Here is a 144179-nt window from a genome sequence, read left to right as displayed (position 1 = left end):
TTTGCATATTATATGTCTGGGCGATAATTTGGAGAAATACGGCATGTTCTGTGAAGCATATTACATCTATGAATATGATCTATGAAGCTAATTCCATGAAGCATGAATATTAATCTATGCCATTGCAAATGCCTTTATTTTAGTGAGGTAAGTGCACAATCTGTTATTTCTGCATAACAGACCCTTGTTAACATCCAGTGGCACCAAGGTATCATACAATAAAATAATGTGATTAATACATAAGTAAAAGAAATTCCTGTACATGCCCCTTCCTGATTTCTTATGTTTTAACATGTTTGTTACACTTACATGTTTCCAAATGTTAACACAGATGTTCAGAGTAAATACAGATTGTAGTTTTTTAAATGATGATTTCATTTAGTTTGGGGAAACAGCTCCAACTTTACCTCATGTAGAAAAAGTCATTTCCTTCTAAACCTAATAAGTGGTTTTGTCATCTAGCAAGAACTGCAATCGAGCATTTGCAATAACTAATAAAAAAGCACTTGGGACAATTGTGTTGGTGACAGCTTTTGTTATAATATCAATAATATTCATATGAATATGGGATACTGTTACATGTTTGCACAGACTTTTGTGGAATATGGAGACACTCCTGGCATTATATGAGCAAAGTGAGACTCATTTTTTAGGGTTGGTGGAGATGAGTGTGAAGATCCAAACAATCCCTGTCAGTGATGGAGAAGCTTTGATGGAAATATTTGGTAAAAAGTTCACCAGCATGAAGGAAATGAAGTTTCAAACTTTCCTTAGGAGGAGCCCAGCACGCCTGCTTAAAGAAAAGTGAGTGTGGCGATGTGGATGCTTGCAGCGACTGCTGTATAGAGGCCATCCTGCTACACATGAAACACATCAGAGTCATAATTGTTATTTTAGTCACGTGTTTGTTTATTATCCTTATTGTTTTATCTGGGACTGTTTGCAGACATCTCAGAGAGAGGAGACACCAGCATCTGAACAGAGACTCAAACCAGCAACCTGCAGCTCCCTGCTTGGCTGCTCCAGTTTTCTCCTCACTCATGTTGCCCACCAGTGATTTCTAGCTGCCCACCCACACAGCAGGCTAGAATATGCGCTGAGCCTCAGCACCCAATACTTGGACATGTTTTCTTTATTAAACGATGAACCAGACCCCAAAAAGTAAACAGCTGTTATTGCTAGGCAACAGAGCAGCATTTGGTCATGCAGCACCTGACATTCCTGACCATGTGGGCGGAGCATGCATGAAATGGAATGTTCAGTAGAACTGTGCAACACAAGCACTTAGTTCCAGCATGTTTCATTGTATCCAGACACAGCTAGAGACACATCTACAGCAGCATCTCTGTGCAGGACAAACGACAGCTGACGAAGAAACATCGAAAACTTCACTTCACTCCTCTACAAAACGTTGGCTCCTTTGTTTAAAAGGCCAAAATGAATCAGGGGAGAACGAGAAGAGGATCGGCGAGTGCTTCACCTCACAATTCAGTACAGCTGATTAACCTGCAAGAAGAACTTCAAATGATACAGGCTGAAAGTGTCAAATTAAAAGAAGAGGCAGAAAAATCCAGAGGAGAAGCTAAAAATTCACAGTTTGAAACTGAAGTAGTATTGCAGGAATTACTGCATGTGGGTCTCAGACTTAAAGGAGAGAAAATGGGAAAACAACAGGCAGAAAAGGAGAATGAAAACATGAAGAAAGAACTGTTGGAAGCTCAAAAAGCATTGGAGGAAGAGAAAAGCACAGCACAAGAAGCCAAAAAGAAATATCAAACTGCAAAGAAGGAGGCAGGAAATGTGATGCAGGAATTACAGGAGGTGCAGGAAGCTTTTGAAGAGGGCAAAAGGAAAATGCAGTTGGCAACACAAGAAGCTGCAAATGTAACGGCTGAAGCTGAAACACTAAGGAAGGAATTACTGCATGTGAAGCAACAACTTGAAGAGGAGAAAAGACGTAACCACGAGGCAGAAAATGAGATTGAAAATATGAAGAAAGAATTGTTGGAAGCTCAAAAAGTGTTGGAGGAAGAGAAAATTAAAACACAGGAAGCAAAGAAAGAAATGGAAGATACAAAGAGTCACACTGAAAACATGAAGAAGGAACTGATGAAAGTGCAAGAAGAACTTGCAGAAGAGAAAATTGAGGTGAAGGCATTCAAGAAAGAAATGAGCGGCTCTGCGGTGACCAAGAAAGACTGCAAAGACGCACTTAAAGAAATACGAAAGCACAAAAAGGAAGCTAAAGAGCTCCTCAAACACAAAGGGAAACTGGCTGAACAGCAGCTGAAAGAAACATTTAAAGATGCCGAGGAGCAGCTCAACAAAACCTTAAAAGAACTGAAGGCAAAAGCAAAGCAAGCCGAGGACAGGAGGGGATTCTGGAGCAGACTGCTGAGGAAGAACTGACCCAGCAGCATCGAGTTTGAGGACATCAATAGTTTCTTCCTCCTCTCTCCACCTTTCTTTCTCCCCATCCTTCTTCTTGGGACGTTTGTTTGTTTTTTAAAACTCTAATCTAAATACATGCACTGAAACACACAAATAAAATTGCCATAACTTGACCTCATGTTGCCTGCTTCTTTTCTTGTGTGTCTGTGGATGTAAAACAGTAACACACTTTCTGCTCTGTGTCTTTAATTGTAAATAAATGCAATATGTTTTCATTTTAAAATGCAGTGCAAAAAACTTCTGCTCTGAATCTTTTTTTTAGCAAAAAGCTTTTTTTTGCCTGTTGTGGAAGTTTTCCATTCAAATAAAGCTGCAGACGAGCGTTGAGCGGTAGCTAACATTCTTTAATCAAACACACAAAGAACAGACAACCAAGCTTGATGAAGTCCCTGCATGACCGCGGGACAGACGGTCAGCAGAGTCTGAGCCCAGCATGGCTCTCAGTGAAATACCTTCTCCAGGAACAAAAGGCAGTACACAGCTGTTTCACACCTTAAAGCAAAGCGCTTGAAGCAGAGGAAGAGAGTTGTCTTTGTAGAATGTGTGCCAGGTCTATTGAGTTAAGGAAAAAAAGCCAAATCAAAATATGTTCACAACTGTCTACTGACAGTGAAGATGTAAAATGACATAAGGGAATGCCACATATTTCTCTTCTTGTGGTTTCCAAAAAATAATTTTAAAAGAGGCTATACACATGACATTTTTTCTACTTAATTTACTCGTGTGTGCCATCCAGAGGGAAATACCTCATAATCAGAATCGCGTTTATTGGCAAAGTATATGCGCAAACACATACAAGGAATTAGGTTCCGATTGAGGGTGTCTGTCAAGCACAAAAATGTAAAACACAATCCATCTATGTGCATGGACATACATAAATACACATGCACATATGCACACAGGTGCATAAACTAACAATATAATACACAATCTAATTCTTTTATACAGAAATTACAGGATTACAGAAGTTAATACCAAAGAGTGCAGTTGCAGTCTACAGTGTGAAGCTGTGTGACAGTTCAACCACTTAGGAGGGAGATGGCAAGGGGAAAGAAACTGTCCAGGTGGTCCTGGTTTGCAGGTTTCTATGCCGTCTGCTAGAGGGCAATGAGTCCATAAGTCTGTGTCCAGGGTGTGAGGGGTCTGTGATGATTTTCCCTGCCCATTTCCTGGTTCTTGAGAGGTACAGATCCTGGATGGAGGGCAGGGGGTGCCAATGATCTTTTCTGCTGCCAGTACAGTCCACTGCAGACTGCTCCTGTCCTGCTTAGTGGCTGCTTCATACCAGACTGTGATGGAGACAGGACAGAGTCAATGACTGTAGATATGGTGACGGGAGGCAGTGTTGAGGGATATCTCCACAGTCTTAAGTGTGTTCAGTTCCAGCTTGTGCTGACTGCACCAGCCGCTCAACTTCCTGCCGGTGTGCAGACTCAACATCATCTTGAATGAGGCCAATGACGGTGGTGTAAAATTGCATATCAGGTTCTTTTTAAATGCATGTTGAAGGGGCAAAATATTCCTGAGATGCTGTTAATAATATTACAACTGAAGGCTATTATACAGTGTTATTAATTTAGACTGAACAAAAAAGGATTTTGATCAAAGTTAATGTCTCCACTTGAAGGACCCGTCCCATCCTGGCAACAAACTGTTCCAACTTCTGCAATCTGGTAGAAGGTTCCGCATCTTCCGGGCAAGGACTGAGAGACTCAAGAGGAGCTTCTATCCCCAAGCCATCCGTGCCCTAAACACACACACCCGCCCTCTCACATCATCTATAATTGACTGAGACAGGACTCTTCCAGACACTAAACCAAGGCACAATGTACATTTCAAATTCCTTTAATTTTAAATATGTTTATATTGTCTATCCTGTAAAATAGTCAGATGTCTATTCATATTAATGTACAGAATTCACCTGCTTGCTGCTACTACTGCACATTCACCCAGTGTATATACTATATATATATATATATATATATATATATATATATATATATATATACACCCCCCAATTTTTGCACATGTCGAGGAGCGTGTCAGGCTACATTTCACTGTGTGTTATACTTGTATAACTATGCATGTGACAAATAAAGAACCTTGAACCTTGAACCTTGGTAAATGGCCTGTATTTATATAGCGCCTTTACTAGTCCCTAAGGACCCCAAAGCGCTTTACATATCCAGTCATCCACCCATTCACGCACACATTCACACACTGGTGATGGCAAGCTACATTGTAGCCACAGCCGCCCTGGGGCGCACTGACAGAGGCGAGGCTGCCGGACACTGGCGCCACCGGGCCCTCTGACCACCACCAGTAGGCAACGGGTGAAGTGTCTTGCCCAAGGACACAACGACCGAGACTGTCCGAGCCGGGGCTCGAACCGGCAACCTTCCGATTACAAGGCGAACTCCCAACTCTTGAGCCACGATCGCACCTTGTTTTAAAAAAAGCATTCTGTCATTTATTTGCTTTTATTACTTATTTATATGCCCTCCACTGGCCATCTCTGCACTGCGTGGGTGATTAGTGGCTCCCTGCACACTAAGGGCTGCACACAGGGACAAGGCGCACTAGGTTACGATCAGATCTTCCCAGGTCAGGGAGAGGTGATAAACTGTATGACACTTTTTCATTGGCATACATTAAGTACAATGTTTTATTGCCTACAGTGGGGCAGGTCACATACTGGGCGCCATGTGAGTGGCGCTTTGAATAATTAAACAGCGTTTTTTACGCCATTTCTTAACCAAACAGGTTAGAAAAGTGGCGATATTTGGCACTAATGGCTTGCCATACAGGCGAAAATTCAGAAGCAGATTTGTGTCGCGAAAACGCGTCAAACGCACGTCAAAAGCTAGCTAGCCACCGCTATTTTCCCACTGATGAGCGAAGCAGTGACGGATGAACAGCGGGACCACTGTGTGCTGTTTATTAATAAACAAAATATATTCCTATATGACAACATGCATAAAAGCAGAACGGTATTTGTACGTCAGTGGGAAAATAGCGGTGGCTTGCTAGCTTTAGCGCGGCTTCCCCAGGTCAGTGAAAACTTTCAAAAGAGAAATGAATGAACTTACCAGGTTGCCCTATCTCTTCACATATCTTCCTCCAAGCTCGGTCCTTTATATTCCTGTCTTGGTACAGAAAGCAGCTGGTGTTGTACGGCTCCGGGTTGTTTGCTACGGCGTTGATTAGCCTTTCCTCCATTGAAGTATGAAGGGCTTTGGCTGGATCTGCCCCTTTGACCTAGGTCACAGCCACGTCACCAGGCTCCTGATTGGTTGTCGAATTGACGCTGGAGTTCAGATTTTTCCAACTCGAGCAGTAGACGCGATACGCGCGAATGCACAAAATGCAACACAAAAACTGACGTCAAGCGCGCCAGACGTGCTACTTTGACGCGCGTTTGACGCGTTTTCGTGTCTGCTTCTGAGTTTTGTGCTTCTGAGTTTTCGCGGTACCCACAATCCGCGTGTCATCGCACTTCTCCATTGACTTTACATCTAAACCTGATGCTCTGGTCGCGTCTATCACGTTCGGTGTGAACACACCATTAAAGTTTCTCGGCGTTTGTTGACTTGACATCCCGCGTTTAGCTGCTGCTTCTTCTTCTGCCGCTAATTTAAAGGCACTTTACCGCCACCTGCTGGGCTGGAGTGTGGACCATGACGGTTTTAAGGCCTAGATATTTTCTAAAGAAAATCCCTGTGACATTTAAAAATCTGAACCTCATTATCTCACCCATACTCTTTTGTAAAATCTCTTCAAACATTAACTGAACACTACTTCTCTGAAAATCCCTCATTTAGCTGACTACAAATCACTTTTCTGTACTACAAATATGGAGTAAGCCTAATCGTTGAGTCACTTCCGGTATTTCGGACAATCCCTTTTCGTCAAGAGCCACTTGTTAATTTGTTGCGGAGTTGTTAAAGTGTTTTCTGAAATGTTATTTTGTTGTTGATGTTGTAAATGTGATTTGCACTTCCTAGCCACCGTATAAAGCGTCTTGAGGCGACTGTTGTTGTGATTTGGTGCTATATAAATAACATTTAATTGAATTTAATTGAAAATTAATTAATTAATAATTCATTCAGAAATGTTTTCTTTTGTTATTTTGGCAATTTCTTAACACAGTGAAATATTTCTAACTTGTTCAATTGTCCCACTATGATATTATGCTTTTGAAATTCCAAAACCTGATCGAACTTGCTGCGATGCAATAAACTTTATGTTTATTTCCAGAAATTCTCTACACATATAAACTGCAGGATGAAATTTAGAAAGAACATTATCATATTTTAAAATCAGAAACTTCACATGTTTGCAAAAACCATAAATGTGGCTTAAAAGCAAAAGGACTTGGACCTTAGGGAAGCCCAAACCCAGGAGAGTTCTGGATGCCATAATCCATGGCTCCTTGGAAGTCCTCATAATTGTGTAACACTGTGATTTTGATAGTATTTGCACAGACATCTGTTACAGGGAAGCGTGAAGTGGTCTGGAAAAGAAGCTGTGACTTTGGCTGAATTGCTGCAGGAGGAATTTCCCTCAGTCCAGTTGCAAACATAGGGATGTCTTCAAGAGACAGACTTCCATTTTTCTCTGTGAATGTAAAAAGAAAAAGTTATTTCTAATGATAATAAACACAAAAAGGGGCCATTACACTTTGTTGACATAAATGTACTCATGTCAACATTTTCAACCAAATTTAAGACCTTCTACAGAAAGCAGATAGTCTTGCCAGTAGCTCAGTACTCTTGACGCCTAGAGCTGCCAGGTGGACCAAATTGCACATGGAAGATGTTCTCCAGAAGATCAGCTGTCAGCCTGGTCTCAGTGTAGCACATGAATGAGAAGAGTGAAGGATGCTGTTCCAGGGCGTTTAGAAAATCCAGTGTTGCTAGACCCTCTCTGAAACTAGAAAACAGTCTCATTTTTAATAAATTGTTTAATGTTATTTGTGGAGGTTGTGGTGCCTTACCTACAGCATCATCTTCCTCTCAACAAGCAAGCAAAACTTCACATGGCAAAATACTGTGTTAAGAAAGTAACCAACATTCTTATCTAGCTAAGACAGTCATCCTGCTACAAAAAAGAAGTCCTCCTGAAAAAGGCCTTTAAAGTTCACTGGAATAAAAAAAGTAACCATTTAATCTTCTGAAAAGATTTTGTTAAATGGGCACATAATAGTCTGAATTCTATACCTTTGGATGGAAAGATGGTTTCAGTAGATGAAGTACCACTGAATGTAATCTGCTACTACCTTCTTCTTATCCTCCAGTGTCCTCATGAATCAATAGCAGCCTGCTGTCTGGAGCATGCTTGGGTGTTTTTCTAAGACTACCCAGAGCTCACTTACAGTTGTTGCATTCTCTATCTAAATAAAAAAACATATATTACCAGAGATGGGCAGTAACGCGTTACTGTAATCTGATTACTTTTTTCAAGTAACGAGTAAAGTAAGGGATTACTATTGCAAAAACGGTAATTAGATTACCGTTACTTTCCCGTAGGAACGCTGCGTTACTGCGTTACTAAAACCGTGATTTTTTGCGAGAATGTCTCACGACAGTGACGTAAGCGAGTGCGCCGTTAGTGACAACAGCTGTGTGCAGATCAACAATGGATCACATATCGATTGTGGGAGAGAGTATGAGCGTGCAGTGTTTAAAGCGTGGAAGTACTGACCTTACTTTGAGTTTGATTCCATAAAAACCCCTAAACATCTGAGCAAGCACCAAGTGCGCTGAGAAACTCGCGGATTCTTCAACTGACTGCGGCACACCTGCACCAGGGTAAACCTCCGCCTACCCTGGTCCTGCTTTACAGATGAAAATAGAGCAACAGGACAGCTGAGTCTTTGACTTTATTTATTTTCTGCTGTGTTTTACTTGCATCTATTTGAAAGACTGAGTGTAAACACAAAAAATATTTTATTTTATTTTATGTGCTGGAATGTGCAGAAAATAGGTTTCAATGTTAAACTAATTTATTCAAGTCAGAGAATGTTGCAGATAATTAAATTTTTGCTTGATGCATAAAGTTAAAAGATTAAAACTAATAAAACAAGTTTTAAAAAGAGACTTTTCCATTTGATTAGATTTTGTATGATGGATTATGTAGAAAAAGTAGAATTGGGCTGAAAGATCTATCGCTTTATCACCTACTCAGGTTGTAAATCGTGTTTTTAAAAAGTAACTAAGTAACTAAGTAATTAATTACTTTTGAAAAGAAGTAATCAGTAAAGTAATGGGATTACTTTTTTGGGGAAGTAATCAGTAATTAGTTACTGATTACTTTTTTCAAGTAACTTGACCAACACTGTATATTACACACGCATACATACATCTATATATATCCTTCTCCTATCGCACTTGGGTCTTGGTACCCAATCTCAGGTGGGGGTGATGATATCTCCTCCCTGACCTGGCGTCCTGGCTCCCCCTTGCCGTAGCATTTATGTTGTACCTCGTCAATCTCTAGCAGTGAGAGCAGTCCCTTCTTTCAAATGTTGGAACACTGAGCTACTAGTTGTTTTGCCGTCATTGTGGATGTTGGGTATCGAAGAATCCATAGGTCCCTCATCCTATTCATGTAACCCCTTCCGCCAGGGTTACTTGCGTAGTAGCATTCCAACAATACCCTGTTTTCGTCTCTTGCCCACCGATGCCTTCTTGTTCAAAGAGAGGGAAGGTAGTCAGAACTGAGGGGATTGAACTACCAGAAGGCAACATTGCAGACATAGAGGACAGTTACAAGTACCTGGGGATCCCGAATGGGAACCATGAAGAGGCCGCTAGAAAAGCTGCAACCACCAAGTACCTGCAGGGGGTCAGGCAAGTCCTGAGGAGTCAGCTGAACGGTAAGAACAAGATCCGGGCCATCAACACGTACGCCCTGCCCGTGATCAGGTACCCTGCTGGGGTAATAGGCTGGCCAAACGAGGAGATAGAAGCCACTGACATCAAGACAAGAAAGCTCCTTACCATGCATGGAGGGTTTCAGCCCAAGTCCAGCACCCTGAGGCTGTACGCTAAGCGGAAGGAAGGGGGCCGGGGACTGGTGAGTGTCGGCACCACAGTCCAGGATGAGACAACGAACATCCAAGAATACATTGGGAAGATGGCCCCAACTGACCGAGTGCTCAGTGAATACCTCAGGCAGCAGAAACCCAAGAAAGAGGAGGGAGACAAGGGACCACCATGGAAGGACAGGCCCCTGCACGGTATGTACCACCGGCAGATAGAGGAGGTGGCTGATATCCAGAAATCCTACCAGTGGCTGGACAAAGCTGGACTGAAAGACAGCACAGAGGCACTAATCATGGCAGCACAAGAACAAGCTCTGAGCACAAGATCCATAGAGGCTGGGGTCTATCACACCAGGCAAGACCCCAGGTGCAGGCTGTGTAAAGATGCCCCAGAGACAATCCAGCACATAACAGCAGGGTGCAAGATGCTAGCAGGCAAGGCATACATGGAACGCCATAACCAAGTGGCCGGCATAGTGTACAGGAACATCTGTGCCGAGTATAACCTGGAAGTCCCGAGGTCAAAATGGGAGATGCCCCCAAGGGTGGTGGAGAATGACCGAGCTAAGATCCTGTGGGACTTCCAGATACAGACGGACAAAATGGTGGTGGCTAACCAACCGGACATAGTGGTGGTAGACAAACAGAAGAAGATGGCCGTAGTGATCGATGTAGCGGTTCCGAATGACAGCAATATCAGGAAGAAGGAACACGAGAAGCTGGAGAAATACCAAGGGCTCAGAGAAGAGCTCGAGAGGATGTGGAGGGTGAAGGTAACGGTGGTCCCCGTGGTAATCGGAGCACTAGGTGCGGTGACTCCCAAGCTAGGCGAGTGGCTCCAGCAGATCCCGGGAACAACATCGGAGATCTCTGTCCAGAAGAGCGCAGTCCTGGGAACAGCTAAGATACTGCGCAGGACCCTCAAGCTCCCAGGCCTCTGGTAGAGGACCCGAGCTTGAAGGATAAACCGCCCGCAGGGGCGAGTGGGAATTTTTAATTTTTTTCATATATATATTTCTGTGCTCACAAATGATAAAATCTCTAATAAAAGAGCTGGGTGTTTTATATATATATATATATATATATATGTGTGTGTGTGTGTGTGTGTGTGTGTGTGTGTGTGTGTGTGTGTGTGTGTATTGAGAGAGAGAGAGAGAGAGAGAAATAAACACCCTTTGGTGAATATGTATATCATCAATTTTCAAAATGGAAATTGTGACAGTTACGATTATTACCATATATTTGGGCTACAGAAATACACTCAGTCAAGTGATATCCTTTGCAATTTAACACAGTCTTGAATTACAAAATCAGTAATCATTTCAGGCATCAGTTAGTTACCAAGATTATGTTAAGTAATCTATTAAATGTAGGTCTTTGCATTAATTGGCATTTGTCATAATCATAACATCATAAATTCACCTCTAGTAGAGCCTTCTTGATTTCTTCATCTGGTATATCATCAATTGGAGCCTCAAATGTCTTGTCTTTTCCAACAAGCTACATTAAGAAGTTTGGAGATAAACAACATGGCCATGGACCACCATGGACAATGGAAACTGCAATCATTCTTCCAATGTAGAAATATTCATTTTCATCTGCAGCTAAAGATAAAGACATTACATTATAATAAAGTAATTTTGACCATGGAAAAAAATGTGAAAAAAAATAAACACCTTTACTATGAAACGTGAGATATTTGGCATAGTCTTTTCCTTCGAATATTCTTCTCGTCCTTATGGCTTCCATCAAAAGGGTGAGAAATTCTCGGGTAGGCCCACCTGTGTCTATTGCCTCTTCAGCCTGCCCCACGTCATCAGAGAATTTCACCATCATGCCAGAGTTGGGACTATATGAAGACCTTCTGACGCCTCGGTAGGCACCATCCCAGACATTGGCTCGGTTAATCTTCAGAGCCAGATTTGAGATGACATCTGCAGCCGTCAATCCATCAGGTTCATCACTGTAGAATCAGTCAGTGAAAAGCAACTAAATATTTACACTGTTTACACTTTATGTTTTTCTTGTTTAATATCTTTTAAGTAATGTTTCTTGCTTTATCAATTGGCCCTTTTCTGTTAATTCATTTTAAAAAGCAAAATAGTGATCTGAATACAATCATCAGCAGAATAACTTCACAGGAACAGTTCAGCTATGTTTGCTCCTGTAAAAGGTTAGGATCAAAAAGAGCAGCAGTACCCAGCACTAGTCACACATTATGGGTTTATTGTACTTATTCAGGATATGAAATTACCAGTTTTCCTTTTGCAGCTCCTCTCCCTTAGCATCTGAAGAACTGCTGTCAATAACGACAGGTGCATACATATTGGTAAAAACAGAAGATTAAAATACATTTTATGCAATAGTAATTCTGGCTCTACATTTGGCTGGGTTGGGTCTGAAGTACTTCACCGTGACTGAAATTGCTCAAGTTATGGATTAGATAGAGAGCCTCTATAATTAAAACAACAACAACAACAACAACAAACGGTTTCACTGAGCTTATTACTTTATAATTATTTATAAGCTATATCATTTTATATTTTTTAAATTTTAGAATCACAATCTGAATACTTCATTGATCCCTAGGGTAAATCATGTAATTTTATAACTTAAGACCAGAGATGGGCAGTAACGCGTTACTGCGTTACTAAAACCGTGATTTTTTGCGAGAATGTCTCACGACAGTGACGTAAGCGAGTGCGACGTTCGTGACAACAGCTGTGTGCAGATCAACAGTGGATCATATATCGAGTGCAGAGAGAGTATGAGCGTGCAGCGTTTAAAGCGTGGAAGTACTGACCTTACTTTGAGTTTGATTCCATAAAAAGTGACAAAAACATTAGTGTCCGCTGTGCGTGGGAAGAAAACTTCTTTTTACAGCGAAAAAACCCCTAAACTTCCAAGCAAGCACCGAGTAGCTACGACGTAATGGGAAACTCACAGAGAAACTCGCGGATTCTTCCACTGACCGCGGCACACCTGCACCAGGGTAAACCTCCGCCTGCCCCAGTGTTGCTTAATAGGTGAAAATAGAGCAACAGGACCGCTGAGTCTGTGACTTTATTTATTTTCTGCTGTGTTTTACTTGCATCTATTTGAAAGACTGAGTGTAAACACAAAAAATATTTTATTTTATTTTATGAGCTGGAATGTGCAGAAAATAGGTTTAAATATTAAACTAATTTCTTCCAGTCAGAGAATGTTGCATACAATTAAATCTTTGCTTGATGCATAAAGTTAAAAGATTAAAACTAATAAAACAAGTTTTAAAAAGAGACTTTTCCATTTGATTACATTTTGTATGATGGATTATGCAGAAAAAGTAGAATTGGGCTGAAAGATCTATCGCTTTATCACCTCTTCAGGGTGTAAATCGTGTTTTTAAAAAGTAACTAAGTAACTAAGTAATTAATTACTTTTGAAAAGAAGTAATCAGTAAAGTAACGGGATTACTTTTTTGGGGAAGTAATCAGTAATTAGTTACTGATTACTTTTTTCAAGTAACTTGACCAACACTGCTTAAGACTAACTTGTAACTTGTAGTATGTTCTCCTGATGTGGATTTGAGATTCTGTACCACACTGAACCTTGAGCACAAACACAACACAATACCATAACAACTGCAGATGTAATGGCATGCAAATGAAACTTAACAATTAAATATGCAACATTGTTATACAAAAGACTATTATATACTTGCACATCAGATGTTTGGGATATTGAAGGTGACCTATAAAATACAGATCCAATGATAAAAAGAAAATGTTATAAAACATGTGGGATTAAACAAAATGTTCTTTTGCTATCATGTAACCTGCGGCATTTATATTCTATTAACAAATATAGCTTATAACTTTAAGACAAACATACTGGCATCATTTAACCTTTGTTACAGGAACGGCTATAATCATTTTATACACATTGCATTCTGTGCTTATTAAAGAGTTGAGCTCAGTCAAGTAATTGGAGGTTTCAAGCCTCGGTCGGCGCGATGTCCGGCCGATCTATTGAGTAAAGTGAGTTAAAACAACTATAACATATTATTCAGTATGATCCTTTGTTCATTTATGTTTTTATTAAGCTTTAAGTAGGGCCATTTGATTAAAACATTTATTCGATATATTACATATATACTTTCAGTTAGGCTAGTACACATACAGGGAGTGCAGAATTATTAGGCAAGTTGTATTTCTGAGGAATAATGTTATTATTGAACAACAACCATGTTCTCAATGAACCCAAAAAACTCATTAATATCAAAGCTGAATGTTTTTGGAAGTAGTTTTTAGTTTGTTTTTAGTTTTAGCTATTTTAGGGGGATATCTGTGTGTGCAGGTGACTATTACTGTGCATAATTATTAGGCAACTTAACAAAAAACAAATATATACCCATTTCAATCATTTATTTTTACCAGTGAAACCAATATAACATCTCCACATTCACAAATATACATTTCTGACATTCAAAAACAAAACAAAAACAAATCAGCGACCAATATAGCCACCTTTCTTTGCAAGGACACTCAAAAGCCTGCCATCCATGGATTCTGTCAGTGTTTTGATCTGTTCACCATCAACATTGCGTGCAGCAGCAACCACAGCCTCCCAGACACTGTTCAGAGAGGTGTACTGTTTTCCCTCCTTGTAAATCTCACATTTGATGATGGACCACAGGTTCTCAATGGGGTTCAGATCAGGTGAACAAGGTGGCCATGTCATTAGTTTGTCTTCTTTTATACCCTTTCTTGCCAGCCACGCTGTGGAGTACTTGGACGCGTGTGATGGAGCATTGTCCTGCATGAAAATCATGTTTTTCTTGAAGGATGCAGACTTCTTCCTGTTCCACTGCTTGAAGAAGGTGTCTTCCAGAAACTGGCAGTAGGACTGGGAGTTGAGCTTGACTCCATCCTCAACCCGAAAAGGCCCCACAAGCTCATCTTTGATGATACCAGCCCAAACCAGTACTCCACCTCCACCTTGCTGGCGTCTGAGTGGGACTGGAGCTCTCTGCCCTTTACCAATCCAGCCACGGGCCCATCCATCTGGCCCATCAAGACTCACTCTCATTTCATCAGTCCATAAAACCTTAGAAAAACAGTCTTGAGATATTTCTTGGCCCAGTCTTGACGTTTCAGCTTGTGTGTCTTGTTCAGTGGTGGTCGTCTTTCAGCCTTTCTTACCTTGGCCATGTCTCTGAGTATTGCACACCTTGTGCTTTTGGGCACTCCAGTGATGTTGCAGCTCTGAAATATGGCCAAACTGGTGGCAAGTGGCATCTTGGCAGCTGCACGCTTGACTTTTCTCAGTTCATGGGCAGTTATGTTGCACCTTGGTTTTTCCACACGCTTCTTGCGACCCTGTTGACTATTTTGAATGAAACGCTTGATTGTTCGATGATCACGCTTCAGAAGCTTTGCAATTTTGAGACTGCTGCATCCCTCTGCAAGATATCTCACTATTTTTGACTTTTCTGAACCTGTCAAGTCCTTCTTTTGACCCATTTTGCCAAAGGAAAGGACGTTGCCTAATAATTATGCACACCTGATATAGGGTGTTGATGTCATTAGACCACACCCCTTCTCATTACAGAGATGCACATCACCTAATATGCTTAATTGGTAGTAGGCTTTCGAGCCTATACAGCTTGGAGTAAGACAACATGCATGAAGAGGATGATGTGGACAAAATACTCATTTGCCTAATAATTCTGCACTCCCTGTATGAGAGTGACCTCCGTTTGGTTGTGAGTTTTAGTAGGCGAGGTGAGAGGTGAGACAGAGTGCAACTGAGGTCAGGACACACACACACTGTAGGTAGACTTATATTCTAGGTAAGAGTTCAGACATATTTTGCTTGCAACTGCATTTTGTGCCTGCAGAATTGCAGTTTTGTTGCAGAGCATGCATCTGAGGTTTTGGAGAAGCGAGAGCGAGACGAGCTACAGGAAGCACCTGGCATGGAGACAAAGAAAATGTTCTTTTCTGACTGTGTCACGGTCGTCAACAGAACATTTGTGATGTAGATGTGATGTATCTTCTTAACGCATGAGGGGGCGTCATAAATAATACCCTGATGCTATAAAAACAACTGCTGGTGTATTATTGGGCGGAGAGCTACAGCTGATGTTTTGCAGTGTACACCTCCCCACGCGTGTGTTCATTGACCTAACCCTCCTGGACCAGTGTTGTGATTTTGAATCCCTCCTGTATCCCTCCTCAAAATTTGAACCCTTAACAAACATAACATCCTTTAGTGGCCATCAAATGCTAACATTAAAGTGTCAAGAACATTAGATGTTTATATACCTGCCACAGACGCCAGATCAATGTGCTAGAAGGTAGCCAACTTACCGACGTATAGGCTCTGGTGTACTGCTTTCTGGACTTGACCAAAGCTGTCAGATAAAATCATCAAACACCAAACTCGTTGATTATGGCTGCTCAGATTCTTACAACTATATATACACAATAATAGAATGATATTAGTCTTATATCCAGACATTGAATGCACTATGCTGGAACTGAGAGCACTAACATCTCAAACTAATGAATCCATGAGATTTACATACCACTGTGTCAGAGAGGGGTGACGTAACGGGTGGTACCCTAACGATAACTTCATCATTCTCCTCATCTTCTGAAACACTAACATCTGTGGGAACGTATGAAATACTTTGGTTAAAATCTTCAAGACAGTAATCACAAGATTCTTTAACAATATGACTATAAAAAAGAATTAATGGCAACTGTCACAGGCTGGGTCAGCGCCCCGAGTTCATTTTGTATTTGACTCATTTTAAATTTGTGATTAGTTTATGTGTCATTCCTATTTAGCTTTAGTTAAGGAAAGGCAGTTATTATTTATTGTTTCCTTGGTTTCTATGTTTGAGTTCTTGTATCGTTCATCACGTGTTAGGTCTGTTAAGCTCATGTTGTCATGTCTAGTTTCAGTGTTTCCTGTTTTATTTTGAAGGAGTTGTGTGTTCTTTGTTCATTGTATTTAGTTTCACTTCCCCTGTCCTGTCATTAGGCTCATGTCAGTCAGCTGTTCCTCCATGTGTTCCCACTTCCCCTAATCACCTCCTGTGTATTTAAGTCCTCTGTTTTCAGTGTGTTATTGTCAGATCGTCTGCTTTGTTTGCAAGCCAAGAAGTTTCCTCATGTCAAGTCCATGTTCCTGTAGTAAGTTTTTAGTTAATTTAGCTCACCCAGTTTAGTTATTGTTAGCCTTGCATTTTGCCTTTTGTTTGCAGTTATTTTGCCAGCCTCAATAAATGCCTCGTTTTCTGTTATTCAAGTCATGTTTCACATTTTGTTTCCGTCTGCATTTGGGTCCACCCTTCACTCTACACACAGTCAGCCCTGCTGATTGTGACAGGTAGTGATGGCCAAATGAAGCTTTCTGAAGCATTGAAGCTTGTATTGAAAACGGTTCATTACTCGAAGCTTTTCAACACAGTCCTCTCTGGTGACATCTGGTGGCCAAAAATACAAAGAGCAGCTTGAATCCACAAAATAAAACCAACCGCTTCATTAAGATGGCCCACTCTACAGAGTGGGATTCTGTCTGATATTGGGCCGCCGTTGTGTTGCTTTGAATGTGTATTTTTTTGGTGGTTTAAAAAAATGTGTTTTATTTGTTTAATAAATAATTTTGACCAGTAAACATGTTCAAACATGCACCATGGTGTGGTCTTTCTTTGCTTGTGACTTCTTGATGTTGGTAAATACAATAATTGAAAAATACCACGTTACATATAATATACATATAATAATGTACAACACATTATGGAGTATGCTTCTGCTGTGAGGTCCCGCCTCCATGCACTTATGCAGTTAATCGCTAGACGGATGTATTTATAAATAATATTATATTAGGGAAATTTTCCCAGACATATTTTTGACCTGGGGGGTAGAATTGATTGTGAAATGGAAAAGGAAAATGCTTATGAACTTGCAAATTAAAAACATGATGCATTTAAAGTAGCCCTTTTCCATTTATATTTAAGAAGAGAATTTGTTCTAGTGTGCGATGGCTGAACCTGTTCCTTTTCGTGGAGATCATTTCTCCTGCCTTAAGGAAAATCCCTTCACATGGCACAGAGGAGGCTGGAGTGCAGAGAAACTGGTAGAGATGCAGGTATACAGTCTACCTGGGGCCCACAAACTATCAGCTAAAGAGAATAAATACATTCAATTGCTGCACATTTGGCAGACTAACATTTTCAGATTAATTAAACAAAATATATATTTTCACAACATTACATGTAAAGAGTCAAGTGGAAGTTTTTCTAAAGTTATTTAATGATATTTATATTATGGAAGCAGAGTTTTGACATTTTACCTTTTTCCAGTTTTCAGATAAAATAAACACGCACAAAACAAAAGCAAACGGCCAGAACACAGAGCTGGAAAACCCACCGGATTGACAAAAATCAACTCAAAATCCTCCCACACAACAGAACCTCCTCTTTTCCTCGCTGGCTCCAAATCTCTCAGTGGAATGATCAGTGGTTCGCTATCTGTCACCATCAAAACACCACAAATCCCCCAAATGATTCGCTTCCTTATAAACCATTGAATCAGACACCGAAGCAGTTAGGCTCTAAATGAAGCTTCAGACGTCACTGATCACGTGACTCTGGCCAAACGAATCAAGCTTCGACACAGTCTGAAGCAGTGTGTTGATTTTTTTGACACATGCTTCAAGCGGGCCATCACTAGTGACAGGCAATTCTATTTAACTTACGTTCTGACAAAAAGTCCTCAAGTGTGCAGACAAATAGTGTAATTCTTTGGTAAGACTTGCCAACAGCCTCTTTGTAGAGTTCAATCGTAAAGGGTGTGTTAGCTCCTGGAATATTTTTTATTTGAGAGCCATCAGGGTAGAGCAGGAGGTATTCTCCATCTTTCATATCTTGGTTGAAATCTTTCAGTTTTTTAATGGCAGCACCCAACAGCCTCTCAGATGACCAGCTTGGGTCAACATGTAATGGTAGTGATTTCCCTCTTATGGGTCTCATGCCAGTCCTCTTTTTGTTCACGATCCCAACAGAAATCTAGATTACATTTCAGGAAAAAAAGTGGTCACATATTAGAAAAGTGTTGTCAGACAACAGATTAACATTTAAAAAACTTTGTATTTATTCCTCCACTGTTTTCCTTGATTTCTTTTTGGATTTTGAGAACATCCTCCTTTCTGCCTGTTTACCTTCACGGTACTTGAAGAACAGCTGAACAACTGTCTTGGCTGAACAGGAGAAAAGGGTGAAAGACAGAGAGACTCTTTATTGCTCTATTGTTGTTTATATGTCTGTGAAGGTTCTCAGTTATCCAGGTCATCGTAGTCAAAGGAGCTTGCAAAGAAAAGCGTCTGGACTTCTTTAAGTTGCTTGAAGACGTTTCACCTCTCATCCGAGAAGCTTCTTCAGTTCTAAGGTCAAATGGTGGAGAGTCCCAGATATAAACCTAGTGGGAGTTTCCCCCCACAGAGGGACAAAAGGACCCCCTGATGATCCTCTAATCGCCTGAGCCAAGGTGTGAAACTGGGTGTGGGTCACAATCAGCCAGAGTTTCGGGTGTGTTCATTGTGAAACCTGGCCCCACCTTATCATGCGAATTCCTGAGGTCAGATGGCCCAGGATGTGAGTGGGCGTTAAGGCGTCTGGGAAGGGATCTTGTTAGGGAGTTTTTATTGTTTTATTTGCTTATGCTTCAAAAGTTATGTTACACATATTCCACCAGACACAGTTTTCTGTAGAAACAGGAAGCTGACCCTGTGACACTGACAAGAGACCAGTACAGAAATACATATCCGCAGAAGTTGACTTGCATTATATTATTCTTAGAAATTGACTTGCAACAAACATACTTTGTGACACACACACACAGCTTACACACACAGCTAACGCACAGACAGCATCAGGACCTGCATAACAGGAAATGTGATTATATTTGCATATTGACGATGTAACCTATAAAAATAAACGAATGCTGCAGTTCGGTGTGATTTGCTCTGAGCTTTTCACCCGTGCCGCACGTTGTCAATCTTAAGTGTCTCAGTGTTGTTTATTCACCTGACTGTTTGTTAACTGTAAATCTCTGACATTTAATTGGTCCTTCGAAGCCGTTAATGGACTGGTATTAATAATACTATTATGCTCCATTTCACAGTGGTATCCTTCCTCAAGTCCCGACGCCGTGACAAGCCTGCGTCGAAGTCTCTGCAGAGCGCCCTCCAGGAAGGGTTGAAAGTCCAGGGACGCTAAATTCGGGTCCTGGCCGACGTTATACAGGCCCACGGCGCTGGGGCTTGAAAGTGGACGCCCGACAGACCGGCAACAGCGAAGCCAGGTGATTATTCCACATTTGACACACCTTGCGTAAAACGATCGGCTGGGACAGTCTGTCTGCTCTAAGTATATTAAATAGGAAGTGACCTATTCGCTAACATAAGTCTATAGAAAGACTGACTATCCGCTCACCTGTAAGAGGTTGGTAGCCTGATAGAATTGATTGTCCGCTCACCTGTGAGAGGTTGGAAGCCCGACAAGTTACCCGCTCACCTGAAATAGGGCTGGAAGCCGTGTAACGGTTAGCAGCACGCCTGAAAGACGGCTAGTGGTAGATACTAAAGAGAGATTCAGACTGTCCAGCGTAAATCTTGCGCGCATAAACTGTTTTTACTGTTTTGTTGGTGGAGTAAGTTGATTTAACAGCACATTAAGGTGGCTGAACTACTCCACTGAATTGTTTACCGTTGATAGCTCACGTACTGGCTGAATGAGGAAAAAGTTGTGCGTCATCACGTAAAATCGACAACCGCTTTCAAGAATAGCTTGAAAGTAGAAGCCTGTTGTTGATAACTTCTCTCATTCTTCGTGCCAGTGACAGCTTCACGGGTCTGTCTGTATATTTAACTCGATAAAATACCTTGTAAACAAATCTTCTACAAAACGAAACCAAATGGTTTGCAGTCCCTCTGCAGTAACTATTTTAAGAGGAACCTTACAAACAGAACTAAACAATGAAATATAGTTGGCATGACGATCATGCCCAGATTGTATGAAATAAATAAAAGGAAATCATTCACATGAAAACCTTTTCTATAAAAAAGAGAGATGCATAAGGTAGATTAAGGCTGTCTCATTGTTCAGCCGAGGAAAGTGTGTGAAAAGGTAAATGTCTCCAGCCTGGGTGAGGGTGGGACTGCAGCCCACCCGAAGCCCTTGATGGATACAAAATAAAATATAGAAATAAAAATAATAATAAATTACTTGGTTCGACATGCAACAGAGAGAATGAATGTGACTGAAGGTTGGATCTGAGATGAGGCAAACAGAAGACCAGTCTAAAAAGTAGGCACAAACCTGCTCAGAGAAAAAACAAATTTGTACAGATTGGATGAATTCTAAATTATCTGTTTGCTGAGTAAAACGATCCAAACTATTAAATTGGCTCAGTAGTAGTATAGTGATTTACACTGATAAAATGTTGTAATATACTGTTGTTATTATATGGAAAGAAAAAGATGATAATATTAATAAAAATATAATATTAATGACAAGTATCCTAGTCAGTATGATGTGAGATGGATAATTGTTATGACGTAGTCTGCATCAAGTTTAAGGTTTGCTCAAACTCAGTATAATGGCATATGAGATGAAGAAAATAAAGGCAATATCTAAACCAATTAGGTGCATAGAGGCACTTAACCTGCTTGAAAACCTGTCATTTATCCTAGATAAATATTACTGAGATGTAGAGCACATTTATAATAACAACTAATAAGCCAAACCCTGTAGATAATAGCTAAAGCTACAAGATTGAGAAGCTGATTTAAATATGTGGACACTACTAAGCTAATGAGCGAATTAAACATTTTTATTTATTTGTTTTTAGAGCAGAAGCTGCATAGAGGACAGCACAGGGAGCTATCTATCAATGAATAGGAAACACACATACACAAATTGTTACATGTGAAATTATTTTTGGAAAGAATCAGAAGTGAGATGGTTTTGAATTAAGAAATCAGTGAAAAGATGCATGAATTAAACCTGATAATAACATACAGAGGCAATGAAGGAAGCAGCTTACACTCACTGAACATTAACATGCATAGGAGATGTAATGAAGACCTGCTTACACTTATACACATAACATGAGTTGGTATTTCTGACCAGAGAGAGGGAAACGGGTAGTTTAAGTACTCAGGATAATAATGAAAATGTCTTAGTTGTGTTTCTTCAGGAGCAAAGCAGACCTGGACCAATTCTCCAGGTGCAGCGGTCGGAAGAAACCCATAGGTTAGCAAATTTGGGAAATAAAACTGACTGCTTAAGCGGAGAATTGTGCAGGAGTCTGAAACACTGCAAAAGCAACATATGCAAATTCACGTACATGATTTACAAATGCCCAGTTTTAGAGCTGTAAACTGTGAGCAATTCAAAGTTTAAATATATGTATATATAGAGAGATAAAAATAAGAAAACTTTAACTTCAAAGTTGAAATATGTAAGATGTGTGAAATGTGTGAATTCTTTGAAAAACTAGAAGGTATCTAGGAATGCCTCAGGTGAAAATGTAATGAACAAAAAAAAAAACCAAAGACGAGGAAGCAAAGAGCAATGGAAACACGGACGTGTATAACATAGAACAATTACTTCTAGGCTCTGAACACAAACCCTCTGTTGTCAGATCTAGCAGATCCAGTTGTAGTAAAAACTACCACAAATCACAGGCCAGTTAAACCACAATATCCCTTAAGCACAGAAGCAAAAACAGGGATCAGGCCAGTAATTGCAGATATGGAAAAAGCAGGCATTTTAGTAAAAACAACTGAAACAACCTGTAATACTCCGATTTTCCCAGTGAAAAAAGCAAACACGGGGAAATATCGACTAGTACATGACTTTAGAGCAATAAATGACATAACAGAACAAATCCCACCTGTGGTGGCAAATCCACACACCATTTTAAATCAAGTAACACCAAAGGAACAGTGGTTTTCTGTGGTAGACCTATCCAATGCTTTCTTTTCTGTACCACTACATTTTGACTCACAAAAGCTATTTGGACTCACTTTGGACGACCAGAAGTATACCTATACAAGGTTGCCTCAGGGATTCCAGAACAGCCCCACCCTGTATGCAGAAGCTTTAAAGAAATCTATGTCATTATGCACGCTCCCTGCCACAGGTCAGGTTTTTCTATACGTTGATGATATTCTCGTTACAGGAGACACGCAACACTTAACAGAGCAGGGTCATAAAGTCTCACAACACAAGTTACAGTTGTGGGGCAAAGAGGTTACGTACCTCGGACATAAGCTTACAGGAGAAGGCAGAACACTGTTAGACAGCAGAAAACTAGCAGTGCAGAATGCCCCAAAACCATGACCCAGCAACACGCTCAGACAGAAACTGGTTCACCCGAAAGACAAAACGCCAAAACACAAACTTAACAATGTGGTGTATGCTGTACAGTGCAGCGAGGAATGCTCAGACCTCTACATTGGAGAGACCAAACAGCCACTTCACAAGCACATGGCACAACACAGAAGAGCCACCTCCACAGGACAAGACTCAGCAGTCCATCTGCATCTTAAGGATAAAGGTCACTCTTTCGAGGATGCCAATGTTCACATTTTGGACAGAGAGGACAGATGGTTTGAAAGAGGAGTGAAAGAAGCCATCTATGTCCACTGTGAGTGACCATCTTTGAACAGAGGCGGGGTTTACGACACCAACTCTCTGCCATCTATAATCCAGTTTTGAGATCCCTTCCCAGACGCCTTAACGCCCACTCACATCCTGGGCCATCTGACCTCAGGAATTCGCATGATAAGGTGGGGCCAGGTTTCACAATGAACACACCCGAAACTCTGGCTGATTGGGACCCACACCCAGTTTCACACCTTGGCTCAGGCGATTAGAGGATCATCAGGGGTCCTTTTGTCCCTCTGTGGGGGGAAACTCCCACTAGGTTTATATCTGGGACTCTCCACCATTTGACCTTAGAACTGAAGAAGCTTCTTGGATGAGAGGTGAAACGTCTTCAAGCAACTTAAAGAAGTCCAGACGCTTTTCTTTGCAAGCTCCTTTGATTGTTGTTTATAATTCAAAAGCAAACATGAAAAAGTCATTATTCAAAAAACTTATGAACATAATGCACCTAACACTCTACCTCTTCCCCACAGTCACTTCCAGCAGAAAAATGTCTTTGCTTTCAGTCACATGACACCAGGTGTCTATAATTTCCCAATTAAAACAATACTTTTTCATTTATGACACTATAGGAGCGCCGTCGCCCGAGAAGGAGACGTTATCGACCATCTCTTCCTTCTGTAATTATTGGAAACGTAAGATCTTTGCCCAATAAGATGGATGAGCTCATGTCGCTAACCTGGTCACAGAGGGAGTACCGGCAATGTAGCATCATGATGCTAACGGAGTCGGGGCTAACATCGCTAACTCCGGACACAAGCGTGACACTACCGGGATTCCAGCTGCTGCGAGCGGACAGGACCAGAGACAGCGGTAAGAGGAAAGGAGGGGGACTGGCAGTTTTTGTGAACGACAGATGGTGTAACCCTGGGCACATCACTGTAAAAGAGCAACTGTTAGCGACAAGGAGTACAGAGGACTGACTCAAGACTTTGTGGACTGGTGCCAGCTGAACTACCTCCAGATCAACGCCAGTAAAACCAAGGAGCTGGTGGTAGACTTCCGCAGGCACAAGCATTCTCCACTGCAACCACTGAACATCCAGGGTATGGACATTGAGGCTGTGGACAGCTACAGGTACCTTGGTGTTCATCTGAACAACAGACTGGACTGGACTCATAACTCAGACGCCCTCTACAGGAAAGGGCAGAGCAGGCTGTACCTGCTGCGGAGACTCAGGTCGTTTGGGGTGGAGGGCCCACTCCTGAAGACCTTCTATGACTCTGTGGTGGCTTCTGCTATCTTTTATGGCGTGGTCTGCTGGGGCGGCAGCATCTCTGCTGGGGACAGGAAGAGACTGAACAGGGTGATCCGAAGGGCCAGCTCTGTTCTAGGATGCCCTCTGGACCCAGTGGAGGTGGTGAGTGACAGGAGAACGGCGGCTAAGCTGTCATCCCTGATGGACAACGTCTCCCACCCCATGCAGCAGACTGTGACAGCACTGAGCAGCTCCTTCAGTGGGAGACTGCGGCACCCACGGTGTGGGACGGAGAGATTTCGCAGGTCTTTCCTCCCCACTGCTGTCAGACTCCATAATAAAGACTTTAACTGATCAAGCACACACATCCACACATATGCAATAATACTAAGTGCAATAATCCTTTCTGGCATCGTTGTATTTTTACTCAGTTGTATATAGTATTTGTATTTGTATTCTATTTTTATCTTATTGTATATTTATTTTATTTTATTTTATTCTACTGTATATAGTATTTTATTTTATTCTATTCTGTACAGTTGTGTACTGTATTTATTCTTATTGTATTCTAATTTTTGCCTCATAACTTTTGCACTGTCCACTTCCTGCTGTGACAAAACAAATTTCCCACGTGTGGGACTAATAAAGGTTATCTTATCTTATCTTATCTTATCTTATCTGTAAAGTACAAACACCTGAACAAATCTTGCCCTTTTCAATGTTTTCCTTATAGAACGAGTTGGAGTTACAATAGCAGGAAGCTCACACAAAATTACCTCTTGAGTGTTCTTGTTCTGTGGAAGCATCTTTAGCTGCTACAAAACTTACGTCTTTTCCAAAGGAACAGAAAAATGTTGTCAAGTTCTCAAACTGGAGTCCACAGAATGGACAATACATCTTATCCTGAAAAACACGAGTTCATGATTTTAGCAATTTACTTTACAAAGCAGTCAAATAAAACATTGTGTTGGTTTCAACAGACGACGGATTTTTAGGCTAATACTTTTTTTTTTATAATTCAAGTATTATTAGATTTTGCATTTTATAACAGCAAATACAGAGATGTAACAACCAAAAGCAAGAAGCAAACAAACAAAAACAAACAAACAAAATAAATAAAAAAAAAAAAAAAAACCCACAACGAAACAAAACAAAACAAGTGAGGTTTTAACATATGTTGTATTAAGCTTTTAGGCTAATACTTAACATCTAATAGCAAAGACACAGTGTTGGGAAGGTTACTTTTAAAATGTATTCCATTACAGATTACAGATTACATGCCCCAAATGTATTTTGTAACATTCCATTAAGTTACTCAATGACAGTAACGTATTCTGAATACTTTGGATTACTTAATAATATATTATCATGCTGTTTACAACTACATGAATGCACTATTGCTGTGATTTATTACTATTACTGAAGGTTACTCTCCACACCAACACCAGCTAGATGTTTAAATCTTAATATAATGAGTAACAGTAGGTGGACATTAGGTAAGGCTGCACTTTTTGCAGCGATCTCGTGTAGAAAACTATTCAGCGCGTATATAAAACAGGTCAGCGGCTCCGAGCCGTAGTAAAGGACTTCTGGCTGATACGTCGGGTTCGTGTCGGGCTCGTAGCTGAAAACTAGCTTTACTTTGTTGTGTGGGTCAACTTTGCTAGCAGAGACAGAGAGAGGCGTCGAAAGGCTGCTCCAACAGAACTTATTGTTTCAGAGGAAAACAGGAACACAGTGTACAGTCGAGTCTTAACAGCTTACTTACAGCTGGGCTCGTCAGGCTCTCTGTTTGGCTGCAGTGGTTATTATTATATTTACATGCTTCCAGCTCCCGTTTCTGCCCGGTGACAGCTCGTACTTTTCCTTTCTCTCCCTCCTCACAGACACATAACGAGTATGGCAGTCCATTCTCCCTGCAGCACGGACTACACTGCCCATCAGGCTACATGCTTTAAGGCGATGCCTGTAACACTTCCTGTTGCCTTCATATTAAATCATTTTTTAAATAATAATTATTGAAAATATTTCTTCACGCCATTATGCAGGCCACAAGTAGAGGTAACATGGGCCGCGAGACTGAGACACAGACATCAGAGCCTCTGAATGCGTGTTTTGTTTGGGTTTCCACCGGCGTGGAAACCAAAAACAGAGAGGGGACAGCCTAACATATGTAACAGGAAAAGACCGCCGTGTAATCCATTTATTTCATCAAAGTAACTGTATTCTGATTACCACCTTTTTAAACGGTAACTGTAACAGAATACAGTTACTCATGTTTTATATTTTAAATACGTGACGGCGGTTCATGTACTCTGTTACTCCCCAACACTGCAAACATATCTGTAGTATGATAAGAATCATGAAATTACAACACATTTACCTCTCCTTCACTCCTTTGAAGTGTCTCCCAGTTCCTTGGTTCGTGCAACTGGTCCGTCTGGTTATCGTCTCCCCAGAAACATTTCCATTGTGTCTTGTGTGCTTTTGCAGCATTTTTCTTTTTGCAAGTGTTTTCTGAAGTTGCTGTCTGTTTGGCCTCTCAGGGCCACCGTACTTACTTCACTCGAGCACGATATGAATAATTTAATCTACCCTCTCTGCATATCATATAGTTTCTACACTACATAGTTACACTTAACTTTAAAGCATGACACAAGATGCTTACATAAATCCACGAGATGGCCAATCCCTTTTTTCCAGTGTTTCCACTCTGTTGGCACCAGCCCTGGAGGGTGTCATGGTTGACCCAGGCACAGATCGATCTGGTATGAATGCTGATTCTTGGTGATCTGTATGTTTGATTTGGCAAAGATGTTATGCTGAATGTCCTCGATGCCCTCCTCGTTTATCCAGGCTTAGGACCTGTGCTAGGAGCATGCTGGCTTATGACCCCTGTGCCTTTCTTAGAGCCAAATATGGAGTAATGCTTGGCTTTTATCTGTAGGCAAATAACCTACCTAATTACATTACCTATCCAGGTGATGATAACCACCTACACCCGCCATTTGAATATGAAATCATCATGGGATGAAGGTGAACAATTAATCAAACAACACTCTGAATAAATGGTCAGATGAATATGGGAGCAATAGAGGCATAAAAATGCTAGCAGTAAAAAATAATAGTAAAGAAGTCAAATATGGCACCAAGGCCAAGAATGAACACAATCTAATATATACTAATTAAGTTTTTAAGAGCATGTATGATGGGCACACACTGAGTTATTTGATGGCGTTTTTGACAATAACATGTTAAACTGCAGCATAGGTGCATTGTGCTTTTTATGGATGTTTACATTTCTTACACATTTTGTACACATCTAATGTTTAAATCCAAACAAAAGGAACTGTACGTGTCATCTGTAACACACCCATTCTCTGAGTATATGTGGGTGAATCTGCCTTCAGAAGGCCACTCGGGTGGCAGCTCCAGCTCAGGGATGAAAACACCGCTCAGATTTCTTAGCAGGCTTTCAGCTGTCCTTAACATCAGAAGTATTGATTGTGCTCCTCACACTGGCTCAGTGAAGTGTTAGGGGAGAGCTCAGTCTGCTCGGGACTTAGCTTTACTGTAAAACATGGAGACTGGGTGATTAGGCTAATCAATGTAGGGCTGTCTGTCTGTCTGTCTATCTATCTATCTATCTATCTATCTATCTATCTATCTATCTATCTATCTATCTATCTATCTATCTATCTATCTGTCTGTCTGTCTGTCTGTCTGTCTGTCTGTCGATCTATCTATCGATCTATTGATCTATCTGTCTGTCTGTCTGTCTGTCTATCTATCTATCTATCTATCTATCTATCTATCTATCTATCTATCTATCTATCTATCTATCTATCTATCTATCTATCTATCTATCTATCTATCTATCTATCTATCTGTCTGTCTGTCTGTCTGTCTGTCTGTCTGTCTGTCTGTCTGTCTATCTATCTATCTGTCTGTCTGTCTGTCTGTCGATCTATCTATCGATCTATTGATCTATCTGTCTGTCTGTCTGTCTGTCTGTCTGTCTGTCTGTCTGTCGATCTATCTATCGATCTGTCTGTCTGTCTGTCTGTCTGTCTGTCTGTCTGTCTGTCTATCTATCTATCTATCTATCTGTCTGTCTGTCTGTCTGTCTGTCTGTCTGTCGATCTATCTATCGATCTATCTGTCTGTCTATCTATCTATCTATCTATCTATCTATCTATCTATCTATCTATCTATCTATCTATCTGTCTGTCTGTCTGTCTGTCTGTCTGTCTGTCTGTCTGTCTGTCTGTCTGTCTGTCTGTCTGTCTATCTATCTATCTATCTATCTATCTATCTATCTATCTATCTATCTATCTATCTATCTATCTATCTATCTATCTATCTATCTATCTATCTGTCTGTCTGTCTGTCTGTCTGTCTGTCTGTCTGTCTGTCTGTCTGTCTGTCTGTCTGTCTGTCTGTCGATCTATCTATCGATCTGTCTGTCTGTCTGTCTGTCTGTCTGTCTGTCTGTCTGTCTGTCGGTCGATCTATCTATCGATCTGTCTGTCTGTCTGTCTGTCTGTCTGTCTGTCTGTCTGTCTATCTATCTATCTATCTATCTGTCTGTCTGTCTGTCTGTCTGTCTGTCTGTCGATCTATCTATCGATCTATCTGTCTGTCTATCTATCTATCTATCTATCTATCTATCTATCTATCTATCTATCTATCTATCTATCTATCTGTCTGTCTGTCTGTCTGTCTGTCTGTCTGTCTGTCTGTCTGTCTGTCTGTCTGTCTGTCTGTCTGTCTATCTATCTATCTATCTATCTATCTATCTATCTATCTATCTATCTATCTATCTATCTATCTATCTATCTATCTATCTATCTATCTGTCTGTCTGTCTGTCTGTCTGTCTGTCTGTCTGTCTGTCTGTCTGTCGATCTATCTATCGATCTGTCTGTCTGTCTGTCTGTCTGTCTGTCTGTCTGTCTATCTATCTATCTATCTATCTATCTATCTATCTATCTATCTATCTATCTGTCTGTCTGTCTGTCTGTCTGTCTGTCTGTCGATCTATCTATCGATCTATTGATCTATCTGTCTGTCTGTCTGTCTGTCTGTCGATCTATCTGCATCTGACATTGGTTGTGTGCTGTGTCCACCTAATATGTTGTTACTTTATGCGGGGTGTACATGTGTTTTTGTGAATATCTGGTTGATATTCTGTCTCTCTCCACTAAAATGAAGCTATCATAAAAACACAGAGTGTTCCTTTCTTTGTAAGGAACACTCTTGAACACAGTATGTGTTGAATCCAGTGTTCAGAAGTGCTGAGGCCAGCAGCTGGGACCATGAACCCATTGTGAAAGCGTCTGGTGAGGTCATAGACCAAGTGAGGAGCTGGGCAATCTCTGCAAAGATTTCCACACAATCGGACGTGTCTTTGCAGCCAGAAGAGTTCAGCCTGTTGGCAGTAGATGTAATCCTGGATTAAGGGACCAACATGGCTTTAAATTTCAGACTTAGAACCATATTTTTTAACCATATAGCTGTAAAAACATATGACAGCGGTTCTATTGTGGAATGGATAAATATTTTTTCCTTATTGACTTGTTATCTATATTACTGCTAATAATTAGCCGTTGTGTTTGGACAGCAACGAACAGAAGCTTAAACAACATTACTAATTACATTTTAATAGAAATGTTTAATACAGAACTACTAAATGCTAACCTCTTTAAACGTTTGTTGCCAAAAGCCAGATACAGGGCTGATGTCATGCATGTGTGTATGCATGACATCAGCCCTGTATCGACATACAGTTCTGGGGCTTGTTCGGGGGCTTCCTCTCTCCCCCTCGTCCCCGGGGAAACGGGGTGTGGTGGGAGGATGGGCGCTAACACCTGCCGCCGCTCTGCTTCATTGGTAGGCGGCCTAGCGCCGCAACAAAAGGGAAAGAAAAAATGCCGCCTTTGTATCTGACAGATGGCGAAGCTGCGTCAAGCTCACGGACCGAGAGAGCGAATAGTACCGGAAGTAGCTTGAATTTGCCTTCAAAATAAGAGTTTTTGGCCAGCCGTCTGACGCCATTAGTTTTGCTGTACTTGCTTTAAATGAACTGGAATGACTGACTGTTCGCTTTATAATTTCAAATAAAGTTAAAAAAAATATGCGAGGATCATAGTGGCTATAAATCAAATACAGCACACATGAAGACAAAAGTCAACATCTTCATTTTGATATTTTTGTTCTAATTTATATATTTCAAGAATATATTTCACAAAGTTTGATGAAATATGTAAATATGCGTATTTTATTTTGTCTTGTCATCGCCTTGTCTCCACCCTGTGTCCTGTTGTACGTTTGGTGTCACGTTTCACACTAAATTAAAAAATAAAATACATTAACTAATAAATAATGTAGGTCAAACGCACCAGTATTACTGAGGCACAGCTTTTAACTGTTCACCATGTACGTTTGTGCTTGTCTGAAATATGATATATATATACACATATATTTAGTTTATTTATGAGATTTATCAGATGAGACAATATCCCCATTTCTCCAGCGGAAGTGACAATGTTTTTACTTGAATGAATTGGTATCAAACACAAGGAGTTCAGCTGTTTCAACCTGCCTCATTGCTGTGGTTAGTTATAACACAGCTTAGGGTAAATTGTAACGTATGAGGGAGACCCATCACAAAATATGAAGCTTAACAACTCTATTGCACACTGACCAACACTGAAACCTTTTCTTCACCTAGACTATAAAGCACTCAGTTCCTGCTTTCACATCATGGCCAACTATCGCTAAAAGAAAAACGGTGGTAATGTTTTTCTTACTGTCTCGGTATGCTGAAAAAAATAGCAGGAGAAGAAAAACACATTTAGCGGTCATCATGCAGGTAGTTAGTGTTAGTAGCACCTGAGTCAAACTGACATCAAGTGGAATGATTCTGTTGTGAAAAATACGTATCTTATGTTCTTTGGCAGTAAATATGTAAGTTGTTGTCCCGGGTTAGTAGATCAAATCTATCGGCTGTGGGGACCGGAAGTGTTGCTGCCGTATTTCTGCAGACTTGACAGTAGCGAGAAGTGACCAGAAGGTGATCGAAAGAAAGGCAAGACATTGTGAGGAGGAAGAAATTCGAGCAGGAGTAAGACAGGGAGGGCTGGAGGCTGGCCCATCATCGCAGTACCAGCGTTTGATAACGCAGAAGAGGAGAGCAGACGGACGGCAGACAGGGAGGACTGAGGACGCAGAGCAGCATCACGATCCGCGGCTGCGTCTCAGTGCCGGAGAGAAAGTGTCCGCATCTCGGCGAGGTAAACACAGCGACGCCTCTGCTTCCTCACTGGCAGCAGCACTAACATTTGATCTGGTGGTGTTCACACATCTGTCACATGTGTTCTTCCTTTACACTGACTCATAACGCCAACATGTAATGTGCTGTGCGTTATTAGCTACATTTCAACCGGAAATCTCTGCCTGTATGAAATAATGAAGCGTCCTGCATTAACCGAGGGGTCGCAGAATCAGATAAGATCTGTATATGTCAGAGATCATCTTCTTATTGTTGCTGCTTTGGGGTTGCATCCATGCAGGACACATATTCGTGTAGCGGCTCAGCCTCCTGGGGACACTGAAGCAGCTCGATCTTTCGGTTCCAAACAGAGTGAGTAGGGTGGGCATGAGGAGCAGAAAAACAGCCCAGTAATCTCCCGAAATCCCATCCAAGAAAACCGAGGTTCCTGTGGCTCCCAGGCTCTCTAATGATGGTCAGCCATTACATCGCGCTCTTCCCACCACTATAAAGGCATCTGCTAAGAATCTGGAACTTTTGAACAGCATTTGAAATTTGAATCCATGAACCATTACAAAAATCACTTTGCACATGTATCAGTCCTCCTCAGGCATCCAGAGGCTGCTTACACAACACGCCTATTCTTTTATCTCTTCAGCGGCTGCAAGTGAAATTCATTGTGAAATGTAATTAATAACATGAATCCCTACATGACCGGCTCCCACATATATCAGCTACTGAGACCTTCCTCCAGCATTCAGTTCCTCTGATCATCTGCTCTGAGTCTTTTTTAACTGTTGGACGCTCTTGTTTTAAAAAGAGGCAGCCGCACTTTGGAATAAGTTTCTTCAGCCAATCAAGTTGGCCGAATCGGTGCTTGGTTTTGAAGACCTGCTGAAAACTTGTTTTATACCTTACCTTAATCTTTCAGCTGTAATTTATGGCTATAAGTTCACAAACTAAAGTGTCTAAGGAAGTATTTCTCTGGTACTCGGTGTCAGGGGGACGCCTGTACAGTGGCACAGGCCTACACATCTTACATGTGTTGTTTTATTACTGTGGCACTTTTTACTATGCTGATGTGTAAAAAATATAAATTTATCATCATGTTCTTGTTGTTCATGTTTACTGTTTATAATAAGATAACTAACACGGCTATTTTCAAACACCAAACAAATGAATACTTATTAAACACATATAAATAAACCTCATCCACCTGAGTCCGTCTGCATAAAAGGCTCAGGATGCAGCCGTATGAGGTGAGCATGGTAATTATAAGAGAATAAATGAAAATGATCAGTAATGATTTTGAATGAGAGAAATGCAGTAGCATCATGAACAGGAGGTATCAGTCATCCATCACTCAGTTACAATAATGACAGAGGTTTTTTCAGTCATTCACATTTTCTGTGAATTAACAGAAAGCTTATATTTTACAGTTACAGGACGGAACTGTTAGAACTGTAAGTTTGCACCTTTATCTCGTAGTTGCGTTGGTCAGGTCCATTTGAGATCAGCGTGGCTGTGATGTTTATGTGTAAAATGAGTTGTTCTTGAAGAAAAGTTCACAGCTGGAGTCCTGGAAGATAAACCTACGACCTAAAAGTCTTTTCTCATCCTGCTGTGTTGGAATGAGGCCTTGATGAAGTTGCTCGACTTTGTACTGAGTCTCTGTTTCCACGTTTTCACTTCTTCGGGCACGACCGGGAGACTGTTGTGCTGCAGGCATGGGCGTAAACTCTAACTAATTCAAGTCCAGTAGTAGACAAGAAGCATTAGCACAGAACTGGTTAGTTGAGAATTTATAGGATTTATGTGATTTGATCTTATGAGTCATATTATTTGGTTCAGATATTTGCTTTGTCCCTGCTAAATTGTTTAAATAAAAAAAATCCTACCTGCATTTAATCGTTTCCTTTTTAATCCTGTGAACTGGTAAAGATTAAACCGTGTATGCATCTTTTATGGTTCCTGGCTGTTCTAATCCTGTAAACAGATCTCCAGGACTTCTTTTCCTGACCGCTAAAGTATGACCTAGCCATTTTATCAAGTGCAAGGATCAGGGGCGAGCGTGGCTGTTGGTTGCAGCTAACTGTGAGGGCTGCTAGTTGGTCGCATCATGAGAGGATGTTAGGATTGTCCGCAGACCTAGTCAGTTACAGCTAGGCTGTCCCGTACAGTTACCCCTGTACAGGACGTCTGCAGCTATTATTATCATTAGTCTTTTATTTATCCAGGTAAAAAATCTCATTGAGATTAAAAATCTCATTTTCAAGAGAGACCTGGCATCATGGCAACAAAAGTCACATACCACATAGGTATATAAGATTTAAAACAAATACAGTATCCCACACCAACATGTGTAAAATATACAATAACAGATCAAATTAAGAGTACATTAAAAACAATCACACTGAGTAAAAGAGCTGGGGCCTGTTCTTCGTACCTCGCTAAGTAAGTTAGCTGGATGAGATTGTTGACGATTTCGCGTGATCCCGGATCGTTCGGTTCCCCGAAGCCCATCCGGGACTTGCTGTCATAGCAACAGAGCCGTAAGCGTAAACCTGCTGGGGAGCAGGCTTACTTTATGTAAACAGGATTAGATCGCGGCCACGCAGGTATGTCCGCTTCATTCATACGAAAGCAACAGCGATATTCCACCACTGTTTCACCATAAATAAATAACATCAATGTAACTAAAGATAATGCAGCACTTGATCCTTTTATTGATTTCACACAGATACATACAGGTCATTTCCTAAAAAAGGGAAATGTACTATTAACATTCTATTACATGTATGTGATTATTACAGATGTAATTCATATTTCAGAGTAGTAATTGTAAATTACTTCGTGTAATCAAGATGAGAGACCACGGCTATAAAAGCGAAGGTGGATTTGGGAAGCCTGTCGCAGCCATGTCCTGTCCGTTTACGCGAGCAACCCATTGCGGAAGGTGCAAGATTGATAAGGAGAGTCCTCAGAATTCAGCGTATATTGCGGGACAGACAGGATCCTTTAGCTCAGTGCGACAGTGTGCTCATAGAGAGATATCGATTTTCCCGTGAGGGTATTATTTACTTAACCAACTTGTTGACGAGGGGGTGCAGGACCACCACCTGTCTTTTTTTGCTCTGCCCTTTTCTTGGTTGCTGTTATAAACAAACAGATTATTTCAGGGTCTCTTTCCAAGAGACTAAAAGCAATATAAGTGATAGATATTACCATTCTGTAGAATATTCTTATATTTCACTTTTACCTGTTCCCATGTTCTAGTGGGTCCTGTTGTGGCTCTAATGTGAAAGGGGATATAATATAACAATATAATATAATGTAATATAATATTGGATAATATGGTGTGATATGATAATTCTACCCTACCGCCTACTGGTGTTGGCCAGAGGGGCCGATGGCGCGATATGGCAGCCTGGCTTCTGTCAGTCTGTCCCAGGGCAGCTGTGGCTACAACTGTAGCTGCCTCCACCAGTGTGTGAATGTGAGAGTGAATGAATAGTGGCATTGTAAAGCGCTTTGGGTGCCTTGAAAAGCGCTATATAAATCCACTCCATTATTATTGTTATTATTGAATTACTTACGAGTTTAATTTGTCAGCAACTTTCTGCCAGCCCTCGCTCCTTGCTTTTGCAGCCTTTGCAGTGTTCCCTTGCGTTTTAATTAAACTCTGAAACTCCTGAAATCCTTCACTCAAGAGTTCTTGCTCTGCTGCCGAAAAATACCGAGCGCGCTCCTTCGACATTTTCGCCGACCAATCAAAGGGTTGCCGATCAATGTTTCTACTATCGATGCGTAGCCCCTGTTGGGCCACCCAGTGATCTCACATTACTTCATCCAGCTATACTAATCGTCAACAACAGGTGTGTTCGGGGAACCGGAATAGCGAGCTCAGAGTTAGCGCGATGATTTGGTCTTGGATGTTTCATTTGATCTTGGATGTAGTAAGCGACGTACGAAGCACAGGGCCCTGTTCTCTCGTTCCTTTAAGACAGACTTAAACTCTCCCAAGGTAACCAGTTCTGATAATTTCAGTTCCTCCTGCAGATTATTCCAGGAAGCAGTGGCAGCGTATTTAAAAGCCTTTTCCCCAATACTGTTCTGATTTTTGGGACAATCAATTGTATGATTTTGTGCGAATGAAGGCTGTATTGGTTGTGGTTTTTACACATATAAACACATAAATAAGATGGAACCAGCCCAAGGAGAGATTTATAGATAAAGATCAACCAATGGGAGAGTCTGCGAATATGCAAAGATGGACATTTAGCAGCAGCAGACAAAGAACAATGATGTACATGATTTCCATAGCCAGTAATAAAACGTAAAGCACAATGGTCCACAGTATCCAACCTCTTTAGGTAGTGGGCAGGTGCATTCATAAAAAGCAGGTCACCATAATCCAATAAAGGTAAAAAGGTTGCACGAATCAAATGTTTTCTCACTTGGAGGGAGAAACAGGATTGGTTTCTAAAAAAGTAACCTAGTTTTAGTTTTAACTTCAACACAAGCCTTTGAATGTGAGTCTTAAATGACAAATTCTGATCTATAATGATCCCTAGATACTTGTAGGATGTGACCATTTCAATTTCAGTTCCTTGAATTGTTTTAATCTTAGGAGACGTAGCTAACAACTCTTTGCCATTTGAGAATAACATGAACTTGGATCTCTCTGCATTTAACACCAACTTAAGTTGAGTTAAATGGGACTGAACGACATCAAAGGCAGACTGCAGAAACTGCAGGGTTTGTGCTACTGAAGGGGATGAACAATAAATAATTGTATCATCTGCATAAAGATGAAATGCTGCATTTGACAAATTATCACAAAGGTTGTTTATGTAAAGAGGAAATAGCAATGGTCCTAATATGGAGCCCTGCGGAGCTCCTTTGGATACTGGGAGAAAAGAGGAAGAAGACCCAGCAGCATGGACACACTGGTTTCTTGCTGACAAGTAATTTGAAAACCAACTTACAGCATTTACAGATAGACCAATATTGTTTAGTCTATGTAATAAAATAGCATGGTCAAGTCAAGAAAAAGAGCAGCACAGGAGGTTTTGCAGTCCATTGAATCAACGATGTCATTAACCACTTTAACAGCAGCAGTTATTGTGCTGTGTTGTTTTCTGAATCCTGACTGATGTTGGGAAAGAACAAAAAGTCTTTCAGTTTACTTTTGCTAGAACACACAATTTGGGCCTGTAGTGTTAACCTAACAGGCTAACAGAAACTAACACATCTGCAGTGAAGACTGACCATCCCATGACTGTCGGCGAACGGTGAACTTGATGACCCTTGTGGTTCACCAATACTTAACGTAGACATAACGTTGCTGTTCTGAGGTCAGTTTTGAGCGCTGAAGGAGAGTTTAAAAAAGCTACAGCAAATAAACACAGAATGTATTACTTAGATGTCTTAACTAGTGCTGTCAGCGTTAATCTCGTTAAAATGACGCAGATCGCACCGTGAATGGGGCTGCACAGCGCTAACACATTAACGAGCTAACCGCGCTAACGCGTTGACGCCATGCAGCCCCAAGCACGGGGCGATCCTGGCTAACTCCCTTACGGAGATTTGCTGCGTTAACGCGTTTATGGCGTTAACGTCATTTTAACGACTAACACTGACAGCACTACTCTTAACATTAGTTTTACTAATAATGTATGGATTTCATTTTAAAATGCAGTAAACTGTGAACCACTTGCATCTTTTAAACTCTCCTTCAGCGCTCTGCACATCTCTGATGAATCGCTACAGTCATTCTGAGGCCCAAAATAACCCTTTCAGACAGCTGGCCCAGATTATCATTACCATTGCAACAGATTCTTTATCACACATGAGACGACCATTTAAATGGGTCCCTGATCCCACACGTAAGGCCAACAACTTCCAAACCCTGCTCAAATATCTGTGTCTGGCTGTGGTGTTACACGGTCCCCTTTCCATGAATCAAAGTATTTACAGATCAGTGGTATATAAATAGTCCTCGGCCTTGTATTTTCCCCAACTTTAGGAAAACGTTGAAGTGAGGCATTTTTGTGTTTCTCATTTCAGTGCTTATTGTTTGGCTGTTGTGCATTATATTGAAAATCTCATCACTTCTTAATGATGAAATAAGAGCTTCCCATCTGTAGATAACCAGCAACCCCATCTCTCCCTGTCTGTTAAAACGGTGTTAGTGAATGCCATTGATTAATAAAATCAATCACAGGCGAATGAAGTCGAGAACGAGGGGATGTAGGAGTTTCCATATCTGACAGTTAAAGACACACTAAAGACAGCCACTGCACTATAGAGAACAGTTTGTGCTGGTATTTGTCAAGCTGTTTGAAACATTGCTGTTTCATTTGACTTGCATTATAGTAATAACTATCATGTGACACTGCACCTGTTGGGCACATCCTGCATGATATTTACAGTTTTGCTCTGGAAGTTGGTTGCAAGTAAGGTGCTATGCAAAAACATCCTTGTGATTCCTTTGGTTGCTAACAGATTGCTACGGTTGTCTGTAGTTTCCATATTTGTCTGCAAATACTTGTAAACGATGGTAAAACTTCAAAAAGCACCATGCACTTATTAAAGCCATAACAAACTGCTTCTTAAAGTTAAAAATCCATCACGGCGGTGAAGCTTTTCTCATGTGTATATTTTCACTCCAGTTTTTGTTTAAAAAATTATATTTAAACTACAATTTATAAAGTTTTGTTGTGAGGTGGGGAATATTGCTGTGTGATACTACACAGCAATATTCATGTGTGTTACGCCCCAATCTAGGGATACTGGTACGCAACATAAGAGTTAGAAAAAAAGGAAGTGACCCCGCCCTGGTCCCCAAAACCATACACAGGGGAAAACGATTTCTTAGTGAAACAGTGGTTTGTTGTCTAAACCAGGGGTCGACAACCCTAGGCACGCATGCCACAGTTGGCACGCGAAGGGTTAACTGATGGCACGACCATAGCTGGACTGGCCATCGGCCCACCGGGCATTTGCACGGTGGGCCGATGATTTTATTTTATTTTTTTTGTAACGGTATAAACAATGAAAGGTGGTGGATCGGCCAGATGCTGGCCGGTGTGTAAAAATAACTCAGCTGTTTGATGGTGGCTGTGGTGGAGCTTCCTCAGATTCAGTAACAAGTGGTGGAGGCCAGCAGGTGGAGGAGCAGAGACCCGAGGCGGCCGCCGGTCCGAGCGTCAGGTGAACTGAACTTCAGGTAAGAAGTTATGACCTGCAGTCTCTCTGGGTCAGATATGAACCAAGTTTAGGTGGAGTTTATTTTCGTTGCTAGCTAGCATGTTATATGTTATTGCTAGCAGTTTCTATACAGCTGGGTGGTGCTATGATGTTACTGATAGTGAACTTTGTTTTATTCATAAGGTTAGTTAGTAGAGTTGCCAAATGTCCTGTAAAAAGACAGAATCGTCTCGCATTCAGAGAAAATATTACGCGTTTCATGTTGAGCTGAGAAGGAACACAGTTTGTCCTTCAGCTAGAATGGAAAAGGCACAAAGCTGGAGTTATTCTGTGTCTTCGCTGCACAGCTGCCTCTTCTCCTCTCATCCTCTCCCCCTCCCTCTCCTGTTGCTACTTCAATCATGAAACTGATCAATGATCAGCTGATCGTCTTTTCTCTCCTGTTTGTTTATCGCTCACTTTGCGCCAGAAAGAGGAAACCAGCGCATGTCGCTCTAAACAACAGCAGCACGTTTAAGCTTGATCAGCTGTTGTTAGAATTTATTTAATATTAATTTCTAGTATCAGCTGATGTTTGCTGGAGCCACAGCTGTAAAGCTGCTGGTCATGATGTCGGTTTGGATATGTGGTGAGAGGGAAACATGAAGATGAAACCAGGAGATGTCCTTACTGAATCATCAGAGCTGAACAGGTGATGGAGAAACAGGTTTACCTTTTAGGTGACATGGATGAGTTGAAGTTATGAACTGTTTCTGAGAGACAAATATCACCTGGATCCTTTTCTAAGCAGCTGACAGCTGGTAACTGTGCAGGGGGGGGTCTAGCAAAGTGTTGCCAGGGGGGCAGGTAGGGCATTAAAAGGGAGAGGGGGGCACAAAGAAATACTTTTCTTTCTTATTCTCATTTAAAATGTCTCGCTTTTAATAAATAATTATCTGAATCTTACAACCAAAGTTTTTATCTGATGTCAAATGTATAGAAATCACACATATACCAACAAGACTGTACATCACTGTCACCACAGTGTTTGTTTTTATTCAAAGGCTTTATGGCTTTAATACCTGGGGGGCTGGTCTCTCGTCAAAATGCCCGGGCTGATTTTTTGTTGTTGTTGTTCATATAGAGCGTTATTAAATTTATTGCTAATGCAATCATATGGCACACTGACCTCTGAGGAAATTTTAAATGGCACTCGCCATCAGAAAGGTTGCCGACCCCTGGTCTAAACTGAAGCGTGACTCCGGGGTGAACAAAGGCCAAAATAACAAACAAAACCAGCTTAATCAGTCAAGGAGGTGCTACCTAAATCAGAATCAGAATCAGAATCAGAATACTTTATTGATCCCTGGGGGAAATTATTTTTTGTTACAGTGCTCCATTTTAAACCAACATTAAGACAAGACAGACAATACACTAACTAAGAATAGTACAATATATACATATATATACATACATACATACATACATAAGTCACTCATAAATAAATAGTTGGAAAAGAAACATGTGTAGTTGTAGCAGCAAACAGTGTGTTAAGTGGATGCGTTGTACAGGGAGATGGCCACAGGCAGGAAAGATTTCCTGTGTCGTTCAGTGGTGCTTTTCGGTAATCTCAGTCTCTCACTGAACGAGCTCCTGTGACTGACCAGCATGTCATGGAGTGGGTGGGAGGTGTTATCCAACATTGTCTTTATCTTGGACAGCATCCGCCTCTCCGACACCACCTTGAGGGAGTCCAGCTCCATCCCCACAACATTGCTGGCCTTACGGATTAGTTTATTAACCCTTTAGAACCGATCGGAGCGGGCATGCTCTGTTATGCGTAACTATTTTTAAATCCCGGTAGCACTGCAACCACGTAAGCTAGCGCAAAAATTTTTTTTGCATATGAAACCGGAGGAGTTGTACTTACATATTGTGCCATCAGCTTGTCCTAGGTCACGGTTTCCTTCCACATAAAGCTTTGCAAAAACTGCATAAAAAACGCTTGCAGGAACAAAAACATAATATTCCAGAAACACGCTTTGCCGGTCCGATCAGCTGTTCATAACACTTCCTACGTTGGAATAGACGTCAGCGCGAACTTTTGCATTTCCGCCATTACCTGGCCGAAACCGGAAGTGACGTCATTTTCGCGGAAATGTAGTCTTTTTTGCGATCAGGGCCTCAGGGCCTATACTGCTCTTTTTAAAAGTTATCTTTGACTTTATGACTTTCTGTGTCGTTTCTGGGATGCTTAGGACTCATATTGCACTGCTGGAAATAGTTTATTTTGATGCATATGCTGCTTTTTTGCAAATTTGCAGTATAATATTTATTTTCGTTTTTCCTGCAGTGTATAAAAATTGGTGTATTTCAAAAATAAAACTATGAAGACACTCAAAATAAATTTCCTGTGGTGGGAAACTATTTTGTGCAACTTTTTTGTATTTACAGTTTTGAGGGATAAGCCTCTTAAATTTCTCTAACTAGAAATATATGTTAAAAAAACAAAAACGATTTTAAATTTTTTTGTAGTTTATTGCACTTTTTTGCAATTTATGTAATTACTATGCACTTAATGAATACATATTATTAAAATCTGGGCTATAATGGTTGTATTGATGTATAGCAACTTGAAATGCTCCCAAAAATGGCTCCACAGCATGTAAAAATATAATATAAGCTCTGGTGGACTTGGTTCTATGGTAGGTCTTAAAGGGTTAAGTCTGTTGGCATCTGCGACCCTCAGCCTGCTCCCCCAGCATGCAACAGCATAGAGGATCGCACTGGCCACAACAGACTCATAGAAAATCCTCAGCATTTTCTGGCAGATGTTGAAGGACCTCAGTCGCCTCAAAAAATAGAGACGACTCTGGCCCTTCCTGTAAAGTGCTGTGGTGTTTTTAGCCCAGTCCAGTTTATTGTCAATGTGTACTCCAAGGTATTTATAGTCCTCCACAATGTCAACACTGACCCCCTGGATTGAAACAGGGGTCAAGTGTTTCCTGGTCTTCCTGAAGTCCACGATCAGTTCCTTGGTCTTTGCCACGTTGAGCTGCAAGGCAAGGCAAGTTTATTTGTATAGCACAATTCAACAACAAGGTGATTCAAAGTGCTTTACAGAGACATTAGAAACAAGAACAAATAAAAAGCATGATTTAAAATTTAATAAAACAAGCAAATAAACTAACTAACTAATTAACAAACAAACAAACAAACAAACAACAGTATATAAAATCAAAACAGATAAAATCAGAACAGTAGATAAAATCAGTAGTTAAATGTAAGTTTTGAAATTTAAGCTTAAAGTGTGGATTTGGTGCTTTATTCAAATGCAGCTGAGAACAGGTGAGTCTTCAACCTGGATTTAAATAAACTGAGTGTTTCAGCTGATCTGAGGCTTTCTGGGAGTTTGTTCCAGATATAAGGAGCATAAAAGCTGAATGCAGCTTCTCCGTGTCTGGTTCTGACTCTGGGAACTGATAAAAGACCGGATCCAGATGACCTGAGGGATCTGGAAGGTTCATACTGGGTCAGGAGGTCATTGATGTATTTTGGTCCTAAACCATTCAGAGCTTTATAGGCCAGCATCAGAACTTTAAAGTCTATCCTCTGACGGACAGGCAGCCAGTGTAAGGACCTCAGAGCTGGACTGATGTGGTCCACTTTTTTGGTCTTAGTGAGGACTCGAGCAGCAGAGTTCTGAATGAGCTGTAGTTGTCTGACTGATTTTTTAGGTAGACCTGTAAAGATGCTGTTACAGTAATCAAGCCTACTAAAGATGAATGCATGGACTAGTTTTTCCAGGTCCTGTTGAGACATCAGATCTTTTATCCTTGATATATTCTTGAGGTGATAGTAAGCTGACTTTGTTATTGTCTTAATGTGTTTTTCTAAGTTTAGGTCTGCATCCATCACTACACCCAAATTTCTCGCCTGGTTTGTGGTTTTTAGATGTATAGATTGAAGTTCTCTGGTGACCTGTAATCGTTTTTCTTTGGCGCCAAAGACTATTACCTCAGTTTTGTTTTTGTTTAGCTGGAGAAAATTGTGGCACAACCAGTCATTGATTTCCTCAATGCATTTACCAAGAGCCTGTACAGGGCCTCGGTCTCCTGGTGACATTGTGATATATATTTGTGTGTCATCTGCATAGCTGTGATAGTTTATTTTGTTGTTGTTTATAATCTGTGCCAGTGGGAGCATGTAGATGTTAAACAGAAGGGGTCCCAAGATGGAACCTTGGGGAACTCCACATGTGATACTTGTCTGCTCAGATGTGAAGTTACCTATTGATACAAAGTATTTCCTGTTTTCTACGTATGTTTTGAACCAGTTTAGTACAGTTCCTGAAAGACCTGTCCAGTTCTCCAGTCGTTTGAGTAATATGTTGTGGTCAACTGTATCAAATGCTGCACTGAGATCCAGTAAAACTAGGACTGACATTTTTCCACTGTCTGTATTCAGACATATGTCATTAAACACTTTGGTCAGAGCGGTTTCAGTGCTGTGGTTCTGTCTAAAACCTGACTGGAAGGCATCGTAGCAATTATTCTGTTTTAAGAAGTAACTGAGCTGTTGGGAAACTGCTTTTTCAATGATCTTACTTAAAAACGGGAGATTTGAGATCGGCCTGTAGTTGTTCATTTGTGTCTTGTCAAGATTGTCCTTTTTCAGTATAGGTTTGATTACAGCAGTTTTTAGTGATTCTGGAAACACACCTGATAATAAAGAAAAGTTGACGATCTGTAACAGGTCTGACTCTAAAGTCTTTGAGACCTTTTTGAAAAAACTTGTTGGCAGGACATCTAAACAGCAGGAAGAGGAGTTCAGTTGACCTAAGATGTCCTCCAGGTCTTTGCTGTTAATAGGTTGAAACTGTTTCATGGTGTTTAAACAGTTTTTTGGTGGACACAGTACATATCCTGGATCTGCTGTTGATGTACCAATTGCTTGTCTAATTTTTTGGATTTTTTCAGTGAAGAATTTGGCAAAGTCATTGCAGGCCATGGTCGAATGAAGTTCAGCTGCCACTGACACAGGAGGGTTTGTTAGCCTGTCAACTGTAGAAAATAAGACCCGAGCATTATGGCTGTTTTTAGTGATGATGTCAGAGAAGTAGGACCTCCTTGCATTCCTCAGTTGTAAATTATAATTGTGAAGTTTCTCTTTATAAATGTCATAATGAACCTGGAGGTTTGTTTTTCTCCATCTGCGCTCAGCTTTCCTACACTCTCTTTTTTCATTTTTCACCAGTGTGGAGTTTCTCCATGGAGACTTTTTCCTTCCAGAGATAACCTTCACCTTAATGGGAGCAATAGTGTCCATTACATTTAACATGTTAGCATTGAAGCTATTGACGAGCTCATTGACTGACCCTCTGGGCAGGTCAGGTGTTAATGGGAAGACCTGGTTAAAAATTGCACTACTGTGTTCAGTTATACACCGTTTTGTGATCACTGTTGTTGATATATTTATGTGGGCTGAGATTTTACTTTCAAAGAAAACACAGTAATGATCAGACAGGCCCACATCAGACACAGTAACCTTTGAAATGCTCAGGCCTTTGGAGATCAGTAGGTCAAGAGTGTGTCCTCTATTATGTGTGGCCTCTGTTACATGCTGAGTCAGCCCAAAGTTGCCCAGAGTGTTACAGATGATTCTGCTCACACCACGTGACAAAGGAGTCGACCACAGCCCGGTACTCTGTCTCATCATCCCTGCTGATGCATCCAACCACCGCAGAGTCATCAGAAAACTTCTGAAGATGGAGGTCTCTGTGCAGTGGCTGAAGTCTGTGGTGTAGAGGGTGAAGAGGAAGGGGGAGAGGACAGTCCCCTGTGGTGCCCCTGTGTTGCTGATCACCTTGTCAGACACACACTGTGGGAGACGTACATATTGTGGTCTTCCTGTCAGGTAATCAACAATCCAGGACACCAGAGAAGCATCCACCTGCATCGCTGCTAACTTATCACCCAGGAGGGTCGGCCTGATGGTGTTGAAAGCACTGGAAAAGTCAAAAAACATGACCCTCACAGTGCTCGCCGGCTGGTCCAGATGGGTGTAGACACGATTGAGCAGGTAGATGATGGCGTCCTCAGTTCTGAGACGAGGCTGATAAGCGAACTGAAGGGGATCCAGGTGTGGTCTTACTATGGGTCGCAGCTGGTCCAGGATGAGCCTTTCCAGGGTCTTCATGATGTGGGAGGTCAGTGCCACGGGCCTGTAATCCTGGGGGCCACTGGGACGAGGCGTCTTTGGTACAGGGACGAGGCATGATGTCTTCCACATCACCGGGACCCTCTGCAGACTCAGACTCAGCATAAACAGTTTATGAAAGACTCCACACAGCTGGGGGGCACAGGCCTTGAGGACAAGGGGACTCACTCCGTCTGGTCCAGCAGACTTGCCTGAGTGAAGTCTCCTCATTTGCATCTCAACCTGGTATTGAGTGAAGGTGATGGGTGGGGGAGGGGTGTCAGGAATCTCACAGGAGGCAACATGTGAAGAGAGAGGCTGGCACAGTGGTGTGGCTCTGGATTCCAGGCTGACTGCAGGTGAGGTTATGGGGGTGGGAGCAGACACTGTGGTGTCGAATCTATTGAAAAACAGATTCAACTCGTCGGCTCTATTCTCACCTCCCTCAGCTCCCCTGCTGTTGGTTGGCCTGAATCCAGTGATGGTCTTCATGCCCCTCCACACCTCTCTCATGCTGTTCTGCTGGAGTTTCCACTCCAGCTTCCTCCTGTAATTGTCCTTAGCCTCTCTGATCTTGTCCTTTAGTAACACCTGGACCTTCCTCACCTCCTCTTTGTTGCCCCCTCTGAAAGCCCTCTTCTTGTTGTTGAGGAGGGCTTTGATGTCCTTAGTCACCCACGGCTTGTTATTTGGGTAACAATGAACAGTCTGAGCTGGAACAATGGAGTCGGTGCAGAAAGTTATGTAGTCTGTGATACACTCAGTAAGCCCATTGATGTCCTCGGCGTGAGGCTCACAGAGTGTTTCCCAGTCGGTCACCTCGAAACAGCCCTGTAGTTCTGCTAAGGCCTCCTCTGACCACCTCCTAACAGTCCTGGTGGTCACAGGTTCCCTCCTCACAATTGGCACATAGCGGGGGGTGAGGTGAATCAGGTTATGATCTGACCTACCAAGTGGGGGGAGGGAGGAGGAGCTGTATGCATCCTTGACGTTAGCATACAGTAAGTCTAAAGTTTTCTCTCCCCTGGTGGGACAGTCCACATATTGTTTGAATGTTGGTAGTGTATTGTCCAGTGATACATGGTTGAAGTCACCCGAGATCACAATAAAGGCACTCGGGTGCTGAGTCTGTAACCGAGCTATGGCAGAGTGGATAGTGTCACATGCAGCTGTGGGGTTAGCAGAGGGAGGAACATAAACAGCCACCAAGATGACGTGAGAGAATTCCCTGGGTAAATAATACGGCCTGAGTCCAACAGCACACAGTTCAGTGTCCGGGCAACAAATCCTTTCTTTGATTGTTATGTTGGCAGGGTTACACCACCGGTTGTTAACTAAAACAGCAAGCCCACCTCCTTTCCGCTTACCGCTAGCGATGCTGTCCCTGTCCGCCCGAACAGTGTGGAAGCCTTCCACGGAAGCATTCTCATCGGGAATGACCTGGTGCATCCATGATTCGGTGAAACACATCAGGCTACACTATCGGTATTCCCTCTGACTCCGTACCAGTGCTGAGAGCTCGTCGATTTTAATTGCCAACGATCGCACATTTCCCATCACGATAGACGGCAGACACGGTTTAAACCTCCTCCTCGCTTCGAGCCTCCGCTGTCTCACCGTCACCTTTTTTCTTCTCTTCTGTCCTTGACCTCTGCATCCCCGATGTGTTTTCCTCCAAATTTCAGCTGGTACTTCTGCGGGCACTTCTGCGGGCCTGGCCAGCGAACCGGCCGGCATCAGGGCGATCAGCCGATCTCTGGAGTAAACAGTCCGTGCGTGTAGGAGATGTGCCGCGGTCCCGTTCCATGATAAAAGTAACAGTTCCACGGCCACCAGAAGAACAAAAACTCTCTCAATCCACATGATTGAGTAAGAGATAGAAAACGGAGGAAAATACAAGTCAGAAAAAAAAAGAATACGTAAGAAAAAAAAGCTAAACTAAGAGAAAAGCAGGAGCGACTGTAACAGGCTGCACGCTGGTTGGCGCATGCGCACTAAACCCTACGTGATGAAAAGAACAAACAAAAGACAAATGCTACGCCTAACTCCCTAACTGAATAACAGGAGGAAACTATACAGAAAACAACAGGGAAGCTCACCCCTTCGGCTTCAGTGACTATTTACAAGAGAAGGCTGATTTACACACTATATACAAGCTCAGTAAGTCACGAGAATCACAAATATCACAGTTTGGAGGAAAGGCTCAGGTCAGTTGCTGCCCCGGGACAACTGCTGGTGACAGATTTTGAAGCAACCACATGATCAGGGGACCGAGCAGCAGCCGCCAGCTAATTCAATCAGGGACCTGCAGAGACTTAAAGACACAGCGAAAGAAGCAGCCACCAAAACACATTATGGCCAGGGCCATAACAACGTGTCATTCCAATACCAAGTAAATTCATTCAATTCAGTTGTAGTCATACAGCGCCAAATCACAACAGCAGTCACCTCAAGGCGCTTCATATTGTAAGGTAGACCCTGCAATAATACATACAGAGAAAACTCAACAATCATATGACCCCCACAGATGCTCAATAGGGTCTAAGTCTGGGGACATGGTTGGCCAGTCAAGTACTTTTACCCTCAGTTTAGCAAGGCACTGGTCTTTATGGAGGTGTGATTGGGGTTGTTATCATGTTGGAACCTGTCCTGTGGCCCAGTTTCTGAAAGGAGGGGATCATGCTCTGCTTCAGTACATGTTGGCATTCATGGTTCCCTCAATTAACTGTAGCTCCCCAGTGCCAGCAGCAATCATACGTCTATTTTTAAAAGACCACCTCTGGATATGACGCTGAGCACATGCACTCAGCTTCTTTGGTGGATCATGGCGAGGTTTGTTCTGAGTGGAACCTGTCCTGTTAAACTGCTGTATGGTCTTGGTCACCGTGCTGCAGTTCAGTACCTGAGACCTTGTAACACTGACGTGTCACATGACACCAGGGAGGGAAATGGCTAACTGGGCACAATTTGGACATTTTCACTCAGGGGTGGACTGACTTTTGTTGCCAGTGGTTTAGACATTAACAGCTGTATGTTGAGTTATTTTGAGGGGACATCAAATTTACAGTATACAAGCTGCACACTGACTACTTTACATTGTACCAAAGTGTCACATCTTCAGTGATGTCCCTTGAAAGGATACATTAAAATATTTACAAAAATCTGAGAGGTCACTCACTCTTATGAGATAGTGTATATACTGATGTGCATATTGACTCCTCCTCTAAAGCTGCCCTCACTCATCTGGGAGGCCTCTTGACTGAGTGCTGAGGAGATGGACTGTATAATTAAACTATATGGAAAGATCATCAGGTAAACAAGCGGGTCCTCATGTAATGCTGTCATCATAATGAGATTGTGACGAAAAACACAATTTAGACTCTAAAGTTAGTAATGATATTTGTAGAATTGGGTGCGTCTAAAAAGAGCACCTGTAATTGTTGGAGACATAAGGTCTCCTCAATACCTACATTTTTTATTTGAAAAAAACCTCCATAACACAAGACTAGAATTAAGGCCATATAGCCATCATCTGCTGTAACCACTCATCCATGTTGTCCAATATTTTCATCACTCAATAAGGCAGAAAACAGTGCTACCACATTTTTGTAATGACATTAGACATGACACTGTACATTCCCGTAGCCGCTTTTGTTTAGGAAGGAGGAGCCAGGGGTCGAACCACCAAGCTTCCGATCAGTAGGTGACCTGCTCTACCTCCTGAGCTACAGCCACCCCGCTGTGCTTCATTTATTGCTTCCTGTAGCATAGAATAAACTGGGCCATCTTTTAGGAAAAGTGAGGGAGAAAAAAATTGTCCCTCAATTCATTGCGACGGATATTTATGCAATCACTCATAACATTAACATGATAAGCAATGTTGGACAGATTGTGTAACTGTTAATTGAAGCTAGGGCTGCAATCATTCATACTTTGAATAATTGGATTTTAAAATATTCTCTACACAACTTTTTTGCTTCGATGCTTCTGTAGTGCACGCTCTGTAGCGTGCAATTTTAACAATGCAAATGCGATCATGTATAGAACATTTGCGACTAATGTCCACACTAATACATTTTCGTTTGAAAACGCATCTTTTTCTCTCCGTTTTGGCCATTTTTCGTCAAGGAAAACTGAGTGTTTTGAAAACACTCGCCAAAGTGGATACATTTGAAAACACCATTTTTGCATCGCAGTGTGGACTGTGAAAAACGGGGGCTTTTGTTTGACGCATTTTAGTCATATGATGTAGTCATGTGACCAATTCAACTAAGATGGCGGACGGCATTGTACAGCAGTTTTTTGTTTGCTCTCAATTTTGACAGCCCCATTAAAGATTAATATCAGTTTGTACTTGCTCCAGATAGCTCACTCACTTTTGCAGCTTTGCACTCTTGGAACCAGTATCTGTTACACACCGTAAAGCGCAAAGAGGCGGAGCCGTCACTGTGATGGTGAGCTCAGGCTGAGTGAAAGAAAATACGTTTCTAGCCTCTAAAACAGCAGCACAGTTCTTGTGATCACCATTAAAACTTTACAAAAATCGAAGCACCTGATCGACAAACTCTGACGTGAAGAAAAGTGAACTTTGTAGCTGCTACATTCACCACCATTTGTTTTACACAGCCAACAATCTGCAGTAAGCCTCCAGAAGGTGTTTAAAATACGCAGAGGAACTGTTAACTCAGTCTGAGACCAGAATGGTTTAAATATACAGCTTACTGAAGGCTGAGGGCAGCTGTCCTGTTTTACATGGACACGGACAGGGTGAGTCTAAAGGGGGGCAAGGGGTGTACTAGACCATATTCATTTTAAGGTTTTCATTCATTCATTTCATTCATTTTTCCGATTAAAAGTGAAATTATATAAAATACTATCTCAGTTGCTTTTACATTTATTAATATAAATATTAAAGCTTGTTTGATGGCAGATACTCCCTTCACCCTGGCCAAAAAGACTAAAATGACCAAAGAAAAAGTGGAAAACAGCTAAACATGAGAGGTTTTTGGACAAAGTTTGTGTTTTTTCCATTGTTTAAGCACCGGTTCGAGCACCGTTTCAAAAGTACCGGTTTGGCACTGGTATCGAATAAAACCTAAATAATACCCATCCCTAGTCTGGACTTCTTTAAGTTGCTTGAAGACGTTTCACCTCTCATCCGAGAAGCTTCTTCAGTTCTAAGGTCAAATGGTGGATAGTCCCAGATATAAACCTAGTGGGAGTTTCCCCCCACAGAGGGACAAAAGGACCCCCTGATGATCCTCTAATCACCTGAGCCAAGGTGTGAAACTGGGTGTGGGTCCCAATCAGCCAGAGTTTCGGGTGTGTTCATTGTGAAACCTGGCCCCACCTTATCATTCCTGAGGTCAGATGGCCCAGGATGTGAGTGGGCGTTAAGGCGTCTGGGAAGGATCTCAAAACTGGATTATAGATGGCAGAGAGTTGGTGTCGTAAACCCCGCCTCTGTTCAAAGATGGTCGCTCACAGTGGACATAGATGCTTCTTTCACTCCTCTTTCAAACCATCTGTCCTCTCTGTCCAAAATGTGAACATTGGCATCCTCGAAAGAGTGACCTTTGACCTTTAGATGCAGATGGACTGCTGAGTCTTGTCCTGTGGAGGTGGCTCTTCTGTGTTGTGCCATGCGCTTGTGAAGTGGCTGTTTGGTCTCTCCAATGTAGAGGTCTGGGCATTCCTCGCTGCACTGTACAGCATACACCACATTGTTAAGTTTGTGTTTTGGCGTTTTGTCTTTTGGGTGAACCAGTTTTTGTCTGAGCGTGTTGCTGGGTCTGAAATGCACTGGGATGTCATGCTTGGAGAAAACTCTCCTGAGTTTCTCTGATACGCCGGCTACATAGGGGATGACAATGTTGTTGCGTCTGTCCTCCCTCGCTGGTGTCTGATCTTCTTTTCTGTGCCTCTTTGCTGACTTTAAGAACGCCGATTTAGGATAGCCGCACGTTTTGAGTGCTTCCTTTACATGTGTGTGTTCCTTCTTTTTCCTTCAGGCTTAGAGGGAACATGTTCTGCCCGGTGGTGTAGGGTCCTGATTACTCCAAGTTTGTGTTCCAGAGGGTGATGGGAGTCAAACAGGAGGTACTGGTCCGTGTGTGTGGGCTTCCGGTAAACTTCGATGTTGAGTTTGCCGTTCTCTTCAATGTGCACAGCGCAGTCCAGGAAAGGCAAACAGTCGTCCTTTGTGTCTTCCCTGGTGAACTTGATGTTTTTATCCACAGCGTTAATGTGCGCAGTGAAGGATTCCACTTCTTGTGTCTTGATTTTGACCCAGGTGTCGTCCACATATCTGTACCAGTGGCTGGGTACTCTTCCTTTGAAAGAGCCAAGAGCCTTCCTTTCCACTTCCTCCATGTAAAGGTTGGCTACAATAGGTGATACGGGGGAGCCCATGGCACAGCCATGTTTTTGTCTGTAAAAGCCTTCGTTGTATTTGAAATATGTAGTGGTGAGGCAGAGGTCTAACAGTGTGCAGATCTGATCGGGTGTGAAGTTGGTCCTGTCTAGATAGCCCAAGTTCTCACTAGTAAGTGAGAACAGTGAGTAGAGCACTGCTTTCCCCTTTTAAGGCAAGGCAAGGCAAGGCAAGTTTATTTGTATAGCACAATTCAACAACAAGGTGATTCAAAGTGCTTTACAGAGACATTAGAAACAAAAACAAATAAAAAGCATGATTTAAAATTGATTAAAACAAACTAACAAACAAACAAAACAGTATATAAAATCAAAACAGATCAAATCAGAACAGTAGATAAAATCAGTAGTTAAATGTAAGTTTTGAAATTTAAGCTTAAAGTGTGGATTTGGTGCTTTATTCAAATGCAGCTGAGAACAGGTGAGTCTTCAACCTGGATTTAAATAAACTGAGTGTTTCAGCTGATCTGAGGCTTTCTGGGAGTTTGTTCCAGATATAAGGAGCATAAAAGCTGAATGCAGCTTCTCCGTGTCTGGTTCTGACTCTGGGAACTGATAAAAGACCGGATCCAGATCACCTGAGGGATCACACCGTTTTGTGATCACTGCTGTTGATATATTTGTGTGGGCTGAGATTTTACTTTCAAAGAAAACACAGTAATGATCAGACAGGCCCACATCAGACACAGTAACCTTTGAAATGCTCAGGCCTTTGGAGATCAGCAGGTCAAGAGTGTGTCCTCTATTATGTGTGGCCTCTGTTACATGCTGAGTCAGCCCAAAGTTGCCCAGAGTGTTACTCAGGTCTTTAGTCCCTTTGTCCTGAGGGTTGTCCACATGGATGTTAAAATCCCCAGCAATAATTACACAGTCAAAATCAACACAGATCACAGACAGCAGTTCACTGAGGTCATTAAAAAAGTCTGTGCAGTATTTGGGAGGCCTGTAAACATTAAGAAACACAACTTTGGATGGGGCCTTCAGCTGTAAAGCCACATATTCAAAAGACTGAAAACTTCCAGGAGATAGCTGCTTACATTGAAATGATTCATTAAATAAGACAGCAACCCCTCCTCCTCTCCTGCTCGCCCTGACCTCACTGATAAAACTGTAGTTAGGAGGGGTCGTCTCGATGAGAACAGCTCCACTGTTACTTTGGTCCAACCAAGTTTCAGTTAAAAACATAAAATCAAGGCTGTGCTCAGTGATTAAATCATTAATTAAAAATGTTTTCCCAGCTAAAGATCTAACATTTAATAAAGCCAACTTAAGTGTTTTAGAGGCATTACTTGTCCCCTCGTGTTTGGGAGCAGTCTGTGGCACACAAGGTATGTTTACTATGTTTAAAGATCTTTTAGAGTGCAGCTCTCTGTGTTTTGACCAGGCCACATGTCTCCTGTCACCTAAAAGTACAGAAATTTTAAAACCTTGTAGTAAACAGGGTCCCAGCTTCTCCTGGGAAAAGTCACCACTGCCATAATCCTCGCAGCTCGGACCCTCCACACATCACACATCAGACTGTGGAGACAGGGCATGAAGGTGGTAAGGAGGAACTAAGGGGGGCGAGGCTGGGCAATGTGACTTCGATTGCTCTGTTGAGGGTGGGGCTCGATGGCGAACCTTTGGCTGCTCTGGTGGGGGGTTTATGGGGGACAAAAAGGGATTGGGCCGGGGGGTAGATCTGAGCCCAGCATTTAAGCTGTCTGATGGTTCGCTTCGAGGCAGACTGAACGTCTTTTTCCATTGCATCACCAAATTTTTCCACACAGCATTCTTCCCCAACCCAGTGATCCAACTCACAACCCGGTGGTTATGAATGGATAGCTCAGCATCTCTTTTAACCCAGTTGTGCAGAACATACAGCTGCAGATACAATAATACGATTATAATGTCGATCATGTGACCTAGGTTTCCCTGCTGTCACATGTGGACATCCTTATGTTTGAACATGGTGTTCAAATGTGCCAACACAGTTCAAAGCAGCTACGGAACTACTACTCCCACAGAGATTGATTATCATGTTAATAGTGTTGCAACCTTACATACAACTCTGGATACTGTGGCTCCTCTGATAACAAAAGCCACAAATAAGAAGTACTTGACTCCCTGGTATAACTCTCAATGTGCACCTTAAATCAGATAATCCATAAAGCAGGGAGGAAATGGCATCTTACTAAAATTCCAAAAGCCCTCCATAAGGATAGAATATTTTACTATTGATCAGCGATAACAAGAAGAACAACACCAGGTTTCTCTTCAGCACTGGAGCCAGGCTGACAAAGATTCAGAGCTCTATCGAGCCAAGTGTTCATTTAACTTTAACCAGTAACGACTTTGTGCATTTTTCACTAATAAAGTTACTATTGGTAATTCTTCAGACCAGTGTTTTTCAACCTTTTTGAGTCATGGCACATTTTATAGAATGTCCTGAAAATGTCCCGAGGCGTACCACCAACCAAACATGTATCAAAATGACACACTATAGCCCAGGGGTCGGCAACCTTTCTGATGACGAGTGCATCTAAAATTTCCTCAGAGGTCAGTGTGCCATATGACTGCATTAGCAACAAATTTAATAATGCTCTATATTAACAGTTAAACACTATATAGAACAACTTTATAGGATTATATTTGTTCGCAGATGTTGGCAGCTATCAGCGAATAGTTATCAGCTATTTTGAAACAAAAAAAGACTTTTTATCCATAACAGCAAATGAACTGTACAACAGAAAATACAAATGCTATTTATGGTCTCCTCACAACAATGATAAGAAAAATAAACTGGGCCAATATGGCATGTTTGTTAATACAGAGACAGACATGTTAATGTGATCTGTGGTCTCCGAGTGTCCAGCATTCAGAGGCTACCTGAGGACTCATGTGAGAGAAAACCTGCTCACACAGACATGTGGAGCCAAACACTGTCAATAAGGCCTCTGCAATGTTCTGAAGCCAGTTAAACCTGTCAGGTAGTGATGTCCAGCAGGTGAAAATGCAGCTCCATGAACACGCACAGCTGTGGATTCCAGCTGCTTCGATGTTACATTAACTGGCATTAACTCAGCCAGTTAATGTGAGACAAATCCAGCTGCTCATTAAAGCTTCTGGTTTGATCAGAAAATAAAACATTGGTCCAAACACCTGAAAGTCCCGAAAAAGTCTACGGATGTATCCGTGGTGCTGATGCTGCGCTGAGCGGACAGCTCCTGAAGCATTTGAAGTGTCAGAATGCCAGCTAACAACGTCCCTCTCACCTGTAGGCTAAGTTATTTTTAGCCAACTACAAGTTGAATCTGGTAGTTGGGGTTGTTAGCTAAGATACCGTCTTTAAGAAGCGGCACAGCTAATGTGTCTATGCGAGCTGATTTGCGATGTGCACCGCTGGCCCGGTCATTTATTTTTTAATGCACCTTCTCAGATTAACTCAGCCCACCAGGTATTAAAGCCATAAAGCCTTTGAATAAAAACAAACACTGTGGTGACAGTGATGTACAGTCTTGTTGGTATATGTATGATTTCTATACGTTTGACATCAGATGAAAACTTTGGTTGTAAGATTCAGATAATTATTTAATAAAAGCGAGACATTTTAAATGAGAATAAGAAAGAAAAGTATTTCTTTGTGCCCCCCTCTCCCTGTTAATGCCCTACCTGCCCCCCTGGCAACACTTTGCTAGACCCGCCCCTGCACAGTTACCAGCTGTCAGCTGCTTAGAAAAGGATGCTGGTGTTATTTGTCTCTCAGAAACAGTTCATAACTTCCCTTCAACTCATTCCTGTCACCTAAAAGGTAAACCTGTTTCTCCATCACCTGTTCAGCTCTGATGATTCAGTAAGGACATCTCCTGGTTTCATCTTCATGTTTCCCTCTCACCACATATCCAAACCGACATCATGACCAGCAGCTTTACAGCTGTGGCTCCAGCAAACATCAGCTGATACTAGAAATTAATATTAAATAAATTCTAACAACAGCTGATCAAGCTTAAACGTGCTGCTGTTGTTTAGAGCGACATGCGCTGGTTTCCTCTTTCTGGCGCAAAGTGGGCGATAAACAAACAGGAGAGACGATCAGCTGATCATTGATCAGTTTCATGATGGAAGTAGAAACAGGAGAGGGAGGGGAGAGAATGAGAGGAGAAGAGGCAGCTGCAGCGTAAAGACGCAGAATAACTCTGGTCTCTCCTACTCCTGCCTCTCCTTCCCTCTGTGGAAGCTCCGCCATAGCCACCACCAAACACCTGAGTTGTCGTTACACATCAGCCAGCATCTGGCCAATCCACCACCTTTCATTGTTTATACCGTTACAAAAAAACAAACATCGGCCTGTCTAGTTGAACACAAAGATGATATTCTGGCAGGCTCAAAAAGCTTTGCTTACATAGATATGTTGTGGGAAATGCAATGTCACAATATCTCTTTGCCAGAATGGGGAAGTCCTTGGCAGCAGTCAACCAAAAACTGTCCAGATCAGCAAAGTTTAGCTTTAAACCACGCTCTTGTCTCAGTTCAGTTAGTTCCTCCTGCTCCTGCAAAGTCATATCCTTCCAGAAACTGCTGCTGAGCTATACGGGTCCCTTACCCAGTTATGGCATTCAGCGGAGACTGAGGCAAAATAAACGGACAGCTTCTGCTCAAGCGTATAAATAGGGACATATATAGTCTCCTCAGACTATAAATGTCTCCTTCTCCAATACCCGCTGTTCTCATTTTCATGCCCCCCCCCTCCCCCCCTCATTGCTCATCGTTCCGAGGTTGTGGTCCCAGCTAGTGAAAGCTATATAAAAATTTAACAGTATCCTCAGCATAACCATGTATAAAAAGAGGTTATATGCACACACAATACGGTAATATTATGTTGAAGCACACTCCGCGAGGCTCCGCCTACGGTAGCCATAATGCTCCGACAATCCATCAAGCGGTGCGGCTTCGTAGCTCAGCAAAGTCGTACTAAAACATTTTTGACAGATTTGAGTGCAGTGTATCACATAAAATCAGTTCGGTAATAAAGGTAATAACGACGGCCCGCTAGCATGCGCCACCAAAAATAGTGCTTTGTTGTGTATCTGACGGACGAAAGCTAAACCAGTTCCACCACTGAAGCTGCAGTATTTTTACAAACCAGTTCTGGTTCATCTGTTTCACTCAACGATCTGCTTTCGCCCTTCTCATTCTCCGTCGCCGCCATGCTTTTTCCACCATGTGCGTATGAAAACAAAGGCACTGCACATGTGCGTTTTACCCATATTCTATCGCCATATTTCATTTTCTTATCGTTGCCTAACGTTATACTGGTATTACCGTGAATGGTGTGATATGGCCCAGCCCTATTGCACACCACTCATCACTTGCAAGCAGCTTTGCATCATTGTACCTCTCATCACTCAAAACACTTCTAGCTGTTCCCACAGCTCATGCACATGGGCCAGTACTTTGTGCGAGGAAATGGGAGCGGATCATAAAGCCTTATTGCTCCACGCAGAGGTCCGATGGTTGTCACGTGGCAGAGATGCAAATATGCGAGTTTTCAGAGGTCCAACATCATCCAACACAGGAGCTAGGTCTGCTGGTAAAGTCTTGGCAACAAGTGCCTCGTGGTGCAGAAACAGTGTGTAACAATAACATCTGGCTGTATCACTTTCACTCTGCTAACGAAACCTTTGGCGCGCCTGACCATGGCTGCTGCTCCATTAGTGCAAACACTCGTGCAGTTTTCCCACTTAAGCGCTCCTTGCTTGGTTGCTTCGGATGTAACCCGAACAATTTCCTGTTCTTGTTCTTCTGATGGCATCCTTGAACTCCCTCTGCGCTGTCGATCGGAGCTTGGCACGCTCCCCTCATCCTTCAGATGCCCATCTGTTGTCCACAATCATCTCTTGATGACCTCTGGAAAGCCTCATGGCACAGCTCTCATTCCAACGCAGCTTTATGATCATTGCTGTGGTTCTGAAATTGTCACATGATGACTAGTAGGGCCCCAAACAGCACGACCTTCCACCTCAATAAAGTATTCATTAATAAAGTATTCAGCAACACAGAGACAAGTATCATGTGCAGGTTTTCTCAAATCATTAAACCACTACTATTGCCATAATGTGCCCCAAATTTATTTATTATTTATTCCACATTACTGTAATCAGTGACTTTCCTTAAGTAATGCCACTCACTCATTTCATCACTATGAGCTCAACAATAGTCAGATAATGGGCCCAACCTTTAAAAATGTCCTCTAATCATTGCACTTCTGCTGTAACATCACTTGTCTGTCTGTGCTGAATCCTTCACAAGCACTCTTAGAGGGAAACAAACATTAGCAAAACACATGAAGCATCCTGGAGGTCAGTGCTGATCAACAGATTCCAGAGGTGCTGCAGAAAGGTCAAAGTTAACCATCCACAGCAGTGAAAAGGAGTGACACTGGTTTCAACACAGTATGTCTCACATTGTTTACACATTCTCACAGTAATATTCACATTTTCTCAACAACACAGTATAATAGCATAACCAAGATATAACCTGTGAACACAGTTTCCTTCACACATAAACCCAGTAATCCTGTGAAAAAACACTAATTAATTTACAATAATCTCTGAGTGAATCTGAAAGTTGCTTCAGCAGTAAACCTTTTTCACTGGCAGCACCAGACGTCACTCGTTATATTTGAGACAACAAACAGTCACAACAGGTGACTCCCTTTTTATGTTCACCTGAGACATGATCAGACCCAGTCTGGGTGGAAATGTGTCTAACTTTAGAGACGTTGCACAAATGGAAGAACGCAGTCTTACATATTTGTTTAATATGTGCATTGAAGGACATGTCCTGGTCAAAAATGACTCCAAGGTTCCTCACAGTGTTACTGGAGGCCAAGGTAATGCCATCCAGAGTAAGAATCTGCTTAGATACCATATTTCTAAGATTTTCAGGGCCGAGTACAATAACCTCAGTTTTATCTGAATTAAGAAGCAGAAAGTTAGCGGCCATCCAGGTCTTTATGTCTTTAAGACATTCCTGCTATTTTAAAGATTAGACTTAAGCTTTCCTTTTTACTAAAGCATATAGTTAGGGCTCGATCAGGTGGTCCTGAGTCCACCCTTAGTTATACTGCAATAGGTGTAGGCTGCTGGGGGCTTTCCATGATGCACTGAGCATCTCTCACCCCTTTTCAACCACCATGTGTCCGTATACTACTCTCCACTTAGTTATTATTAATCTCTGGGACAGCATGTCCTGTCTCCGTCCCCTCAACCCCAACCAATCACAGGAGATGGCCCCTCCCTGAGCCTGGTTCTGCCGGAGGTTTCTTCCTGTTAAAAGGGAGTTTTTCCTTCCCACTGTCACCAAGGTTCTTCTCTGTTTCTCTGTATTACTTTAGGGTCATTACTTTACAATAATAATAATACTGTGTTTTTTTAAATTTGGCGCTATATAAATAAAATTGAATTGAAATGAGTTCATTATGGAAAAACTGTCATCTCTACAGAACAACACGCTAGTTCAGCTCAGGCAGGTAGTTCCTCCCAATCACGCCCCTCCACGTTTTGCTGCCATTGTCTCCCAGCAGGACAGCAGAGCTACCATATGGAGCACCCTCGAGCACACCACCCAGTGACTCCAAGCTGTGCACTCTGTAGTGTCATTTGACACATAAACACAAACAATAGTTTGGACCAAATCCTTAACCCAAAGACACGGAAACACAACTTGTCCGTCTACTACCAAAGCCCCCAGTGTATAGGCACTGAGAGGATTAGGGGTGGGTTTAAAAAGTCGATTCATCGATTAAAATCGATTCTAACTGGAATAAAACGATATCGATTCATTAAATCCTGAAATCAATTTTTTCTATACATATGTAGTTTGCCGCGTATGAAACTTGCAAGCGGTTAACATGAGGAAGTCACGCGAGAGTTAAGTGACCTGGACGCATGAACCATCATGGCTACTCCCGAGAATGTGCCACCGAGCCTAAAGGCAGATGTCTGGCAACACATTTTGGGTCCTGCCCTGTTCGCACTCTATTTGTTGCTATTGGGCTCCATCTTCTCGCGGTACAGCATTTCATTTCACTGTTTTGCTGATGATTTGCAGATTTATCTACCTTTAAAAGCAGGGTCAGACCATCCCCAGCTCTTATTACGCTGCCTTGATGATGTCAAACAGTGGTTGTCATTAAATTTTTTAAAGCTAAATGAAAATAAAACTGAGGTTGTCATTTTTGGCAACTTGAATCATATCGACAGCACTCTGGGCACCCTTTCCTCGTATCGTAAAACACATGTAAAAAACCTCGGTGTCTACATTGATGGTTCTTTTAAATTGAATAAGCAGGTGAGTGCAGTAGTTCAGTCCTGCTTCTTTCAGCTAAGACAGCTGGCCAAGGTAAAGCCATACCTCCCGGCTAACGTCTTTGAGCGTGTTATTCACCTTTTCCTTACTTGCAGATGAGACTACTGCAATTCATTGTGTTATGGTCTAGATCAGGCCTCCATCCATCGTCTTCAGATGGTCCAAAATGCAGCTGCTCGCCTGCTAACTGGTACCAAACGGAGAGAGCATATAACCCCAGTTTTAGTTTCTCTACACTGGCTTCCTGTCTCCTACAGGATCCAATTTAAACTTCTACTTTTTGTTTTTAAGTCACTTAATGCCCGAGCCCCTCCTTACCTGTCTGAGCTCCTCTCTGTTTATGCTCCAGGACAAACCACGAGGTCCAACTCAAAACTAATGCTGTCCATCCCACGGACTGACCTCAAATCCCGTGGTGATAGATCCTTCTCTGTGGCAGGTCCCAGACTTTGGAATAGTCTCCCCTTAAATATTAGATCTGCACAAACACTTGATCAATTTAAATCTTTACTAAAGACACATTTCTATGCCCTGGCTTTTAACACACTATGACCCAAGCATTCTGGTCTTATTTGAATTAGTTTTAGTTATTGTTTTAATTATTTTATTGTCCTATTATTGTTTTTTACTGTTATTATTGTGTTACATTGTTGCTTTTTAATACCATTTTTATATTGTTAAGCACTTTGTGCAGCATCGGCTGTTTGAAATGTGCTATATAAATAAATTTGACCTTGACCTTAAGAACTGTGAAGACAGTGAAGAGCCGGACAAAAGCAAAGCCGTATGTAAGATGTGCAAAATGGAGGTAAAGCACTGTGGAAATACCACAAATCTCAGAAATCATTTAACGAGGCATCATCCAGATATCCCGCTAGCAAAAACGGCCGACACCAAGCAACGCTCACTCGAAAAGGCATTGAAGGCATTGCAGTGAAGTTGGCATCCACTTCTCCACGTGCCCAAAAAATAACCCAGTCTGTGGCAACTTTCATATGTAAAGATATACGTCCGTACAGCGTTGTTGAAAATGATGGCTTCCAAAACCTCATTAATACGCTGGACGCACGCTATGTTTTACAAACACGCAAACATTTGAGTGAAGTGGTAATCCCAAACATGTATATAAAAAGTGAAACACGATGTTACAGCCTCACTCACGTCAGCAGAGAGAGTCGCTATAACCTGTGACAGCTGGACATCCAGAGCAACAGGTAACTACCTGACTATCACCTCACACCATATCGACCAGGAGTGGAGACTGAAGCAAGCCACACAGCAGCTAATTTATCTGAAATTATGTTCAAAGCAATCGAAGAATGGGAGCTTACAAACAAAAATCCAGTCATCGTAACTGACAATACTGCAAATATGGTGCGAGCTGTGGAAATAACGGGCTGGTTGCACATTGGTTGTTTTGCCCACACACTCAATTTAGCTTCACAAGCAGGACTGAAAGTTCCAGCTGTTGCGCAGCTGCTTGGCCGAGTGAGACGCATAGCATCCTTTTTTCATCGCAGCACTGTTGCAAGTCGCAAGCTTAAAGAGAAGCAAAAGATACTGAATCTACCTGCCCATAAGCTGGTGACTGATGGGGTGACCAGATGGAACAGCACATTGGAGATGCTGGAACGCTTCCTAGAGCAACAACCAGCAATCTCTGCAGCTCTACTCTCACCTGAAGTGAGGAGAAGTGACAGTAATCGCTGTAGTCTTACAGAGGCTGACATAACTCATGGAGAAGATCTAGTGAAAGCTTTGAAGCCGCTGAAAGCAGCCACACTGGTTATGTCTGAAGAAAAGTCCCCGACCCTTTCCATCATTGCACCTCTGCATGCACAGCTGCTGGAGAAGAGGATCAGTGTCTCTCACGACTCCTCACTGATTAAAGACCTCAAGACTGCTGTATACGACAACTTGAAGTCAAGGTATGTTTATGAATTGTGTGTGTATGCCATGAATGAGTGCAACTGTATGGATGCATATATTACATGAAAATTCTTATTATAGTGAAAAAATCTATATATTATAAAAATGTTAGTTAAGCCCTCTTGTCCAGTAATAGGCCTTTTGATTTTATATCTATCTATCTTTAGATGTTTATATATAAATTATGGAAACAAAGTCGTATATTAATGTTTCTGATCTTGCATGAGTGTATGTAACCATGCACATGTATATCCAACATAATAAACTGAGTTAAATGTGCAAAATCTCTTTTCAAGATATGTGGCCCTAAAGGACAAGCTGTACATTGCATCAGCATTAGATCCTCGCTTTAAGGCCCTGCCATTCTTGTCCAAAGAGACCTGTAACAACACATTCTCTCAGTTGGTGTTGGAAGCAGCAGGTTTGGAGAACGTGGACACAGCTATTGTGAGTTACAGAAACAAAAACAAAAAATTATTGGTTTTTTTGCACTACTCGAGTTAGAATATAAATAGTAATTTCTTTATTAATTAAGTTTTCATTTTTCTACAGCGACAGTCTGATGGTGACACATCTGAAGAAACTGTCCCTGACATCTCTCTCGGTGGTGTTGATGAAGTGGATTATGCCCCTCCAATTAAGAGGTCAAAGGACTCTGCATTAATTTTTCTCCTTGGGCCCGCCTACTCAACAAAAACCACAGCGCCACAGAAAACACCAACTCAGAAGGCAAAGGAAGAAGTGAATCGATACAGGGGCGTTGAGCCTGTTGCACTTTCTGAGGATCCTTTGATCTGGTGGAGGGACCATGAAAGGGAGTATCCGCTTTTGGCTCTTCAAGCAAAGCAGTATCTTTCCATACCTGGGACCAGTGTTCCTTCTGAACGAGTGTTTTCAACTGCTGGTGACACTGTTACCGCACAAAGGAGCTGCCTGACTCCACAACATGTAGACCAGCTTCTCTTCTTGCAGAAAAACCTTACAGTCTCAAAGAAGTGAGGGGGTAGTTATAAATGAGGCTAAATTGCAAGAGTTTCACAGAGGTTTTACAATACTGTTCAGTATGTTTTCATTTTTTGAAGTATTTTAAAAGGCAGTTTTTCCTTTTGTGATCGGTCAGTTTCTGTCAGTTCACTTGTACACGCTGTGTTATCCTGTGTGTCTCCAAAACACAAGAGTGGATTTCAGGAAAGCTGTGTGAGACACGAACAGCAAAACTATTTCTCTGAGGCGTTACTGATGTTTACAAAAGATATGTTCTATTTGCACTGGATCCCTGATCCACTATTGTTAATGTATGTATGAAAATAAATATATACTGATGTTAATTAAAAATTACATTATTGTAACTGCTTTAGTATCTGCTCTTAATTTTGAAATTTATGTAATTCATTCACAAGGCTTAGAGGGTTCTTTTGACAGTACATATACAAGGTGAACAATCATAATTTTATATATATTATGGTTCATATAATAATATTTCAGACTGATTCAAAATCGAATTGAATTGAATCGAATCGAATCGTGGATCAAATCGATTCGGGACCTTGTGAATCGAATCGATTCTAGAAATCAGTGACGATACCCAGCCCTCGAGAGGACACTATGATACCTACCCCTGCTTGCTGCCTCTCACCTCTCACTCGAGACAGAAACCGCCCCTCGCCATGATACTGGCTCTAGAACCCGAGCTGTGCTTTGAGGTCAGCCCAACTAAATGTAGTCAGTATTTCTTATTAACTCACGCACTGGGTCAAGCTCCTTCCCACCAGAAAGGTGGGACTAAACATGGCACTCTGCACCATTGCCATCTGTTCCAAGGACATTGTGCCAGTATAGTGGTTTGTTCAGATGCAACTTTTCAAACCTATGCCATGCTGCCATTTTACTTTTGGAGATAAGCTGCTCCCTCCTGCAAACCTTTCCAAACAAGCTATACTTGTTTAGTATTTTTTTATTCGGACAAAGTTTAAAATTTAACATGGCAACTGTAGAGTCTTAGTTGGCTAAGATGTGTTGTTTGGATTTTGTAGTGTTTCTGAGCAATGCACAGCATGACCGTGGTATACATTTGCTGGGACATCCACTCCTGGGACTGCTGATGGGAAGCTGTCTTGAATTTTTGACACTGACGAATAATCATGCTTACTATAGAACGATGGACTTCAAATTGTTTGGTCTTGTAACAGTTCCATTAAGCTCACCGCATTGCTTGTGTCGCCAGCTGAATTTGACATCACATCATGTGTTGCCTTAACCACATTGATTGGGAGCAACAGTTCATCACTCTGATGTGCAGTTGCAGCACTTGTTTCTTCCTCACTGATAAAACTAAGAAAAAAACACACTATGCCAGATTGTCCAGAAAATGGAAAGGTTTAATGGACACCATAACGAGATAATCTCTTAACAATCTAAGAAAGATCTTGATCTGTAATTGTGAAATCAGCTGCTTGTTAGAAGCTGAAGACAAGTCTCTTGATACTCACTGAAAGCAGCTTTCATTTAGACCCTTGGGTTGTTTTAGTCTAAAATATCAAAAGAAATTAATAAAAAAATTACCTTTTTGTTCTGGTTGTGATGTGCCACTCCCAAAGCAAAGGGATACACACAGAGCAGAGACGTAGACAGTAATTTCATAGTGTGGGCTCTTGTAAAGGTCAACCTCAGGACAAATCCATCCCATATGGAAAAGATATATATATAAATCTTATAAAGCTTTTATCTGTCTTGTGTGAAACTTGTATGAAAAGCATACAAGAGTGAAAACAGATATAAGATCCCTTGAAAAATTATATAAATGAAACTTGTATGTTTTGGATACTTACTAAAACAATATATGAAAGTAATGAGAAAGTGGCCACTTTCATGAGTAAATCATAGAAGTTTTTACTATTTCTTTTCCATATGGGATACACATGCATAAGACATGATCTGAGGACAAAACACAGTTAAACTCACAGAAATTTGAGCTGCAAAAGAATCCCCACATATTTTTTCAAAAGGGCAACTTTAATCCAAAGTCCTTAACAGTTCGATCAATGGAATCGGCCATGTACTGTAATAACTTGAACGAGAATCTCCTTCCCTGACCCAGAAAACTGAAGATTATTCAAATATCAACCAAAAATATATCAAGTGACTATCAGTCAAGTCCTCCTAATGAGTTCTCCTTATTGAAGTGAATGTTGTTTTAGTGTTGGATGAAGGGATCAAACACAGGGCTGTTACCTGGGAGACTGAAGTTTCTGTTCTTTGCCAAACCAAGTTAAACAACGCTACCTGGTTAGAAGAAGCAGCATTTTCTCATCTGCCTTCACACGTGTATTCAATTCAGTTGTGTTCATATATCACCAGCCCACAACAACAGTTGTGTCAAGCTGCTTTGTATTGTGAGGTTAAGACCATACAATATTAACTCAAGTAATGTCCCATTTCCATTCCATAGGCTTTAATGTGATGTTGGCCCACCCTTTGCAGCTATGACATCTTCAAACCTTCTAGAAAGGCCTTACACAATGTTTGGAGTATATTTATGGGAATTTCTGATTTTTTCACAACTGCGTTTGTGTGGTTAGACACTAATGTTGGACAAGGAGGCCAAAGTTTCACTATCAGGTTGTGGTCAGGTCAGGGTTCTTTAACACCAAACTCACACATCTGTGTCTTTATGGACCTTGCTTTGTGCAATGATGCACAGTTATGTTGGAAGAAGAAAGGGCTATCCCCAAACTGTTCCCACAAAGTTGGGAGCATAACATTGTACAAAATGTATTAGTATGCTAAAGCGTTAAGAGTTCCCTTCACTGGAACTAAGGGTTCAAACCCAGCTCCTGAAAAATAATCCAACACTACAGGTCCCCATCCACGGCCATGCACGGCCATGAAAACAATGTTGGTCTTTCAGTGTGCTTGGCTTATATGAATGGAGTGTACGGTCTAGTTTCATCTGATCTATGTTTGATCCTTAAGATCAGACTTCAAGTTTTACCTTGTGCACCTAGGATTTTGAAATGGATGCCATTGGTGCATCTACTGGTAGGCTAACAGGTAGAATTGGCAACCACAGGTATTATTTTATGTCTTTTATCTGTAGAGTTTTCAATTTCTCTGTGTGCCTGCACCGTCCTCAAGATATTAAGACATCCTTTGACAGTCCAAAGGTGAACTTGTGAGGCTAATTTGTGACCGTAAAGAGACCTGAATGGTTTTCTGTCTCTGGATGGAATTTCCTGTTGGTGCTTTCGTTAAAGCAGTCTTGTTATCTTTTTAGCATAAATTGCATACCTACATGTCCTGTCTGAATGGTTTTCCTTCTGCTTCAGATCTGTTTATGGTCCAAATGTGGCTCTTGGTCTGTCTCCTGACCCTCAGCTCAGTGGCCCTGATGACTGCTGTTGGTAAGTTCCACTTTTCAAGATTATAAATATTTTATCTAGTCTCGGTAACAGAAACGTCTTTTGGGGGGTTCCACTTACTATTTCCTAATTAAATACACACACAAAAAATAATCTTTTATTAGAGATTTTATCATTTGTGAGCACAGAAATATATATTAAAAAAAATTAAAAATTCCCCACTTGCCCCTGCGGATGGTCATTCCTTCAAGCTCGGGTCCTCTACCAGAGGTTTGGGAGCTTGAGGGTCCTGCGCAGTATCTTAGCTGTGCTGGATTGTCTCTGGGGCATCTTTACACAGCCTGCACCTGGGGTCTTGCCTGGTGTGATAGACCCCAGCCTCAATGGATCTTGTGCTTAGTGCTTGTTCCTGTGCTGCCATGATTAGTGCCTCTGTGCTGTCTTTCAGTCCAGCTTTGTCCAGCCACTGGTAGGATTTCTGGATATCAGCCACCTCCTCTATCTGCCGGTGGTACATACCGTGCAGGGGCCTGTCCTTCCATGATGGTTCCTCGTCTCCCTCCTCTTTCTTGGGTTTCTGCTGCCTGAGGTATTCACTGAGCACGCTTTCAGTTGGGGCCATCTTCGTGATGTATTCTTGGATGTTCGTTGTCTCATCCTGGACTGTGGTGCTGACACTCACCAGTCCCCGGCCTCCTTCCTTCCACTTAGCGTACAGCCTCAGGGTGCTGGACTTGGGGTGAAACCCTCCATGCATGGTAAGGAGCTTTCTTGTCTTGATGTCAGTGGCTTCTATCTCCTCGTTTGGAATCGATGTCTCGTTCACTCTTGGCATACAGCTTGATGTCATCCATGTACAGGAGGTGGCTGACAACTGCTCCGTTCCGTAGTCGGTATCCGTAGCCTGTCTTGTCAATTATCTCACTGAGGGGGTTCAGGCCTATGCAGAACAGCAGTGGGGACAGAGCATCTCCTTGGTAGATCCCGCACTTGATGGTGACTTGTGCTATGGGCTTGAGGTTGGCCTCCAGTGTTGTCCGCCACATCCCCATTGAGTTCCTGATGAAGGCTCTTAGGGTCCCATTGATCTTGTACAATTCTAGGCATTCCAGTATCCAGCTGTGGGGCATTGAGTCATAGGCCTTCTTGTAATCAATCCAGGCAGTGCACAGGTTGGTCAGTCTGGTCCTGCAGTCTCGGCTGACTGTTCTGTCTACCAGTAGCTGTTGTTTTGCGCCTCTGGTATTCTTGCCCATCCCTTTCTGTGCCCCGCTCATGTATTGACCCATGTGCCTGTTCATCTTAGCCGCTATGATACCTGACAGGAGCTTCCACGTGGTGCTGAGGCAGGTTATTGGTCGGTAGTTGGAGGGGACCGGTCCCTTCTGGGGGTCCTTGAGGATCAGGACTGTCCGGCCTTCGGTTAGCCATTCCGGGTGTCTCTCGTCAACTGGCAGCTGGTTCATTTGTGCTGCCAGGCGCTCGTGGAGTGCAGTCAGCTTCTTTAGCCAGCAGGCGTGAACCATATCAGGGCCTGGTGCTGTCCAACTCTTCACACTGGAGACCCTTTCTGGGATATCTGCCACTGTGATGGTTACTGGACCCTGTTCAGGGAGGTCGCTGTGGTCTGCCCTCAGGTCCACTAGCCACTGAGCATTGCCGTTATGGGTTGCGGCCTTCTCCCATATGCTCTTCCAGTATTGTTCTGCCTCCAGCCTTGGTTGTGCTGTTCTCATATTGTTCCCCTGCCACTGAGAGTACACCTTGGCTGGTTCCATGGAGAACAGCTGGTTTATTCTCTTGCCTTCTATCTCTCTGGTGTACCTCCGCAAGTGGTTGGCCAAGGCTGTGAGTCGTTGCTTGGCAGTTTCCAAGGCCTCAGGTGTGGACAGCTTCCAGTACTTCCTAGGCACCTTCGTCATCGCGCCTTTCTGCAACTCCGATCGATAGTTGGCTAACCTCCCTCCGTGCTACCTTGATCTTAGCCTCTAGCCTCCTTCTCCATGGAGGGTACTGCCCCTTGTGGCTGTTCAACTTGTAGCCCAGCATCTCACTGATCACTGCTGCTATATATATATATAAATATTAGGGGTGCAACGATATTCGTATCGATATTGAACCGTTCGATACAGTGCTTTCGGTTCGGTACGCATATGTATCGAACAATACAAAATTTTTAATTTATTTTATCAACTTTTCTTCTGACGATGCTGTCTGTGTTGAGCGCTCAGTGGATCTGCACTCGACAGTGCAACCTAAGCGGAGCAGTCGAGTGCAGATTCACTGAGCGCAGGGCAAGCTAGCGAGACAGAAGTTAAGCTCTCCTTGCAACATGGCAAATTGAACCTCCCCCACCCTCATTCAGATCTGGCGTTTGGAACTATTTTGGTCTTCATGTGACGTATGACCCTGAAGGTAAGCGCGTCATGGACTAAAGTAAAACAGTATGTTGGATGTGCCACGCAATGCTCAATTACATGGGTGGGAGCTAGTGTGTTAGCGCAGTTAGCTCGTTAACGTGTTGGCCGTCCAGCCCCATGCACGGGGTGATCCGCGGTAGCTCGTTAACGGAGATTTGCCGTGTTGTGGCGTTAACGTCATTTCAACGAGATTTACGCTGACAGCACTAGTGGGAACACAACGAATATGACTGCACATTTACGCTGACATCATCCTAGTGCAAAGACAAGTGGAAGCAGACAAAAACAACAAGCACGCATGCTACAAACTTTACCCGAGTCATTTAGACAGCCGTTAGCACATGATTCTCCTTATGGGGACCTGATATGTTTAATATGCTGCTGAGAATATAGCCCAGAAGAAGCGTATAGTATAGCTTTTATTTTGGAAAGAGACATTTCTGTGTGTGTGTGTGTGTGTGTGTGTGTGTGTGTGTGTGTGTGTGTGTGTGTGTGTATATATATATATATAGCTGGATAGCGTAGTGGTTAGATTCCTGCCTGGGGCGATAGGAGAAGGATCGTTGAGTGCGAGAGGAACTGACCTGAAAAATAGGATAATGGCCAAGCTTGAAACTTGGATCCCCCGTAGCCGGTTACCGAGATTACGTGAAGTACCCTCAGAAGGTCTGCTAGATGATGTTAATGCAGCACTACGGACAATACCTACAACCACGATTACCGACACTAACAAGCTGATCTACAATACGGTCAGTGATCAGTGAGATGCTTGGCTACAAGTTGAACAGCCACAATGGGCAGTACCCTCCATGGAGAAAGAGGCTAGAGGGCAAGCTCAAAGTAGCATGGAGGGAGGTTAGCCAACTAACGGAGTTGCAGAAAGGTGCGACAAAGAAGGTGCATAAGAAATACAGCAAGCTGTCCATACCTGAGGCCTTGGAAACTGCCAAGCAAAGACTCACAGCCTTGGCCAGCCGCTTGAGGAGGTACACCAGAGAGATAGAAGCCCGGAGAATAAACCAGCTGTTCTCCACAGAACCAGCAAAGGTGTACTCTCAGTGGCAAGGGAACAATAATAAGAGAACAGCACCACCAAGGCTGGAGACGGAGCAATACTGGAAGAGCATATGGGAGAAGGACGCAACCCATAACGGCAATGCTCAGTGGCTAGTGGATCTGAGGGCAGACCACAGCGACCTCCCTGAACAGGGTCCAGTAACCATCACAGTGGCAGATATCCAAGAAAGGGTCTCCAGTATGAAGAGTTGGACAGCACCAGGGCCCGACATGGTTCACGCCTACTGGCTGAAGAAGCTGACTGCACTCCACGAGCGTCTGGCAGCACAAATGAACCAGCTGCCAGTTAACGAGAGACACCCGGAATGGCTAACGGTCCTGATCCTCAAGGACCCCAAGAAGGGACCGGTCCCCTCCAACTACCGACCAATAACCTGCCTCAGTACTACATGGAAGCTCCTGTCAGGCATCATATCGGCTAAGATGAACAGGCACATGGGTCAATACATGAGTGGGACACAGAAAGGAATTGGCAAGAATACCAGAGGCGCAAAACACCAGCTACTGGTAGACAGAACAGTCAGCCGAGACTGCAAGACCAGACTGACCAACCTGTGCACTGCCTGGATTGATTACAAGAAGGCCTATGACTCAATGCCCCACAGCTGGATACTGGAATGCCTAGAACTATATAAGATCAACAGGAACCTGAGAGCCTTCATCAGGAACTCAATGGGGATGTGGCGGACAACACTGGAGGCCAACCTCAAGCCCATAGCACAAGTCACCATCAAGTGCGGGATCTACCAAGGAGATGCTCTGTCCCCACTGCTGTTCTGCATAGGCCTGAACCCCCTCAGTGAGATAATTGACAAGACAGGCTACGGATACCGACTACGGAACGGAGCAGTTGTCAGCCAGCTCCTGTACATGGATGACATCAAGCTGTATACCAAGAGTGAACGAGACATCGATTCACTGATCCACACTACCAGGCTATACAGCAATGACATTGGAATGTCGTTCGGACTGGAGAAGTGTAGTCGGATGGTAACAAAGAGAGGGAAGGTAGTCAGAACTGAGGGGATTGAACTACCAGAAGGCAACATTGCAGACATAGAGGACAGTTACAAGTACCTGGGGATCCCGCAGGCGAATGGGAACCATGAAGAGGCCGCTAGAAAGGCTGCAACCACCAAGTACCTGCAGAGGGTCAGGCAAGTCCTGAGGAGTCAGCTGAATGGTAAGAACAAGATCCGGGCCATCAACACGTACGCCCTGCCCGTGATCAGGTACCCTGCTGGGGTAATAGGCTGGCCAAAGGAGGAGATAGAAGCCACTGACATAAAGACAAGAAAGCTCCTTACCATGCATGGAGGGTTTCACCCCAAGTCCAGCACCCTGAGGCTGTACGCTAAGCGGAAGGAAGGGGGCCGGGGACTGGTGAGTGTCAGCACCACAGTCCAGGATGAGACAAGGAACATCCAAGAATACATTGGGAAGATGGCCCCAACTGACCGAGTGCTCAGTGAATACCTCAGGCAGCAGAAACCCAAGAAAGAGGAGGGAGACGAGGAACCATCATGGAAGGACAGGCCCCTGCACGGTATGTACCACCGGCAGATAGAGGAGGTGGCTGATATCCAGAAATCCTACCAGTGGCTGGACAAAGCTGGACTGAAAGACAGCACAGAGGCACTAATCATGGCAGCACAAGAACAAGCTCTGAGTACAAGATCCATAGAGGCTGGGGTCTATCACACCAGGCAAGACCCCAGGTGCAGGCTGTGTAAAGATGCCCCAGAGACAATCCAGCACATAACAGCAGGGTGCAAGATGCTAGCAGGCAAGGCATACATGGAATGCCATAACCAATGTTCCTGCATAGTGTACAGGAACATCTGTGCCGAGTATAACCTGGAAGTCCCGAGGTCAAAATGGGAGATGCCCCCAAGGGTGGTGGAGAATGACCGAGCTAAGATCCTGTGGGACTTCCAGATACAGACGGACAAAATGGTGGTGGCTAACCAACCGGACATAGTGGTGGTAGACAAACAGAAGAAGACGGCCGTAGTGATCGATGTAGCGGTTCCGAATGACAGCAATATCAGGAAGAAGGAACACGAGAAGCTGGAGAAATACCAAGGGCTCAGAGAAGAGCTCGAGAGGATGTGGAGGGTGAAGGTAATGGTGGTCCCCGTGGTAATCGGAGCACTAGGTGCGGTGACTCCCAAGCTAGGCGAGTGGCTCCAGCAGATCCCGGGAATAACATCGGAGATCTCTGTCCAGAAGAGCGCAGTCCTGGGAACAGCTAAGATACTGCGCAGGACCCTCAAGCTCCCAGGCCTCTGGTAGAGGACCCGAGCTTGAAGGGTAAACCACCCGCAGGGGCGTGCTGGGTGTTTTTATAATGTTATCATTGTTATTTTGGTTCCAGGTGGAGATGTGTGTGTGGCAGGTCATGACAGCGGGCCAGTGTTTGAAGAACAGCCGAGCAGTTTAATTTACCCTGAAGGCCTGACTGAAGGCAAAGTGACCCTGAGCTGTCAGGCCAGAGCAAATCCAGCTGCTGCTTATAGGTGAGTCTTACACACTCATTCCCTGTGGAGCCCACATTTTATAAAATGAGTTGGTCTTCTAAGTTTGTTTTAGGGTACTTACTTTGATTCCTATATTAAATTGCTGTCTTATTTTGGTTTAGAATGGGGCGAATAATCTTTTGATCCCCTGGTGAATTTGTACAGTGGGGAAAATAAGTACTGAACACGTCACCAATTTTCTAAGTAAATATATTTCTAAAAGTGCTTTTGATATGAAATTCTCATCAGATATCAGTAACAACACATCCAGTTCACACGTGTAAAGAAATCAAGCCACAGATGTCCATGCAGTGCCTTGTGACCTCCAAACATGGTTCATATTATTGCATTCAAAAACTTGATCTTGAAGTTTTGGTCTCATCTAACCAGACTCTAGTCAACCAACATTTCACAGGCTTGTCTAAATGTTGTTCAGCAAACTTTAAACACACTTCAACATGCTTTTTCTTTCAGCAATGTTGTCTGGAGTGGTGAGTGTGCATATGGCACTTAAGTGCATTACTTATTGTTTTCTTTGAAACCGTTGTACCTGCTGATTCCTGGAGCTCTCCACAGGTTGTCTTTGGCTCTGGGACAACCCTTGTAAAAATTCTTTTCACTCTTCTTTTTGCAGGGGGCACCTGGTCATGGCCAGTTTATGTCAAAATGATGTTCTTTCCACTTGTGGACTAACCACTGCATCAGTATGTTTTGCAACAATTAGGTTGCAAAGACCTTGTGAGAGCTCATTGGTTTTACCCATCACAAGCTGTTTATCGGGTGCATTGGTAATGAGACACTTTTTTATAGGCCTTCAGTTTGGACTGAACTGTACTTCACCCACATTTGATGCAAAAGAGCTCACTGCTTTGGACCAGTAGGTTCGGCTACGTACAGGAGAGGCAAACTGAATGAGACTCAGGCAACTGTGAGTTTAGAAAACCGCTGGCTTGTGTATTTTTACTCATTCAGAAAATAAAAGAATGAAAATTAATAACAAACATACTTTTCAAATGAAAGTATCCCTTTTTGGTACCAGTATTTTCCTTCAGTGACCCTGTGGTACAATCACAGTAATCACTTAAAAAAAACCTTACCTGGGTGCACCCTTCTAAGTGTATAATCAGGGTTCAAGTTCAAGATAAACCACAATCTCAATTACCAAAATCCAAATAGCAACGTTCATCAGCAACTTCACAGACTTTGTTAGCTGATTGCAACAACCATTGAGTTGGAAAAATAGATCCAACGGCCCACACCCACTTCTCTTCCTGTTCATGGGATGTATAGAGTCCGTAAAAAGTCCTTAAAATAAACCGTCCATAAGTCCAGGGGGTTTGTGTGAAGAAAGGGAACAGTAATATCAAAGTGGCGTGGTGTGTTTTTTTGTTGCAGCTGGCCTACCACACTCTGCTGTGCAGCACAGAACAAAGTCAATTGGTCCGTCAACGGGGTTGGCTCGCCATCGATTACAGGATCCGTTGCAATGCATCGATAGGAAGGACACAAAGGAAAAAATCTGACCTGTCCACGACAGTGTCATAGGACATTAAGTTCCCATATAATCACAGATCACAACTTGCTATCACTTAAGATGTACTATTTGTAACGTTACCCATGTTACAAATTGAAAATAAACACACAATCTGTGCAACAGTTTCAAAAGCTTTTTTTTTCAATAAGTAAAATAAAGTTTTTCGCAAAACATTGTAAACAATTTCCTAATAAATACTAGAAAATTTTGCTTACAATGAACTCATGAAAAGTGCAGATAAACAATAAACAATTAAAATGCTCACCGATCTCAAAAAAGAATGGCGCAGGAGCGCGAGATGGCGCAGGAACGATGAAATGGCGTTGTCTAATTCTCGACCTTCCCCGACCTAACAATGTAAAAGGAACCAAACTAGTTACTCGTCTTACCAATACACATGCAATAAAACAATTTTTCATAAGCAGCAAGTGCTAACTCTTCCGTTTATATCACTTTTCCCCGTACCTCGTTTCAGTTAATCTCCGTCTCTTTTTCCTCGCTAGCGTGCTCATGGGGTATTCGTGAGAGAGGAGGACAAACCTGCGCTCTCTCAGCCGTAGATGGCGTGCGGGGCACTGCACCACGTCGCAGCAGCTCATTGGCTAAGAGCAACCCACGTTTACTTCAGAACTCTTAACTCTTTCACTGCTGAACCTGTGGCTCATTCACTATAAACCGAGTGTGACTGCTAAGATTGATAGTCTTTTTTTATGTTTTGGTACATTTTATCCAAGCCATACTTAAATATGGGTTACACAGGTGTCAGCATTGACTGATCATGCTGAATCTGTGATTTGAAATGTGTTCCTCATTGGATTCATCCTACCGTGCAAATAGACTTGGACACAGTAGCCGATCTCTTACAGAACCTATGATATCTTTGGGTGGATCAGCCCGCTGAGGCCAGACTCAGACTCTGAATTTCAGTTATTAGTTTTAATACTTTTAATATGTTTTCAGGTGTTAAGTCCTCATTCTGACTCTAATATTTACATTTTCTCCAAGATCCAGTCGTTAGACACATTGTTGTGTTTCTGTCCTTTTATATTGATAACTGAGCGACTGGAAAATCACAGAATAGCCAACTAATGTAAACCAAGTGGGTGAGAACACCACTTGTCTATATTCTTAGTTAACATTCTTGTTTTGATTTAGCCATATCTCATATGTATTCTGTAATATCAAACATTAGTGGTGGCCCGCTTGAAGCTGACGCTGTGTGTGTCAAAAAGAAGCACTGTGTGGAGACTTGATTTGTTTGGCCAGAGTCACGTGATCAGTGACGTCCGAAGCTTCATTTAGAACCTAACTGCTTCGGTGGTTTATAGGGAAGTGAATCATTCGCGGGATTCATGGAGTGTTTTGATGGTGAGAGACAGCAAACCACTGATTATTGTATTGAGAGATTTGGAGCCAGCGAGGAAGCGAGGAGGTTCTGTCGCGTGGGAGTATTTAGAGTTGATTTTGGTCAGTTTTGGTTGGGTTTTCCAGCTTTGTGTTCTTGTTGTTTGTTTTTGTTTAGTGCGTGTTTATTTTTTCTGAAAACGTGAAACGTTATTTAATATCATTAAATAACTTTAGAAACACATCCATTTGACTCTTTTTATTTAATGTAATAAAATATATTTTATTTTAAAAATAATCTCAAAATGTTTTCTGGCTGATAGTCTGTGGGACCCAGGAAGACCGTACACCTGCATTTCTACAGTTTCTGTGTGAGAGGATTTTCTTCAAAGGAGAAATCATCTCAGCCATCGCACGAAGGAACAAATTCTCTTTTTAAATAAAAATTTAAAAGGGTTTCCTTAAATGGATCATGTCTTTAATTTGCAAGTACATATGCATGATCTCTTTCCAGTTCACAATCAATCTACCCCCAGGTCAAAAATATGTGTAAGAAAATTGGCCTAATATAATATTATTTATAAACATACCTGTCCAGCTGTCCAGCGATTAGTGCATGGAGGCAGGACCTCACAGCAGAAGCATACTCAATAATGTGTTGTACATTATTATATGTATTTTTCACTTATTGTATTTGCCAACATCAAGAAGTCAGAAGTAAAGAAAGACCACATCATGGTGCATGTTTGAACAAGGGAACTTTATTGATCACAATAATTTATTAAATAAATAAACAAACAAAAACATGTTCAAAGCAGCACAGCGGTGGCCCAGTGTCAAACAGAACTCCACTCTGCAGCGTGAGCAGTCATAATGAAGCAGTTGGTTTTATTTTGTGGATTCAAGCTGCTCTTCATATCTTTGGCCACCAGATGTCAACCAGAGAGGACTGTGTTGAAAAGCTTCGAGTAATGAAAACGTGCTTCAATACTTCAGAAAGCTTCATTTGGCCGAGTTTGGTTATGTTTTCCACTTTTACAGATTATATCATGTAAAATCTTGGTTTAAATCGATTCTGACAGGTTTGTTAAGTTAACATGTTTTTTTTTTCATTTCAACTGTTAATTGGTTTAGTTTGAACTCACCTTACCTACCAGTGTGCCAGGAACAAAAGCAGGAAATGTAGTTTTACTGTATTTATAGCTTCCTGGTTAATCTGAGGTCACAGGAAGACACCAGGTGAAGAAGCAGGAGAACCTTTGTAATTTAATAAAACTGATTTTAGACTGTGTTTATAGAGAAATAGATTTGTTGTAATACGTATGGTGTCTGAGTCCAGAAATGTTTGTCTTACCTATCTAATGGAGTAGTCCAGGGTGAGATTGTTTAAGTGGACCATTTAAGCAGAAAAGAACCAGGTCAGTGTAGCTGTTTACATTTTCACCTTCATTTCCATTGAATTAAGTTCAGTTATGTTTATTTGAACTGAGTTAACTATGGAGTTGAGTTTCTTATTAAGTTTTGTAAATATTGTTTGGTCACAAAATGGTGAATAAATCACTCGCTCCACTGGACAGCATCAGTCTCCTGCCCTTCTTTAGCTGCTAAGGTCAAGTCCTTCTGGAAATGTGTCCACTCCTTTATGAGTGAGGACATGGATCGGAGAGTCAGTCAGCAGGATGGGAGGAGTTAGAGAGAAACTTGGGGTTTGTTTGAGAAAAGCTGGCCGTGAGTATGTTAGTATCACAGACCCCAGTGACTGACTCAAAGTTGAAGTGAACTTTTTATCTGCAACAGGAAGCCAGAGTTGCAGCATCTCAGGCTGAACAAACTCAGTTGTTAGCTAAACCTGCCCAGCCATATCTGTGACTGCTCCATGGGCACACAGCTAATCTGTGAGAGCTGGAATTTTTTAACTCAGTGACATCCAAATCAGTTTGGATCTTTAAAGTCAAATGTTTCTTTTTCACTCCATTAAAATGAAACTACCATAAAATTTGAATTATTTTTTTTATACTGCAGGATAAAAAAAAGCCTGAATCAAATGATTATTTCCATTTATCATGCAGGTGGCTTGTGAATGGGACTGCGGTTCCATTGAATTTGGACCGATACTCCCTGGTGGCTGGTACCCTGGTGATAAGCAGCCCCGACCCCATCCGGGATACAGGCTCTTACCAGTGTCTAGCTATCAACCGCTGTGGCACCATCATTAGCAGAGCAGCCAACCTCAAGTTTGGTTGTAAGTAATAAAGACCTTTCAGTCATTTTACTTGTTTGAGCTGCCGGCTTTAAAAACATGGCAGAAAAGGCACCAGACAAAAACACGAGTTTACATTCTTTGTCTGCTTCTGGATCAGAGCTCGCTGGTTTTAGGACTTTTCTCTGTTTTTTTCAGCATTTATTACTTATTTGTCTGCATTTGCTTGTTCCAGACCTCCATGACTTCCCTCCAGATGGCAGAAGTCCTCAAACAATAATTGAAGGTCAAGGAACGTTCTTGGCCTGCCAACCTCCTCCACATTACCCAGGTACCTCTCTGTTTCATTGTTCTTGAAAATGATAATTTATTATATATATTGTCAGAGAGCCACAGAATAGTCCTGTGTGTGGCTGGAACATTAGTTTTTTCTTTTGCATCATTTTCCTTGACTAAGAAAAAAAGAGTCGTGCTGCAGCTAGCCACTTCACCACTAGTGCCCAGGGCCAGAAGGTGATTAACAGGTCAGAGGGGCAGAATATGACAGTAAATATGAAATGAAATCTCTCACTGATACATTGTGACTGTCATGATTGTGACTTTTTACAGTGAAATCTAAGCGCTGACAGAATGAAACGACTAAAGTGACTGACGGCGATTCTTTTCTTCTCTAGCGCTGTCTTACCGCTGGTTTCTCAACGAGTTTCCCAACTTCATCAGGAAGGATGATGGGCGCTGGTTTGTGTCACAGGTCACGGGGAATCTGTACCTGGCCAAAGCTGAACCTAATGACACAGCAAACTACTTCTGCTTCACAACGATCAACATGGAAGTTAGCACGAAGAGCACATTCAGCAAGGCCAACCAGCTCACGGTAGTCCCTGATGGTATGAAAGACCTACAGCTGCATCACTCGTCTCTTAGCATCCTAACGTATAGTTGTTCCGCTGTCTGTAGTTGAGCATCAATGATTCTAAAAACATAGGATAACAGGGTGTTGTTGTTCACTGATAGCCCAGTGCAACGTCCAGTTTTAAGTTGTGGCATTAGCTTGCCTGTTATCAGTTTACTAAAGGCTGAAGCAAAGTCGACTCAGAGACAGCTGCTGACTTTCTCCTTCTCATCAGTAACCCTGCTGGTCAGCCCATGGAATACTGGCCCAAGCCTTCCACTAAGGATCTCATTTAGACTGAAAGGATTTGGATTTTTACACTAAAAAGAGGTTATGGCACAGAATTAAGTGATAATCTAATCTAAGAAGATTTGCTTTTTCATTCCAGCCAATCCCAGGAAGTCAGCTCCAACCATTAAAGTGCGCTTCCTGGCAGATACCTATGCCCTGGCTGGACACACCACCCAGTTAGAGTGCTTTGCTTATGGAAAGTAAGTGTCCATCGCAGAAATTGCTGTGTGATGCTTCTGATGTGTCTTATATTATAGAGTGATGCGGTTCAGCTGTAGTAATACATGTCCAGCCATTTTTACATCCTCATACCTCAAACCTAATTATCACTCTCTGATCGCTGCACTGCATTTTATTGACCTCTTACTTCCATCTCTCAACTCTCGCTTTGCTTTTCATCTTAAAGTCCAGTTCCAAAGGTGCGGTGGAGGAAGGTGGATGGTCTAATGCCATCCAAGGCAGGCCCCACTGTGGAGGGTCCCACCCTGACCCTTCCTGAACTCTCCTTTGACGATGAGGGCATTTATGAGTGTGAAGCCTACAACTCAGAAGGAAGGGACACGTACCAGGGACGCATTAATGTCCAAGGTGACTACAGGTTCTTCATTGTGCAGCAAAGCATGTGTCATTTCATTTTAATGCACTCGTGTTCATTTTATAGCTCATGTGTATTTGTTTTTTCTTGACTTTCTTCTCGTCCAGCTCAACCAGAGTGGTTGCAGGTGATGACCGACTCAGAAGTGGAGATTAGCTCAGATCTTCAGTGGAGTTGTGTGGCTGCTGGAAAACCTCGACCCTCTGTACGCTGGCTACGCAATGGACAGCCACTTAGTACACAGGTAACACAACACACACACACACACACCTGACCATAAAACTTCTGAAGAAGGCATTTGACATGACCATGTGGGTACAGTTATCCTTTGGACTCGATTTTGAAGCAGAGAGATATTTCTTTGATAACAACCTCTCAGCCCATCATGATGGTACTGTGGGCATTCCAGTAGTTCCAGCTGGTGGCAGCCTCAACCCTTGGTGCTTTCTGTGTTGTTCCTTAACCCTTTAAAGCCGGTCAGAGCGGCACGCTCTGTTTTGCGTAACTATTTTTAAATCCCTGTAGAACCGGAACCGCGTGAGCTAGCGCAATAATTTGTTTTGCATATGAAACCGGAGGAGTTGTACTTACATCTGATGCCATCAGCTTGTCCTCGGTCACGGTTTCCTTCCACATATAGCTTTGCAAAAATTGCATAAAAAGCTCTTGCAGGAACAAAAACATAATATTCCAGAAACACGCTTTGCCGATCCGATCAGCTGTTCGTAACACTTCCCACAGTGAAACAGACTTCAGCGCGAACTGTCACATGTCCGCCATTTCCTGCCCGAAACCGGAAGTGACGTCACATTCGTGAAAAATATAGTTTTTTACTTGTAGGCCTTAAAAGCCTCTACTGGTGTTTTTATAAGTCATGGTTGACTTTATGCTTTTCTGAATAGTTGCTGGGATGCTTAGAACTCGAATTGCACTGCTGGAAATAGTTTATTTTGATGCTGTTTTCTTTGCAAATTAGCATCATAGGATTGTTTTTTGTTTTTCCTGCAGTATATAGAAATTGCTGTATCTCCAAAATAAAACTATGAAGACACTCAAAATAAATTTCCTGTGGTGGGAAACTATTTTTGCAACTTTTTTGTATTTAAAGTTTTGAGGGATAAGCCTCTTAAATTTCTCCAAGTAGAAATATATGTAAAAAAAACCAAAAACGATTTTCAATTCTTTTGTAGTTTATTGCACTTTTTTGTAATTAATGTAGTTACTATGGACTTAATGCATACATATTATTAAAATCTGGGCTATAACAGTTGTATTGATGTATAGAAACTTGAAATGCTCCCAAAAATGGCTCCACAGCATGTAAAAATATAAAGTAAGCTCTGGCGGACTTGGTTCTATGGTAGGTCTTACATCCTAACAAATTTCCTCTCATGGGTGGGTGACAGGTTGGATTTTCAATCAGATCAATTTAAATTTTTAGTTTTTATTTATATAGCACATCATCACAACAACAGTTACCTCACCTACAGTACCCTACAATAGGGTAATGTCAGTAACGTAGTGGGGACGGAGCTGGACTCTCTTAGGGTGGTGTCTGAGAGGCGGATGTTGTCCAAGATAAAGACAATACTGGACAACACCTCCCACCCACTCCATGACGTGCTGGCCAGTCACAGGAGCACACTCAGTGGGGGACTGAGATTACCCATGATGCACCACTGAACGACATAGGATATCGCTGCACCACTCCTCCATCTAATAGGCTTTAAACACTGTAATAGTTACACCTTTTTGCACACGCTCTTCTCTTACTCGCTAATGTTGCTCTCAACTTTCTTGATATTTATCTATAACCACCTCTGTCAATCATTGATATTTATTATTGAGTGATTTGTATATATTGTGCTATTTCTTAAATTTGTAAATCTGTAACATATTGTATTGTTAAATAGTTTGTTGTCTGTTTTTGTTACTGTACAGGAGCAACTGTAACCCACATTATTTCCTTAGGGATTAATAAAGAATTCTGATTCTGAGTACAACAGCAAATCAGAATAACTTGTATTTATGTCCAATTTCTAGAACTGACCTCAAAATCTGCAGTTGTTCAGAAATGGCTTCATTAACCTTCTGGAATAGTATTCTGAAGTTCCAAGACCTTAGAGATATTGTAAATCTGAAAACTCCTTAAAATGGGGCATGGGGTTTATGGAGAGGGCTATGAGCACATTGTGGCATAACTTTCATAAGTTCCTTATTTATTAGGGACTTCGTCTTGATCCCAACCATGGATACTGCCTCTTAAAAGCAGTGAAAAAAGGAGCCAAAGCATAATCAGACAAATAAGGAAAGCTGTGCTTCAGTTAATGATTCGACGTAAGAACACCTGCGTGTATGAATATGGCTTTTGTCCTTTAATAGTTTAATTGTCACTTTAGTTATTTCTGCAAACAGTGAGCTGAATAATGCAGTACTGTACAGCATGCTTTGTTACACATGTCACAGATCGGTTTGTGCTTTCTGTAACTTTATCTCTTCTTTACCTTCTTCGGACCTCAAGGATCGTGTGGAGGTGAATGGAGTTCATCTTAGAATCATCAACCTTGCTCTGGAGGATTCTGGCATGTACCAGTGTGTGGCTGAAAACAAGCATGGCACCATCTACTCGACTGCTGAGCTCAGGGTCCAAGGTAGATAGAGACTTTTCATTCTCGAGCCAAGTAGTTTTTATTGTCAACCCAACAATATACACTCAAGTATACAGTCGGGTGAAATATCGTCCTCCTATATCAAAGGTGCAGACTGTACAATGAAAGAAATTCAAATACATACGTACAACTATACAGAAACAAGATAAACTACGAATAAGTACAACAGTATTGTACTTGAATAGAAATAGAGTAAGAATTAGTGATGGGAATTCCAGCTCCGGCTCTTTCGGCTCCCAGCCGGCTCTTCAGGTTGTTTTGTTGCTTTAATTAATTTATTATCAACAACAATATAAAATTATGGACAAAAGTAATTACTAATGTAAAAAAAAGTGGTTTTATTTATATATGTTTATATATAAATATATACGGTGGCCCCTAGAGACAAAACACGTACAAACTCCAAAACACATTTCTAGAGTTAACTGAACTTCCAAAACAGAGCTACCAAGATCACTTAAATTACAGCCAGAGGGGCCGATGGCGCGATATGGCAGCCTCGCTTCTGTCAGTCTGCCCCAGGGCAGCTGTGGCTACAACCGTAGCTGCCTCCACCAGTGTGTGAATGTGAGAGTGAATGAATAGTGGCATTGTAAAGCGCTTTGGGTGCCTTGAAAAGCGCTATATAAATCCAATCCATTATTATTATTATTACACAATTGAAAGCATATGTGTATTGTTTGTGTATTTATACACAAGCACTCACCTGTTACTACCACACACCAAATCGGTCGTTGTCACTTCCTGGCTTGTGTAGCCATTCGGTAACAAAAGCTCCACACTGCCCCCTAGCATCCTGGAGCACTTCTATTGCGTTTTGGAGGTTTCACATGCTTCGGAGTTTGTACGGGCTTTGTCTGTAGGGGCCACCGTAAGTATACTTTTATTTATTTACTCCACATAAAATGCAATAAACAAATTATAAAATACAAAGACCAACTATTTACATTTCAACTTTTAACTATTTAAATTTTCAGCCTTTTCCTTTTAAACTAATTGAAAGTGAAACAACACAAAACACTGCAAACCACAACACAATAAAAATACAAATTATAATATGCAAAACAAAAGGAAGATGCACAGAGGACAGTGAGAGGAAAGTGTTATGTAGTCCAAAGAAGTGTGTGTGGAGAAGAGAGTCCAGTGTGGAGGGGGGCAGCATGGAGCTGGACTGCTTGGGGGGAAAAGCTATTGCACAATCTCGCCAACCTGCTCCTGATGCTGCAGAGTCGTCTTCTGGATGGGGGAGAAGTAAAAAGTTGGAGGGGGTGGTGATGCGGGTCAGCCATGATGGTAGTGGCTTTATGAATGCAGCATGAGGTATAAATGTCCAGTAGGCTGGGTAGAGAGCTGCCAACGATGTGCTCCACACAATCCTCTGGAGGGGTCGAACACAGTTCCTGTGCTCAGTGTGATGGATCTTGTATGTCCAACCTGAGATCCATTGATCGGTTTGTGTGGTATGTGAGCTGTAGTGGGTCCAGTTTGGTCTGATGGTGGTGTTTTTAAAGCACTGTGGCACAACAGCTTGGCTCAGGGAGATGTTGAAAATGTCCGCTGGTTGGCACAGGCTCTGAGCACACGTCCAGGTATATTGTCTGGTCCAGTAACTTTTTGTGGGTTGACCCCAGCGAGAGTCCTTCTCACTGACTGTCACTGTCTCAGCATTCTCACTTATGTCTATGTGATAGACACAGATACCTGTTTCTTTAGTTACTGGCCCATAAATAGGACTCTTGTTACTTCAATCTATTCTACTTTTACCTGTAAAAAGGTGTATTGATAATTCCTAAAGACAACATAATAAAAGCATGCCATTACGTGTAAAAAAACGTATTAATTTTTCGTTGGATTAAAACAAACAGGAGATACAATTGACAGCAATGCACCACTCTCTTTTGTTCCCCTATCCTTGTGTGTCTCTTCCTTTCAGTTCAGGCTCCAGACTTCCGGTTGAATCCAGTAAGGAAGCTTATTCCAGCAGCTAGAGGGGGACAGGTGATGATTGATTGTCGCCCTCGAGCTGCCCCGAAGCCCAGTCTGTTCTGGAGTCGTGGAACAGAGTTGCTCACCAACAGCAGCAGGTATTTCCCTAGCTAAGCCAGTGTTACAGTTCATACTACAGTGTAAACAGCATGTATGGTCAACTACCATGGTCAGTAAAGTCGATCCTAGCACTGATTGTTTTGTGCACCCTCATGTAGCATCTCAGGCCAAAGTGTGATGCACACAGATGGCTGCAAAAGAACATTGGCTGCTTGGTCTTTCATTTTTGTAAGCTTCTATTCCATGAATAGTACAAGAACAACTGAAAGCAGTCTCACAGCTAGCTGAGGCCTGTTCCCATGCTATTCTATGATAAATGACACAGATAAAATATCTGTTGTTCCAAGCACTGAACTCATTGATTTGTATATTATTATTTTTAATGGAACTTTCAACACGAGGTCCAGAGAGATGTTGTTGCAAGTAAAGGAGTCTATCATACCAGTCAGAGTAGCCAAGTATATATAACCTATACTTAAAAAACAATATATAGACAGAGACAGTTTTGTTAATTTTAAGTTTTTGGAGATGGTAGACAATATACAAAATTGGCTGTAATAACATAACAATTAATATAGTACCTTTGTTAAATACCTTGAATTTAAATTTAAAGTGTGCACTTACCGTATTTTCTGCAATATAAGGATTATATATATATATAAAATCCTTTAATTTTCTCAAAGATCGACAGCGCACCTTATGTATGAATTCTGGTTGTGCTTACTGACCTCAAACTGATTTTATGTGCTACACGGCGCTCAAAAATCTGTCAAAAATGTTTTAGTATGACTTTGCTAAGCTTCGAAGCCGCACCGCTTGATGGATTGTTGGAGCATTACAGCTACTGTAGTCAGGAGCCTCGCGGAGTGATCTGGGTCCCAGATTCTGCCTGCTTCAAGTCCTAAACTCCTTCTTCTTGAGGTCCTAAAGTCAAACGAACACTGAGAGGTAAAAACAGTCTAAATTCTTCCATCTGTAATAAAATCATCAGTGTTGCTGCTTTACCAGGTGTAACTATTAAGTTTAACATGCAGGCATCCATGAAAACAGAATTTATTAAATATAACAGAGTTAGACGTTAGCAGGAAGTTAGCTCGCTAGCTTCCACCTAAACATGTTCTGACTGAGAGATTTCAGAAACATTCAAACGTACAGCTCTGCTATCACTTCCAACATAAATGAAGACAGGAAACTAAACAGCAGTGACGTTTGTAGGGTTACTGAAGTTGGGCTAGCTGGTATATAATGATGTGCTACGTGATCGCTAGCGACACAGCTATGTTAGCATAAACATAAACAGTGAAGCTGGAGGACGAACACTAACACTTTTCCACTTATAAAAGTTAACGTGAAGGTTCCTGATGGTTAGAGACAAATGCAATCGCATGGCAGGATGCTGTAAACGGACCAAACTTCAGTCAGAACAACTGAGATAATCCATCCACTATACGAGGTTAGTCATTAATATACTGCAACAACATGGGAATAGAGCTGCTGTGAGAGAATACAGCATTAATGAATCAATGGTACAGAAGTGGAGGAAGCAAGAAGAATGAGCTGAGTAAAGTTTGATTTATCTGACTGTTTTGTTTGCTTAATGCTCATAATCAGGTGCACCTTATGTATGAAAACAGACCCGTTCATTGACAGTCCACCTTATAATCCGGTGCGCCTTATGGTCCAAAAAGTACGGTAGATTACATATTGATTGTTTGATTTAAAATTCACTTTAGTGGTGTACATTTATACACCTAATGATATATGTAAGTTTGTCATTCTTTCAAAAACTCATCTGCAAATGGTGTGAATTCAAAGTTGTTTGGCTACAATAATAGCAGACAAACTTTAAACCCTAGAGCTTGGAAAGAAACCGACTGGATTCATCCAAGAGGCTTCTTTAAATCTAAAACCAGTCCCAGGGATTGAAGCCCTAGTGGGGGTTGTCCCTTAAGAGTGCTGTTGACCTGTTTTAATCATGTGCCTCATTACATGAGCCAAGGTGTGAAAAAAGGCGTGGGTCATTACCAGGTTGGATGTTCCTGGTGACCAATTTCTTAGTTGACTAAATGAGGAAAAACATTTGAGTCTGAAACTAAGAAATACTAAGAACAATTTAATGGACAATGTCAAAATATAATAACAAAGGCATTTAAAAAAAACGAGTAATCACGTTCCGCTATAATGCTTAACTGTGCAGCACATCGCATCGTGCATTATGATCATTGTTCATAATGAGCATGTTAGCATGTTATACTCTAATTCCCAAAGAATGTACTCCTCATTGGCGAGTACAAAACTAGAACTCAACATCTCAGTGAGGTCAAATATCAGCTCTCTGACGTTTATATGTATTGCACAACAGCACTTGCCAAAAAGCATTCAACTTCAGCATATGGAACAATGTATGTGCCTCCCATGAAGAAGAAAAACACTCAAAATAAACCAATGTTATGTTTGTGCCTGTATACAAACATTGCATTTTGGGGAGAAAATAAATTTGAGCAAAGAAAAGTTTAATTTGAGCGTACGGCAGGGCAGTATGGCCAAAAATATTTATCACGATATATATTTGGAAATTTGCGATAACGATATAACTGACAACATAATTGACGTGAGACAAAATACTTTACAACTCCACAACTTTATTAGTGCAAAAAAAACCATCAATGTATTTTCACTGAAACAAGCAGCTGTTTTCTTCAGTAAAAATATAAAAATGTAACAGTGCAAATGCAAATTCCTCACTAACAAAAGGCATTTCCAGTAGAAACTGGCCGACATATCCTCAGCATAACCATGTATAACATCCACAACACTTAAAAGACTGATAAGTCTCGTACTGACTGTTGCGTTAGGTGACTTAAGTAGGTCACATGGTGGGAGAAGGGCTCACAGTGGTTTCACCTGAAACCTCTGGTGGAAATGACACCTTGGCTCATGTGATGAGGTAAATGATAAATAGTATCGACTAAAGGGTCAACCCCTCTAGAGTTTAAATACCTGGGACTCTTAAACATTTGGTTTTAGCACTGAACACACCTCTTAGGCGAGGAAAGAAATGTCTTCACGAACCTTTAAGAAGTCCAGTCGCTGTCTTTCTTTCTTTCTAAGCTCCGTAGACAACTTGGAATAAGTTAAGTTTTCCATGTACAAACACATACAATGTTTTAGATTAAATTAAGGGTTATATTGTACTGTGTCTTTTCTCAGAATAGCAGTAACTCCAGATGGCATCTTGTGGATTTATAACATCAGCAGAGCAGATGAAGGAAAGTACACCTGCTTTGCTGAAAACTACCTCGGCAAAGCCAACAGCACTGGACACCTGTCTGTGAGAGGTACACAACTCAACAACTCAGCCATAAGTAACAAACAACCTCATGCCACATGTCAGTGAGTTGAAGCCTTTGTTCCTATTGCTAGTCGCTATAATCATCTCAAAGTCGAGATAAGCTTAACTGTGCACTTTGGATTGCTTGTGTTCTCTTCTGACACACGTCCATGAATTAATTATTTCATTGAAATGTAATTATGTTTGAAAACGCATTCTCGTAAATTAATAGAACTGAGTGGTCCTGAACCTTCGACTGTATCAAGCATGAACGAGACAATATATAACATTCAGACTCTGATGAATGCAAAAGGAGGAACTCAGGGTTCACTGTCTTAATCAAACTTAGTTTTGGCATGGAGACTGGAGGAGCCACAGATCAACCCACCAATTCAAAAAAGTGTACGTGAACTGGAGACTGCTGGAACACCAGTGTCCCTGTAATGAAAGGATATGAGTCCTCTAGTCCAGTGGTCCCCAACCTTTTTTGCGCTACGGACCGGTTTATGCCCGACAATATTTTCACGGACCGGCCTTTAAGGTGTCGCGGATAAATACAACAAAATAAAACTAGTACCGGTACCGAAAAAAAGAAGATTTATTCATAACACACGTGAAAAGACCCAGGAAAACCGAGTTAACGATAAAAACGATAACAAAATAACACTGAAAACCGATAAAAACCCTGAAAACCAGACATTTCACACCTGAGCCTCGGTACCGCGGCCCGGTACCAAACGACTCACGGACCGGTACCGGTCCGAGAACCGGGGGTTGGGGACCGCTGCTCTAGTCCCACAGTGGTTGATTGTCTTGTGTTCACTACTGCGGCTCCTCCGAAAAAGAAAGCCTCCAATCAGAATTATTTGACCTGGTGACCTTAAATGCACACCTTAAGGCAGATAGCTGTTAACATGTTTGTTTATCCACCCTGACGAATCACCAGTAAAACACTTCTTCTTTTGATTACTATTTATTAAAGCATTGAATAATTAAAAAGTATCATGTACATGGAACTGGTCTGTTTAGAAAACCACAGGCGTAAAACACTCAGTCTTCCCAAAAGAGAGTGACCCCCTGGCAGAGTTTTACATGTGAACGTGCATCTGTCTATCTAACCGGTTCAATCTGGTGGGGAGAAGCTGCTGGTACCAGTTATCATGTCTACATCTGCCCCACACATTCTTACATTTTCACTGATATTTCTGCAGGTTTCTACATAATTATTCAATCAGTAAAAGATTTTTAATTATATTAATCCCAAATAATAATCAAACCCAACATTACCCCTCCAGATAAGCTGGAGAGGAAATGGTGTCTCATTTATTTAGAAGTTCTTCATTTATCCTGGAAAAAACGAGTTTGTTTGTCGATTTAAAAAACGCCCTCTGTAAGGCCAGGACATGTTGCACCGCTGACTGAAGAAAACAAGAAAGCATTTGAATGGTACACAAGAACATCTATGAATACATTTTCCAAACTGTCAGACTTGTTTATTTTTTATTTTGGTATCTTCAGACATTTGGACAAGGTCTTGCTAATCAGAACTATTTACCCCCTCACAGATGCCACCAAGATCACGCTGGCCCCTTCTAATGCCGACATAAATCAGGGCGAGAATGTGACGCTCCAGTGCCATGCCTCCCATGATGCAGCTATGGATCTTACCTTCACATGGTCTCTCAATGGTGTCCTTTTGGACCTGGAGAACTCTGCTGGGCCTTACCATCGGGTGGAGGGGGTGAGTCCTATAATGTTTGTGCTGAAAAGAAGGTTCTTGCGAAGATACTGCAGCTTGCCTACCAATCGGAAGGATGGTCGATCGATCTCCAGCTCCTCCTGTCTCTGTGTCAAAGTATTCCTGGGCAAAATACTGAAGCATGAGTGTGTATGCTTGGATGTATGTGACCTGTAGTAGAAAGAACTCTGAGTATTTAAATGGAGTGCTATATTAGTACCAGTGCAGGTTTGAAAGCCTGCAGAAAATTCTGATTTGGTAACTTCTATCATTCACTCTTGAGACTGTGATATTTAACTTTTAGCTTCATCAAGGTTTCAAGACACTATCTCTACTTTCAAGATTAGGCTTCAAACTTTCCTTTTTGCTAAAGCATATAGTTAGGGCTGGACCAGGTGACCCTGAATCCTCCCTTAGTTATGCTGCAATAGGTGTAGGCTGCCGGGGATTCCCATGATGCACTGGGTGTTTCTTCTTCACTCACTGTGTGTTAACAGACCTCTCTGCCCTGAATCATATCTGTTATTAACCTCTGTCTCTCTTCCACAGCATGTCTTTATCCCGTCTTCCTTCTCTCACCCCAACCAATCACAGCAGATGGCCCCGCCCCTCCCTGAGCCTGGTTCTGCTGGAGGTTTCTTCCTGTTAAAAGGGAGTTTTTCCTTCCCACTGTCGCCAAAGTGCTGCTCATAGGGGGTCATATGATTGTTGCGTTTTCTCTGTATGTATTATTGTAGGGTCAACCTTACAATACAAAGCACCTTGAGGCAACTGTTGTTGTGACTATATACATAAAATTGAATTGAGTTGAACTTAGACAGCACAGAAAATAGCAGCACAAATTTCAGTTTTGAGTTTTTATTGGTGCTTTAGGCTAACCCTAACCCTGTGCCATGGCGAGTAGCACTGTTACCTCGCAGAATGAAGGTCCTAGGTTCAAATCCGTCATCTGCCTGGAGTTTGCATGTTCTTCCCGTGTTTGTGTAGGTCCTCCTTTTGGTAGCTAGCTTCTTCCCACAGTCTGAAGACATGCCATTAGTAGTTAGGTAATTGGTGAGTCTAAATTTCCCATGAGTGTGAATGGTTGTGTGACAAACTGGTCACCTGTTAGCTACCTGTCCTCAGTGAGGAGAGCTTTAAAAGCAGAGCCAAAGGTGATTAGTAAAATCAGATTGAAACCATTCCAGTGCAGTCCCTCTGATGCCCACTAAGTCCTACAGCCAGGAGATAAGGACACCATAATATATGATATCAAAAGCAGAACCGAGGTCTAAAAGTACTAAAGCAGCAGATTTCCCGGAGTCAGTAATAGTTAAGAGGTCATTTCAGAATTTTAATTGCTGTGATGTGCTTTCCATCTTGATGCATGCTCAGTCATCCATGTTCCAAAGGTTGATTCAGTTCATCAGGGCGTCGCGTTTTCACTCATCAGGTGACGTCTTCAGTCTCAGCTGACTGCAGGTTTCAACCTTATAAACAGGACATTTGCACAGTGACTGAAACCAGCCCACTGAAGGAACAATGGGCTGGGAGGTCAGTTTCACGATCAATCATATGCAGACGGTGAGTAAGGGGGGACATTGATGATGTACTGTAAACCAGTGCATATGGATCAGCTTGACACATCCACAGAAGCACAAACTGGGTGTCACCAGATGTAGCGCCCAGTGAAGCAGAAGAATATCACATCAAGTAAATGCAGTTATCCCAGCTGGGAGGGCACCCAACGAAAGCTCCAGGCCGTCCAGGAGAGAAGGACAACTGCTGCCTAAGACAAAACCCTTAGTGATCCCTTGTAGCCCCTTTTCCAGTCGTTCATACTCAGATTGCTTGGATGAGTGACATTTTTTGAGGGCTAAATCCTCCCCTTGGCAAATTCTGGCTGTCACCATATCACCTGTCCCGAATTCAAGATCCAATTTAGGATAGGCTTTCAATTAGAACCTGCAAGCTTCTATTTCTGTTCATAATGTTCCATGGCCACATTTCAAAGCTCATCACTAAAGAAATATATAGGCAGGAAATGTGTGCCTTTGGTGTTTTCAGCTCCTCTTTTCCACAAATGGACCGCTGACCCGCAGTCCATCCTGTTTCTGTGTTTTCTCTTCTTCTACGTATGGTTTCTGCTTTTCCTGTTCCTAAGGCACTCAAATCTTAAAGTCAGGGTAAGTCAACATAAAGCTGGCATTCAAGATGGTGTTATCAAAGTCTCGTCTGTTTTAAGTCACATTTGTGCTCCTGTTAACAAGTGCTTCATCCTCTGAGCTGCATCAGCCTCCATCTCTTTATGCTATCCATTCACCATCCCGGTCTCCAGAGGCCCTGCAACCTTCTCGCAGGCCCTCCTCTCTCTCTAGCCTTTCTGCACTCTCATACTTGCCTCCCTCCTGATCTATGCCAGCCCTCCAGCCTGGTCTCAGGCTCTCACACTCGCCTCTCTGCTGGCCCGCTTTGGCCTTCCACCTTGAATGCAGGATCTCACACTCGCTTGCTTATCATGGAAACACAAAGACTTTAGATGCAGCTGAAAAGCCTATCAAACCTTCCTGCAGAGAGATTTTCCAGGTGACGCTATTTCTGAGAATTGATTGGTCAGTAGGCGGTGATTTCATGCCTAGTCTGCTCGTCTGAGTTTACACTGAAGTTACTGGGATAAGCCAAAATCCAGGCCTCTGGTCACACGTGTTAGGGTGAATGAATCCAGATAAAAGAAAGAGATCCACTTGTTCCTCCAATTAAATGCTAGCAAACATTGCATGTAGCTTCAGTCTAAATAAATAGGTTACACACACAGATCTATGCTTGTTAGAAGGATGCAGTGAATGTTAGTTTGAGCTTTGAAGTATTTGTGGATAATCATAATAAAAAAGGAATATCACCAGAATCCTTTCATTTTTTTTAAACAGGGCTTTGATCGTGAAACGTGCAGGTGTGGCGGAAGTTTAATTAACAAAGTCCACAGACACAGTCAGCTGTAATCGACACCTTTATTCTGGTGTGGATGAGAGCGAGTGGGCCTTCAGCAGGGCGCTGCTACGCTGGTCCCCCCCAAGGTGCCAAGAACAAAAGGCTCCACCATCTGTTTAACCCGATAAACGGTGCCCGGATGTCTCCAACTGTCTCACGACCGTGTGCAATAAACACATATGTGATATAATCAATAAATAGGTATTTCCATCACACAGATTTGCAGTGACCCAGTCTGTTCAGTCTTTGGTTCACAGCTCGGCAGCTTGTCTGAAACAAGCGTGACAGAAAACTGCTGCTCCATGAAAATGTAGTTTCACCTGAATTTATTTTGTAAAGAAACCAAAATTCCAAAACACTGAAAGAAACTATCCGGTTGTTCAGGGATGACACGACGAATCCTACTTCCGGACCTAAAGTAGTCTGCGTTTAATATGGCTTTTGTGTTGTTAACATGTTTAATGTTTTGTATTTTCTTCTATTTGATCTCAAAAAGCTCCTAAAACAGTCAGTGATCCCTGTTGACCTCCCTCGGCTTTTATTACCGCTAATCATTTATTTAAGCTCAGTTTTTAAACCCTTAGGATGTAGCTACAGCCCAGCCCATGCAGCAGTATATGAATGACTAACCTCGTATTGTGGATGGATTATCTCAGTTGTTCTCCTGGCTGAAGTTTGGTCCTTTTACAGCATCCTGCCATGCGATTACATTTGTTCCTGACCACCGAGAACACTCACGTTAACTTTTATCGAGTGGGAAAAAAGTTAGCTTGTTTATATTATGCTAACATAGCTGTGTCGCTAGCCGTCACGTAGCACATCATTATATACCAGCTAGCCCAACTTCAGTAACCCTACAAACGTCACTGCTGTTTAGTTTTCTGTCTTCATTTATGTTGGAAGTGATAACAGAGCTGTACGTTTTAATTTGTTTCCAAAACCCCGCAGTCAGGACATGCTATATTGTATTTAGATAGAAGCTAGCGAGCTAACTCCCTGCTAACTTCTAACTCCGTTAAATGTCATAAATTCCGTTTTCATGGATGCCTGGATGTTAAACTCAATTGTTACACCTGGTAGAGCAGAACGCTGATCATTTTATTAAATATGAAAGACTTTAGACAGTTTTTCAACTCTCAGTAATGCCACAGTGATCGTTTGATATATGGACCTGCAGCGGAGTTTAGGCCCAGACACGGCTAGTGACGTCAGACTGAACAACCGGATAACAATAAATAATAATAGATTTTATTTATAGGCGCCTTTCAGACCCCCAAGGTCACCTCACAGTAGCACGTAAACAATACCATAAAAAACATAAGAAAAATGTATATATAGCAAACATGGCAGATAAAATTTAGACATAAACAGTCATAAAAGTATAAAAGCAAATATAAAAACTGAGCAGGTAAAAATGGCCTAAGACAGATCAGGTGTATGCAATTCTAAACAGATGGGTTTTGAGTAGTGATTTAAAAGTGGTGAGACAGTGTGTGGTCCGGAGAGCAAGTGGGAGTGCATCCAAAGTCTCGGGGCAGAACAACTAAAGGCTCTGAGTCCCATGGTAGTCAGGCGAGCAGGTGGAACTGACAGAAGGGAAGCTGAGGAAGAGCGGAGTGTACGAAGGGGCGAGGATGTGTGGAGAAGATCGGATAGATATGGAGGAGCGAGGTTATGAAGCGCTTTGAAAGTGAGAAGCAGGATCTTGACACGGAGGTGAACTGGGAGCCAATGGAGCTGTTTAAGAACTGGTGTTATATGTTCAGTGGATCTAGTTCTGGAAATAATACGAGCAGCTGTATTTTGAACCAACTGCAGTTTATGGATGATTTATGAGGTAAACCATAGAGAAGAGAATTACAGCAATCCAGATGAGATGTGACGAGAGCATTGACAAGTATGGCGGTACTGTGTGGTGTGAGTGAGGGACGAAGAGTAGAGCTGGGTGTCATCTGCGTAGCAGTGAAACTGGATGTTATGCTTCCTAAAAATATTACCTAGGGGTAGGAGATAGATGATAAAAAGTAAAGGACCCAGGACAGAGCCTTGGGGTTCACCAGAATTAACTGGAGTAGATGCTGATCTGTGAGGGAGTAACTGAACAAACTGTGAGCAGCCAGAGAGATAAGAGGTAAACCAGGCGAGTGCTGTACCATTGATGCCAATAGATGCTAATCTGTGAAGAAAGATGCGGTGGGAGATAGTGTCAAAAGCTGCTGTAAGGTCGAGAATGAAGATGGAGATGAGTCCAGAGTCAGCTGCAAGCAGAAGATCATTGGTGATTTTTACTAGAGATGTTTCTGTGCTGTGACATGAACGGAAGCCGGACTGAAACTGTTCGTACAAGTTATTTCCAGTGAGATGACGATGAACCTGTGCAGCCACTATCTTTTCAAGAATTTTTGCTAAGAAAGGGAGATTTGAAATTGGCCTGAAATTATTTAGATTGGAGGGATCTGAACCGTTCTTTTTTAGTATGGGAGTTATTATTGCAGTTTTAAGGGAAGAAGGAACAGAACCAGATATAAGAGAGGAGTGTACGATATTAGCAATCAGTGGGGCAAGAGACGGGAATGAGAGTTTGACCAGAATTGTCGGCAGTGGATCAAGTTTACACGATGACGACTTTAAGTTTGTAATTATGGAAGATGGCTGAGTTATTGTGGGAAGTTCAAAATTGGACAGAGAGGATGACAGCTGAGAAGGACAAAAAATGCAGATACATTTGACCATATCACAGGACGAGGGCAAGTGTTGATGAAGATTCTCAGTCTTGGTGTAAAATAAGTCCATAAATTCTGAATCCTATCCTGGCCATTTGTGGCCACTTTGCTTTTCGCTTTTCAACCATTTTTGTTCTGTTAATGCCAGTGGAATGAAACTTCCCAAAGGTGTGTATTTTTGTCAGATTTTTTAATTTTCAACATCAGCTCCTTAATAATGTCAATAATATTCACTATACACTAAATAGTTCCTCTGGGTTCTATCGTGGCCATTTGTGGCCAATTGAAACCCATTATAACCACCTTTTTTGATTCCTTGTTACTGACAGTACTATATCATGCAATTTAGGTAAAATTGCTTTCATTCTAAAGTCAACACATGAAAATTGTAGTTTTTAATGTTTTTTACCAAATGACATCATTTACCCATTTTTGGCCAAGCAAGCAATTTCATGTAATATTCTGAGTTTCTAGTAGCAGCCTTTGATGGCCTACCACACTCCAATGGACCAAAATAATGAAACAATTTTGACATAGGTTTGATCTTAAGGATCTAATAGTTTGTGTTTATGCATGACATTGCAGTACAAACATGTATTTGCAAGATAGACTGGAATAAATTCTAACATTACATAGGCTGCAGTGAATTTCTGTGGATGCAGGATATTGAGCTTTGAGGTTCCCAGTCACTTAGCTTTGAAGCACATGCTAAAAGCACTTTTACTCTTGTATTTTTCATCAAAAGATACCATACCCAAAATATTAACTCTAGAAATAAAAACAAAAACAAAACCTGCAGCTGCAGCTGGAGCGCAAACAACAACAAACACTGTTTGTAAACGTGTCCTGGAGTTTATGCAGGTGCAGACAGAGCTACTGCTGTAAGTAAGCCTAACAGCTTCCAGATCATTTATTCTGGCAATATGGCAAGAAGGTCATCACTGCTTCAAGCACTGCCTATATGATCTGGTCAGAGAGCAAGGACAGCAGCAGTCATCTGTCCTTGAAGAAAATACATCTGCCCAAGATGAAGAAACCTCCTCTCCAGAAGATGAGGGGACAATCTTCAAAGAGGCTGACTGCATCACCACTGATGAGTTCTAGCCAGTGCCCGAATCCTCTTCTTTGGGGGAGGATTGGGGTTGGGGGGCATGGAGGTGGAGCCCCCCCCCCAATGATTGGAGGGCTCCACTCACTCCACTCCACTCCAGACCACTGGAGGGCTCCACTCACACCCAGTTCTCAGGAAGTGTTGTTGTTGTGTTTTGGAGTGAAAGTGTTGAGTTCTGTGGTGATGAGCAATAAACGAGCAGTGTTTATTGAGAGCTCTCGTGTCGTCTGCGTTTACCTCCACATTGGTGACCCCTGACTCGAACATGCTGCAGTCCGATGGTGGCGCAGACTCCGCTCTGGATGCATCAGCAGCGCCAGCCCTCTGCCTCCGGCTGCAGCTACGTTTGCTGTGGCGCAAACGTCCTACCTTGTCAGAACACCGGACTTTTGGCTTCACGATCCCCCGTCATGGTTCGTGCACGTGGAGGCCCAGTTCTCCCTTCGTGACATCTCGGCTGACGACACGAAATATCACCACGTGGTGGCTTTTCTCGACCCGCTAGCAACCCGTCGTGCGTTGACGCTCCTCCGGGACCCACCCACCCGAGTACGCCGCTCCTAAGGAGCTTCTTCTTCGGTGCTATGCCCTCACCGACGCAGAGCGAGCCGAGAAGCTCCTCTCCCTCTCAGGCCTGGGTGGTGGTACGGCTCTCGAACTGATGGCGCACATGCTGTCCTTTCTCGGACCGGACGACGGGGGATTTCTCTTCGCCCACATTTTCCTCAGACAGCTGCCGGCGTTCGTGAGAGCCGGCCTCGCCAACTCTCCGCTTCCGGGCACGAAGGATTATCGCTCCCTGGCTGAGGACGCGGATCGTATTCAAGTATTCAAGTATTTATTTTTATTGTCATTGTCAAAGAACAATGAAATTGCGTTCTCCGGCTCAATATTGAGCTCTTTTATTTGGTCACTAAATTGCCTCACTGGCCACTAACACACCATGTGTGACATTGCTTTTGGCCATTCATCTCCTCCTCCCCCCCCAAACAAAAGAAAGAATAAATACATAAATAAATAAAGTAAAAATAAATCATTGTAACAGTTACTGTTACTGACCTGCAATGATGATAAAAAAACATATTAGGTTTCACCATTTATATGCTAAAAGATGTGAACTTTATTACTATTTTTACTATAATAATACATAGCCTGACTGGTATTCAAAGGGTATAATATCAGAATTTGAATTATATTTTGGTTTTTATGACTAGAAGCGGTGCTAATTTAAAAAATCAAGTCAATGAAAGTAGAAAAATGTTTTAATATATATGAATTTTATAGCATTTTGTAAATGTAAACAGGGGGTGGCCATTTTTGGCCACGAACAAGCTGAGAGGGATTTTATTTTGTTTTTCTCTCACTGCACAAAAAAACCAAGATGCATAAAACTCATTGATACTTTTAATTATTGCTATGCATCTAACCTCCATCATGGTTAGAAAATAAATCAGTTTGCATGTATTATTTAGAAAAAAATGGGGATTTTATGCTTTTATCCCTATGTAAATCATTACAATTATGTGATTTAACTGGTATTTAAAGGGTTAAAATTATGAATTTGATTGAAATTTTGATTTTCATGAACAGCCCTGATGCTAATCTAAAAAATCATGTAAAAAAAACTGGACATTTATAGCATTTTGTAAATGTAAACAAGGGGTGGCCACTTTTGGCCACGAACAAGCTGAAAGGGGTTTTTTATGTTTTTCTGCCACTGCAGAAAAAAACAATGTTGCATAAATGTCATTGATGGTGTAAATTATTGCTATGCATCTAACCTTCATCATGGTTAGCAAATAAATCAGATGGCATGTATTATTTAGAAAAAAACTGGGATTTTATGATTTTCTCTATTTATGAGTTGTTATGATTATGTGCTCTAACTGGTATTTAAAGGGTTAAATTTCAGAATTTTAATGAAATTTTGATTTTGATGAACAGCCCTGATGCTAGTCTAAAAAATCATGTAAAAAAAACTGGACATTTTTCTTAATATATAATAATTTTATAGCATTTTGTAAATGTAAACAAGGGGTGGCCATTTTTGGCCACGAACAGTCTGAAAGGGGTTTTTTATGTTTTTGCTCTCTCTGCACTAAAATAACAATGCATTATAATCAATGTTGATGTGAATCAATTACATGCCCCAGACTCTACTATTAATAATACAAGAAATTTCAGTAGCAATGCAATTATATAAAATTGCGAGATTTGAGGTTGTCGTCCAGCTGGTGCAGTGGACAAACAAACTGGTGTTTAAAGGGTTAAAATATAAAAAAGTAATAATTATTTTATATTTATGGAAAGAACTGAAGTTACTTAAAAGCTTTATGCAAAAAAAAATGGCAACAAAACAAAATTAATAAAAAATTACAGACCTAATCTGTAGGTGGCCACTTGTGGCCACGAACAAGCTGAAAGGGTGGTGTTTTTGAACAGATTCAGAGGGTTAAGGGAAGAAGGAACAGAACCAGATATAAGAGAGGAGTGTACGATATTAGCAATCAGTGGGGCAAGAGACGGGAATGAGAGTTTGACCAGAATTGTCGGCAGTGGATCAAGTTTACACGATGACGACTTTAAGTAATTATGGAAGATGGCTGAGTTATTGTGGGAAGTTCAAAATTGGACAGAGAGGATGACAGCTGAGAAGGACAAAAAATGCAGATACATTTGACCATATCACAGGACGAGGGCAAGTGTTGATGAAGATTCTCAGTCTTGGTGTAAAACAAGTCCATAAATTTGTTGCAGACTGGCAGAGTGTGTATGTATGGCAAAGGTATCTGGGGGTTTAACAGTATTGTGTAATGTAGAAAACAAAGTGCGAGTGTTTCCTTCAGCGGATTCAATAACAGAGGTGTAGTAAGCAGATTTAGCATGATGAATAGCTTCTTTATAGTGTTGTATATGACTGAGATACATGTCCTTGTGAATAGTAAGTCCTGTTTTCCTGGAGAGACGTTCCAGGCGGCGTCCAGTAGCTTTAAGTTGGCGAAGTTCAGATGAGTACCATGGTGCAGAGCGAGAGAAAGAAACAGTTCGAGTTTTTTGGGGAGCCAAGGTATCTAAGAGGTTGATAAGTTCATTGTTATAGTGAGATAGCAGGTCGTCTATGGAAGCTGAGGCATCAATGGTAGGTAAGTTATTAATGCCATGGGAAAGAGCTGATAGATCAATGCCCCTAATATTTCTAAAAGTAATTGAGCGGTTTTGTTTATTTTTGTATAGTGGGAGACTAACACTGAATAAAACTAATTTATGGTCTGAAAGAGGCCAAAACAGCACAGTTCTTAGGGGTGACACCAATGCAGCAAACAAGATCCAAAATGTGTCCTTTGGAGTGTTTGGGAACGTTCATATATTGGTGTAAGCCAAAATTGTCCAGACAGCATATAAAATCTCTTGTGGCTGAATTTGATGTGTTGTCCATGTTAAAAGCAGTAGTATATTTGGAGATAAGAGCAGGGTTTCAGCGAGAAAGTTAGAAAAAGCAGTTAAAAAGTCAGAGTTGATTTTAGGTGGACTGAACTGCTATAGGCGATCTAGTTACTTCATTAATGAATATAACGGTGGCATAACTCACAGGTATATGCTTTTAAATGAGATTAATGTCTATTTCACGTCCCTGCTCCTTACATTTAACTGTTTCATGAAAGTTGATGTAATAAGATGTTGCTATAAAGGTCTAGCTCAGGGGTCGACAACCTGCGGCTCCGGAGCCGCGGCTCTTTAGTCCTTACACTGCGGCTCCACGTGGTTTGGGAAAATAAATTAGAAGTACTTAGCTGAAGTGTATTTTATTTATGTTCTTTTATAACTTGTAGTTCTAAATTGAAAGATTATTGTGATATTAAAATATAAAAATAAAATTATATTCTATTATTATCGCTCAAAATAAGCGTCACATCAGCTCCACCGTGAACTGTGTTAAAACAAACACGCTCACGCCTCACAGACGACAGCTTACAGTCCTGTAAAGATAAAGTGACTTCGTACAGCCCCGACCTGCAGACGCTGTGCGCAGAGGTTCAGGAGCAGACGTCCCGTTGTAAACATATCACGGCAGACCCGACGATGTTTCCATGAACGCGCTTTTCAGCATCTCTTTATTGACCACTGTTCACACACGGTTGCTGTGCGCACACAGCCGGCTGTAGCTTTGCAGCTCACAGCCCGACACACACCAACACAACAGCACAGACGTTAAGGCGGCGAGGCATGATTGCGGGTGCCGCTCAGGTGTGTCGCCTCCCCTGCAGCGGTGCAGCAGACCACGCCCCGCCACACACATTAACCAGGTAAAATACATATTTAGGCAGAATTCTGCAAATATCTATTTTTCATTGTTTATATCTTTTTTATATATATATATATATATCTTTTTTAAAAGTCAGGTCAAGGCTCCAAAAGCCCAAAGGCGATATAAGGGCGGCTCACAGCAGTTTTTGTTTGCTGGATCATTTTAGTTCAGCTTTCCTTTTGTTATATTTCTTTAAGAGTTCAAAATGTGTTAGTTACATAAATAAAATGTAATTTTCTCTGTAGCACTTCATGGATGTCATAAGCAGCACACCTTAGTTGTTCACACAAAGCATAAAGGTAAAAAACAGTATATACAGTGTTATCTTCATCTTAGATGTCACAAAGTATTTGTGGCTCCCAGAGTTTTCTTTTGCGTGGAAACCGGCTCCAAACGGCTCTTTGGGTCTTAAAGGTCGTGACCCCTGAACTAGCTTAAAACTGGCTGCAGTGTCTTGGCTAGCTATTGTCAGGGCTAAGGATAGGCTGCATACCTAGCTGTTCTTTAGCATGTTTAAGTTCCAGTTTCATTGAAGCTTTTGAATGCACATGACCTGAGCACTGAAGAAATAGCATCTTTTCCTCATAATAAACATGTTCTTTGTATTAAACCTCCAGTACCGATATCACTTATCCAGTCGCTTTCCCTCAGCTTTCACTCTGGTTCTTGGTCTGTGCAGATGCTTGCAAAGAACTGAAGTTGTGTTATCAGCATATGCAGTTGTTTCGGCCCTGGATGCTTTTCCACGTTTTTTATCTCGTCTTTGCACAATAAAAAAATAAATGTCCATGTCCACGCTCTGGACTCACTGTTTTTCTCCTCTGACACCTGAAATGAAATCAGCTGATCAGAGTGAGAGCAAGAACTGACAAGTGGGAATTGGAGTACTGGGAACCAGTTTTCTTCAAGAATCCGATTCCCCAAATATACTCAGAATGACCGAACTCCACTTAGACTCATGACATTTGTTTTCTTTCTGTGTGTGTGTGTGTCTGTGTGTGTCTGTGTGTGTGTGTGTGTCTGTGTGTGTCTGTGTGTGTGTGTGTGTGTGTGTGTGTGTGTGTGTGTGTGTGTCTGTGTCTGTGTCTGTGTGTGTGTGTGTGTGTGTGTCTGTGTGTGTGTGTGTGTGTGTGTGTGTGTCTGTGTGTGTGTGTGTGTGTGTGTGTCTGTCTCTGTGTGTGTCTGTGTGTGTGTCTGTGTGTGTGTCTGTGTGTGTGTGTCTGTCTCTGTGTGTGTGTGTGTCTGTGTGTGTGTCTGTGTGTGTGTCTGTCTCTGTGTGTGTGTGTGTCTGTCTCTGTGTGTGTGTGTGTCTGTGTGTGTGTCTGTGTGTGTGTCTGTCTCTGTGTGTGTGTGTGTGTGTGTGTGTCTGTCTCTGTGTGTGTGTGTGTCTGTGTGTGTGTCTGTGTGTGTGTCTGTCTCTGTCTGTGTCTGTGTGTGTGTGTGTGTGTGTGTGTGTGTGTGTGTGTGTGTGTCTGTCTCTGTGTGTGTCTGTCTCTGTGTGTGTCTGTGTGTGTGTGTGTGTGTGTGTGTGTGTGTGTCCTTTCAGAAGGAAAACACTGGTGACCTGTTGATTGTGAGGGCTCAGCTGAGCCAGGCGGGGACGTACGTGTGCACAGCTCAGACCGTGGTGGACAGCGCCGCAGCCTCAGCTAAGCTGGTGGTTCGAGGTGAAACAGCTGTCCTCTGATGTCATACTCTCACTACTCTGCATTTACATAATAAGGCCTGTTTTGGTTTTGCTATATAAAACCCTGTGAGGTGACTGTTGTTGTGATTTGTATAAATAAAGATGAATTGAACTGAACATAGATTATAATGCTTGTGAGCATGAGTTTTAGATCACACTCAGAACACTGCCAAGCATTACCTGTGAGGGTCCCGTCTATGGACTCGTGTGATGTTTAAGCTAACACTGCATGGGAAGACAGCTTCAGGGCAAAGAGACCCATATGATAGCTTTCTGTTTTAATGAAAGCAAATGTAATTAAACTCACATAGTAGTTTTTAAAAAAGATGAAACTGTAGTTGTCACACTCATGTTTTTCAAAGACAGCACTTTATTCTATGCACTAAAGCCGCCTGTGTTTATTAAAGGCAACTCAAAGGTTTGGAAAGCTGCTGGACAAGAATAATCACAGAACAATGATAAGATGGGCAGTCACACTAAAGCAAGAAGATAATAGGAGGTGGATTTGCAAAGGAGAAAAGGGATCACAGGTTTTACTGGGGAGTAGCTCAACCTATACAGCTGTAATAAGTCTGGAGTTAGCATAGCGCCTCCTGGTGTTAAAGTAAGGATTTGGCATCTACGTAGCAGTAGGCAGACATCTGACATTGTGTGACGTGTGTTATGGTAAACCAACCTTTACTGCTTTACTCTGTCGATGTGGAGATTGTGTCATATGTTTAAACTTGTCTCTGGTTTGAACAGGACCCCCAGGACCTCCTGGAGGTTTGTTGGTGAAGAACGTGGCTGAGACATCAGTGGAACTCAGGTGGAGCCGTGGTTACGATAACCACAGTCCTATCGGCAAATACGTCATCATGGGCCGCTCTCCTCTGTCGTCTGAGTGGAGGAAGATGAGGACAGGTGTGTGTGTCTTTAACCATACACCTGAACAAAAGGAGTATTCTTGTTGTGCTTCTAGTAATAACAAAACCACAGTAATAACACAACCAACAATACAATGATAACAAGAATGCAGCAAAAGGATTTCATTCTCACGGAGTTTTTATCGATTGTTCTGAGATGTCAGGCTGATGTTGGTGTTCTCAGCTTTTTCATCACATCCCTGCTCAGAGACTCAGTCAGTCAGTAGCACACACTCCAGCCTCTCCAACATTGTTATAAATAACTCTGTTTTCTCTTCTGTATTTGTCATTTATCAGGTCTTGTAGATAACACACTGAGATGTTTGTCAGGACAGTTTTTACTGGAACTAAAAACTGTTGGAATTAAATGTATACAGCCCTGAATCACATGCGTACAGTCACATACAGACACTTTATATTTGAAGGTAAAGACCCAGAGAAAAACCCCAACAAACAGATGAGCCCCTGTTAGCAAGCCCTCCGTGACAACAGCGAGGAAACCTGCAGCAGAGCTGAGGGCAGACTCACACTGTGAAACAGGGAATAATGCTGACGATGAAACTCAGACGGACGTACAGGACGAGTGAAGATGGTGGCGATTCAAACATGTTGCTGTCCGTCTGCATGTCAGACTTCTTTAACACGCTTCTGATGGAAGCGCATACATGAAACCTGTACAGCATTAGTATCAGTATACTCACACACTCATCGGGTCGGGTTGTTATTAAAGTGAACTGGGTGTGTCTGTGTTCATACATTAGCACAGTGTTGGTCAGTAAAACTTTCCTATCAGTGTTTTTGATTGAAATAAACGTGTCACTGTGCACCAGATCCAGTGAACATTGAAGGAAACGCAGAGTCAGCTCGTGTGACAGGATTGATTCCCTGGACGGATTATGAATTCCAGGTTATCGCCAGCAACATCTTGGGCAGTGGAGAGCCTAGCATGCCTTCCCACATCGTTCGGACACTGCAAGCAGGTAAGTTGCACATTTGAGGTAGTTTGGACAGCTGTTCATGAACCAGATGTTTACATCAGAACCAGCTGGTTCGGAGCTGCCTTAGTTCTTTCTGGCACAGGTTCACCATGGTTCCTCTGGCCCGTACTGATATCGTAGCATCTTGCAGTTGATTTGTCAGCTCCTGTCACATCCCAGAGGACCTCTGTCGGACTGAGATCTGGTGTTACATCATTTGTGTGAAATGAACGCACCCCACGTACTTTTCCTTTCCGTCACTCTGACGTCGGGGCAGTCAGCGTTTCAGTCTCCACTCCACACTCTGCGGTCCACTCCAGCCCCAACGTCACTGAAAAAAGGGAGAATCTGATTACTGAGTGGCAGCAGCTGCCCTGGCACCACCCCTCCACTGCAGCGGAGCCAGAGACACCCGCCCCCCTCCCCCCCCCCCCCAACCCAAGACAGAGAGCTAAATTCAAAGACAACCTGGAATTGAAAAAATGACGTGGAAAGCCAAAATGCCATCTAACTCAAAATGATAGTAGTTTATATGGCTTCCATGTGCTGTGTGTATGCTAATCCGGACATATTCCAAATGCCTGATGGTGTCCTGATCATCTGCTCCCAGGTCTGGACCATCGCTGAGCTCAGGCTGGAAAACTCTTAGGTACAGAAACATGTGCTAAAGATGTTGTGTTGGATTGAGGTGTGGTGAGCTTGGAGGCAAGTTCATTGGATCAATTCCTTCATCATCCAGGAAGTGCCTGCAAGCTCTCACATCCTCATGCACCAGGAGGAGCCAGCGTAGGGTCTGACAGCAGGTCCAAGGATTGAGCCGTTGCACTGTAGAGGTCTGTGCATCCTCCTCCCCGGACCATCAAACCGCTCACGTTAAACAGTGTCACAGGCAGTATATATGCCCGTGTACAGCACCATTCATTTCATTAACACTGACGCATATGAAACTGATTAACAACCCACTCTCCTGAGCAGGAAGTTTCATTGATTTGATGCTGTACTCTATTTTTTCTGAGAGTATATAAATACTAAAAAAGATTTGGTGTGTCACTGTCTCTTGAAAGCAGTACTTTCCAGTTTTCAAAGGCACTTTGGTACATTGATCCACACTCGTGGTTCATCTTGTGTCTTTGTCCTGTTGGCCCTCAGCTCCCACTGTGGCCCCGAGTGGACTGGGAGGTGGTGGAGGAGACCGTGATGAGCTCATCGTTACATGGACGGTGAGTGGAAAGGCCAAATGGGTTTTCTCTATTTTCCAAACAGAGCTGAATTTAGGTTCATATGTTTTCAAAGTTTTTCATTCATTCGTTAACAAATAGTCATTTTCTTTTCGTTTCATTCATAAAATGTAATCTAGTATCAGGTTAGTTGTTACTGTTTCATTCTAGTGTTATGGGCCAGGTTATTGTCGGGTGTTCCAGTACAAACAGATACTGTGATTTTAGAGGCAGTGTTAATGAGACCGAGGTGTTAATCGTCCACTCTTGGGCCAGACCCAAAACGGTGGTATTCCGATTACAAGTAGGAAACAGTATAAGACACTTACAGAGATTCAATTAGACAGAAAGACAGAAACACGAGCAGTTAACCATGATCAGTACTGGAGATACTGTGGTATCACTGTGATCATGATGGTGTTACTGGGACAGCTGGGTTCAGACTTGGTGTGTGAGGATGTCTGATTTTGTCTCCAGCCCATGGCCAGAGAATACCAGAACGGTGACGGCTTCGGGTACATCTTGGGGTTCAGAAAGAAGGACACATCATCATGGACAGAGGTGCGAGTTCCACGTGTAGAGTCCTCTCGACATGTTTACTACAACAGCAGTCTGGCAGCGTACACTCCCTTTGAAGTGAAGATCAAAGCTTATAACCGCAAAGGAGAAGGCCCGTTTAGCCAGGTGGCTGTGGTGCACTCTGCAGAGGAAGGTGAGTACCGCTGACGTTCAGCTACTTCCACCACGGTGTGATCATTGTGGCAGATGTCCCAGTGTCCGTCCGAACTGCTCTGATCGCATCACTGCTTTGTACAGAAGTAGTTTGTGGTGGATGTGCTTGTGCACACGAAGATGTCGACTGGTTCACTGTAAACGTTGAACTGACTCAGTGACTCTGAGCTCACCTGCACAGCGTTCTGTTTAAATGACATGAATGAACCAAGAAACTGTTTCTTACTAAACACGTTTGTGGGACCACATGAGAAGCGTGCCACGGTTCCTGTTTCCAGTGTAATCTGCTTCTATCATGGAACCAGTCCACCATCCCACCACATCCCAGCTGTAGATATGAGGTTTGAACACTGCTCAGATACTGTGTGACATTCAGTCAACAGCAGGTTGGTATTCAAAGCTGAATGTACTGGTTTCTACTCTACCAGAGCACTCTGAAGTGAACGTCCAGTTTACCAGCAGCAGCATCTTAGCATGTTGGACTTAAAACACACACGAGGTAGTTAGGGAGGTGAAATACACCAGGTGATTACTCAGACAGGTAAAAGAACACAGAGACAAGACTGATTTGCACAGGAGACGCAGAGGACAAGAAACAGAAAGAACCTGGTATCAAGAAAGCATCCATCCATTCTCCTCCTCATGTCTCAGTTTGTGGAGCAGGAATACAGAAACGCAGACGCGCTAACTCGAGTGTACAGAGCTGGAACTGAAACCACCGCCATGAACAGCTTCTGTAGCTGTTCATGGCTGACTGAAGTCTAGCCTAAAGAGGTCTCAAACTGTGGGAGTGCACCCATGCCTCTTTAACTCAGCTGCAAAGACTTTCTCATTATTACTGCAGTCTTGTTCCAGCCGCGGTCCTGCCTCTGTTTGCAGAGCTGACACTCAGTGTTTCTGAATAAACTCTAGATACTGGAAGTCTCACCTGAATGTTTAATGAGGACATTAGCTGAAGCTCCCAACCTGCACGTCTACAATACATAATCTATATAAGCTCAATTGGTTCTATATGTCGTTAGCAAGTTTACACATCTGTGTACTTAATTAAGACAAGACACAGTGGTGTGTACAGTCAGCTCCTACTTCACTTGCAGGTCCATACACCATTCTTATACTTAGAGACATGAGACAAACAACATTTCAGATCCATGCACGATGGAAGGCTGTGAGAGCACGGGGCAGGGATCAGTTTCCAGTGTTTCTGAAGATCACAAGAAGATTTCTAATGTAACTCCACCTGCAGTCTTTTCTGTAACCACTAGAGGGCAGCCATAGTTTTAGAAAGGGTCACAGTCAGCTCACTTACAACTTGACTGATGGTAGTAGTCCATGTAATGAAAAGCCTGTTACATATGGGCTGGTTAATCAAGCACAGTAAGAACATGGTCAGCAAAGCTGCAGCAGAAAAGTGGACAACACTGTAAGAGTATATAATTATGTGAGACAGTGCACATACTGCACATTGCTAACCTTTTACACTCTGGCTGACTCCTCACAGAGCCAACCGTGGGACCTTCCAGCATCAATGCCACGGCACTGTCCGCCTTTGAGATCCAGGTTTCCTGGGAGCCTGTGCAGCAGCTCAGCACCAATGGCATCCTGAGAGGATACGAGGTGACGAACTCAGTGACTTCATCCCTGTAAAGCAGCATAGCCTGTAACTATCACAAATATGTGGACAACTGAGAAAACATATCGTGCAGTCACAAAAAGCTGGTCTCTTAGGTGATAACTGTGTGTATGGGACACGCACGGCCTAAATGACCACAGTAAGGAAAACGTTTCAGTAAATAATGTTCAGAATATAACAGACCAGGAAAATGTCAAAGGAAAGGAAGCTAAATAACCTGACATATTGATAGCACACAGATAGCTGGAGCAGTAGCACAATGCATGCATACTCACAGTATGTGTGCTCATTAAAGAGTGAATGCTCATCCACAGGGTGCAGCCATGTATCATCAATTTATATCAAACTACGAGCTTAAAAACAGCAGGAACATATATGTGGAGGAAATAATAGAAAATGACAGCAGTCTGATGGCTTTGTATCATGTAAAACCTTGTGTTATTTCAAACTTTGTCATGTGCTGTGGACAGCATGTGTGTCTGAAAGTGAAGGCTCTGAGTACTGTTCACATGGAGTTTATAAGACAACATTAATAATAATAATAATACCTTTGAAGAAACCCAAGGACGCTTTAAAAAGAGTATAAATGTATAAGCTGAAGAAAGACGAGTGAAAGGTCTGTAGTGATGTGTCATTGTGCGTTAACAGATCCGGTACTGGCGGCAGCACGAAAGAGAAGCAGCAGCGGACCGCGTGAGGACGGCGGGCCTGGAGCCGACAGCCAGGGTGTCCGGACTTCGACCCAGCACTCGATACCACGTCGCTGTTCTGGCATACAACAGTGCCGGCACAGGACCGCCCTCGCCACGCACCGCCGTCACCACCAGGAAACCACGTACGGGTGCAGCGCTCTCTGTTAGAAAGATGACAGCAGAGCACGTAAAGCATAAAGCAAAGACAACTCACTCACAGAGACGTCTGCTCTCACACCCGTGCAAAGGACACACGAACCTTTCAGACCATATACGACTGCGTTTAAATTATGCAGGTGTAACATCCAGCTGGCTGCTCGTTGGTGTTTGCTCTTCACGATAATACATCTCAGATAATGAGAATGTCATGAACACATTTATTTCTTGTAATTTAATCATAAATGTCATATTTTATATCTTCAATATTCATTACATGTAAGTGACTCAGGACTTATTTTGAATGACAGCTCATTAAAATCAGATTAATTCAATGTTTCTGTCCTGGAGGCGAGCAGGCCCCAGCACAGTGATGCCCGACAGGAAACCATCCTGCTTTGCTTCTGCTGACTGAGTCAACCACGTGCTTTTATAGGAGAGTTTACTCTGCTTACTAAAGTTAAAGCAGATCTGAAGCTTTAATCACTTCAGATGCAAATGTTCCCTTTGGAAGCTGCATTCATGGAGCAGCTGTAAAGCTGCGTCCAGCAGTCTGTGCTCTTCTAATCACCACTCTGTCTGGTGTGACTTTGTTATACAGGGTCAATACCCTCACAGTGATACACATGAAAATGGCTGCTGTTACTCAGGATGCATCATTTCTACTGAAAGGGATGAGCTCGATTCTTTTGAAATATGCTTTTTCCTTCTCAGCTCCCAATCGTCCTCCGGGCAGCGTGTCGTGGAGGGCTCACGGCTCGCGGGTCACGGTGAGATGGGACCAAGTGACAGCCATGCACAACGAGTCAGCCATACTGGGCTACAAAGTGAGTCCTGGATCTAAATACGATTTATGTTATTGATCCCACATGTGGAGAAATAATCCGAGTGTTTGCTAGGCAAGCGCGTTGCATAGTCTTAATGCATAAGAGCTGGGCCAGGCTGTTACAGAAGTAAGCTGCTGCCTGTCCGGTGATGCAGATGGTGGTCAAGATTAGCTGTGATACACTTTCACCACCCTGTACCAGCAGCGTCACATCTGCAGGTGTTTGCAGCGTGCAGCCAATCACAGAGCCAGCCTTCCTGATCAGTTTATTTGGTCTTATTCAGTCCTGAGCACTCTCTGTGCATGCATGCTGAAGCATCATCAGCTTCTCACATTTTGGAGTTTCCCCTGGAAAATCTCGAGGATTGTCATGTCTGTATTCTGAGCACATACAGGTGTGTTGGATTAACTGCTTTCTTTCTGCTGCAGCGCTCATGCTCGGTAAGGTTCATCGTGAAACAGCTCACCTCATCGTGGAATTATGTGAACCAATAAACTGGCTGTAAAACAAAGTCAAAGATCTTGTTTATAAGCTTGTGTCATGTTATAATCACCCAAAGATAACTTTATCAAATCAACAGATAAACACTGTAAAAAGACTTTGTTCTGTCTCCAGGTTCTGTACAAGCACGAGGACCAGGCAGCTTTGAAGTTTCTGGACAAGACGAAGACGTCAGTGAGCCTGCCGCTGCCCAAAGACAAGGCTTACATTGTGTTGGAGATTTGGTCATGGGGCGAGGGCGGGGACGGGCCAGCACACGAGATTATCGTGTCCCGGGATTCAGGTGACAAATCAGGAAGCACAAACCATATATTTCTCCGGTTTAATAGTTCATTAGTTAAAAAATAGTGCAAATAATGAAAGGAAAACACTTTTTGCTCCCTGGCTGTGTTACATTAGGCCAGATTTGCTTCGTGGTTTCCAACACAGGCCTCTGCTGCAGCATCGTCTCCACGCAGTCTAAAGGTTTCTAAACTGTACAGACTCTGTTAGCTATGACAGAGTCTGCTCTAGTCTTCTTGAGGGAAACCAGCCACATGGATTTTGTGCCCCTGTATTTCCATTGGTGAAGGCAGTGATTCCAGAGCCTCTCAGTGATACACTCCCCTCCTCAAAGACTTGTTTTAGCTGTCACTTCAGTCCTCTGTGGTCTTGCAGGCCTTTTCACGCTGCTCTGCTTTTTTTAAGGTTGAGGTCGATTTGGAAAGTTTTCATAGCTTTTCCAGCCTCGTGATTGGGTCCTTCGCTTATATTCACGATGACAGTGAAAAAATGAGCAGGCCTCACCTGAATGTGGTTATTGGTCAGCTGTCCAGCTCATTTGAAGCCTGTTAACTTTGGGGACTGTGTATAGAAACATGTTTACTGTGCACTCTCAGGGACCAGTGAAAAGCCGTTATACAAACTCTATTCACCTTTTTACCTGTTTGCAGCACTTTGATTCCATGCACGTACGCTCTTATCGATAAATAGTTATGCAGAAGAAAAACGACCCCTGGAACCTGCATTTATCCAAGGCCATGTTATCTCCGAGATATGGTTTGATAAGGATATTTATAATGTTGATCATAAACATTTATGGCTTTAAATGTTAGCCGTTTAGTGCATGCTGGTTATAAATGAAGGTCAAGCCAGGAGATGTTTTTATTTGTGCACGTTTCTTGTTGTCGTCTAGGCTTCCATAGCTGTGATAGTAATGCTGTTTCAAGTCAGAGCTATAGCCACATGTACGCTGAGCTGTCCATGTGCTCTCTGTGTTGTAGGGACTGGTATGATGGTGCAGAAGGATGCCTCCTCCACACTGCCCTGTCCCCATGCCCACCTCCTCTCAGGCTTGGCTCTGCTCATTTCTGCGGTGGTGTCAGGCCTGTGATCTCGGCCAGTCGGAACTTTTTCTTATGGGTGGCTTGAAACTAATGCTCTCCTTTATGGATAGGTGGGTGTGGGTCCGGGGGTGGGAAACACGGGGATTCGCTTTTAATAATGACAAGGATCTTTGTAAAATGTCTGCAGGAGGTATTATGTTTGTGCACTGCTCTCAGTATAAACCATGCCTTACTGGGACACATGTGGCTGACACGCCACATGTGTCCTTGAAACTGTAGTTGGCAGGACTTCAGGTGTAAATGTAATAATAGAGTCAACGTGGTGGAGGTCTGCGTGTTCACACTGAGGGCAGGTTGCTTACTGAGTCTACAGGTGATGTTAGAGCATTTGTCACTTTACCAACTGAACGTGTGACGAAATACCAGAGAGGCTGATGGTCAAGCGTTCTGCTAAACCTGCCAGGTGGCGAATTAGAGACAGAATCCAGCTCTTTCACCTGCGTCTCCTGTTTGAATCACAAAGTGCTTCTCTTGTTGCTCACAGTGTGAACACAGCATAAACCCGAGGCTCTAAAGAACTGCTAACTGTTGTTTCCAGCTACTGTCTCTGTGCTTGTCTCACGTGTCTAGATGATTATTATACTGTTTGATGTCTTGTTTCATTTCAGGGAATTGAAATTTGATTGTATTTAATTCTTTGTTGATGTTTTTTTGTTTTTTCTTTGAATCGTTTTGACAGGAATGTAAAAATACTTGTGTTTGTGTTTCTCGGGTTTACTCTCAGTGTCTCTTGTGCTGATAGGCTGAGATGAAAAGGCCAGCGCAGCAGGGATAGATGACCGATCACCAAAGTTATCAGCAGTGTTGTAAACTGTCCTCACTGTAACCCCGTTATCAGCTCTTATGTAACGATTCTGCTCCACCACACTTTACAGGAAACATGTGGCCGCTGTCATGTACATTTTTATCTACAGCTCGAGAGTTAAGATCAAACATACACGTCACGTGCTGAAAACTGCTGTTTTTTTATTATTTTGTTGTTGATATACTCAGAACCTTTGACTTGGTTTGAATGGTAGCTGCTGCTTTGGTCTAAGCTGTTGGCAGGAATGCATCGTTTTGGTTTTCTACCCGTAAAACACTGCAATGCTTCAAACTGAGTTTGTACTGGACGAGGTTCTGTTGTTATTTTACATCTGTACCAAATGTTATTGCTAATGCATGCAGCGCTTAATATGCTGTTCATTGTTAATACAGTCTGTTCCTAAGTCAGTAAGTGAGAAGTCACACTGGTGGATTTTTACATTCCTGTGTTACGTCAGTCACACTGTCTAATGCTGAGTCATCGCCATCACTTTCCCCTAATCCCAACCATATATAGTAGCATTGTAGGATAAGTTTTCTAACATCATTTTATTGTAATATCCCCAAATAATCTCTTAAAGACATAAAATCCCCCTTTTAGCCACATCACGGTTTCTTAATAATCTGCTCAGAATAATCATGGAAATAGTTCTGCTGTCCTTACACAGGATAACAATCAATACATGACTGATAGCTATACAATGCAAAAGGCTTAATAAGAGAAACTGATGCTATGAGAGGAGGCTGGGGAAGCTTCAGACAGGGAGCGTGAGTATGAGTCACTAGCTTGCTTTTCTCTTTGCTGGTGTCTGATGGCACCAAGCGTAGTGGTTGTCAAAAGGCTAGGAAGGAGGATTAATTAACTATGGAATAAAAACAGATTAAAAATAAAAGACTCAATATGGTGGACTGAATAGACTTCCATACTCATGCAGATATGTGCAAGCCACGCTGAATGCACCACCTTGCTAAAGCAGTGTTGGGGTATGGATGAGCCTCGCCATCCAGGCCCAGCCAATAAGTCACTGAGCCCCTTAGCTGAAATCTGAAAGTACACTTCTACTACAACTTACACAGATGAATATCATTTGGAAATGAAAACCTAAACACCCTAATGCTGATAAGCTATTGCAGCGCAACTAGAGATCAATGTTTGATGGAGCAGCTTTGGAGCAGATTTCCCCAAGAGTGAACTATGAGCAAATGGTTGCATATACATGCCGTTTTTGTTTTGGGGTTTTTTGGTGAATAAAATGACTTGAGATGACCCCCCCCCCCCCCCTTCCTCCGCCTCCATATAGGTTGGTTGCACAGAACATATGGTCTACTGCCTAAGGTGAGAAATATCTCCTCACCTTCTGCATGCAGTGTTGAGATGCAGTTGATGGAAGATGAACTTGAATGTTAGTATTTATGCTGCGAGCGCTTCTTGGCTTACTTAAGGAAGCTGTGGAAGCAGTGGATCACCATCTCTGTGTCAATCCAAGAAGATTGCAAAGCATTTAAGGCTATTACTATAGTTTTTTAACCTATCAGAAGAAGGTCACTTAAGCTTTTATCCCCCCATTCAGCCAAAGGGGAGAATGAGAGGTGCAGACATGTGCCGACAATCAGAGGATTTCAGATTCATTTATGTTTTTGACATCCTGTTATTTTCAGCTGACATTGAGAGACAACTGAATTTGGCTTTACCTCAGAGATTCTTGAATCCTTGTGCACAAGTTAAAAGATGCATTTGAAGCCTGGGGAAGCAAGAGTGGCCCAGGGAGCGATTTCATCTAGCATAAACAGAGGACAACAGAGACAGCGCTCCCAGCTGAGCGAGAGATTTACATGCTGTTTGCGCTCACCAGAGCTTACAGATGGTACAGACTTGTATATGTGAAAAGTGTAAATCAAGCTCTTGCAATTGCACAGCACTGAGCTTGAAGCTGGAGCGAGAATTGCCAGGAGAATAGGTTGTAGTCCTAACAGAAATGCTATTACACCGTAGAACTTCATGGATGATGATGATGATGATGATGATGGGATTGAAGAAAATGTTCCCCAAAATCAAAATGACTGAAAGGCAACCAACATGTAAAACGACACAATCGCACGAAAGGCGAAAACACTTTGTTTTCACTGACTGCTGCAAAAGAAAAGGCCAGCTCAAGGAGACAGCGCTCCCAAGGTGGAAGCTGACGGAAAGATTAAATCCAATCCAAGAAAACAATTAATCCACTGCTTCCCTCCAGATTAGCTGAAGAAATAATGAAAATCACTCACCCCAGAAGAATAACCTCCAAACTATGCAAAGTAATTTCCAACACTGATGTATCTATCGCGCTACCAACACTCAAATGGGAAAATGACCTGGAGTGCTCCCAATAACGCCCAATACTCCCAATAACATTTTCTCCATGACCAAAAATGCAAACATACACAGTATAAATCAATTCACCCCCAACACAAAGGATAATGTTTAAAATGGGTTTAGGGAGCACAGACACTTGTTCACGGTGCACTTCAGGGAGGTCAGACGATTACTTCACCCATGTGGTGTGTGTATAATCATCAGTAGTCACTAGTGATCACGTGATTTCCCTTTTTAATATAAATAACATGTTTAATGTCTGCAGGATGAAAATTGGATTTTTTTTATTAGAAATTCTACCAAACAATCAGGCTGGGGTCTAACCCTAACCCCAAAACATATTATTAGTAGTGCTGTCAATAGATAAAAAAAATCTCGATTAATCACAATTACTTGATCAATAGCTTGGTTGCAATTACTTTTTTTCAACTTTATATTTAAGCCTGTAACTGACATCTAAACAACATAACTCAAAGAATGTTAAATGCTTAAATCCAAAGAGAGTTTGAATAGTCTTCTTCAGTCTGTCAGCACAGGTTCTCTCCTGTGAAATACAACTTTTTAACAACCCATATACTAATAGGTAAGTATACATATATAATAATATTAGTGCTGTCAAACAATTAAATTAAATTATTGAACTTAAGTGGGTCAAAAAGCATTTCCACTGGCGCAGACCTAGTTGTGGCATGAAGCTTGATATAGCTGAAATCAAGAGATGTAAGCTTCTGTCAGATGTTTAACTCAAGCCGTAAATAATACTGGTGCTACTAATGAATTTTTCACAGGTGTTTATTGGCCAAAAATAACTGGACCAACATGTGAGCACAGATAATGATAACACCTAGCTACAGCTATCTACGTACAGACAGAAAATGATTTTTTCAAATGTTTGTGTATGTTAGCCACACTCGACTTAAGTGAGGTGATGAAGCAAATACGAAAAAATGAATCGTCACAGTCATTAGGTTTAAGTATAAAACAAAAACGTCACTAAATGTTTTGGTTGTCCACATGAATCATATACTGAAACACACCAAAATCAAGTTTCAGAACCAAACAGTGTAAAAGAGGTTTCCTGTGCTATGTTACTGACCATCTGCGAAGCCTTCGCTTTGGAAAAGAGGCTGAGAGCGACATGGGTGTGACACACAGACTGTTAAGCTATATCTCTGGTCTTTAAATACACTGAACAAAAATATAAACGCAACACCTTTGTTACTGCTCCCATTCCCCATGGGATGGACGTAGAGACCTAAAATTCATTCCAGATACACAATATAACCATCCCTCCCAAACAGTGGTCACAAATCAGTCCAAATGTGTGGTAGTGGGCACATCTGCTATATTGAGATAATCCATCCCACCTCACAGGTGTGCCACATCAGGATGCTGATCTGACATCATGAGTAGTGCACAGGTGTACCTCAGACTGCCCACAACAAAAGGCCACCCTGGAATGTGCAGTTTTGTCTCACAGCAAAATGCCACAGATGCCACAAGCAATGAGGGAGCGTGCAATTGGCATGCTGACAGCAGGAATGTCAACCAGATCTGTCGCCCGTGCATTGAATGTTCATTTCTCAACCATAAGCCGTCTCCACAGGCGTTTCAGAGAATATGGCAGCACATCCAACCGGCCTCACAACCGCAGACCTCGTGTAACCACACCAGCCCAGGACCTCCACATCCAGCAGGTTCACCTCCAAGATCGTCTGAGACCAGCCACCCAGACAGCTGCTGGAACAATTGGTTTGCACAACCAAACAATTTCTGCACAAACTGTCAGAAACCGTCTCAGGGACGCTCAACTGCATGCCCGTCGTCCTCATCGGGGTCTTGACCTGACTCCAGCTCGTCGCCGTAACAGACTTGTGTGGGCAAATGCTCACATTCGATGGCGTCTGGCACGTTGGAGAGGTGTGCGCTTCACGGATGAATCATGGTTCACATTGTTCAGGGCCCAGTTCTTGCATGGCCAGCATACTCACCGGACATGTCACCCATTGAGCATGTTCGGGATGTGCTTGACCGGCGTATACGACAGCGTGTACCAGTTCCCACGAATATCCAACAACCTCGCACAGCCATTGAAGTGGAGTGGACCAACATTCCACAGGCCACAATTGACAATCTGATAGACTCCATGCGACGATGTGTTGCACTGCATGAGGCAAATGGTGGTCACACCAGATACTGTTCTGGGTCCCCAGACCCCCAATAGCGCAAAAAACTGCACATTCCAGGGTGGCCTTTTGTTGTGGGCAGTCTGAGGTACACCTGTGCACTACTCATGATGTCAGATCAGCATCCTGATGTGGCACACCTGTGAGGTGGGATGGATTATCTCAATATAGCAGATGTGCCCACTACCACACATTTGGACTGATTTGTGACCACTGTTTGGGAGGGATGGTTATATTGTGTATCTGGAATGAATTTTAGGTCTCTACGTCCATCCCATGGGGAATGGGAGCAGTAACAAAGGTGTTGCGTTTATATTTTTGTTGAGTGTATGAGGAACGTATTGCAAGAAGTTTAAGGTGGATGGACGGGTCAGCAGAACACTGAATTTTGGACCTAAGTCTCCAATGTTAGGTCCGGTCAGAGCAAGATCTTTTTTGTCCTGGTTGTGGAACACTGGACCAGGTCCTTATCCTCTTGAGAGTGTGTGAGAGTGGATGGGACCAACCTATGACCAACCTGTCTACATGTGTTCTGTATACTTCGATTCAGTTTTTTTTCATATAGTGCCAAATCACAACAACAGTCGCCTCAAAGCGCTTTATATTGTAAGGTAGACCTACAATACAGTGTCTGTCTGCTGAAACCAAACTGGAAGCTGGTTCCACAGAAGAGGGGCCTGAAAACTGAAGGCTCTGCCTCCCATTCTACTTTTAAATACTCTAGGAACAACAAGTAGGCCTGCAGAGCGAGAGCGAAGTGCTCTAATAGGGTGATATGGTACTACGAGGTCATTAAGATAAGATGAGATGTATGTGAGGAGCTGTCACGCTGTCGAGGCGAGCCGTGTGGTGTTGGAGGGAAAAGGACCCAAAACGCAGGCAGTTGACTGATGCAAGTGACGTTTATTTGCAAGTAATAGGGTGATGGAACAGGCAGTGAGGAGTGAGGAATGACAAATGACTAAAGAAACCTAAACCGGGAAAACTAAATAACAAACCTGAGAACATACGAAACAGTGTGTGAGGCAGAGAGACGCAGAACCAACAACCAGCAGGAGAACACACAGGGCCTAAATACACACAGCAGTAATCAGGGGATGAGAGACAGGAGGGCAACACAGCTGGGAGGAATCAGAGCTGACGGGACAGAGGAAACGGAAACTGGACACACTCACATGAGACAGAGACCTTCAGAATAAAACAGGAAACTCGGACACAGAGAACCAGACAAGACACTGAACTGAACAGACAGATTCACACACAGACAGTGTGACACCATAGACAGAAGTGGGACCAGGGCAGGCACAGAACAGAAACCTAAGAAATGGCAAATCATAACAGAATACATACTCAGGATAAACAAAAGCATAAAGAGTCGTCAGACTCAGGACCATGACAGGAGCAGGATTTTGAATTCTGGATTTAACAGGGAGCCAATGAAGGGAAGCAATACAGGAGAATTCTGCTCTCTTTCTAGTCCCTGTCAGGACTCTTGCTGCAGCATTTTGGATCAGCTGAAAGGACAACTTGATAATAATGAATTACAATAGTCCAGCTTAAATGTTAAGAAATGCAACCAGTGCAAATCAAGTCAATTTGTAGTATCACTCTGAGGTTTTTTGTTTTAATTTAACAGTTATATTTCACACATGCAAGAAAGCAGTCCTTGTTTAATATGCTCATTAAAGAAATTATACTGGTCAAAAATGACTCCAAGATTTCTTACAGTTTACCTTCTGTTAGTCTGTGAAACCAGCACCCCAATACATGAAGTATGGATTGACTCTCTGTTTGCAAAGTCCAGTTCCTGATGCTGAGTTTTACCAGTAGGCAGTGCAGATGGAGCTGCTGGGTGAGGAGTTCTAACTGCCTCTGATGTCCACCCCTCGTATGTCTGAGGAACCCTCACAGGATCTGGGCTGTTTGCCATGTTTGCACACATTCTCTGGTACAGACGGCACAGAAGCACACACACACACACACACACACACACACACACACACACACACACACACACACACACACACACACACATACATATTAATGAAACTTATACTTGGATTTTTATCTTTGATTAAGAGTAAAGATGATTTACTTTTAGCAAAAGCATGAACACCACGTTTCTAAGATTTTTACAGAGTAGAGTGACCTCAGTATTTTCCCAAACAAAGCAGGGAATTAGAGATCATCATTTGTGTGTCTTTCAGACATTCCTGAAGTTTAACTAACTGGTGAGTAGTGTTGGTCAAGTTACTTGAAAACAGTAATTAGTTACTTATTACAGATTACTTCTTCAAGAAAGTAATCCCGTTACATTACTGATTACTTATTTTCAAAACTAATTGGTTACTTTATTACTTGGTTACTTTTTAAAAACATGATACACAACCTGAATACATGATAAAGCAACAGACCTTTCAGGCCAATTCTATTTTTTCTGCCTAATCCATCATATGAAATTGAATCAAATAAAAAAGGCTCTTTTTAAAACTTGTTTTATTAGTTTTAATCTTTTAACTTTATAAGATAAGATAAGATAAACCTTTATCTGGTCATGGTAGAAAGTACAAGAGCAGTAAAAATGAAGAAAAAAAGAAAAAACAATAGACTAGAATAAGATAAGATAGAATAACATGCAGAGACAGGATGAAAGTTATCATTGTGTTTTGGATGTGTGTGTTTGTGTCACGGTTCTGGGTCAGCATTTTGAGTTTCTTATTATTATCATTATAGATCTGTTTCAGTTATTCTTGGTGAGGTGTCAGTTCTTAGGTTTTGCGTTCTCATGTGTATTGCAGTTTCTGTTCAGTGTCTAGTCTGTCTCTGTGTCATGTCTGCATCTTTGTTTAGTGGTTTCTTGTTTCCTGTCTCATTGTGAAAGTCTTTGTCTTATGTTAGTGTGTGCAGCTTAGCTCCCCCGTCTCATTAGCCCTGATCTCCCCCAGCTGTGTCTCCCTTCTGTTACCCATTCCCTGATTACCACCCTGTGTATATTAGCCCTGTGTTGTCCTCAACCCAGTGTCACGTCGTACCCTCAGATCCTGCCTGTGTGTTCCAGTTAGTGTTTTCATGTTTGGTTTCTGTTTTGTTGGTGCCAGCAATAAAGCTGTGGTTTTCAGTTATATTTCCGTCTCAGAGTCCTTGGATCCACATCTCCACCTCCCCGCACACAGAGCCCTGACAGTTTGTTGTGGAGTCTGTCAGCAGTGGGGAGGAAAGACCTGTGAAATCTCTCCGTCCCACACCGTGGGTGCCGCAGTCTCCCACTGAAGGAGCTGCTCAGTGCTGTCAGAGTCTACTGCATGGGGTGGGAGATGTTGTCCAACAGGGATGACAGTCCCCGGCAGAGATGCTGCTGCCCCAGCAGACCACACCGTAAAAGATGGCTGAGGCCGCCACAGAGTCATAGAAGGTCTTCAGGAGTGGGCCCTCCACTCCAAACGACCTGAGTCTCCGCAGCAGGTACAGCCTGCTCTGCCCTTTCCTGTAGAGGGCGTCTGAATTATGAGTCCAGTCCAGTTTGTTGTCCAGATGAACACCAAGGTACCTGTAGCTGTCCACAGTCTCAATGTCCATACCTTGGATGTCCAGTGGTTGCAGTGGAGGATGTTTGTGCCTGTGGAAGTCTACCACCAGCTCCTTGTTTTTGCTAGTGTTGATCTGGAGGTTGTTCTGCGTTACTTGTAATGCGTTACTGTAATCCGATTACTTTTTTCAAGTAACGAGTAAAGTAAGGGATTACAATTGCAAAAACGGTAATTAGATTACAGTTACTTTCCCGTAGGAACGCTGCGTTACTGCGTTACGAAAACCGTGATTTTTTTTTTTTTGCGAGAATGTCTCATGACAGTGACGTAAGCGAGTGCGACGTTCGTGACAACAGCTGTGTGCAGATCAACAGTGGATCATATATCGAGTCCGGGAGAGAGTATGAGTGTGCAGCGTTTAAAGCGTGGAAGTACTGACCTTACTTTGAGTTTGATTCCATAAAAAGTGACAAAAACATTAGCGTCCATCGTGCGTGGGAAGAAAACTTCTTTTTACAGCGAAAAAAACCCCTAAACTTCCGAGCAAGGACCGAGTAGCTACGACGTGATGGGAAACTCACAGAGAAACTCGCGGATTCTTCCACTGACCGCGGCACACCTGCACCAGGGTAACCCTCCGCCTACCTCACTCCTGCTTTACAGGTGAAAATAGAGCAACACTCCCTGCCAGTGGCTGATGCCCTCAGCCGCTGAAAACGCTACGTCCAGGAGGGAAGTGACGGAAGGTGAGATAAGTGACGGAAGTGACGGGGAAAGGTAAGCGACCCATGTTGTAGGTGACGTCAGACGCCGGAGATTTGGCGGGAAAAAAAAAAAGTGAATGGTAGCATAGAGTTTAACAAAGTTTTTTCAAGCTTCAGTATTGCCAAATAAACTAACCAACTGTCATATAACTAACAACATCTGTCCTATCATCTCTAACACCCTGGAGGACAACGAGGAGAGTTTAGACGCTCTCCAAGATTACATCGACCGGTGCTTCCAAGATTTAGTGATGAAGAAGGCCCAGAGCGCGTCTTCCCCGGCCAAAGTTGAGACGGGCGATATCGCCCGGCAGACTCCCCCGGCACAACATCGCCTGCCAGCAAAGATATCATCGACATCCTGGAGTCAATTGATAAGTGATTGTCCAGTTTTGATGCAAGGCTGTCCCTGGTGGAGATCTTACACCGGGAATTTAAATCTCTAAAAGAATCCCTGGAGTTCAGCCAGCGGCAGGTGGAAACACTTGCTGCGGAAAACGTCACGCTACGGGACTCGGTCAAATCTCTAACCGAAAATGTGACCCAATTAAACATAGAAAATAAAAAAATAAAAGAGACCGTTATGGATTTACAAGCCCGTAGCATGAGAGATAATCTGGTGTTTTCTGGTATTCCAGAGTCTGCCGGAGAGGACCCGGAAACGACCGTGAGACGCTTCATTAAAATCCACCTGAAGCTGCTGGAGGACACGGTGAAAAACATAGGGTTCGATAGAGTGCATCACATAGGGGCTCCGAAGACAGGAAGACCACGTCCTATTGTAGCCAAATTCGGCCACTTCAAGCAGAAGGAGCAGGTGAAGAGTTGTGGCAGAGAGCTGAAAGGAACGGATTTCAGCGTGAACGACCAGTTCCCCAAAGAGATCCTGGAACGACGCAGGGTCCTCTTCCCAGTCAGACGTAGTTTTATCCAGAAAGGCTCCCGAGCTGTCATCGCCGTGGACCGGCTCTACGTGGACGGACAGCTCTACTGCGACCCCGGCACCATTTTCCTCACCCGTCTAAGCGAGACATACAGCGTACATCATTAGCCACAAACACACAACTATGGGCATGCTAAGATTTGTACATGGAATGTGCATGGAGCTGGCTCTAGGGAAAAAAGGTTAAAAATAATTAACCAACTTAAAAAATTACAGGCAGACGTTGTTTTATTACAAGAAACCCACATGCCTGTCACAGGTTTGAATAAACTTAAAACACCTGAGTTTCCTAATGTGTTCTCAGCCTGTTATAATTCTAGACAAAGGGGAGTAGCAATTCTAATACATAAAAATATTAATTTCACAGTACTCGATACAGTTATAGATCCAGAGAGCAGATTCCTATTCGTCAAACTATCTATACTTAACCAAAAGCTAGGTATTGTAAGTATATATGGTCCAAATGTTGATGATCCCTCATTCTTTCACGGTTTTTTCAGTGCACTCTCTGAACACTTAGATGGCACAATTGTTCTTGGAGGCGACCTCAACCTTGGACTAAATGAAGACATGGATAGGCTCAATACAGCGGGAACTCAGCGTAATTGGCAGTCCACAAATATAATCAAACAGTATATGAGCGACTTTGGTCTTTGCGATGCATGGCGCTCCCTTCACCCCACCAGTAAGGAATATACTTTTCTCTCACATGTCCATCACTCCTACTCTCGTCTGGATTATTTTTTGGTCGGCAGCTCACTGCTGAACGACATTTCAGACACTGAGATTCACCCTATAGCTGTCAGCGATCATTCTCCTGTATCTTTAACACTAATGCAAAAGAATAATACTACGCCAAGTAAAAACTGGAGATTTAATACATCACTGCTCAAAGACGAAGATACTTTAAAAAAGACTGGACTCTATATTTAGGCTTTAATGACATTCCTAGAACATCAGCATCTGTCCTCTGGGAAGCAGGGAAAGCTGTGATGAGAGGTAAAATAATCTTTCTCATCACATAAGAAGAAAGAAGAAAACAAAAAAATTCAGGAACTAGAGAAAAACATCAAATCAAAATCAAATCAAATCACTTTTATTGTCACATCACATGTGCAGGTACATTGGTACAGCACATGCGAGTGAAATTCTTGTGTGCGAGCTTCACAAGCAACAGAGTTGTGCAAAATACAATAATGTAAACAAGCAAAATACAAGAATGGCTACATCTGAAACTAATAAATATATGTACAATATATAATAGTATATGCATTTCTGGATGTGTATACTAAATATTTTTCTACGTGTGTGTGTGTGTGTGTGTGTACACATATTTTACAAATTAAATAGAGTAAACAATAAATAAAATATATACAAATATACATCAAATCCTTATGTGATGTCACACCAAGATCAAGAAATATTAAACAAAATACGCAAGACAAAACTAGAATTAAATGAAATTATTAATAAAAAGGCTAAATTCTTAGTACAAAGACTTCGCCTGCAAAATTATGAACACGGTAACAAATCCGGACAATTTTTTGCTAACCAGTTAAAAATCAATAAAGAAAAAACAACTATATGTGCTGTTAAAGATTTATCTGGGAACACAATATATGATCCTAAAAAAATAAAATTTTCAGGGATTTCTATAAAACTTTATACACACCACAAATAAACCAATCTAAAAACAAAATTGATCAATTTCTCGACAACATAACTCTTCCAAAATTATTAGACACCCAAGCAATGGCACTGGATTCACCACTGACGCCAGGTGAACTCCAGGAAGCCCTGATAAGTATGCCCAATAATAAGGCTCCAGGTCCAGACGGTTTTCCAACAGATTTTTACAAAGAATTCTGGACAATTCTGGCACCCGTTTTTCACATGATGTAGCAGGAATTCATGGAAAATGGCAGACTACCAACAAATATGAACTCTGCAAATATCAGTCTCTTGCTAAAACCAGGCAAAGACCCTGTATATCCCTCAAGCTATCGTCCAATATCCCTTATTAATGTAGACCTCAAAATAATCTGCAAAGCCCTCTCAAAGAGACTAGAGGAGATAACCCCCCTCTTAATTCATCCTGACCAAACTGGTTTCATAAAAGGTAGGCACTCATCAACAAATACACGTAGATTACTTAATTTGATAGACTACTCATACAGTAAAAACCTAGAAACTACAATATTCTCTTTAGACGCAGAAAAAGCATTTGACAGAGTTAACTGGAAATTTCTATTTGCAACTTTACACAAATTTGGTTTTGGATCCTCTTTCATAAACTGGTTAAAATATTATATAATTCCCCAACAGCTTGTGTCAGAACAAATGACCAGACATCCTCCAGCTTCTGTCTCCTGAGGGCACCAGGCAGGGTTGCCCACTCTCCCCTTCACTGTTTGCAATTTATTGTAAAATAATATTGAGCCACTAGCAGCAGCAATTACACAGGCTACAACAATTAAGGGCATAAAATGTAAGAATGTAGAACATAAAATCAGCCTTTATGCGGATGATGTGTTACTTTTTCTCCAAAACTCACAAACCAATATCTCTGGGTAATTGCATTGATAAATTCTTTGTCTCAGATTACTCAATTAATTGGTCAAAATTTACAGTCCTTCTGATTAATTGCTCCTTCCATAATTCTTCTGCTTCTGGAAATATAAAATATTTAGGTATTAATGTCTCTCCTAAAATTTCAGAATTAACTAAATTAAACCACATCCCATATTTAAAGACAGTAGAAGGCGACCTGGCTAGATGGAAATCTTTACCCATAACACTCATGGGAAAGGTCGCCGCTATAAAAATGATGGTCTTGCCAAAAATAAACTATTTATTTTCAATGATCCCAAATAAGCCATCACAAGATTGGTTCAGATCTCTAGACTCGTATATTTCTAAATTCCTTTGGAAAGATAAACCCCCACGTATCAGCTTAAAAACACTACAAAGGACCAAGGATAAAGGAGGATTAGATCTGCCTAACTTTAATCACTATTTTTTAGCCAACAGGCTTCAGTTCATCTCTAGATGGTTTAAACACACCCTCTTAGATGAACCTTGGATAGATGTAGAACAGGCACTATGTAATAACCTAGAAATTTCAGACCTACCATTTATCAGCTCAAACATCAAACGACATGAATGCTTCAAAAGCATCAACATCAGCTCTTCTCTGACAGCATGGTGGGAGTTTCTAAAAATGACAGAGCCTTCATTAATCCCATGCAAACGTACACCTATCTGGAACAATCCGGACATATTACAAAACAATAATATGATAAACTTTCCAGATTGGAGTTGCAAAGGAATTAAATACTTCGAATATATATTGGAAGGAACAGACTTTATTTCGTTTGACAGACTAGTTACACAAAATGGGATCAACAAGAAACGATTTTTGGAATATCAACAAATTAAATCCATAGTAAAAAAGAAATTTAATCCCAGTGAAGCTGAATTACAAACACCACCAAGTGTGGTACAATTTCTTACTTGCGGAAGCGGATTTATCGATCAGCTTAGACCAAAACCTTTGGTCTCAGATATCCTTAAAAACCTTTCAATGGATCAGAAATCCCAGTTTGCAATTAATACAATACAAAATATTACACAGAGTGCACTATACTGGTCATAGGATGTTCAAGATGGGCTATACGCCTTCCAACAACTGCTCACACTGCACAGCAAATACACCGGACAATTACATCCACGCTCTTTGGTTCTGTCCACCAGTTCAGAAATTCTGGCGTGAGATATGTGAAGACTTATCGAAGTGTCTGAAATGCAACATTCCAGCCTTTAGTGTGCTTGCTGGTCAACTTGGATGAGGTCAATGCAGAAATAAAAACAGCCCACGTTGTTTTTACGGCCCTATGCATCGCCAAGAAAATGGTCCTCATTAACTGGAAAAATAAAAATAATCCTAATTCTAACCAATATAAAAACCATCTAATAGATCACATTAGTCTTGATACAACCTCTGCCATCACATTTGATCAATCCCTTTGGGCTCCTTTGATCGGCTTCATCACCTAGTGGGGGTGGGGGTCATGGTTTGGTCCTGCCTTCGCTATTGGGGTTGATATGGGGGTAGGGACGGCCTTAGGGCGTCTGGGGAGTCCCTAGGGCTGTTTCCCTGGAGGGACTAACCTGGGGGATGTGGCCATGACCTGGTTAGTGGCTCTTAGATGGTGTTTTCCTTGTGGCTGCATACAGCGGAGATGGGGGAGGGTCTGTGCTGGCAGACGTTGGTTACTGGCCTGGTAGCCTGGCTGCCCCTGGGTGGGTCCGGGACGGGTGTGGAGGCTTGGGGGTCTGGGGGTGCTCCGCCCCCGGTCTGGGGTTTGTGGGCGGGTGGATGCAGGGGGGCTCAGCCCCAGTGCAGGGGACCTCTGGTGCATCGGCCCTACTAGGGGGCTCTCTAACTGGTGGGGAGGTTGTTATATCTTTGCAGGTGGTCTCCTCACTACAGGAGCTCACTCTGCAGGTGGGGGGAGAGATATAGGAGAGGTGGAGAATGAACTCAACCTGGGTGATTGGATGATGGGGTGGGTGCAGTTTTCTCTGGGGTGGAGTCGGGTGGGCTGCCCCGGACTCTGTGGGGCTGTGCTGCTGCTGCGGGCCCCGGTCCGGATGGGCCTGGGCCCCCTTGCCCTGGTGGGTTCCAGAGTGTGGGGGTGCCTACTGGGGTCAGCGGGGGAGCTGGCCCCAGGGAGGGGCCGCTTGCCCCTCCCTTTCTTCCCTCCCCATCCTCAGCTGCCTTCCTATTCCCGCTCTACCACACCCACCCAGACACGCAGGGCTTGGGGTGCAGGTATGTCACCAGGGTGCAGGGGAGGCACTCCCCCTCTGTCCCCTTCTGGCCGCCTGTGCCTCAATTTTATTCTGCAACCTAGACATCCACATTACTCACTCTTACATAACACATACATATAGGGCCTTGGGGGTGGGCACGTTTTACAGCATCCAGAGGATGGTCGGTGTACTCCAACCCACCTCTGGTGCTGGTGCCCTACCCTCAATTTTAAATGCATGTAGACACTAAGGGTTTTCGGGAAGAGCCGTGCTGCTCTCTGAGAGGAAGCTAGTACCATGCTCTCCTGTGTTTTAAATGCACTTTAGAACAGCACACAGCAACACGACATATGAGCGGGCGGAGGGAGGTTTGGGGTCTTCGCTCACCCCGGTTCTGTTAGCCGTCAGGGCTGGGGGGCTGGGAGGAGGTGCTGGCCGTCAGATTGGGGTCTGGGATGCGGGGCCTCCCTGCTACTGCAGATAAGGAGGTGGTCCGCTTGCCTCCACCCCAGACAGAAGGATTACATCTCCTGGGTCTAGGTGCAGCTTGCCCCTCTGGGGGCGGGGGTACCTGGACCTGGGATATAGAGTATGTCTGGGGAGTGCGACTGTTTGTGCAGTGTCTATTTGTGTCTGTCTACACGTTGGGTGAGTGCCGAGTATTTGGTTGTGTATATGGGGGTGGGAATGCATGTTTCTGTCTGCGTGCGCCTGTTCGTCTGTGTCTATATGTCAGGTTGGGTCTTAGACTCGACCTCTCTGGGTACATCTCAGGCCCTCCAAAGTACGGAGGCCTATCTCCCCTCACCACACTCCCTGCCGGTGGCTGATGCCCTCAGACGTTGGTGTGTTGGTGGTCCTTGTCGTCTGGGGCTGGGCGCTCATGTATGTACCGGCTCACTCCTGGTGGCCGATTGGCAGGGCCTGGCGCCTGTGGCCCGGCTGGGCCCCTTCCAGGGGGTGGGGTGCCCTCAGGCCTCTGGCCTCTGGGCCTGAAGCTCGGTCCTCTCTGGCACAGCTGGCTGCACACTGCAACCCCCTCTGGTCTCTGCTCCGTGGCTGCTGGGTGACCTCTCGTTTGGGGCTCTACTCAGCTCTTCCCAGGAGGGTGGCACGGTTCCCCCCCTTTTAGTGGTCCTCCTCGGGTCCTTGTACTCTGGGGCCTCTGGATGTCGGGGGCCTGGATCTCCTTCATACCTGCTTCATGCCCTGGGGGACGGGGCTATGGCTCCCCACACTCCCTAGCAGATCCTTACATGGAGAAACCTTTGGAATACAAGCATGCTGATCCACACAGGTGTGCACACAGGTGTACACACGGGTGTTCACAGACGCGGACTACAGCTTTCTTGGCTGCTGCCTCAAAGCACATTGTGCGCTGTCTATCTTGCGTGCTGCACAATATCGTTTAATATTTAGTATCTACTGTTATCTACTGCTAGCTAGTTTATTGTGATGGTGCTGGTTTTTTATTATGTTGCTCTTTGTTGTTTGCTTTGTCTTCTGTTTTTTTTTCTCCATACAGGTGATCCAGGAGTTTTTGTTTGTTTTTCTTTCTTTCTTCCCCCCTTTCTCACCGTCTCTTCTCCCCTTTGGTTTTCTTTCTCTCCCTCTCTTTCTTTCATTCTTTCTCCCTGTCCTATCCCCCAGTCATGTCTGTCCTGTTTGTAGCAACTGAAAATAAAATAAATTCATAATTATAATAAAGGTCAATCAAATGGACCAATATGGCAAGGCCATGATGATCCACTTGGTAAAATAAATCTGGCATCTTTCTTGGCCTTAAGACAACAATTCTGATGGCTAAAGATCCAAACAGGACACACACACACACACAAAAAAAAAGAAAATAGAGCAACAGGACCGCTGAGTCTTTGACTTTATTTATTTTCTGCTGTATTTTACTTGCATCTATTTGAAAGACTGAGTGTAAACACAAAAAATATTTTATTTTATGTGCTGGAATGTGCAGAAAATAGGTCTAAATATTAAACTAATTTCTTCCAGTCAGAGAATGTTGCATATAATAAAATGTTTGCTTGATGCATGAAGTTAAAAGATTAAAACTGATAAAACAAGTTTTAAAAAGAGACTTTTCCATTTGATTACATTTTGTATCATGGATTATGTAGAAAAAGTAGAATTGGGCTGAAAGATCTATCGCTTTATCACCTCTTCAGGTTGTAAATCGTGTTTTTAAAAAGTAACTAAGTAACTAAGTAATTAATTACTTTTGAAAATAAGTAATCAGTAAAGTAACGGGATTACTTTTTTGGGGAAGTAATCAGTAATTAGTTACTTATTACTTTTTTCAAGTAACTTGACCAACACTGTCTACCACACTATATAAGACAATCAACACCCAGGTTGAGTTCATTCTCCACCTCTCCTTTGCCACTCCCCCACCTGCAGAGTGGACTCCTGTGGAGCAGAGACCTCCTGCAAGGATCTGACAAACTCCCCACCGATTGAAAATAACCCCATTTCCGCCGGCGCATCAAAGGCCCCCCACGCCAGGGCAGGGCCCAAGTGCATGCACCCACCCACAACCCCAGCGACACACCAGCCAGGACCCGAGCCCCCAGGACCCAGCCAAAGCCTGGAGACTGAGCACTCCCAGAACCCCAAGACCCCATGCCCGCTCCAGACAACCCAGGGGCAGCTAGGTCACTGGGCCAGTGACCCATGTCCACCAATGCAAACCCACCCCAGCCCTGCTGCATGCAGCCACCAGGAAAACACCACCCAAGAGTTACCAGAGCCCCCATCAGAACATGACCACGGGCCCCAGTTGGTGCTCCTCGGTTGAAATGTCCCTAGGGATTCCCCAGATGCCCCAAGCCCACGCCTATGACACACACCACAATACTAGCGAAGGCGTGAAAAAACCACGACACCCCAACCCTCACTAGGTGATGGAGCCGCTCAAAGGAGCCCAAAGGGATTGATCTAATGTGATGCCAGAGGCTGTATCAAGACTAATGTGATCTATTAGATGGTTTTTATATTGGTTAGAATTAAGATTATTTTTATTTTTCCAGTTAATGAGGACCGTTTTCTTGGCGATGCATAGGGCAGTAAAAACAACGTGGGCTGTGTTTATTTCTGCAGTGACCTCATCCAAGTTGCCCAGCATGCACACTAAAGGCTGGAATGTTGCATTTCAGACACTTTGATAAGTCTTCACATATCTCGCGCCAAAATTTCTGAACTGGTGGACAGAACCAAAGAGCGTGGATGTAATTGTCCGGTGTATTGCCTTGACAGTGTGAGCAGTTGTTGGTAGACGTAAAGCCCATCTTGAACATCCTATGACCTGTATAGTGCACTCTATGTAGTATTTTGTATTGAATTAACTGAAGACTGGGATTTCTAATCAATTTAAAGGTTTTTAAGCAAATCTGAGACCAGAAGTTTAGGTCTAAGTTAACTGATAAATCCGCTTCCCATTTTGCAATAGGAAGTGATATTGATTCATCTGTTTTAGAAAGCATTCTGTATGTTTTGGATAGTAATTTGGGGGTTTTAAGAGTAAGAAATTGAACCACACTTGGTGGTGTTTGTTGTTCAACTTGACCCGGTTTAAATTTCTTTTTTACTATGGATTTAATTTGTTGATATTCTAAAAATCTTTTCTTGTTGATCCCATAAAAAAAAACAAAAACAAAAAAAAACCAAGATGGCGGCGCGCACGGGTGCAGCGGCTCTTAGCTCTCCAGTTTGGTGCTCGTTTTTACTTTTAATGTGGATATTTTTGAATGTTTGCAACGCCGCCATCTCTTACAGTCGCCAGAACCTAATTGATCTAGGTTTTAAATATAGTTTGTCTGTTTCTGGCGACTATCAGCGAACACACAACATCCTGGTGGAGATAGCGAGACCGCCAGGGTCACCGTGGATGGTCTGCCCGCCCAGCAAGCGTAGAAGGCGACGGAGGGAAAGAAAGCAGAAGAGGGGATGCCGGTCGGGCTCAGACGCTAGGCTACGCAAACATCCACACCGGCCAGCACTTCCGAGCCTTTTCCTATCGAACGCCAGATCCATCACCCACAAACTTGACGAATTGGAGCTACAGATAGCCAACACAAGCTTTGCACGTAACTGCAGCATTATTCTTATTACGGAGACGTGGCTCCACCCGCTGATTCCCGATGCTGCAGTCGAGTTAGCAGGCCGCACGCTACACTGGCATGACAGAAACAGCAACTCAGGTAAAAGCAGAGGAGGGGGGCTATGTGTTTACGTGCATAACGAGTGGTGTTGTAACAGCAGGATCATTCACACACACTGTTCTCCTGATTTGGAGGTTCTGGCAGTCTCGTGCAGACCTTTTTACATCCCGAGGGAGTTTACAGTAGTTATTGTGATAGCTGTTTATATACCGCCGGATGCTAACGTTAGCACGGCTCTCAGCCTCTTGCTCAACACCATAAACAAACAACAGCTTGCCCACCCCGATGGGGTTTTTATTGTCGCCGGCGACTTTAACAAAGCGTGCCTAAAGACTGTGCTTCCTAAATTTGTCCAGTTCGTGGACTTTGCTACGAGAGGAGAACACACTTTGGACCATGTCTATTCAAACATCAGGCATGCTTTCAGAGCGACACCCCTCCCCCACCTGGCTGGATCTGACCACCTCTGCATGTCCCTCACCCCCACCTACACCCTCCTGCTGAGAAAAACAAAGCCCCAGACAAAGACAATAAAAACCTGGCCTGAAGGAGCCCTTTCTCAACTGCAGGACTGCTTCTCAACAACTGTATGGGATTTATTCTCCAGCCACAACCTCCAGGAGTACACGGACACTGTACTCTCGTACATCAGGAACTGTGTTGACAATATCACCGTCAACAAAAGGGTCAGGGTGTTTCCAAATCAAAAACCCTGGATGAATAGCGAAGTGCAATCCCTCCTAAAAAGCCGCAACACTGCCTTCAAGTCAGGGGACAGGGCTGCGTATAGGGCGGCCAGGGCAGACCTGAGTAGAGGCATCAGGAAAGCTAAGGCTGCCTATAGGAGGAGGATTGAAGATCACTTTGCTGACAACGACCCCAGAAAAATGTGGCAGGGGATCAATCACATTACCAACTACAGAAGCAATAACCAGGCAACATCTAGGACTGATGCCTCACTGGCTGAGGATCTAAACCGTTTCTTCGCCCGCTTTGAGACGACCAAGCCCTCAGCTGCCACACCACTTCCACCCGCCCCCAGCACTGGCACACTAACACTAAGGGAGCACCAAGTGAGGTGTGTTCTAAGGTCAGTGAATCCCAGGAAGGCGGCAGGTCCTGATGGAATACATGGAAAGGTTCTCAGAGCATGTGCTGACGAACTGACCGGAGTCTTCACTAAAATCTTCAACCTTTCCTTGTCATCAAACACCGTCCCGCCCTGCCTCAAAACCTCCACCATCATCCCCATCGCCAAGAAGACAGCTGTGGCCAGCCCAAATGACTACAGGCCTGTTGCACTTACGCCTGTAGTGATGAAGTGCTTTGAGAGACTGGTCTGTCAGCACATCAGGGCCGGTCTGCCTCCCACTCTGGACCCCCACCAATTTGCCGACAGGACAAATCGTTCCACCGAGGACGCTATCACCATAGCGCTCCACACTGCGCTGAGTCACCTGGAGCACCGAGGAAGCTATGTGAGAATGCTCTTTCTGGACTTCAGCTCAGCATTCAATCATATCATCCCGGAGATCCTGGTCCAGAAACTGTCTCACCTGGGACTCTCCACCCCCATCTGCCTCTGGATCAAGGACTTCCTGACAAATAGACCACAGTCTGTCAGACTCGGCCCCCACCGGTCCAGCACCATCACACTCAGCACCGGGTCTCCACAAGGATGTGTTTTGAGTCCCCTCCTGTTTACGCTCTACACATCCGACTGCTCCCCTACCCATCTCTCAAACACCATCATAAAGTTCGCGGATGACACCACAGTGGTTGGACTCATCTCAAGGGGGGATGAGTCGGACTACAGAGATGAGGTCAACAGACTGACTGAGTGGTGTTCAGTTAACAACCTCCAACTGAACACCACGAAAACTAAAGAACTTATCTTGGACTTCAGGAAGGGCAGAGCAGACCCGGCCCCACTTTACATTCACGGGAGCTGTGTGGAGAGGGTACACTCCATGAGGTTTCTGGGCGTGCAGATATCTGATGACCTCTCCTGGACTGCAAATACTACAGCGGTGGTTAAAAAGGCCCAGCAGCGTCTCCACTTTCTGAGAGTGCTCAGGAGGAACAACCTGGAGGAGAGGCTGCTGGTGACATTTTACAGAGCCACCATAGAGAGCATCCTAACGTACGGCATAACAACATGGTATGCAGGGTGCTCAGCTGCAGACAGGAAAGTACTGCAGAGGGTCATCAACACAGCCCAGAAGATCACTGGCTGCTCTCTGCCCAGCCTGGAGGTCACTGCAAACTCTCGGTACCTCAGCAGAGCTGGCAATATCATCAAGGACCACTCTCACCCCAGCAACCAACTGTTTGAACTATTACCGTCAGGCCAACGGTACAGGTCACATAAAACCAGGACAAACAGATTCAGGGATAGCTTCTTTCCCAGAGCTATCACCGTAGTAAATAAGCACAAAAACAATTGAACCTATTCCATACCGTCACTGTCATTATATTATGCTGCTATTCATACTGTCATTATATTAATGCTGCTATCCTGTATATATTGTACATACTATTGTTTGAGTACTTACGATTGTTTTTTTTGTACTTTTTATATTTTACATTTATATTTATTATTGAAACTTGCACCAAGGGAGTGGCACTCCAATTTCGTTGTACTCTGTACAATGACAATAAAGGCTATTCTATTCTATTCTATTCTATATTGTGTAACTAGTCCATCAAATGAGATAAATTCTGTTCCTTCTAATATATGTTCTAAGTATTTGATTCCTTTACCACTCCAATCTGGAAAATTAATCATATTAATGTTTTGTAATATGTCAGGGTTGTTCCAGATAGGTGTACGTTTGCATGGGATTAATGAAGACTCTGTCAACTTCAGAAACTCCCACCATGCTGTCTGAGAAGAGGTGATGCTGATGCTTTTAAAGCATTCATGTCGTTTGATGTTTGAGCTGATAAATTGTCTGAAATCTCTAGATTATTGCATAGTGCTTGTTCTACATCTAGCCAAGGTTCATCTAACAGAGTGTGTTTGAACCATCCTGAGATGAACTGAAGCCTGTTGGCTAAGAAGTAGTGCTGAAAGTTAGGTAGATCTAATCCTCCTTTATCCTTGGTCCTCTGATACACTGAGTTTATGTTTCCAAAGGAATTTAGAAATATGAGAATCCAAAGATCTGAACCAGTCTGGTGACGGTTTGTTCGGGATCATTGACAATAAATAATTGATTTTTGGCAAGACCATCATTTTTACTGCAGCGACCCTTCCCATGAGTGATATGGGTAAAGATTTCCATCTAGCCAGATCACCTTCTTCTTTCTTTATTAGTGGGATGTGGTTTAATTTAGTTAAATCTGCAAGCTTAGGACAGAAATTAATACCTAAATATTGAGTATTCCCAGGTTACAGTGGGGTAGAAGAAGAATTATGGAAGGAGCAATTAATCGGAAGAACTGTAGATTTTGACCAGTTAATCGAATAATCTGAAAACTCTTGAAAAATAGTTTATTAATGTAATTACCTCAGAGAGATTGGTTTGTGAGTTCTGGAGGAAAAGCAACATCTCAGAGCCTCCAAAAAGAAAGAAGCGGAAAGATATTAATACCTTAGAAGATGTAGTCAGGCTACTACATGAAAGTAAAAGGTTCTACATCCTTGCATATTATGCCCTTAATCACTGTATTCTGTCTAATTGCTGCTGCTACTGTTTCAAAAACACTGCAAACAGTGAAGGGGAGAGTGGGCATCCCTGCCTGGTGCCCTCAGGAGACAGAAGCTGGAGGATGTCTGGTCATTTGTTCTGACACAAGCTGTTGGAAAATTGTATAATACTTTTTAACCAGTTTATGAGTTTCCAAACCAAATTTGTGTCAAGTTGCAAATAAAAATTTCCAGTTAACGCTCTCAAACGCTTTTTCTGCATTTAGAGAAAATTTTTTGGTTTCAGTGTTTTTTCTGCATGAACAGTCTATCAAATTAAGTAATCTACGTGTGTTTGTTGATGAGTGCCTACCTTTTATGAAACCAGTTTGGTCAGGATGAATTAAGAGGGGGGTTATCTCCTCTAGTCTCTTTGAGAGGGCTTTGCAGATTATTTTGAGGTCTGCATTAATAAGGGATATTGGACGATAGCTTGAGGGATACAGGGTCTTTCCCTGGTTTTAGCAAGAGACTAATATTTGCAGAGTTCATATTTGTTGGTAGTCTGCCATTTTCCATGAATTCCTGCTACATCATGTGGGATACTGGTGGCAGAATTGTCCAGAGTTATTTGTAGAATTCTGCTGGAAAGCCGTCTGGACCTGGAGCCTTATTACTGGGCATACTTATCAGGGCTTCCTGGAGTTCACCTGGCGTCAGTGGGGACTCCAGTGCCATTACTTGACTGTCTAGTCATTTTGGAAGAGTTACGTTTTTCAAGAAAATGATTAATTTCATTTTTAGATGGATTTATTTGTGGTGAATATAAAGTTTCATAGAAATCCCTGAAAATATTCATTCTTCCAGGGTCGTATATTGTGTCACTGTTGGTCTCTGTTTTAAATTAAATCAGCTTTCAGCTTTAATTCAAAGGATTTAAAATGGTGCTGCATTAACTTACAGCCATTTTATACACAGTCCCACATTTTTAGAAATGTGCCCAGTACTAAATTAATATAATTATATAAGGATATAAGAGTTTTTAAATACTTGGCTTTGCATTCTGACTTTAATCTACAGCCAATGAACATTCTGCACACACTGCATCATTACAGTTGATCTCAACCTAACAGCTGGGAAAGGTTTCAGCACCCAGACAAACCTGAAGTGGTTAACCGGAAGAAAATGTATGGCTGGATAATTTGCTGTTATTAATTAATAGATACAGTACTGATTATGCTTATCATTGCAATGTCAGCTATTGATCTGATAGCTCATTTCCAAGTCAAATTATTGATTGGGTTTACCATGTCTTACCTGGAAGGGGGGTTATTAGGCACGTCACCTAGACTCCCACCATCCTGAATCTTTATCACTTGCACTTTGATACTTTCTATTAGTCATGAATGAGTAAGATATAAATCTGTCCAACTCCATCAAGCTCTGAAGTCTGCTCCAGTGTGCCTTGCTGGAAGGTAATGAGATCGATGAGTTCAGTCGGGTTCTGATTTGTGTTGTACACAGCTAGTATTTTGCTGCAACTGGGAATATTGTTTGTACATTGTAGTGCACATACTAGCAACTACACATAAGCCTCAAATTAAGGATTCAGTTAGTTTTTAGATTTTTTGTTGTGTTGTTTTAACAATCTGTAAAATTTCACTCAGGTAATGTTCATCTGACTAATTAAGGAGCAATTGTAGTTGAAGCTCTGATTTTGTGACTCGTGTAGGATGAACTATCTAATGACACTGATTTATAATTACTCAGAAGCTCAGTTCTACAGAAGGACACCAGGGGAGTCTCCAGACCACAACATGGCAAAACTCCTTATAGGTAAATAACGTTCATTCATTCTTCCATTAATTTTTCCTTGTTAATTTATTGAGCGGTAGAGCATCGTCATTATAATACTGAGTTCATCATTATTGTTATTTTAATTACTCTGTATTTTTTTCTATCCTTCTATCTTGGATAAAGATTACGTGTATTTACTAGAGATCACGGCTCAGGCGATGATTTAAGGATTTATGGTGTTTCTCAACAACAAGGCAGATGGCTGCATGGCATTTAAAACACATCAATTTACCAGCACCGGGCATCAGCTAAAATGTTAACAATCATATCTAACAACAGTAATAACAAAAGCGACGATTTTCACGTTTTCTTGTTTCCTTTTTTCAGCTCTGGGCATTCTGTGTGTTATACACATTTGTAAGTACCTGTGTTCATTGACCGAGTCTTGCCACCATGATCAACGTTTCAGAATAAACCCAACGAGTCTTTGCTCTATCTGCCCTTAGGTTCAGCCAATAAGCTGGTGTGCCATATGACCAACTGGGCCCAGTACAGACCGAGTGCTGGCAAATTCACACCAGATAACATCGATCCCTTCCTGTGCACCCATGTCATCTATGCTCTGGCCACCATTAACAGCTTCAACCAGATCAGCCCCATTGAGCACAATGATGAGGAGCTGTACAGGAGCCTTAATAGCCTGAAGAATGTGTGAGTTCAGTCGTGCAATGCACCAGTATTAACCACAATTTAATATTAGCCTGCAACCACTTTTAAGCCAAAAGCCACGTTTCAGTGTTTCCATCGCAGCTTCTTTCAGCAGAGTAGCTTTTAGAAGAACATTTAAATAAGAAGGATGAGTAACCTTGAATTCTGTCACAATATTTGTAATTATTTAGAAATAATTGGGATCACAACGATGACAGCAATCTGACTGGAAGTCAGGTGTTCCTTAATTATTTAAGGTTATGTCTTTGTGTCTCCTGCTCTCTGCTAACAGCAACCCTGCACTGAAGACTCTGCTGACTGTTGGAGGAACTGTTAATGGAGTGAGCCCGTGAGTTTCACCGTCACCAGTTCTCAGATCTCATATCTACCTCTATTACTTTCATGTAGACGAGATGTCATGTTTTATATTTCCCTGCATCCCACCAGATTCATTGCTATGGTTTCCACTTCTGAGAATCGTGCACTCTTTATCAAGTCTGCCATCAGTTTCCTGCACGCCCATAACTTCGACGGGATAAACCTGGACTGGGAATATCCTGGACACAATGGTAGCCCAGAAGGTGACAAGGAGAAGTTCACTCTATTGGTCACGGTAAACACAGCTCACACTGGCCTCAAATTTTAAATGCAATGTTGACGCTAGACTACATTGTGGCATGATGATTAGCGCTGTTAGCGGTGACAGTAGGTGTGAGTATGAGTGTGAATGGTGTCTCTGTGTTAGCCCTGTGAAAAACTGGTGACCTACGAAGAGTGTAATCTGCCTCTCACCCTGTAGCAGCAGGACCCTGAACTGAATAAGCAGGAAAAAATGAATGGATGCTGAATATCGAGTGTTTTCTCTACCACTGGATTCTTTTGGTTGGGTTAATTTCAAAAAGTTGCTTTTTGTTGAATTTTTGTTGATCACTGCATTGCAAAATTTTGTTGATGAAATGAAATAATTCTTGTAAAACAGAGCAGCCAATAATAATCAATCCATTCAGTGTCTCCATGGTCTCATATGTTAAACCTCACAAATATTAAATGAAAATAAGGTCCTGTGTGTCTTTGACCTTGAAATAACACTGCACTGGAAATCTTGTTTCTTGTGTTACATTCTGTACCCTGTGGTTGATGAAAGGATGAATGTACCCTACCGTGTTTTCTTTCATTTTGCCTCTGTCACCATTCTTTTTCCTAACAGTTTACAATATACATTACTTTACTTATACATTACTGTATTTATGTAACAACTGACACCTTTTCTTCACAAAACCCAAAAAACCCTTTATCATAACAGTGCATTGCTTTGAGAATAATCATTCTTCACTGTTGTAATCAGAATTTTCTCTGACTGGCTCTGCGTTGCTTTTGCCCTTTCCCCCTATAGGAGCTTGTAAAAGCATTCGAGGCTGATGCCATAGAAAACAAGAGAACTCAGCTGCTGCTATCGGCCAATGCTGCTGCAATTCCTCAGACTGTTGATAGAGCATATGAGGTCGCCAAGATTGCACCGTAAGCTTGATTTCAGCATTTGTACATATTTTCAGGAAAGTAAGGAATCCCCCCAAAAATTTTCACCATTACTGAACTTTAGCATTAGCAAATAACTCATTAGTATTAATTATTAGTGTTCCTTATTTCAAATGACACAGAGCCCAATTTTACATGTATTGTGTGACCACAAAGGTCCCATATGGTCTGTGTCTTTCACAAATGAACAAATGTATTGAACAAAAATTTCCAACCCAACAGACACTTTGACTTTATCAACATCATGACCTATGACTACCATGGTCACTGGGATCCAGTAACTGGACACAACAGCCCACTGTATGAGAGCGCTGTGGACTCTGGCATACAACTTCATTACAACATAGTAAGAACCACACTATCACATCTACATCTGTCCTCGCTTTCTTCTTCAGATAAAGGTTATCCAATCAAATGTAACATAACAAGTTTAACACAAGCTTTATGCAATGTTCGTCTCCCTGTTTTGTAGAACTCCTCTATAGCCCACTGGGTCTCTCTGGGCGCACCATCTGAAAAGCTGCTGCTAGGTTTCCCTACTTATGGAAGGACCTTCCGTCTTAGCGGTGGGGCAAATGGCCTGGGAGCACCAGCCAATGGGCCCGCAGGTGCTGGACCCTACACTCGCACTGAAGGTTTCTGGGCCTTCTATGAGGTACAATAACACATTCATAAAAAGCTCAAGTTTGTTTGTGCTGTAAGTCACCTATTACTCCATGATTGGTGGCTGTAGCTCAGGAAGTAGAGGAGGTCATCTATTAATTGGAAGCTCTGTGTTTTGATCCCTGGCTGGTCCAGTATCCTTAGGCAAGGTATTGAAGCCCATGTTGCTCTCCAATGTGTTCATCAAAGTGTGAATGTTAGATAGAAAGCATTTAGGTGTGGAAAAGGTGCTTGTATGAATGCATGTTTCATAAATCCCTGTGAGTGCTCAAGTAGAGTAGAAAAGCCCTATGCAAGAACCTCTTCACCTACCATTAATCCACTTAAGAAGGAAAATGTCAGTCCAAAAGCCTGTGTTGTTTCTGGGTTACCAGATCTGTGACTTCACTAATACTGCTACTCTTGGATGGATCTCTGAGCAAGAGGTTCCATATGCCACCTATGGGAGTTCCTGGTTGGGCTATGATGACCAGCGCAGCTATTCTTCCAAGGTAAACAGGTTTGATATGCCTCAAATAAGACAAGTTCTTGCATTTGTTCTGTTCTATTGAATTGTGCCCACTTTTATTATAATCAGTTTTGTTGGCTGTCCTGCAGGTCCAGTGGCTGACTGCCCACAATTTGGGAGGTGCTCATGTGTGGACTATGGATATGGATGACTTCAGTGGATCTTTCTGCTCAGCTGGAGATTATCCTCTCATCAACCACCTCAGGATTTCAATGGGTAAGTGGTGTAATTCAGCTAACTCAGCGTTTATAAAATACAATAGAATACAACACAACTTTATTTATATAGCAGATGTAAAACCAAAGGTACACCAAAGTGCTTCACAACAAGGTTAAAACATAACAGATAACAGGGTACAAATAAACTAACAAGTGAGAAATGCTAGTTAAACAATCAATACAGATAAAACAGGAAATAAAGCATCTCAGCGTAATCTAGTGGATAAAATCACTGAGAATTCGTAAATGTAAGGTGGGGGTTTTAGGGGGTCCAAGAGTATCAGCAAATTGGCCCCGGGGAATATGGTTATTAAACTACACTGTTTCTGTTTTCTTCTCATTTAATATAAGAGTTATCAGAGAGCCAGTCTTGGACCTCTCTCAAGCACTCTAGCAGACAGTGTACTGGCGACGAAATGTCATCAGACAGTCGAAAGTAAATTTGAATATGGTCAGCATAAAAGTGAAAGGAGATATTATACTTCTCGAAGATAGAGAAGATAGAGCACATACAATGAAAACAACATAGGGCCCAACACAGATCCCTGGGGCACACCACAGAGAAGCAACAGAGGAAAAGAAGCAGTGACGGAGTAGGACCTATCCGATAGATACGATCTAAACCAGTTAAAGGCACTACCCCTTATGCCTACTGTATGTTCAAGCCTCATTAGGAGGATATTATGGTCCAGCGTAACAAAGGCAGATGTCAAGTCCAATAAAACTAAGACCGTAGAGCACCCTGAGTCAGCAAATAAAAGAAGGTCATTAAGGACTCTCAGCAGAAAGAAACAAAAGAATAAAAACAAAAGTTTGGTCACTTTCTGCATATAACCTTTTTTCAATTTCCTGTGATACAGGCTTTGGTCCAAAACCTACCACTACACCACGCCCTACCACAACTAAGGATCCTGCTGCTGACTTCTGCCGTGGCCGTCCTGATGGGTTGTATGAAAACCCAGCTGACAAAACCACCTACTTCCAGTGCTTCCAAGGAAACAGCTACCTGCACCATTGCCAGCCTGGTCTCATCTACTGGGACTCCTGCAAGTGCTGCAACTGGCCCTGAGCCACAGAAGCATGAATTAGAGAACAAAAGTTCAACAATACAAAACAGTCAATTATGGTTCAGTAAAATCTTGCCACAACTGAAACTGATAAACATCACTGTCCTGAGTGAGAGCAGAAACAGAAAGCATTGCATTTGACTCAATATTTTCTTGACAAAAATAAACTAAATCAATTCATAACGTGTTCCAGTGATTGGCTTGAATATTTGTCTTTGATGTGCTTCATAGAAAAAAAATAGACAAAAACAAAAGAAACTCATATACATGATTAAATATTTTTAAAACTGTGCCTTACTACATTATATGTAATTGAGCTGCTCTAATTTTAAGTGACAATTATTGCTATGTTTTCATTTTGTGAACTGATTATTAATAATAATAATAATAATAATAATAATAATAACTTTATTTATAAAGCACTTTCAAACAAAGTGCTGTACAACTGTTTAAAACTAAAGAGATAAAAAATAAATAAATAATAAAAAGCGATACATAGCAATACACGTAAAAGACACAACACAAGTTAAAAACAGTAAGAATTTAAAAACTAAAAGCCAGGAATTAAGACTTGTAAGATAAAGTGAACAAATGTGTCTTCAGCTTAGTTTTAAAAACCTCCACGGAGCATGCCTGCCTAACATCTTGAGGGAGGTTGTTCCACAGAAACGGGGCACGAAAAGAAAAAGCACGCTCTCCAATTGTCTTTTTTCTGGCTCTAGGAACCTTTAGAAGGCCAGAGTCCTGAGATCGGAGAGCACGGGATGGAACGTAAAGATGTAAAAGGTCGGAGAGGTATGAAGGTGCCAATCCGTTTAAAGCCTTGTAGGTGAGCAGCAGGACCTTAAAATCTGCTCGAACCTGACAAGGTAGCCAATGCAGAGATCTCAGAACAGGGCTAATGTGCTCAAATTTCCCAGTTCTTGTTAAAATGTGAGCAGCTGCATTTTGCACCATCTGTAGACCTCTAAAACTTTTCTTTGGTAGCCCAGAAAGAAGAGCATTGCAATAATCAATACGGGAAGACACAAATGCATGGACAAGAACCTCTGCAGTGTCGCTTGACAAAACTTGTCTGGCTATGTTCCTCAAATGATAAAAGGCGGTCTTTGTTATCTCTATTACATGAGATTTAAAACGAGAGCACCATGTCAAACCACACGCCCAAGGTTTTTACCTTGTCCCTACAATTTATGACACTGTCATCAATTCTCAAGATTAAATTTTGGGACAAGTGCTGAAATTTGTGTGGCCCAATGACCATCAACTCTGTCTTATCATTATTTAGGAGCAAGAAATTATCTGATAACCAGCCCTTAATTGCAGATAGACAAGATTCTAGTTTAGAGACTTCAGCACAATTTCCAATGGTTAAAGGAACATAAAGCTGCAGGTCATCAGCGTAACAATGAAAGGTTACATTAAAAGAACGTAATAGAACACCAAGAGGCAGCAGGTACATAGAAAACAGCAATGGTCCAAGTACAGAGCCCTGACGGACCCCATGCCTCACTGCACAGGTCTCAAAGAGATCATTTTTAAAACTAACAGTCTGAGACCTCCCAGACAGGTAAGATCTCAGCCATGATAAAACATTTCCTGTAATTCCAATAAAATGTTCAAGCCTATCTAATAAAATGCAGTGATCCACAGTGTCAAACGCAGCACTTAGATCCAGCAGTAATAAAACTGAAGTGCGATCATTGTCTGCATTAACCAGCAGATCATTTACCACTTTTACTAAAGCTGTTTCTGTGGAGTGATTTGGTTTAAAAGCAGACTGAAATGCTTCAAACAGATTGCTTGTTGACAAATGCTCAGTGAGCTGCTTAAAAACCACTTTTTCAAAGATTTTAGAAAAAAAAGACAGATGTGAGATGGGTCTATAGTTTGCAACCATATCAACATCCAGTCCAGGCTTTTTCAAGATCGGCACGACCACAGCTGATTTCAAACATTCAGGAAAGACTCCAGTCGTCACTGAAGTATTTAAAAGAAACAGACTGTAGGGTCCTAATGCTGACCACAGTTCCTTTGTAACCCAGGCTGGTAGAGGATCCAAAGAACAGGTTGTACATCGAGCTGCTTTTACAACCTTAGTTAATCCATACAGGGAAATGACCTCGAAGTCAGAAAATAGTTTATCAGCACCAACAGGCAAAGCAGCCGAGTAGTCTAATGAAAAGCTTTAGGAGGGAGTAATCTGATTCCTAAGTGTTTCAGCCCTGTCTCTGAAAAACATAAGAAAGTCATGAGCTGTCAAATTTGAACAGCAGAGAGTTGAGTTACTTTCTGTTGCGACACTGTGTTGAAAAGGAGTTTTGAGTTATGTTTATGACTCATGATAAGATTTGAGAAATAATTTGCTTTCGCTGCCGACATCGCTGATTGAAAAGAAGACAGTGAGTCCTTCCAAGCCTGGAGAAATACTTCTAGTCTGGAAGATCTCCAGTGACGCTCTGCTTTTCTACAATTTCTTCTCAAGTTCAGGAGCTCCTCATTTAGCCAAGGCATAGGGTTCCTTTGTTGACATTTTGACTTCTTTATGGGAGCAACAGAGTCCAGTAATTCAAGAAGTGTATTATTAAGGTTCACAGTCAAGGTGTCTACACATAACTCCTGGGTATAAATAGGGTCCAACACATCAGGTAGATGTAATTTAACTCCAAGCAATGCTTCGGGGCTAATATAACGAGATGATCTGAGGGGCAATCTTCCCCTCGCAGAAGCTGGAGATTTAGGGATTAAAATATCAAATAAAATTGCTGAGTGGTCTAAGATAGGTAAAACACAATTTTCAGTCATTGATACATTCAGTCCGTAACCCAAGACAAGGTCTAGGGTGTGGCCCTTACATGTTGGCCCAGACACAAATTGTGTGAAGTTTAAGGAATCAATTACATTTAAGAAATCTTTGACCAGGGGTTTATCCTCACAACATAGATGAATATTAAAGTCCCCCACTATAAGAATCCTTTCGTAGTGAGCGATAAAACATGTCAAGAAGTCTGAAAATTACGAAGTAAACAAGTCATTATATTTAGGTGGACGATAGATGACTATAATTAGAACCACAGGACAGCTTAAAGTCAGGAGTTGGGACTCAAATGAGGTAAAAACACCAGGACTTTGTATCTGTTTGCATTTAAAACAGTCTTTGATGATAGAGGCTACCTCCCAGACAACCTGGGGGAGCTGAAAAAGCTGCCATCGGAGGGGCAAAGTTCCAGCAAGGGTGCCACTTCACCAACACGCAGCCATGTCTCAGTTAGGAACATGACATCCAGCATATGAGTATCAAAAAAGTCCCGAAGAACATGAGTTTTATTTGATACAGATCTTGCATTTAAGAGAGCTAATTTAACTCTCTGTCCATCCGTGTTAGCAGGCAGTAATTGTAGGTTGTTTATATTTGCTCCACCTCCCCTCGTATCCCGTCGGCATGGCGACCAATAAAGCAGCCTCGGGTGAGTGTGCTCCGATGATGTAGGGTAAACAGGAAGAAGGCAGCGCTGTTTCAGGCCAAAATAAAGTCCTAAACAGCCAGGGTCACCGATGGTAAGAACCTGCCGCATCCGAGTTCTAACCCGAACACGCTTCCCAGAGCGTGTTCCGCGCATTCGTCCACTTCTCCAGCGCTTCCGTTTCGAAGGATTCCAGGGGGGATCACGGCGATGCAGTTCCCCCGGTACCGACGCCAGAGGCGGCGGGAGTCTTCCACATCGCTCGTTAACGCTGGGAAACTTCAGCAGTGAGTCACGGATATTAAGCAGCGTCTGTCGCTCATACACCAACAAAGAGTGGGTTTTTAAAACTAGCAGAGACACCACTAAGAACACAAAACATAAATATTGCAGAAC

General features: G+C 42.4%; 3 protein-coding genes and 1 pseudogene across 4 annotated transcripts; 3 read left to right on the top strand and 1 right to left on the bottom strand.

Moving 5' to 3' along the window:
- Positions 1 to 6832: 6832 nt before the first annotated feature.
- LOC146669013 (G2/M phase-specific E3 ubiquitin-protein ligase-like) lies at positions 6833 to 25317 on the bottom strand (annotated as a pseudogene).
- A 6143-nt stretch (positions 25318 to 31460) lies between these two features.
- Positions 31461 to 115062, top strand: cntn2 (contactin 2). Of its 2 annotated transcripts, XM_085405413.1 has the most exons (23): positions 31461 to 31714; positions 66117 to 66191; positions 72024 to 72165; positions 77113 to 77285; positions 77479 to 77574; positions 77918 to 78130; positions 78524 to 78626; positions 78833 to 79014; positions 79129 to 79265; positions 81543 to 81672; positions 83624 to 83774; positions 86947 to 87074; positions 88633 to 88808; positions 101459 to 101579; positions 102344 to 102502; positions 103335 to 103484; positions 104631 to 104701; positions 105176 to 105410; positions 106932 to 107047; positions 107712 to 107898; positions 108626 to 108738; positions 109354 to 109522; positions 110502 to 115060. In XM_085405413.1, exons 2-23 carry the CDS (start codon positions 66125 to 66127, stop codon positions 110609 to 110611), a joined length of 3129 nt encoding a protein of 1042 aa, XP_085261539.1. In that variant the 5' UTR covers positions 31461 to 31714; positions 66117 to 66124; the 3' UTR covers positions 110612 to 115060. The 2 variants fall into 2 exon arrangements, with proteins under 2 accessions (XP_085261539.1, XP_085261540.1); XM_085405414.1 differs by lacking the exon at positions 108626 to 108738 and having other exon boundaries at positions 110502 to 115062.
- On the top strand, positions 61139 to 63014 carry LOC146669012 (E3 SUMO-protein ligase ZBED1-like). Its single transcript, XM_085407834.1, has 3 exons — positions 61139 to 61790; positions 62088 to 62238; positions 62344 to 63014. The coding sequence occupies exons 1-3, from the start codon at positions 61162 to 61164 to the stop codon at positions 62788 to 62790; spliced, it is 1227 nt and encodes a 408-aa protein (XP_085263960.1). The 5' UTR covers positions 61139 to 61161; the 3' UTR covers positions 62791 to 63014.
- A 17394-nt stretch (positions 115063 to 132456) lies between the features above and the next one.
- Positions 132457 to 140391, top strand: LOC146669010 (acidic mammalian chitinase-like). Its single transcript, XM_085407833.1, has 11 exons — positions 132457 to 135658; positions 136007 to 136036; positions 136126 to 136330; positions 136620 to 136676; positions 136775 to 136940; positions 137721 to 137845; positions 138086 to 138209; positions 138336 to 138518; positions 138901 to 139017; positions 139124 to 139250; positions 140113 to 140391. The coding sequence occupies exons 1-11, from the start codon at positions 135556 to 135558 to the stop codon at positions 140319 to 140321; spliced, it is 1446 nt and encodes a 481-aa protein (XP_085263959.1). The 5' UTR covers positions 132457 to 135555; the 3' UTR covers positions 140322 to 140391.
- Positions 140392 to 144179: the final 3788 nt, after the last annotated feature.

This window comes from Rhamphochromis longiceps, linkage group LG5 (assembly GCF_057381845.1).
Source record: "Rhamphochromis longiceps isolate RC_006_pf linkage group LG5, R_longiceps_female_GT1.1, whole genome shotgun sequence".
NCBI lineage: Eukaryota > Metazoa > Chordata > Actinopteri > Cichliformes > Cichlidae > Rhamphochromis > Rhamphochromis longiceps.
The sequence above is the reverse complement of the archived record's forward strand: the minus strand, read 5'-3'. Positions and strand labels throughout refer to the sequence as shown.

Coding starts and splice junctions, on each gene's coding strand:
- cntn2 (XM_085405413.1), top strand. CDS start 66,125: ATGGTCCAAATGTGGCTCTTGGTCTGTCTCCTGACCCTCAGCTCAGTG. Junction 102,503..103,334: donor GTGGAGGAAGATGAGGACAG/GTGTGTGTGTCT, acceptor ACTGTGCACCAG/ATCCAGTGAACATTGAAGGA. Junction 105,411..106,931: donor GGTGCACTCTGCAGAGGAAG/GTGAGTACCGCT, acceptor GACTCCTCACAG/AGCCAACCGTGGGACCTTCC.
- LOC146669010 (XM_085407833.1), top strand. CDS start 135,556: ATGAACTATCTAATGACACTGATTTATAATTACTCAGAAGCTCAGTTC. Junction 136,941..137,720: donor AGTTCACTCTATTGGTCACG/GTAAACACAGCT, acceptor TTCCCCCTATAG/GAGCTTGTAAAAGCATTCGA. Junction 138,210..138,335: donor TACAACTTCATTACAACATA/GTAAGAACCACA, acceptor CCTGTTTTGTAG/AACTCCTCTATAGCCCACTG.
- LOC146669012 (XM_085407834.1), top strand. CDS start 61,162: ATGTTCAAAGCAATCGAAGAATGGGAGCTTACAAACAAAAATCCAGTC. Junction 61,791..62,087: donor TACGACAACTTGAAGTCAAG/GTATGTTTATGA, acceptor TCTCTTTTCAAG/ATATGTGGCCCTAAAGGACA. Junction 62,239..62,343: donor AGAACGTGGACACAGCTATT/GTGAGTTACAGA, acceptor ATTTTTCTACAG/CGACAGTCTGATGGTGACAC.